This window comes from Panicum virgatum, chromosome 5N (genome assembly GCF_016808335.1).
Source record: "Panicum virgatum strain AP13 chromosome 5N, P.virgatum_v5, whole genome shotgun sequence".
NCBI classification, from domain to species: Eukaryota; Viridiplantae; Streptophyta; class Magnoliopsida; order Poales; family Poaceae; genus Panicum; species Panicum virgatum.
Window position 1 is genome coordinate 52635626 of NC_053149.1, and position 142844 is coordinate 52778469.

At 46.2% G+C, this 142844-nt stretch overlaps 7 protein-coding genes, 3 long non-coding RNA genes, 1 other non-coding gene and 2 pseudogenes across 17 annotated transcripts in view; 7 read left to right on the top strand and 6 right to left on the bottom strand.

Moving 5' to 3' along the window:
* The first annotated feature begins 1974 nt into the window (after window positions 1-1974).
* LOC120675377 lies at window positions 1975-7564 on the top strand (annotated as a pseudogene). The gene is made up of 5 exons (XR_005675304.1): window positions 1975-2217; window positions 2549-2748; window positions 3038-3504; window positions 3760-3870; window positions 6948-7564. The product of XR_005675304.1 is annotated as an uncharacterized LOC120675377 (transcript).
* Window positions 4109-6926, bottom strand: LOC120675346 (two-pore potassium channel 2-like). The gene is made up of 2 exons (XM_039956544.1): window positions 5483-6926; window positions 4109-4405 (listed from the first exon to the last, which is right to left on the bottom strand). Exons 1-2 carry the CDS (start codon window positions 6556-6558, stop codon window positions 4261-4263), a joined length of 1221 nt encoding a protein of 406 aa, XP_039812478.1. The 5' UTR covers window positions 6559-6926; the 3' UTR covers window positions 4109-4260.
* A 2425-nt stretch (window positions 7565-9989) lies between the features above and the next one.
* Window positions 9990-22709, top strand: LOC120675352 (5-pentadecatrienyl resorcinol O-methyltransferase-like). 3 transcript variants are annotated; one of them, XM_039956554.1, is made up of 4 exons: window positions 9990-10042; window positions 19736-19800; window positions 20878-21706; window positions 22279-22709. In XM_039956554.1, the coding sequence occupies exons 3-4, from the start codon at window positions 20906-20908 to the stop codon at window positions 22573-22575; spliced, it is 1098 nt and encodes a 365-aa protein (XP_039812488.1). In that variant the 5' UTR covers window positions 9990-10042; window positions 19736-19800; window positions 20878-20905; the 3' UTR covers window positions 22576-22709. The 3 variants fall into 3 exon arrangements, with proteins under 3 accessions (XP_039812488.1, XP_039812489.1, XP_039812487.1); XM_039956555.1 differs by lacking the exons at window positions 9990-10042; window positions 19736-19800 and having other exon boundaries at window positions 20722-21092; window positions 21177-21706; XM_039956553.1 differs by lacking the exons at window positions 9990-10042; window positions 19736-19800 and having other exon boundaries at window positions 20722-21706.
* A 15933-nt stretch (window positions 22710-38642) lies between these two features.
* LOC120675449 lies at window positions 38643-40022 on the bottom strand. The gene is made up of 2 exons (XR_005675358.1): window positions 39814-40022; window positions 38643-39660 (listed from the first exon to the last, which is right to left on the bottom strand). It is a non-coding gene; the product is annotated as an uncharacterized LOC120675449 (long non-coding RNA).
* Window positions 40023-46086: 6064 nt separating this feature from the next.
* LOC120675293 (ABC transporter B family member 11-like) lies at window positions 46087-52778 on the top strand. Of its 2 annotated transcripts, none has more exons than XM_039956430.1 (12): window positions 46087-46510; window positions 47603-47657; window positions 48160-48335; window positions 48447-48668; window positions 48779-49017; window positions 49105-49630; window positions 49724-49997; window positions 50101-50740; window positions 50832-51060; window positions 51290-51556; window positions 51636-51899; window positions 52004-52120. In XM_039956430.1, exons 1-12 carry the CDS (start codon window positions 46229-46231, stop codon window positions 52100-52102), a joined length of 3273 nt encoding a protein of 1090 aa, XP_039812364.1. In that variant the 5' UTR covers window positions 46087-46228; the 3' UTR covers window positions 52103-52120. The 2 variants fall into 2 exon arrangements, with proteins under 2 accessions (XP_039812364.1, XP_039812363.1); XM_039956429.1 differs by having other exon boundaries at window positions 46091-46510; window positions 51997-52778.
* A 2591-nt stretch (window positions 52779-55369) lies between these two features.
* LOC120675450 lies at window positions 55370-56644 on the top strand. The gene is made up of 2 exons (XR_005675359.1): window positions 55370-55487; window positions 56195-56644. It is a non-coding gene; the product is annotated as an uncharacterized LOC120675450 (long non-coding RNA).
* A 1811-nt stretch (window positions 56645-58455) lies between these two features.
* LOC120675334 (UDP-glycosyltransferase 88A1-like) lies at window positions 58456-64670 on the bottom strand. Of its 2 annotated transcripts, none has more exons than XM_039956517.1 (3): window positions 63144-64670; window positions 59714-60034; window positions 58456-59639 (listed from the first exon to the last, which is right to left on the bottom strand). In XM_039956517.1, the coding sequence occupies exon 1, from the start codon at window positions 64591-64593 to the stop codon at window positions 63148-63150; it is 1446 nt and encodes a 481-aa protein (XP_039812451.1). In that variant the 5' UTR covers window positions 64594-64670; the 3' UTR covers window positions 58456-59639; window positions 59714-60034; window positions 63144-63147. The 2 variants fall into 2 exon arrangements, with proteins under 2 accessions (XP_039812451.1, XP_039812452.1); XM_039956518.1 differs by having other exon boundaries at window positions 59413-59639; window positions 63138-64670.
* On the bottom strand, window positions 58607-59853 carry LOC120674924. Its single transcript, XM_039956022.1, has 3 exons — window positions 59714-59853; window positions 59314-59639; window positions 58607-59028 (listed from the first exon to the last, which is right to left on the bottom strand). The coding sequence occupies exons 1-3, from the start codon at window positions 59851-59853 to the stop codon at window positions 58607-58609; spliced, it is 888 nt and encodes a 295-aa protein (XP_039811956.1).
* Window positions 61378-62409, top strand: LOC120674925 (translation initiation factor IF-2-like). The gene is made up of 2 exons (XM_039956023.1): window positions 61378-61833; window positions 62404-62409. Exons 1-2 carry the CDS (start codon window positions 61378-61380, stop codon window positions 62407-62409), a joined length of 462 nt encoding a protein of 153 aa, XP_039811957.1.
* Window positions 64671-93420: 28750 nt separating the features above from the next.
* On the top strand, window positions 93421-100866 carry LOC120674926 (annotated as a pseudogene).
* A 19367-nt stretch (window positions 100867-120233) lies between these two features.
* Window positions 120234-120340, bottom strand: LOC120677064. Its single transcript, XR_005676132.1, has one exon. It is a non-coding gene; the product is annotated as a small nucleolar RNA R71 (small nucleolar RNA).
* Window positions 120341-139637: 19297 nt separating this feature from the next.
* LOC120675403 (actin cytoskeleton-regulatory complex protein PAN1-like) lies at window positions 139638-140703 on the bottom strand. The gene has a single exon (XM_039956622.1). The coding sequence runs from the start codon at window positions 140595-140597 to the stop codon at window positions 139941-139943; it is 657 nt and encodes a 218-aa protein (XP_039812556.1). The 5' UTR covers window positions 140598-140703; the 3' UTR covers window positions 139638-139940.
* A 708-nt stretch (window positions 140704-141411) lies between these two features.
* Window positions 141412-142844, top strand: part of LOC120675442 — a 1688-nt gene continuing 255 nt past the window's right edge. Inside the window, exons 1-4 of one of the 2 annotated variants that reach the window (XR_005675348.1) lie at window positions 141412-141531; window positions 141646-142129; window positions 142560-142649; window positions 142830-142844. The exon at window positions 142830-142844 is cut by the window's right edge and continues 255 nt beyond it. This is a non-coding gene — a long non-coding RNA (uncharacterized LOC120675442). Of the gene's footprint in view, window positions 141532-141645; window positions 142130-142559 lie in introns of both variants that reach the window. The other variant, XR_005675347.1, reaches the window with a different exon arrangement.

Consider the following 142844-nt stretch of genomic DNA (forward strand, 5'->3'; position numbering starts at 1 on the left):
TCTATATTATCAGCATGAATCCAGGCTTGGAGTTTTGTGTAGCTTAGCTGCGCCACACCTAAACTTTAATCTGTCCTCCACCGCTGCTTAAGGCAGCATATCTGGACTGTTGACTCCCATCTATGCTCTCGTCTCCTATCCTAGCAACAATGACCAAACAAAAACAAAGAAAATTAAATATGAAGCAATATAGGAATGCATTAACTGATAAAATAATTATAGTTAAATATGTTGATTAGATTACCAAATTTGATTAGATAGTGGTGTTTTAAAAAACAGCAGGGACAACTTACCTCCTAACTTCCATTTTCTGAACACTGCTTCCTGGAAAGTTGTCTAACAAAAATCTTAGAACAGATGGAACTCTGAGTGCTTGCTGCTCTTTAGTCACATAAATAGAGACATTACATTACAACGGTAGATGATTATTGTTGTACATATTTTATTGTTAATCAATCAGTATATATGTAGAAGAATAAAACCGTAATGAACTGGACATCTGCTTATCCAAGAAATAAGTTATAACTTTGTGTGAACCCCAATGCTTGTCAGGTGTACAGGTACAGAAAACAAAGTATTGCAGGGCATTGAACTGAAACCTCATGAGCAAATAATCGTGTCTTGGATGCAACCTTGTTGTATAAATAGGAGATCGATCAAATAGTTATCATTCTGGTATTTTTCAAGGCAAAAGTACTATGTTTATTAGTCAATTAAATTAATGGTAGGAAAACTTTTGTCAATGGTAGGAAAGAAATGTAGGAAGAAATCATACTAATATGCAATTGCCATGGAGAAGAAGGAAACCAGACCCTACAAAGAAAATACAAAAGAGAGAAATAGAGGAAAAGAGAAATAGCATGGTCTGTACGACATGACGCCATGATCGAATGCAGCAACAGGAGAAGATGCTTGCTCAGCAGCAGTGAGTAGACAGCAACACGCCAACGAGCCATGGAGGAGGCCTCCAGCGGTCACCGCACGCACGGGTGAGAGCCGGTAGCCATGAGGAGCATCGAACAGAAGATGGGGAACGGACGTTGGATGCCATGCATGGTGCTCGGAGGCAAGTATGATGAATTAATTAAGCCGCGCTGGTGGTCGGGAGCAGCAGCTCCAGACCAAGGGGATGACTCCGGCAAAGCCAATCACACCAGATCAGAAGGGAGGCATAGGAAGGGAATGGCTAACCAAGGAAGGCAGAATTGCAGATCAGCGAGGGGACCGAGGAACACAGCAACCGACGAAATGTTAGGGAGGCACCGACGACGCACACGAAGGTGCCTACAGTAGTGGCGTACCGCGTAGGATGGACGCAAACAGTGGAAGCCTGCTGCGTGGCGACATTTACTCTCTGTTGCATTGTGTAGTAATTTTTTTTTTGAGCGATAAGAGTCAGACGTGGCATAATAGGACAGGCCAAACAGCCAAGGAGCTCCCACAGGCCTTCTTTTGGTTCAGCGATGTAGATTTACATATTTCCAATCCTAGACGTTTTCTACTGTGTATTTTGCAATCTCGAAAAAAAAGTGTGGTTTTGTGTCGCCCCGATTGACCGGTAGCTGTGAATTTTTGTTGGCAGTTGAGAGTCTGAGAATTCAGTGAACTGAACCTGTCTGTACTCCCGTTGTATGCAAAATGTAACCGTGGATCGATGATGCCAAGCGACCGAACGGTCAAAACTCCAAAGCTAGCACTCGCGAGGTAGCGGTCCAAGCTTGCAAAGCATCCAGAGTTCTTGTCTAGTTATTTTGCATTCGCACCTACCGGCAACTTCAAGCTAGAATATCCGGAGATGAAAATGCAACGTACATCGAGAGATTGCTGGATAATGACGTCAACACACGACGATACGTCTTCAGGGAGGACTTTACGTAATCCAAGGTTTCCGCTTCCAGACCGTGGCGGCGGAGCCCGCGAGCCCTGCAAGATTGCAATTGCAACCGGCCCAGCCCACCGGTGTTTGAGACCTGCCACGGCGGCGAACGAGGGAGATGGCCTTCGCCGCGGCGCCGCTGCCAGTGGCGCCGCCGCTTCGGCCGCCTGATTCCCTGGCCGGATGGAGGAGGAGCCCAGGGGCGACTCCTCCTCCGCGGTTCGCGGTCGTCCTGGCGGCGTCTAGCGGGGTTGGCGGCGAACGGGCCCCGCCGGCGTTCGGGCGGCTGCGAGAGGAGCTCCTCCAGCTCCACGCCGAGGCCGACCTCACCCAGTCCAAAGGTAATATAGCTATCACTGGAATGTTCAGTGCTGTGTTCATGCGACGGTTGTATGCCTGCCTTACGGACCAAATTTTCTTCTACTTCCAACTACAAGTCTACAACAAGTATGGCTCCCAAAATTGCAGTCTGGTTTATCTCTAGCAACTTGTGTTTTCCACCTAGCCGTCATAGATGGATGGACCTGATGCTGATGTGTAATCAGAGGATGAGACTTGACGGGTTGTGGTTGTGGGTATGAATACATTGTGCTGATAGCCTGATATGCATGCTGTACCATCTGCTTGACTGCACGCCATTCCTATAACAACTTTTATGTTTTCTTATCATAGCAAATAGCGCGAGGGTGAGGCTTGTGTGATTGACCGAGGCTGCTGAGAATCTTAAGAAAAGAGCCGCAACCAGTGTCCGAATGGGCAAAGAGAACGAGGCTGTGGATTTACTTGTGCAGAAGAAGAAATTGACCAAAGCCCTGGAGAACATTAAAGAGCGCATTGAGTTGCTTGACAAGCTTTCGGCAAAGATTAGTGAGGTGATGACATGGTCTTTCATTATCATGTAAAGATTGGTGTGGCTGTATATTCTCTAACTTCATGCCAGTAACTCAAATTTTCTTCCCAAGCCATTATTTACCATTTATATCTCACACTGTTCATGCAATGATTCTGTTGATGACATCTGAAATTAACCAAGCGTTTGCTTCAGCTATGAAATTAACCCATATATGACATGTGCAATGCTCGGGAACTGATTTTTAAAATTTCCGTGATCTATGTTATGCCATGCACAATCCTACAATGATCATTTTTTTTTGGATTCAGGCAATTTCGATAAAGCAGAACATGTTAATCGAGTATGCATTGCGTCCAGGGATGTCTAATGGTGAAATCTCCAATGAAAAGATAAGGGTTTTCTCCAGTACAGTCATTGATGGAGTCAATGGGGCTGAGAGTACCAATACTCGTCCAAAATCAGTTGATAAGGAATCTTTTGAGTTGAGAAATGAGGCACATGCAAGCATGGCTGGCCACCATGAGCAAAGTGCATTTCAGATAGAAGATGGCTTCTCACTTTTGGATGGTCCTGACCCAGCAAACAGCATAAAGAATCCTTCTGCATATGATGGATTTCTAGAGCATATTGATTTACAGATGAAATCACTAGAATATGAAATTGAACAGTTCATCAGTTCTCAATCAGTCGAAGAGGTGGGCAGTGAGGAGCAGAGAAATGACAAGTGGCAAAGATTATCAAACATACATATGCTCGTAAAGGAAACTAGGGAAAGGTGGGTCTTTGATGCAAAACCAGATAAATTCAAAGCATGTAAACTTTTCTATTCTAATTGCGTAGTTATTTCATTTATGACAAGTGGCAAAGATTATCAGACATACATATGCTTGTAAAGGAAACTAGGGAAAGGTGGGTCTTTGATGCAAAACCAGATAAATTCAAAGCATGTAAACTTTTCTATTCTAATTGCGTAGTTATTTCATTTGCACAAGATACGCATGAGATTCATTATGGTAACTATCTATTTCAGGATTGCAAGGATTTTGGATATGACAGTAAACGAGACTGAATCTGGAGACTTGAGATGATAGCAAACCACAAAACAGTGAATTTGTGGCATCCACCCTTATCTCTTTCATGCGTAAGTTTGCCTCTCTGTTGCTTCAGTTGTACTTAGGAAGTTAGGAACTCAGGAATCCAGTACTACCATGTATGAAACTATCTTAAGTGTCTTCAGTGTATATTGTCTGTTATTCATTGTGTTTATTCCTGTATACCGATACATCTTACAATTTGTTTTTCCATTCTGGAGATGAATGCAGTCCACCAGCTCTTCAACTTTTAGTTCAGCCGTAATACAACAATACACAACTTTCAGATTTGAGGTTAAACTGCAACAGATGATGTATTTGAATACTCATGATGGGCAAGGGTATTAAATATGTCACATACATGTGCATCCTACTTAACAAAGTGTATGAGGAGTCTATCATTGTGTTATGGGACATTTCCTTAGTTACGGATACTAGATTCATAGTTTTCCAATTATATCCACGAGAGGGATCCTTTCACATTTTCCAAACTCTAGCTGATCGAACTGGTCGGAGATCATTGCGATGTCTTTCTCATCAATCTTCCCCATCTCCTTGAGCTTGTAGATAACAAAGTCTGATTTGCTGTTACATAGGAGGAAGCAGATTACTAATGGGTGATCATTGGCAACTATATAAATTGAATATGAAATACACACTTACACAGTCACTATAAGCAGCATAAATGTGACATACTTTTTTTCAGATTTATATGAATAAAGGAGCTGACAGCAAAGGAAGTAAATTTATTTAGGGTAGCGAGGTACTGAGGTGTTGGTGTTCATGTCATGTTCATCACAGGCATGTAACATGGCCCTGTCTATCTAATTATAAAATGTTAGTGTTTGTCACCCACTGTTTCTACTGCAGACAATTTTTTTACGAAATTAAGATGCTTTGGGCCTAGTTTCATCAAAAACAAGAAAAGAAAAGGTCAGTTTGTACAGGTGGTTTTCAGGAAGCATAGTTTGGTATCGAGATTTTCTTTTGTTTACTAGTGCATGCTGGCTTTTAGTTTCTTCTTTTTTTCCTTAGAAATCTTATCATCCGCAATAATATTATAACCTTCCCTTTTTTTGTTATATATATAACTTCAGTGCCTCTTCTTAATACAATGATACACAGTTCTCCTGTGTGTTTGATAAAAATATAACTTCAGACCCTTGTTGGTATAAGGAATAACAAATTGTTGGCTCTTTGTCATGTAAGAAATTAATAAGAACATGTCTTTAAATAAACAATCCTTATAGTAAGAAAAAGATCGTAATGCAATCATTGAATTAAACATAAAAAACAGATTAGAAGTTTAGTTGCTCTGAAAAGTTGTTTCCTTTTCAGGTATTTTTTTTAGAACTTTTAGGTGTTGATTGATAATGTAAAGAGGGGTAGAGGTAGACCTAAACTGACGTGGGATGAGTTGGTTAAGAGAGACCTTAAGGATTGGAATATCTCTAAAGAGATAGTTTTGGATAGGAGCGCTTGGAGACTAGCTATCAATGTGCCTGAACCTTGAACTTATTTCTTTTGGGTTTCATCTCTAGCCTACCCCAACTTGCTTGGGAAAAAAGACTATGTTGTTGTTGTTGTTGTTGTTGTTTTTAGGTGTTGATTGTTGAAAAGCAACTTCAAATCATAAATTTTCATGAAACAAATGTAAAATACCTTACAGCAGGATTGTTGTCTAGGCCTGCGACAAGTGGTTCATTGTCCATTTTCTTCTGGAGGATCCATTTTGTAGTCCGGCGGTTTCTTCTGTCCATCCTTAGATCTGTTAGGAATAAAAATGCCTTTGCAAATGCCAAAGTGCTTACCAAAAGGCACACAGTAGCAGTGAGCCTTCCTGCTGTCGTTGAGAAGCTTTTGTCCCCATATCCAACTGTCGTAACAGAAATGACTGACAAATAGAAACTATCGATCCAGCTTAGGCCCTCCACTTCATGTACAATTATTGTGCAAAATGAGATAGTGCCTACTACAACCGCTAATGCAAGCATTACTTTCATCCTCCCTCTTGACCTTTTCTTTTTAGCATCAACCATATAGGTGTCGAACACCTTGTTGAGCTTGTTGTCATCCATTGTGCTGAGTAGAACTGTTCTTTGCTTATCCAGTACATTTGTCAACAGCCCATTTAGCATAAGGTCGACAAAACGAACACCAACTAATAGGAACAAGCATGTGAACACCTTTGTGAAGTTAGTACAAGGGACTATGTCACCATATCCTATTGTGCACAAACTAATGATGGTGAAGTAAAGGGCATCCACTAACTTGAACGTGGATTTTCCCTTGAAGCCTTCAACATTTGTTATGTACAGAAGGACCCCTATTGAGATGTATAAGATGACACTGACAATAGCCTGCCTTACAATTGATGGTGCATATTGTGCAGCGGTAGCATGGCTTTGGTCATGAATCTCATCTGCACAAGGTGTTTCTTTGCTTGATGTGAATATAGAAGGTGAAGAGTGCGCCCGCTGGATACTTGATGGGGATACCATATTGCTACTTTCATTAGTGGGTGGAAGATGATTGGGAGTATAGGAGTTGGCTTTGCAATTACTGTTTGGGCAAAAGGAAATTGCACACCTGCATGGAACATCACAGGATCTTCTTCTGTCTTTCTTGGAAGTGTACTTTTGGTCACTCTGGACCAAAGGTAGCAGAGGTTCTTCCATGGAAGACATGTTGAAGCTTGGATCACTTCGTTTCAGCTTGCAGTTCTTAGGCTGGATCATCACTTTATATGCATGGTGCTTCTGCTGAGATCTTGAGGATGGAAGTGGTGAACATCAGGCATTCAAACAGCGATGTTCACTTCCCTGACATTTCTGGGATGAAAGGGCTGGGGCACATCATATCTTGAAACATATCTTTCTTATTTATTGCAACACTTTACATCGTGTAGTTTCTAGTATCTTGCATAGTAGCTGATGCAAGAGGCAACTGATGAAAGGGAAAGAAATGATGGGCATATTCTTTTGTTTGATATCCAAAACAGCACTGTTGGTTTTATCTTGTCATTCCCCATGTAGTGGCTGGAATATCACCGAGTCACTACTTGGATCACTGCACGTGCACTAAATATGTTACCGTGGATTGAATTTGGTGTTACGTTTTGGTGCAGGTATCCAAGTGGGCAATGGCGCATATCAGCAGTCTGATCTTGCAAGTTGGTTTCCGCCCTCGGGATCATCCATTGGATTTAAGGCAGTGCCATATTATGCAGGACTCCACCTACAGGCAGTGGGGTTGCCTTCATTTCTGGACCGAATCAGAGAAACATTTAGATTTGTTGCTGTACTGAGATCTTGTCGGTTATGGAGGATTGGATGTACAGTACAGATTGCACCGACTGAAAAGCTTCTCAAGCTGAAAGATCTTGATCGAAGGAACTTGGTAGCTGATCAGCTCCGTTTCTGTGAGTAGTCGTTATCTGTATAGGTGTATATGGACCTTGATTGAAGGCAACCTTGCCCGAGACCTTGACGAACTGTCTCAGCGTGCATACGTATGAAGAGTGATCAAGTGAAAAACTCAAAATTGTAATACCCTGTCTAGACTTAGCCCTAAAACTGAAGAATTTAGAGGTCCAGTCAATTCTTTATTTAAGGAACAGAGGCATCAGTACCCTGTCCCATACCCATTAAACGATACAAATTCAGCCTTCACAGCACAGTATTCTTACTTTTTTAGCTTTTCTGACGGATGAAGATTGTGAAATTTGACATGAGTTTCTGAATCCACTATTTAGCATGTACTCAGATTGAGCAATTCATCGAGTGCGAAATGTTGGAAGATCAGTTTTTTTTTTTGGGTTCTGAATCTGTTGGAAGATCAGATTGTGCACGCAGGGATTGTTACCCTTCTGAGGAGATCTCGAGGAAACTAAAAATTTGGGTAGAGAGGGGAAGAAGGATATATACTGTATCATTTTCACCACAGTCTAGGACTGTGTAAAAGTTATTTTACACCACCAGCCCGGTAGTAGAAGTTATTTTCATGGTCAGCCTGTGTCTAGGTCCGGTGATGAATATAAAATCCAGGCCCAAGGCTCCACTACGCCCACCTACTATAGCACTAGCGATAAAAATATTTCACCGTCAGTTCTTTAAGAACTGGCGGTGAAAATACCAGTGGTGAAAATGGTTTGTGTAGTAGTGAATCAATTAGGTGATGGGCAACTATCTTACCTTTTTTAATTTACTTCCAAAATGATAGGGAATCGCCTTATTGAATTTCTGTCCAAAATGATAGGCAAGTCTCTCACATCTTTTAATTCCTTTCCAAAATGTTAAGGAATCACTGTATCCTATTTAATTTCTTTCCAAAATGATAGGCAAGTCTCCTACCTCTTTTAATTTACTTCCAAAATGCACTACTAGAAAACAAGCCTTAGGTCCACCCAAAAGTACCAGTACAGAGATGAACCGGTACCTTAGGGTGGATGGAATCTATGAATGAGCATTAGGTACCGGTTAGTATTATCAACCGGTACCTAAGGCTCTCCATAGGTACCGGGTGGTAATTTTTATATTAGTACCGGATGGCACCACCGACCGGTACCTATAGACGAGCCTTAGGTAACACCAACCGGTACCTTAGGAGTCTACCAACCGGTACCTAAGGCTCCATGGGTTACTTCAAAAGGAAAATATCTCGTTCTCAATCAGAATTGCTGCGTAGGTGAGATGGTAAAGTAGCAACGCGTGAGGCTAGAGATCGCGGGTTCAAATCCCAGCCAAAGGATATTTTGCGTGAATATTTTAGCCATAGGTACCGGTTGTTTTACCCGGTACCAAAGGCTCGAGCCGCTTTCGGGGTACGGGTACCAAATGGCACTTTCAACCGGTACCCAATGGCATTTTTCCAGTAGTGATGATAGGGAATCGTCTTATCTTATTTAATTTCTATCCAAAATGATAGGCAAGTCTCTCAGGTGATGGGCAAGTCTCTTACCTTTTTTAATTTACTTCCAAAATGATAGGGAATCGCCTTATTGAATTTCTGTCCAAAATAATAGGCATGTCTCTCACATCTTTTAATTCCTTTCCAAAATGTTAAGGAATCACTCTATCTTATTTAATTTCTTTCCAAAATGATAGGCAAGTCTCCTACCTCTTTTAATTTACTTCCAAAATGATAGGGAATCGCCTTATCTTATTTAATTTCTGTCCAAAATGATAGGCAAGTCTCTCACCTCTTTTAATTTCTTTCCAAAATGTTAATGAATCACTCTATCTTATTTGATTTCTTTCCAAAATGATAGGCAAGCCTCTCACCTTCTTTAATTTGTTTACAAAATGATAGGGAATCACCTTATCTTATTTAATTTCTTTTCAAAATGATTGGCGATTAGTATCATTTAGCCCTAGGATTTCATAAACCATTTGTAGACTTGTCCACAATATGCAAACTCTTCCGTGCTGTACTAAAAAGGGCATTCTATAAAAATCCATGTTTATAACCCAACTAACAGCTCATAAGTCGATACATCGGATACATGCTTCTTGGTTTGAACATAGTCTGTCAAATAGCTGATATTTAGAAAATAATTTGTTCAAATTATGTTATTAGAAAATATTGGCAAACAAATTATTTATATAAAGTTGACAAAACAAACAAGCATGATTTTTTTATTTAGTAAAGAGTCATGCGGATGTACCTCACGCTACCAAATGATAAATACTATGTTGTGCACGTTATTATCCCCAATATAAGTTAAATTTTCTCTGCCAATACCAACCCAAATGGCACAATTATCCTCCTATACTAACAAGAGCTATATTACTACGTATACATGATTATTACTGGCTCCGTTCCAAATTATAGGTCACTTCAGCAAATCTAGATGCAAACTTTTGTTATGTATGTAGACATAGCATTTGTCTAGGTGCATAGTAAAAATTATTAGATTTGACAAAGCGACCTACAATTTGGAACGGGTAGATATATATATATATATATATATATATATATATATATATATATATATCCTCAACTTCATCAGAAAAAATGTAGGCAAATAATGTCAGATGGGTTACCTTTAAGGGGTATTTGGGTTGTGTGCTTTATATAAGGGTCTTTTGGATATTTTCCATACGCCTATATATATTGTGGATGGGCTATTGGGGCGGACATCTCTTCTGTGGAGGTCCTCTCATTTATTTGTGAGAGAGACTTTATTAGGGTTAAAGAGAGGGAGAGAGGAGATGCTATTTGTTCGTGTCGGTACCCTGCAACTGGGGTACCCACACCTACTGTGCCAAGACTCGCGTAGTTATCCGTAACTACGGCCTAAGGAGCTGAGCAGACGGACCCCTGGGGTCCGACTCCATCTCACCGGACCAACGGTCCCGGACCCGCTTCCCGCTCGGGGACGGGTCCGGTGTCACCACGTGTCCCAGAGGTGAAAATACTCAGCACCTGTGACCGTGGACCCGGACCCCCGCAGGTGGGTCCGGGACCTCCACGTGCCTATCCGGACCCCCGTGAGCTCTCGGCTCAGCTAGCTGCTCGGGAGGGGTCCGGAGCCGCCACGTGTCACGCAGATGCCACGTGTCGCACCCCCGACTCTACATCTCTGTAAGTTCTACCCTTAGAGGCCCAGCAGAGAATAAAACATTTTCCTTTGTAACTAGGTAGTACTTCCGTGTGGTCCAGTCCGGCGAGCCTCCCCCGTGGAGGGGTCCGGACCTCTGCGAACCAGGTTCAGGGAAGCGTACTCACCCTTCCGGGGAGGTCCGGAGCCGTGTAGCCGCTTAGCCTGGTTCCGTACCCTAAGCCTGCATGCTCTACCTCCCTAAGGCGAGTACCGTAGTACCTAAGACTGGGGCCCGGAGGTCCGGACAGCTCCGGCCTCATAAACCCGTGTTCTGGCTTACATCGCACATCTCATGTACATCTAGTTATAAAGGAAAAGTTTATTCTCAGTTCGCCTTTAGGGATGTTACATTCCAATTTCAATCTACGCATTTTGTTTGCGCTAACCCCCACGAGTCTTCTTACTCTTGTGTGGTGATTGTGGTCCGAATTGAGTTGGCTAGTTAGTGACTTAGCTCGAGACCCCTCATGGAAGAGAGGGGTTCGGACCCCTGGGAACCTACAGGTTCAGGGAAGTGCACTCATTCTCCGGGAAGGTCCGGAGCCGTGTAGCCGCTTAGCCTGGTTCCGCACCCTAAGCCTGCACACACCACCTCCTGTGAATAAGTGCCATAGTTCCTAGGACTGGGAACCTAGAGGTCCGGACTTTCTCTTGACCTAAAGGCCGGCCCCTGGAGCTCCGTTAACTGAGCCTAGCTGTCTATCTCAAAGGATCACATCCAACAAGATTTTGGACCCGCGGGTTCGTTGCCTCTCCCGAGGCGGGCCCGGGAGCCTCTGTCGGTACCCTGCAGCTGGGGTACCCACTCCTATTGTGCCAAGACTCGCGTAGTTATACGTAACTATGGCCTAAGGAGCTGAGCAGCCGGACCCCTGGGGTCCGACTCCATCTCACCGGACCAACGGTCCCGGACCCGCTACCCGCTCGGGGATGGGTCCGGTGTCACCACATGTCCCAGAGGTGAAAATGCTCAGCACCTGTGACCGTGGACCCGGACCCCCGCAGGTGGGTCCGGGACCTCCACGTGCCTATCCGGACCCCCGTGAGCTCTCGGCTCAGCTAGTTGCTCGGGAGGGGTCCGGAGCCGCCACATGTCACGCAGACGCGGGCGCGGGCGCAAGCCTTCCGCTGGAAAAGCTCCCTCACCCACCCGCATTAAGTGCGAGTGGTTGAGGCAGGCTCTGCTACATCTGGGCATGGGGTAGCTTTTGTCAGTCCACACTGTGGATCGCCAGATACCGAGGCGGCTCGTCAGTTACCAAGACAAGCATTAAAGACTCAGCGCCGCGCGCATGGGCGACGAGTCATGATGACCAGCTACTGACTGAAGCAACAGTGCACGCTGCTACAGTGACTGAGTCAGTAGTTCGGCGCTTCATCATGACCTCGACGCGCGGCTGCAGAGGCTAGACTCTACTCTGACAGGACAGCTCAAGACCATCCCTGGTCAGAAGCTACGCACGGAAGCCTACGACAAAATCTCCGGATCTGAGGCATTGAAGGCCAAAGTGTAGTTTATAATACATCGCCGGGTCCACATGTCGGGGCCTCGCTCAGTGTACGTGCTCCCCTTGGACATATCAAAGGGAGAGCAAGCCCACTAGAACACAGGCTCAAGCACTCTGGAGCACAAGCTCACCCAGACTCAAGCAATACAGCACACAGTGGACGTAGGGTATTACGCTCCGGCGGCCCGAACCACTCTAAACCGGCTGTGTTCATCGTGTTCTTCCAGGAGATCGAACTAGTCCTAGCTAACCCCTGAGTACTTACCCTCTGGGCTTAGGCGGGTGCATTCTGCCACTCGGCTGTGGTTTGCCACACCACGACATTTGGTGCGCCAGGTAGGGGGGCTTTAGCTAGTTTTAACTCATCTCTTGCCCATCTCCATGGCTCGGGTGGTTGAGCACTCCCAGCACGACGACGACGTGGAGATGACGGAGGGTGTGACGTCATCCGCGCCACACGCCTCTCGCCTTCCTGCGCCAGGGGCAACCGTGCCCGTGGAGCAGCCACCGTCGGCAGCGGCGCACGCTGCACATCGGCAAGAGTCAGGGCGCCCGTCAAGGGCCCCCTCACAAGCTGCGAGCGGCGGAGCGACAAATCCCAGCTCGCAGCATACCTCACTCAAGAGAGAAAGTCCGCTCCGGCGGAAAGCCGACTCCGGTCGTACAAAGCCCGCTCCGGCGGAAAGCCGACTCCGGTCGCACTAAGCCCGCTCCGGCGAAAAGCCCACTCCGATCGCACTAAGCCGACTCTTGTGGCTCTCTCCGGCGGAAAGCCGACTCCGGTCGCACCCCCGATTCTACATCTCTGTAAGTCCTACCCTTAGAGGCCCAGCAGGGAATAAAATCTTTTCCTTTGTAACTAGGTAGTACTTCCGTGTGGTCCAGTCCGGTGAGCCTCCCCCGTGGAGGGGTCCGGACCTCTGCGAACCAGGTTCAGGGAAGCGTACTCACCCTTCCGGGGAGGTCCGGAGCCGTGTAGCCGCTTAGCCTGGTTCCGTACCCTAAGCCTGCATGCTCTACCTCCCTAGGGCGAGTACCGTAGTACCTAAGACTGGGGCCTCGGAGGTCCGGACAGCTCCGGCCTCGTAAACCCGTGTTCTGGCTTACATCGCACATCTCATGTACATCTAGTTATAAAGGAAAAGTTTATTCTCAGTTCGCCTTTAGGGATGTTACATTCCAATTTCAATCTACGCATTTTGTTTGCGCTAACCCCCACGAGGCTTCTTACTCTTGTGTGGTGATTGTGGTCCGAATTGAGTTGGCTAGTTAGTGACTTAGCTCGAGACCCCTCATGGAAGAGAGGGGTTCGGACCCCTGGGAACCTACAGGTTCAGGGAAGTGCACTCATTCTCCGGGAAGGTCCGGAGCCGTGTAGCCGCTTAGCCTGGTTCCGCACCCTAAGCCTGCACGCACCACCTCCTGTGAATAAGTGCCATAGTTCCTAGGACTGGGAACCTAGAGGTCCGGACTTTCTCTTGACCTAAAGGCCGGCCCCTGGAGCTCCGTTAACTGAGCCTAGCTGTCTATCTCAAAGGATCACATCCAACAGGATTTTGGACCCGCGGGCACGCTACTAAACATCTACCTTGAGTCATGTACAGGTCCAAACGTGATGATGCAACAGGTGACCCAAAGGATGGACGACGCAGGATAAGACCCTTGTGGTGCGCACCGCTGGGCGCCAGAAGCAGCCAAGTTGCTCACAGTAGTGGCCCCACCTGCGGGTTCGTTGCCTCTCCCGAGGCGGGCCCGGGAGCCTCTGTCGGTACCCTGCAGCTGGGGTACCCACTCCTATTGTGCCAAGACTCGCGTAGTTATACGTAACTATGGCCTAAGGAGCTGAGCAGCCGGACCCCTGGGGTCCGACTCCATCTCACCGGACCAACGGTCCCGGACCCGCTACCCGCTCGGGGATGGGTCCGGTGTCACCACATGTCCCAGAGGTGAAAATGCTCAGCACCTGTGACCGTGGACCCGGACCCCCGCAGGTGGGTCCGGGACCTCCACGTGCCTATCCGGACCCCCGTGAGCTCTCGGCTCAGCTAGTTGCTCGGGAGGGGTCCGGAGCCGCCACATGTCACGCAGACGCGGGCGCGGGCGCAAGCCTTCCGCTGGAAAAGCTCCCTCACCCACCCGCATTAAGTGCGAGTGGTTGAGGCAGGCTCTGCTACATCTGGGCATGGGGTAGCTTTTGTCAGTCCACACTGTGGATCGCCAGATACCGAGGCGGCTCGTCAGTTACCAAGACAAGCATTAAAGACTCAGCGCCGCGCGCATGGGCGACGAGTCATGATGACCAGCTACTGACTGAAGCAACAGTGCACGCTGCTACAGTGACTGAGTCAGTAGTTCGGCGCTTCATCATGACCTCGACGCGCGGCTGCAGAGGCTAGACTCTACTCTGACAGGACAGCTCAAGACCATCCCTGGTCAGAAGCTACGCACGGAAGCCTACGACAAAATCTCCGGATCTGAGGCATTGAAGGCCAAAGTGTAGTTTATAATACATCGCCGGGTCCACATGTCGGGGCCTCGCTCAGTGTACGTGCTCCCCTTGGACATATCAAAGGGAGAGCAAGCCCACTAGAACACAGGCTCAAGCACTCTGGAGCACAAGCTCACCCAGACTCAAGCAATACAGCACACAGTGGACGTAGGGTATTACGCTCCGGCGGCCCGAACCACTCTAAACCGGCTGTGTTCATCGTGTTCTTCCAGGAGATCGAACTAGTCCTAGCTAACCCCTGAGTACTTACCCTCTGGGCTTAGGCGGGTGCATTCTGCCACTCGGCTGTGGTTTGCCACACCACGACATTTGGTGCGCCAGGTAGGGGGGCTTTAGCTAGTTTTAACTCATCTCTTGCCCATCTCCATGGCTCGGGTGGTTGAGCACTCCCAGCACGACGACGACGTGGAGATGACGGAGGGTGTGACGTCATCCGCGCCACACGCCTCTCGCCTTCCTGCGCCAGGGGCAACCGTGCCCGTGGAGCAGCCACCGTCGGCAGCGGCGCACGCTGCACATCGGCAAGAGTCAGGGCGCCCGTCAAGGGCCCCCTCACAAGCTGCGAGCGGCGGAGCGACAAATCCCAGCTCGCAGCATACCTCACTCAAGAGAGAAAGTCCGCTCCGGCGGAAAGCCGACTCCGGTCGTACCAAGCCCGCTCCGGCGGAAAGCCGACTCCGGTCGCACTAAGCCCGCTCCGGCGAAAAGCCCACTCCGATCGCACTAAGCCGACTCTTGTGGCTCTCTCCGGCGGAAAGCCGACTCCGGTCGCACCCCCGATTCTACATCTCTGTAAGTCCTACCCTTAGAGGCCCAGCAGGGAATAAAATCTTTTCCTTTGTAACTAGGTAGTACTTCCGTGTGGTCCAGTCCGGTGAGCCTCCCCCGTGGAGGGGTCCGAACCTCTGCGAACCAGGTTCAGGGAAGCGTACTCACCCTTCCAGGGAGGTCCGGAGCCGTGTAGCCGCTTAGCCTGGTTCCGTACCCTAAGCCTGCATGCTCTACCTCCCTAGGGCGAGTACCGTAGTACCTAAGACTGGGGCCTCGGAGGTCCGGACAGCTCCGGCCTCGTAAACCCGTGTTCTGGCTTACATCGCACATCTCATGTACATCTAGTTATAAAGGAAAAGTTTATTCTCAGTTCGCCTTTAGGGATGTTACATTCCAATTTCAATCTACGCATTCTGTTTGCGCTAACCCCCACGAGGCTTCTTACTCTTGTGCGGTGATTGTGGTCCGAATTGAGTTGGCTAGTTAGTGACTTAGCTCGAGACCCCTCATGGAAGAGAGGGGTTCGGACCCCTGGGAACCTACAGGTTCAGGGAAGTGCACTCATTCTCCGGGAAGGTCCGGAGCCGTGTAGCCGCTTAGCCTGGTTCCGCACCCTAAGCCTGCACGCACCACCTCCTGTGAATAAGTGCCATAGTTCCTAGGACTGGGAACCTAGAGGTCCGGACTTTCTCTTGACCTAAAGGCCGGCCCCTGGAGCTCCGTTAACTGAGCCTAGCTGTCTATCTCAAAGGATCACATCCAACAGGATTTTGGACCCGCGGGCACGCTACTAAACATCTACCTTGAGTCATGTACAGGTCCAAACGTGATGATGCAACAGGTGACCCAAAGGATGGACGACGCAGGACAAGACCCTTGTGGCGCGCACCGCTGGGCGCCAGAAGCAGCCAAGTTGCTCACAGTAGTGGCCCCACCTGCGGGTTCGTTGCCTCTCCCGAGGCGGGCCCGGGGCCCTCTGTCGGTACCCTGCAGCTGGTGCACCCACTCCTACTGTGCCAAGACTCGCGTAGTTATCCGTAACTACGGCCTAAGGAGCTGAGCAGCCGGACCCCTGGGGTCCGACTCCATCTCACCGGACCAACGGTCCCGGACCCGCTACCCGCTCGGGGATGGGTCCGGTGTCACCACATGTCCCAGAGGTGAAAATGCTCAGCACCTGTGACCGTGGACCCGGACCCCCGCAGGTGGGTCCGGGACCTCCACGTGCCTATCCGGACCCCCGTGAGCTCTCGGCTCAGCTAGTTGCTCGGGAGGGGTCCGGAGCCGCCACATGTCACGCAGACGCGGGCGCGGGCGCAAGCCTTCCGCTGGAAAAGCTCCCTCACCCACCCGCATTAAGTGCGAGTGGTTGAGGCAGGCTCTGCTACATCTGGGCATGGGGTAGCTTTTGTCAGTCCACACTGTGGATCGCCAGATACCGAGGCGGCTCGTCAGTTACCAAGACAAGCATTAAAGACTCAGCGCCGCGCGCATGGGCGACGAGTCATGATGACCAGCTACTAACTGAAGCAACAGTGCACGCTGCTACAGTGACTGAGTCAGTAGTTCGGCGCTTCATCATGACCTCGACGCGCGGCTGCAGAGGCTAGACTCTACTCTGACAGGACAGCTCAAGACCATCCCTGGTCAGAAGCTACGCACGGAAGCCGACGACAACATCTCCGGATCTGAGGCATTGAAGGCCAAAGTGTAGTTTATAATACATCGCCGGGTCCACATGTCGGGGCCTCGCTCAGTGTACGTGCTCCCCTTGGACATATCAAAGGGAGAGCAAGCCCACTAGAACACAGGCTCAAGCACTCTGGAGCACAAGCTCACCCAGACTCAAGCAATACAGCACACAGTGGACGTAGGGTATTACGCTCCGGCGGCCCGAACCACTCTAAACCGGCTGTGTTCATCGTGTTCTTCCAGGAGATCGAACTAGTCCTAGCTAACCCCTGAGTACTTACCCTCTGGGCTTAGGCGGGTGCATTCTGCCACTCGGCTGTGGTTTGCCACACCACGACATTTGGTGCGCCAGGTAGGGGGGCTTTAGCTAGTTTTAACTCATCTCTTGCCCATCTCCATGGCTCGGGTGGTTGAGCACTCCCAGCACGACGACGACGTGGAGATGACGGAGGGTGTGACGTCATCCGCGCCACACGCCTCTCGCCTTCCTGCGCCAGGGGCAACCGTGCCCGTGGAGCAGCCACCGTCGGCAGCGGCGCACGCTGCACATCGGCAAGAGTCAGGGCGCCCGTCAAGGGCCCCCTCACAAGCTGCGAGCGGCGGAGCGACAAATCCCAGCTCGCAGCATACCTCACTCAAGAGAGAAAGTCCGCTCCGGCGGAAAGCCGACTCCGGTCGTACCAAGCCCGCTCCGGCGGAAAGCCGACTCCGGTCGCACTAAGCCCGCTCCGGCGAAAAGCCCACTCCGATCGCACTAAGCCGACTCTTGTGGCTCTCTCCGGCGGAAAGCCGACTCCGGTCGCACCCCCGATTCTACATCTCTGTAAGTCCTACCCTTAGAGGCCCAGCAGGGAATAAAATCTTTTCCTTTGTAACTAGGTAGTACTTCCGTGTGGTCCAGTCCGGTGAGCCTCCCCCGTGGAGGGGTCCGAACCTCTGCGAACCAGGTTCAGGGAAGCGTACTCACCCTTCCAGGGAGGTCCGGAGCCGTGTAGCCGCTTAGCCTGGTTCCGTACCCTAAGCCTGCATGCTCTACCTCCCTAGGGCGAGTACCGTAGTACCTAAGACTGGGGCCTCGGAGGTCCGGACAGCTCCGGCCTCGTAAACCCGTGTTCTGGCTTACATCGCACATCTCATGTACATCTAGTTATAAAGGAAAAGTTTATTCTCAGTTCGCCTTTAGGGATGTTACATTCCAATTTCAATCTACGCATTCTGTTTGCGCTAACCCCCACGAGGCTTCTTACTCTTGTGCGGTGATTGTGGTCCGAATTGAGTTGGCTAGTTAGTGACTTAGCTCGAGACCCCTCATGGAAGAGAGGGGTTCGGACCCCTGGGAACCTACAGGTTCAGGGAAGTGCACTCATTCTCCGGGAAGGTCCGGAGCCGTGTAGCCGCTTAGCCTGGTTCCGCACCCTAAGCCTGCACACACCACCTCCTGTGAATAAGTGCCATAGTTCCTAGGACTGGGAACCTAGAGGTCCGGACTTTCTCTTGACCTAAAGGCCGGCCCCTGGAGCTCCGTTAACTGAGCCTAGCTGTCTATCTCAAAGGATCACATCCAACAAGATTTTGGACCCGCGGGCACGCTACTAAACATCTACCTTGAGTCATGTACAGGTCCAAACGTGATGATGCAATAGGTGACCCAAAGGATGGACGACGCAGGACAAGACCCTTGTGGCGCGCACCGCTGGGCGCCAGAAGCAGCCAAGTTGCTCACAGTAGTGGCCCCACCTGCGGGTTCGTTGCCTCTCCCGAGGCGGGCCCGGGGCCCTCTGTCGGTACCCTGCAGCTGGTGCACCCACTCCTACTGTGCCAAGACTCGCGTAGTTATCCGTAACTACGGCCTAAGGAGCTGAGCAGCTAGACCCCTGGGGTCCGACTCCATCTCACCGGACCAACGGTCCCGGACCCGCTACCCGCTCGGGGACGGGTCCGGTGTCACCACGTGTCCCAGAGGTGAAAATGCTCAGCACCTGTGACCGTGGACCCGGACCCCCGCAGGTGGGTCCGGGACTCCACGTGCCTATCCGGACCCCCGTGAGCTCTCGGCTCAGCTAGCTGCTCGGGAGGGGTCCGGAACCGCCACGTGTCACACAGACGCGGGCGCGGGCGCAAGGCTTCCGCTGGAAGCTCCCTCACCCACCCGCATTAAGTGCGAGTGGTTGAGGCAGGCTCTGCTGCCTCTGGGCACGGGGCAGCTTTTGTCAGTCCACACTGTGGATCGCCAGATACCGAGGCGGCTCGTCAGTTACCAAGACAAGCATTAAAGACTCAGCGCCGCGCGCATGGGCGATGAGTCATGATGACCAGCTACTGACTGAAGCAACAGTGCATGCTGCTACAGTGACTAAGTCAGTAGTTCGGCACTTCATCATGACCTCGACGCGCGGCTGTAGAGGCTAGACTCTACTCTGACAGGACAGCTCAAGACCATCCCTGGTCAGAAGCTACGCACGGAAGCCGACGACAACATCTCCGGATCTGAGGCATTGAAGGCCAAAGTGTAGTTTATAATACATCACCGGGTCCACATGTCGGAGCCCCGCTCAGTGTACGTGCTCCCCTTGGACATATAAAAGGGAGAGCACGCCCGCTAGAACACAGGCTCAAGCACTCTGGAGCACAAGCTCACCCAGACTCAAGCAATACAACACACAGTGGACGTAGGGTATTACGCTCCGGCGGCCCGAACCACTCTAAACCGGTTGTGTTCATCGTGTTCTTCCAGGAGATCGAACTAGTCCTAGCTAACACCTGAGTACTCACCCTCTGGGCTTAGACGGGTGCATTCCGCCACCCGGCTGTGGTTTGCCACACCACGACAGTTCGTGTTTTTGCCATTCCATGTTTTGTGTGATGCTACGAGTAGCTTGTAACCTTACATCTTGAGATAATCCAAGTATCAATTTCGTGCAAGATTGTTCTCCTTCTAGATCTTGAATCTCTTATTTTCCCTATTTTCGGAGCTATTTTTGGATGATTTTTTGGACCTCAAAATTGGCAGTGATTTGGAGAGTTTTTCTTGCGCAAATTGGTGCTAGGACATATGCAAGAACATCTAGGCTGATCCCCTACCTGATCCATGCACGAGCACCTCAGATTTTGAGATTTCTCCTATATCACCTTTCTTGTGTTCTTGACTTAATCCGTGAAATTGAAGGTGATAGATCGATCCTTTTATAAAGATCTTTTGGGTAAGAATTCACTATAGAGTAGAGAAGCTACAGCTAAAAAATCATTGGATTTGGATCATTTTTTTTTGTCAAATTTCACGTTTTGGACTTTGAGGATGTTCTTGTGTTCCTCATCTTTTTCTCGCCCCTTTCAATACTCACGAAATCCAAAGCGAAGTCTTGATCTTTTGGTTAAAGACTCATCAAGGTATTGCGAAGCTATGGCTCAAATTTTGTGAGTTTTGGAGTCGTTTGATCCAATTTTGAAGTTGAATCTTACTTCACGGGGTGTTTCTGTAGGCATACCGGCTAAGCTGGTATAGGTCCGTCTGAGCCAAGATTGATCTTTTGTTCACATACTGGCTAAGCTGGTATAAGTTTAGCTGAGCTGGGATTCCTTTGATCCTTTGGTGTTTTCTCTTGATCATTTTGGTGTTCGCTTTCAATCTTTTCGAGAGTGCCTCCGAGCTTGACTCCAAGTTTACTGGCTCTTCCATAGCTGCGTATTCTTGATCTTGCTAGAGGAGAGGATTTTCTGGGTCGACTTTAGGACATAGGACCCAGTTCTCAACGAGAATTTTATTTTAAGGCTCATATTCACCCTCCTCTAGTCATCATTGGCCGGCTTGGTGCTATAGGACTGGTTGCTAAGGTGAAAATTTTTTTATTGCAATTTGCACCCTGCAGATTGGCCGGCTTGGTGCCTTATTTTCTTTGACTCTATCACTACGGGCTGATATATATTGTTGGTCCTGATGATTCCAGGTAACTAATATGGTTTTCCTCTCTGTTAGCTTCGTCATCCACCCACAGCACAATACAATGGCGCTCAGCAAGGAGAGCAAGGCCTTGCTCCAAGCCCAGGTCGAGCTCTGGAACCAGACCTTGAGCTTCATGAAGTCGGTGGCGCTTGCGGTTGCCTTGGACCTCCGCATCCCCGACACCCTCCGCCACCACGGCGGCGCCGCCACCCTCCCCCAGATACTATCTGGGATTGGCATCAACCCGTGTAAGCTGGCTAGCCTCCGTCGCCACATGCGCGTTCTCACCGTCGCCGGAACATTCGCCATCCAACCATCGGAAACCTCGTCAGGTAGGCACGATGAGCCTGTCTACAAGCTGACGACAGTCTCCTGCCTCCTCACGGGTGATGACGTCGGTGAGAACACAGCAAGCAGCTTGTCCCCTATGCTGAGCCACGTGCTCTACCCTTTCCATGACTCGGTGCTCAGCGTGGGCCTCACCGCATGGTTCCGGCACGATGAGGAGCCCAGCAAGTGCCCCTACGCCCTGATGCACGGCGTGACCCTGTGGGAAATGTGCGGGAGCAGCGAGGCGCTGAACGCGTCCATCAACAACGCCATGGCCGCGGACAGCCGCTTCCTAGTGCCGATCGTCGTGGAGGAGTGCGGCGGGATCTTCCGCGGGATCGACTCGCTGGTCGATGTCGCCGGCGGGGTTGGCGGAGCCGCCGCCACCATCGCCGCAGCGTTTCCATCTTTGAAGTGCATGGTGCTGGATCTCCCTCACGTTATCGCCAAGGCTCCGTCTGTTAGCAACGTGCAGTTTGTCGCGGGCGACATGTTTGAGAGCATTCCACCCGCTAATGCTATCTTCCTAAAGGTATCATAGCTCTAGGCCCTTCAGAACATTTTATAGATTACCGTAGGTATTTATTGTTGCATTTGACATACTTTAGGCCCTGTTTGGTTCCAAATTTTTTTCAGAAGTCCCTATCACATCAAAAGGAATCTTACTATTTTATAGTATTAAATAAAATCTGTTTATAAATGTTTTTTGACAGCTGAGTGCTAATTCGCGAGACGAATCTAATGAGCCTAATTAGTTCATAATTTGCTACAGTAATGCTACAGTAACCATTCGCTAATCATAGATTAATATACCTCATTAGATTCGTCTCGCAGTTTAGCCCCAGGGTTCTGCAGTTAGTTTTATAATTAACATTTATTTAATACTTCTAAATACTAAAAAGTTCCCGGGACTTAAATATATAGGGGAGTGCAAATCATCCACTAACTTTGTTTTCACTTAATTTTGAGTTCTGTCTGAACCTATCATAATATACACGCTTAGTTGCTGGACATGGGGTGGATTGAATCTTGCAATGAGATAATCAATTGCCAGTTTTTTCTTTGTAAAGAATGTTAGACTAACTTAATGCTTATTTATTTCAGTACGTCCTGCATGACTGGGGCGATGACAAGTGCATCAAGTTACTGAAGAATTGCAAGCAAGCTATCCCTTCAAGAGATGCAGGCGGAAAGATAATAATCATAGATATCGTGGTTGGATCTAGCCCGTCAGATATTAAGCTTCTAGAGACACAAGTTTTGTGTGATCTCTATTTCATGGAAATTGGTGGGGTTGAACGAGACGAGCAGGAGTGGAAGAAGATATTCCTTGCAGCTGGATTCAAGGACTACAATATTATGCCACTTGGTCTCCGGTCGATTATCGAGCTCTATCCATGAATGATGCTCACTGTCTGCTAGATAAATAAAAACATATGGCATGTGACCGTACTAGTTACTCTCTGCTGTCGGACTACTATATATTCCGTTTCAGATTTTGAATTCAGTCAGTTTGAATAATCTGTTCAGACAAATTGTGAAGCCTATCATGCCCCCGCTAAGGAGCATGACTGATCTTTATTTGGAGCACTATATATTGAATAATAAAGATTTTAATTTATTTTGTAATTTCTTACATTTACATCAACGGTACTACAAAAGAGTATAGTAGTGGTACATTAAATAAGAAGACAATAGCCTAATGCATTCTTAATGTCTCCAATATGTATGCTACGTAGTTGATCACAATTTTGCCAAATTTATATTTTACAACACAGTAATAGTTGTTCAGATATACTTCTTGCTAGGGGGTTTAATCTTTCTCTTTAGCTTTTATCAATTCATCCTCAATTCCTTTTTTGAACGAACACACTCGACGAGTGTGTTTCTATTGATATAGAAAAAAATACAAGGATATAGTCTTGGGAGACTATAACCAGGAAAAGAAAAAACACACAATCACAACGCCGGCAGGTTGGATTGGGTCATCAACACGCGCCGAACACAACTCCACTAAAAAAACCTCTAGCTGGTCGGATTGGGACATCGACACAAGCCACACAACACGTCTCCAAGAGACGCATGCCCGGTCGGATTGGGACGTCGACACGGACGAGATCACACCTCTGGGGCCGCGGCTGAAAACCTTCTCCACCTCTAGTAGCCACCGTCGAGTACAGCCCCGCACTAAAAGGGAATCAAGAAAAACAGACCGCACCGCACCAAAGAAGGGCACCGCTATGCGGGACCCACCGCCGTAGTGCCGCTGCAACACCACACACCAACCAACAGGGTGAAACCACCGGATTAGGACCACACACAGGCTGCCTCGCAGTCGCCACCATGACACACAACGCGCGGGGGCCCCGCCACATCCGCCGTTGGACTCCACCTCACTCGTCGCCTCGCCTCACGCGGGGGCCTCGCCACACCCGCCTAAGCACTCCGAGTCATAAATCCGTCTACAAAGTTGCTGCCAGGATGAAGAATAGTGTTGCCCTGTTTCCAAGAACCCCATCAGAAATGGACGAGCCGTGCCCTCCGGAGGACAGCATCACGTTGCACCACCCGCGCATACAGCCGCCGCCATTATGCCAGCAAAAACAAGTTGTCGTTCGCGCCGTCTTTCGACGATGTACCGCACCGGAGTCGCTGAGCGATGCAGAGCAACCCGCCGCAGTCCGCTGCAAACCTAGTCTTCCCACGGTGTCGATGCTACGAGCGCCGTCCTCTGACGCAGTCCCACACCGCACTGGCAATTGCCAAGCAACGCCAGCCGTCGTGGTCCGCTGCAAGAAGCAAGAGCTGACACCTGTGCAAAGCCTCCTACCCGCCGGCGTAAATTTGGCCACCGCCACGAAGGCACTGCAACCCCCTTCGAGCCAACCATCTGCACCCGCCGCCTTGCCACGCCACCGGCAGAAGCCACCCATAGCCACAACGACCCGGCATTGCCACAAGCCGAGATGGGTCTCTGAAAATGATGCCTCCAAGGAGGTGACAACGCCGAAGGCGCCGCCGTCGCTCGTCCTATGTGGACAGGGTTTTCACCCAGAGAACCTGCGCAACGGGGATGAGGCTCCTAGATGGCACCCCCAATAGGGAGAACGACGCCCTCGGACGCCGTCGCCATCACCGCCAGCAGGAATGCCGGCAAGGTTTTCGCCCGGAGAATCCTATCCACAGCACGCACTCAGCCCGGCGTTTCGAAGCCGCAGCCATGGAGGCCCTCCCGGGTGCAGCGTCGCCGCAGTGCCCAAGCCACGGCCACCAAACTGCCGCACTTCCCCGCGTGCGGCCATGCCGCCGAGGCTGCAGACCCGCCGACGCACAGCCGCTCCGACCCGAATCCGGCCGCCTCCTTGACACCAGCGCACGGCCCCCTCGGGTAGATCCGGCGCACGGCGCACCGCAGCTCCTCTTGTGCACGGGCGGCCCCGTGCACCGCAGCACCTCCTCCGCGTGGTCGACGCCGGTGCACAGCCACCTCCTGCCGCGCAGTACCCACCTTGCCGCCCACCGCCGAGCACCGCCGCGCCAGCCCTTTGGGCGACGTCCACCTCCGCGCGCGGCCACTAGCGCTAGGGGCAAGCTCCCCAGCGAGCGGCCAAGCCGGCGCCGCCGCGGGCCTGCGCCTTCCACCGCCCACGCGCAGGCCCCGCCGCCACCCGCGCCGCGTGCGCACCTGCACCGCCGTGGGCCCCTGGCTCCCGCCGCCCACGCGCACCCATGCCCCTCGTCGGCAGTAGATCCACCATCGAGGCCACCGGATTCGGCCGCGGGAGCCTCGGATCCGGCCTTGCCGGCGCCGGCGCCGCCGGCCTCGAGGTGAGACGGCTCCCTCCTCTCGCAGCGGCCGCGCCCGTTGGGAGAAGATGGAAGGAGAAGACAGCCCCGCCGCCGCCGTCCTCGCGAGCCGCGCGGGCTTCCGGCAAACGGCTCCGGCGGCGGCACGGCGGTGGGGAGAGGGTGGAAGGGGCGGCGGATTGGAGTTCCGCCTGTGTCGCCCACGCGGGAGCGACGCGGGGGGGGGGGGTGCAACAACTGCTTTCATCCTCAATTCCTCAAGGAAGGCATTTTGCTACTTAGTGGCGCACTCACCTGGTGCTAGGCCAGCTCAAATGAGGACTCGATATGATAGGCATAGGTACAGAGTGACCCATTGCTAAACTGTGATTACAAGAATTAATTCAATAATTGTTTTGTTAATTGGTTTGCATTATTCTGTCTTCGGACATGAGCAGTGCAAACAATTACCACAACAAAGCCACTTAATTGAAGTTGTTTCCACAACATTGCCCTCGCCTATTTTCATCTTAGGGACAACACTGACTCCACCATACCCCTGCCATGTGAGAGCAACCTAAGTAAACAATTTCTATATGTATGCAAACTATCTTTATCAGAGTAACACGTTCAGCGACCCATCCAGTGCCAGGTACGTCATTGGTACAGGCGGTATTGTGCGGGTCCAATAAGTAGGAGTCTCCTTAAGGCCTTCTGGGGCATCTTTTCCTGCTCCTTTTTCCTCGTATCCCCCATGGAATCTCTTACATTTTTTTTTGATAAGGGAAGTTTTATTTAATTCAAGGTTTTTACGTCGAGTTGTTGATACAAAAAACTCGAACATTTCCAACCTTTGCATTACAAGGATGCACACAACCCAAAGAGAAAGCGACAAAAAAGTAATGAACCGAGACTCTGATGGTGCTGCAATGAATATGAGATAATGTGGTGTTTCTGCTGTCTTGAACTCTTGGTATCTTTTTAAGGGCCTGTTTCAATTCAGCAAACGTGTCAAATTTAAGAGAGAAAAAAGAGATAAACTTGCATTGCTGAAAGAGAACACATTCTTTTTCTTCCTCATGAGCTATGAAGCAACGACAGTTCTGATTCAAATGCGCGTGTACATATATCATGTATGCATCTTAAGGGTTTCAGATAAGGTAAATGTAAGTTTCCATCTTGACATTATTTGCATATTGGCTAATCACCTAATGTTATGATGGATCTGCTAATCACCTTATGTTTCTCTGGTACTCCAGTAGACTAAATTGTCAATGTAAATACAACAAGGGATGTATATTGCAAGCGAACAAATAAGTCAGCCAGAGATGATTGAAGCAACTCGTCCAAAATTAAATGTACGTGTAACAAAGAAACCAGCCAATACTGCTCGAAGTCCCTGAAAATGCACTGCGTTTCAGGGTCTCCATTCTCCTCAAGGTTTAATAGGAGATCATAAGGTATTCTACTGAATAAATACTTAACTGGGATAAAACATATATTGGATTGGAATTTACAGTTTATACAAGCTGCCTCCGTGTAAGGAAAATGACCCCATTAGGCCATAGTTTTGTGATTTTGGTGATTGAGTAACAACGCAATCAATGGGACTAATGAGCTTGTCAAGTGAACAATTATAGATTCCAGGGATGAGGCAAAAAGTCCAAGCCAAGCAAAACACGAAGAAAGAACTCAAAGAAAGATTGAAATGGACGAGTTCCGCAGAAACCAGTGGCACCGGATGAACCGATGCAGGGGCATCGGACTATCCGGTTAGCACCGGATAAACCGACGCATAGGCGTCGGTTCAATTTGCTGCACTGGTGAGAGGCCACGTGGAGAAGACCCAGTGGCACCGGATGATCCGATAGTGTCAAGATGAAGCGTCGGAGCAATCACCAGAGGATGTACCAGAGAGCATGTCAAGCACGTTGAAGCCGAGTCTTCAGCACCGGATGATCCGACGGGCACCAGAGTATAGCGTCGAAGTAATGACGTCAATGCCTCAGCTGAAGATTTCTTCAGCACCAGATAATCCGACACCCACTGGATAAACCGACGGCCCAGGATCGGTTTATTCGGTGACTCCTACGTCAGCTGTCAGAAGACCCAACGGCTATCTCAGGGCGTAGTGTGATCGGATGAACCGGTGCCCCACCGTCAGTCTATCCGACGCCACACAGAAAAGTTGGATAACGGCTCCCAACGGCTCTCTCCACTTGGTGGTCTATATATATGGGTTCCCCCGGTCATTTGAAGTTTGCTGGAGTTGCTACAAGTCTCAAATACACCCAGGAAACCCTCCAAGCCAACTCTAGTGCATATTGATCATATCCTTAGGTTTAGCAATAGCTTTAACAGTGTAAGTGCTAGATTAGCTCTTGAGTGAGTGAACAAGCAAGACCTTGAGCCCTTGTGCTATGGTTCTCTTGTGAACCAAGAAGATATCTTGGTGCGCCGGCACCTTGGAGCTTTGAGGCTCGCCGGCAATGTCGACGACCCTCCGACTTGGTGTGGAGCGGCGTGGACGGTCTTTGTGCGGGGGACGTGGAGACCCCCATCCTTCGTATAGAAGCTCCTTAGTGGAAATCGGAATCAAGGTGACCGTGATTGAGTTCATGGGAGAGACTTGATTGCCAAGAAGAGATACTCTTAGTGAGTGCTTCAACAATGTGGATGTAGGGGTGCCTTTGTGGCTAACCGAACCACGGTATAAACACCCGCGTCAAGAGTTTGCTTCCTCCTATCCCGCTCTTTACATTTCCGCATTTCATACTAGCAATTTTTGTGCCTTTACTTTCATAGAGTAGTTTCTTTATAGGAAAGGCTATAGGTTGCTTAACTCTTTTGGGATAGAGATTTCACACTAGAAGAACCTTAGTTGCACATCTAGATAGCATGTTTTAGTTTTATATTATGCAATTTAGTTGGAGTCATAGGTTAAGTTTTTAAATTGCATAATTCACCCCCTCCCCTCTTAGGCTAGAGCACCCAATCCGGTCTTTCAATTTGTATCAGAGCCGGGACTCACATCTCTCACAAAGAAAGTCAATTCCATTAGTAATTTGTGTTTACCGGCTCACTTGATTGGTTAGGCTTCACCGCCTAGTGAGTTAGCTCTTTTGGGAAGGGATGGATTCATTAGGACCACCTCCCTATTTCGATGGCACGGGCTTTCAACGATGAAAGATTTTAATGCAATCTCACCTCCAAGCAAAGGGCCTAAATGTTTGGAGGCTAGCTAATGAGGGAGTGAAAAGCAATAGTCAACAAGAGAGGCAATATGACGCTATTACAAAATGCGATATTTTAAGTTCTCTTGGTGACACCGTGTTTAACCTTGTGTTTGCTTGTGAAAATGCTAAGGATTTATAGAAAACTATTTGTGTGAATCATGGGGGCACAAAAGATGTTGCAAATGAAAAATACCATATTCTCACAGATAAACTCAATAGCTTTAAGCAACTTGATGATGAGAATGCCGAATCTATGTACTCACGGTTAAATATTCTTGTGAATGAGATCAATTTTTTAGGTGTGAAGAAAATTGATGATTTGGAGCTCATTTACAAGATCCTTCACTCCCTACAAAGGCCGGACTACGATTTGGTGATCACAATTTTTTATGAGAAGGAAATCGACACATTGACACCAAATCAAGTCCTTAACAAGGTGACCTCCCATAAGCTACATCATGATATCAAGCCAAGAACACCACCTTTTTCATCAGCACATAGTGTACTTGCATGCAAGTAAGTCAAGAAGTTGAAGAAGATGTCCATCAAAAATAACTCAAGTGAAGAGGAAGAAGAGGAGACATGCCAAAGCTGCTCAAATGATGAAAAAGAGCCAATGAGCCCCAATCTCTTACAAGCAAGTCAAAAAGATGAACAAATGCTTGCAAGAAATCAACTCAATGGGGTATATGGTCTTCCTCAAAGATGGGCCTCATCACCAACAAATGAAGGTTGAGAGGAGATTCAAGAAGAAGAAAGAAAAGAAGGAGAAGAAGCCCAAACATGAATCATTTGCCATATTTGGTGAATGGGTAAGCGGTGGTGAAGAATCAAGTGCAAGCTCAAGCGATGAATCAAGCAAGAAATTCACCACCCGCACCAACAAGGGATCATCATCAAACACTTGCCTTATGGCCCAAGGTATGGAAAGCGATGTAAGTGATGATGACCCCGTTTCTCCTTCATATGATGAACTTCTTGAACTAGTTCATGAGCACCAAAAAGTCATAAAGAAGCAATTAAATGAAATTAAAAACCTTAATGCTCTTAATGATATTTTCGCTACAAATTATAAAAATTTGTCATGCAAATTCAAATTGCTTAGCGAGAAGCATGAAGAGCTCAAGTTAAAAATTGAGAGCATTAATGATGCTAATGACTTTTTGGAAACCAAGCATTCTACCCCTAGTACAAGCTCAAATTCTAAAGTAGATGCTTCAACTTCTTGCTTAGATTTAATTGATGAATCTAACCCTTGCAATGAGAAATGCTTTGAGAATGTTGTTGTAGAATCATGTGATGATCTCATTGCCAATGAAAATGAAGAGCTCAAGCAAGAAGTAGAAAGGCTCATGAAGAACTTGGCTAGATTAAAGGGTGAAAACATAGAGAGCAATGTCCAACCTTCTCAAGATAACCGTGAAGATATGGTAAAGAAGCTTGAGAAGGGGTCCACCGTGACTTGCTCAGAGTGCCATAAAAAAGGTCACAAGTCCAACAAGTGCCCTCAACCAAAAAAGAAGCTTACGGATGAGAAGAACAAGAAGAAGCTTACAATCAAGAGTTCTCTCATCTACACCAAGCCCAACCGGAGGAACAAAAGCAATAGCACCTCCTATGTGATAAAAAAACCAATAGCGAGGTGGTTGTTTACAAAGTTGGGAAGCAAGAAAGGAGTTGGAATCACTCCATTTGGGTGTCCAAGGATGTCATCACCAATATGAAGGGGCATCAAATGGTGTGGGTTCCAAAGGAGACTTGAAGCCCAAGTATGGCTTCGAGGGATTTGGAGGCTTAGCTTACAAGATGATGAGAAGATTCAAGCCAAAGAAGCTAAGCTCACAACTTGGACATTTGGTGCCCAAGTCCCCCATAAGGTAATGGTAGCTAGATTTCAATTCAATCATCATGTAACTCCATTGCCTTGCTAGGTTGTTTGCATTGCATCACCTAGTGTTACATATGGTGGGTTGCTTGTGTCATAACTCTAACCCATGAGCAATCTACATGGTTTGATAAGTGTGTAGAAAACTACACAAGGTTACATTTCATAGTACATGGACTTCATAAGGTATGTGTTTCATTTGTGTACCATGAGCAGGGTTAAAAAAACTGGTGGAAAAACCGGTCCGGGCCGGTTCCGGTTTCGGCCGGTACCCAACCGGCCCAAAATCAAATTTCAAATTTAGATTCAAAAAAAATCCCAAAAAATTACTAAAAATACTTCAAGGTGCGATGAATATAATGGTGTCAATTTTTCTCAAAAAATCCTTCATTTAGTATAGTTTGCGGGGATTTGAATTTAAATCAAAAAAGAAAAAGAAAAAAATGGGCCGGCCCATTATGGCCCACCGCATATGGCGACCGGTAAGCCGGTCAAATCGGCCGGTAAACCGGTCAAACCGGTCGGTATACCGGTCGGAACTGGTTACACATGCGATTTTGAATTTGGATTTGAATTCAACCGGTTTCCATCGGTTTCCGGTCAAACCGGTCCGGTAAACCGCTACCGGAGGGCGGTGGTTTGACCGGACCGGTCGGGAAAAAAAACCCTGACCATGAGCATAAGCTATATGGTAAACTCCCCATTGTTGTCAAAAATAATGTGCATACATTTGATTGGTGATTTAAACACTAAATGCATACATTTAGGGGGAGTTCATCCTATGGTTTGTGATTTTGAGACTAACATGTTTTCAAGTTTATCTTTTGTAGTCTCTTTTCGGAGTTAACACTCTAAGAGAATGTTGTCCACTTCCAATGTGAATTGACAACTCTATAAGAGTGAATAGACTAAGGAGTGTGTGTTCATGCATATTGAGTCATGCTCTATTGAACTTAAATTTTCATATCTAAGTTCATAAGCTATGTGCTCATACATTTGCTCATCTTGGTGTACTAAGTGTTCTTCACCTCAAGACTTTCAAATTGGTACATGCAAGGTAACTAAATTCCCCCGAAGGTATGCAAGGTTCTAAAACTCATTCAATTGGTATCTTTGTAAATTCTTTATTATTATAAAGCTACCTCCGTGCATAATATGATCTAAGCTTTCTCGTTCAAATGTCTAGTCGTGCACTTAATTTTCAAACTATCTTTTTGCGCACACACCTTGTGGAAAGCTTAGCTTATATCATGCAAGTTTTATGTTTTGTGATCCATCTTAGTAATTGCTCAATTGGTATCTTCATTGATATCATACAATTGGATCATGATTTATGGAACTTACTCCATAGGCTACTAACTTTTCCCTTTCGAGCTATATTGTCTTGCCAAGCCTTTTTAGGTGATTTAATTCCAAAGGGGGAGAAGTTTGGATCAAAGCAAGGTAAAAATGAGTATCACCCAAAGGGGGAACAACTTTGATTCCAAAAGGGGAGAAAAAGAAGAAGAAGTAGCAAACATGGGGAGAAACAAAGGGGGAATGTTGGATTTACGGGGAGGCCAAGTTGACATTGGATGATGGTAAGCATCCAAACAAGTATAAGTGGTTCAATTTGTCAATTTTTGCAAAATTTATACTTACTTTGATTATGTTGTCATCAATCACAAAAAATGGGGAGATTGTAAGGAAAATGGTCCTATTAGGCCATAGTTTTGTGATTTTGGTGATTAAGTAACAACTCAATCAATGGGACTAATGAGCTTGTCAAGTGAACAATTATAGATTCCAGAGATGAGGCAAAAAGGCCAAGCCAAGCAAAACACGAAGAAAGAACTCAAAGAAAGATTGAAATGGACGAGTTCTGCAGAAACCAGTGGCACTGGATGGACCGATGCAGGGGCATCGGACTATCCGGTTAGCACCGGATAAACTGATGCATAGGCATCGGTGCAATTTGCTGCACTGGTGGGATGCCACTTGAAGAAGACCCAGTAGCACCAGATGATCCGCCAATGTCAAGATGAAGCGTCGGAGCAATCACCGGAGGATGTACCAGAGAGCATGTCAAGCGCGTTGAAGCCGAGTCTTCAGCACCGGATGATCCGACGGGCACCGGAGTATAGCGTCGGAGTAATGACGTCAGTGCCTCAGCTGAAGATTCCTTCAGCACCGGTGACTCCTACATCAGCTGTCAGAAGACCCAACGGCTATCTCAGGGCGCAGTGTGACCGGATGAATCGGTGCCCCACCGTCGGTCTATCCGACGCCACGCAGAAAAGTTGGGTAATGGCTCCCAACGGCTCTCTCCACTTGGTGGCCTATATATATGGGTTCCCCCGGTCATTTGAAGTTTGCTGGAGTTGCTACAAGTCTCAAACACACCTAGGAAACTCTCCAAGCCAACCCAAGTGCATATTGATCATATCCTTAGGTTTAGCACTAGCTTTGAGAGTGTAAGTGCTAGATTAGCTCTTGAGTGAGTGAACAAGCAAGGCCTTGAGCCCTTGTGCTGTGATTCTCTTGTGAACCAAGAAGATATCTTAGTGCGCCGGCACCTTGGAGCTTTGAGGCTCGCCGGCAACGTCGACGACCCTCCGACTTGGTGTGGAGCAGTGTTGACGATCTTTGTGTGGGGGACGTGGAGACCCCCCATCCTTCGTGGAGAAGCTTCTTAGTGGAAATCGGGATCAAGGTGACCGTGATTGAGTTCACGGGAGAGACTTGATTGCCGAGAAATGATACTCTTAGTGAGTACTTCAACAACGTGGATGTAGGGGTGACTTTGTGGCTAACCAAACCACGGTATAAACAGCCGCGTCAAGAGTTTGCTTTCTCCTATCCCGCTCTTTACGTTTCCGCATTTCATACTAGCAATTCTTGTGCCTTTACTTTCATAAAATAGTTTCTTTATAGGAAAGACTATAGGTTGGTTAACTCTTTTGGGATAGGGGTTTCACACTAGAAGAACCTTAGTTGCACATCTAGATAGTATGTTTTAGTTTTATATTGTGCAATTTAGTTGGAGTCATAGGTTAAGTTTTTAAGTTGGCTAATTCACCCTCTCCTCCTCCTAGGCTAGAGCACCCGATCCGGTCTTTCACTCCACTTTGATAGAAGTAATTTATTTAGCAATTGATACGGTATGGGAAGCACTACAGCTGAATGCTTCACACGTGATAGCTATATTTTACCCTTGATCTAATAACTGTAAAAATGTAAATGTTTCAATCAACCATAGATACTAAATCTTGCACTTGGCAGTCTGACACGGTGAAGACTAAATCAAACTTCAGATATCTGATTGTTTCATCAGAGTTTGCGGAGAGGAAGGCTGTCCAAAAGTGAGGAACATACCAGAATATGAAGCCTGCTATGGTCAAAGTGTAGAACAAAACCGTCTTCTTAAATAAACTTATATTCAGGCAAGAGATGTAACAGAGACGAGATATCATACTTTTTTTTTTTGAAAAGCCACGGTACCACTTAGGGTGCCTGGAATTTTATTGCAATTCAAATCAACAACATTACAAGGACTTCACAGAGATTACAAGATGCTAGAGGAACTAGTAGAAAAGGGGGAGACATTGGAAAAGAAAAACTAGCTACTGTCTAAGAAACTTTACTCCAAAGGGAAAACACTACTCCACTCTGCAATCTTTATCCTTTCAGAGGGGGACGAGCATCTGTTAGACCAGAGAATTAAATCTTCTCTGCACCGCTTGGCGATCACAGCGTTCGGTTCATCTTCTTGACGAAAGACTTTCGCGTTTCTACATTTCCAGATATTCCATAATAAACATGTCAAGATGGTACTTTTGATCCTAGAATTGCTCTCCTGGAGTGGATTTTCCAACCACAGTTGTTCAACACCAAAGGATTGCGATATCAAACTCACATCAATGCCACAGTAATTCCAGAAACTAGTGCTGCGTAGACAAGCAATAAAAAGATGGAAGCAATCTTCCTCAGAGGGGCAAGACGGGCACTGTCCAGAAGGCTGCATATGACAGTGATGTAATCTAGCATTTGTGCTCAGCCTCTCTCGGTGCATAAGCCAGAGGAAGAACTTACACTTCTGTGGAGCGAAGCTGCGCCAAATGGCACGAGCGAAAGGGTCATCAGGCATGCTGTCAAAGGAGATGAGATAGTGATCTTTAGGGGTTGGAACTTTCCCATTTTTTCTTAGGACCCGTCTATCCATGGCTTCAGGGTTCAAATGGACAGAAGCCATGAGCGATTGGAGTTCTAGTAACTCGGCTTCAGCAGCATGTGTCAGCCGAGGTCTAAGAGTGAGTAGAGGCACCTGTGATGATAGTACCCATTCTACAGACACATTTGGGCGAAGGGTGTGGGAGAAGAGAGCAGGAAAAGTTTTGGCAAGGGTTTCAGCTCCCCACCAAAGATCATTCCAAAATGCAGTCATACGTCCATTACCCACAATCACTTTGGTCTCCTCTCTGAATGAGGATAGTAGAGTATATATGTCCTTCCAGATGGGGGTTATTGATGGATGATCATCACCAAAATCGAAGTCGTTATTCCATCCATATTGCTGTCTCAGCCAATCAATCCATGGAGATATCAAACTTAATCAATAACAGTATAACATGTCTTGTAATTGATCATTGCTAAGTGTTGTTGTGTTCCTTAGTTGTTATTTAAATATTAACTACTTTTTTTTAGCTACTACAAACTCGATCAAGGACTAGATCCAGGTGAATAAAAATGAAATGTGAAACATTACAAGTTCGGGACTATAGTCAGTCTGGTTCTATACTTTGATTTGCTCTAATTTATTTATGTTTTACTTTGATGTCAGCATAAAAAATGATATTATTGCAAAAAAACTAATCTAATTTATTTAAGTTTATTTTTCTAACTAATGAAGATAAAACTGCAATACTTAAGTTTGGTTGTGTTTCTACAGTGACAATTCTCTGACCTGAAATAGGCAATCATAAAAAAATCAGCTTAATCTGCAGAAGTATTGATGAACTGTAACTAATTTGGGAAACTTGGTTGCTGTGAGCTGACCTAAATATTGGGTTTATATGGATCCCATTTGTAATAATGCATGTCTGTTGTGTTATTATGCAAACTTCTACTGAAATGGTAGATAAAAAGTTGAAAAAGCAACTGGTAATCATAATTCTCAGCACTCAGCACGGCAGATGACCAGCCAATTGCATCTCTCTCTCAAGTAGACGTTTGTAACAACTGTTGGTCAAATATATATTTTTCTAACAAAAGCAAGTTTCACATTCTCAGAGTTGTACTGAACAACATGGTACAATTAGAAGCATACTCTGGAGGATCATGCAAATAAGCAAAACTAAGTTAAGAAGGTAAGGTTATCGTAATTAAATACCTGTAGAGAGAGTAGGCAGCAGAGAGAAAGCGGAAGGGACTACCCATTTGAGAAAGAAATAGTGGCCAGGAATCAAATCAACAGAATTTTAATCTTCAATGATATGCCAAACACAACGCAAGCCCCATCTTGTACATTTCATCGATCATGTGGTGAGCAGCAGCCATTTGAAGGCGAGCACAGCAGAGGAAGCGACAGGAATACGGGAAGAGGAAGGTATAGTTTGGCAGACTAGAGAGATGCTGAAGGAGCTGTCGAAGTTTAGAGCCAGCTTGCCTCCGCGTGCACGCACCTCCAGCTGCTCTGGCCTCATGTAGTCATGTCACGTGCGAGAGAACACCGTCGTGGGCCGCCGGCCATGTGGGCCGACCCATGGTCACAGAGATGGCTCGTGGTCGTGCTCATTCACCGTAGCCCCATTGGGCGCACCTCCTTCACGCGCGCAACTGCCGTCGTGCGATCCCCTTAACGCACGATGGGTACTGTTTGCTGCTGCCCTACGCAGTCGCTCGCCGCCGCCGGACGCGGCCGCTTTGCTGCTGACGAGGTAGCCGCTACCACTACCTTCCCCACCGTCGTGGCAGGCTGCCTACGTCCTTCTCATCGTAGGCGCTGACGCGCTCAAGGCGTGTCCCGCTGTCTCCAAGGCTTGCCATCATCTCCCCAGTAGGTACGGTTGTCCGCACGGTGGAGCTCGAGTGCGAGGCGCCGGGGAGTGGACTCGTCGTCGCGTCGAACAGGAAGTGAAGAAGGCCGGGAAGGGGACCCACCGTCACATCGAACGGAAAGAGAAGGGTCACGAAGACGGGCGCACGGATGAGGCAGAGGCAAATGGGGAAGAAGCCGTGAGGTAGGGAGAGGCGGCGGTAATAAACAAGCTTGCTGTCAAAATTGGAGAAATCGGCGACAGGGAACACGAAGAGTCTAGACGCTGAGAGCATGCCACACTGCCCGCGCCTGTAATCGTAGATGAAAGATCTGGCGGCTGAGATGATTGCAGGCGACGTGGCCCAATATAATTGCTCGGTTTGAACCCAGGTTTCGTGTTTAAAGAATTTTGGATGGTCAATTCCTGCTTCGGCCGAAACGAGCTCATTGTACATTATCGGTCCAAACTTATTTTCTGGATGTCTTGCAAACTGTTAACCAGGAGGAACATGAAAAGCATCAAGGGATAGAGAGGAGTCAGCAGCTATAGCTCGGCAGGGAGACAGCCCACTCCGCCACGGTCGGCCCGGTATGCCGGGAAAAAGAAGGGTTGAACGTGGGTCATAGTCCATGACTTGTGGTCGTGAAATCACAAGGTTTGGCCAAGAGCTTCCTGTTTCTTTAACAAAGGCGAATGAAATCCCATCTTCCCTCCCTAAAAAAGAAAGAAAAACCGGAGAAGGTGAATGGCATGGCGGGCGTCGGCGCACCGGCGTGTCGGTGGCGAGGATGACCAGAGATGAGCAAGGTGCCACTGCGATCGTGATCACTAGTTCACACTACTTCCACCGTTGTATGACCGGCTGCACTATAGTTTGTTTATTTAGGAATACTCCGTAATATACATAACTAGTGTGAAAAAAAGAAAATTCAATTTCCGTTTCCACCCGTGGACCTTTTGGATCGAGCTCCGTGGGCCCCGCCATGAATCTGCGCTATATTGTGTAGATTGTGAAATTAAAACTACTACAGTCATGACATCTTGTAAACCAAAATTGTGGCTGTGCGATCTTTGATGCAGGAACTTGTGCTAGTATTAACACCTGACGCGCGTCCGTGTTCCCGGGCTTACCAAAAAGAGATCCGGTTTCCAACCACCACGATAGTGCCAGCAGCATCACTTAATCGACAGAGCGCAGACAACTATTCACAGGGAGAGATTTTTAGACTTATCTGGTAATAGCTTAATAATTCCAGCATATGTTGCTCTAAAACGGTTAATAATTCCAGCATATGCTGCCCTAAAATGGTCTACTGAATAGTAAGGATGTAGGTATTCTTCCATCTTAAAATTTATATAAGTAATTATGAGGGCTAAACCATATGGGTATGGCTTCCCTGATACTTGCCACTCCCTGCATGTGCATGTGTGGTTCTTAATAATATTCACCACATGTCTTATCACTTTGTGTGAAGTAGTGATCTCGGTCAGTTGTGCTTCATCCCTACCACCTTCTCCAACCTTCAAGTGGCCCAATTGCCTACTCGTTGCATTGAGTTGTCGAACTACAATTGGAAGCATAGAGTGGCTGGCAAGCTTTTCACCATTTTTTTCTCCTTTTTGCATACAGTTCCATGAACTTTGTCCTCATTGTATCTGCAAGCGTTGCTATTGGAAAGTCCTTAATGTCCTTCACCAAATTGTTCCAAACCTCTGCAACATTGTTGGTGTTATATTCGCACTTGATCTCTCCTCAGAATTTGCACCTCATCCAAAGGATGTTATGATACTGATCCAGATAAGGTTATTTGCTTCATATATCTTGTTTACTAAATATTCATGACATGCTGGAATGTCCTTGCAGCAGGATACATGCGCCCAAACACTGGGCCTTGAAATTGCTTCACAAATTCTTCATCAAGTGTATGAAACACTCTCTATGCTCTGCCCAAGAGAAAACTGCCTTCAAAACTTTCTCTATACCCTTGCAAACATCTGAACTTATAGCTAGATTTGGTGGATTAACAGTTGCATAAAAACTAATCCAATTTGCAGTGGTTTCTCCATAAAAAAATTCAAATGCAACTGGAAACACATCCAGTTGTGCCTATCTAATGAAATAGCTGATGGCTTTTGCCCATTCCACCTACCATTGAGAGCTGTGTATACTCAAGTATGGCCTACAGCCATTTAGGAACTCATTAATCCTAGGTTTGAAGCAGCAAAAGAATCTATGGAAATACATACCATCTTCTTTCTATACGAGTTCTATCTCTACCACACTACCAGGCATTTTCAGCTCTACCTCTGCCTTCCAGTTGAACAATAAGCCAAAACTCTCTTCCAATGTACCCTTTACTTTTTCTGATGCAATCTATAGATCAGCCCACACCGTGGAATATCCAATCATGACTTGATATTTATCCTCTAACTGAGCTTGCAACTTCTTTGTACCTAAGCTAGGGTCCTTCTTGAGAAGAGGGATACCTTTCTCTGCTACGCAATGGTATGAAGCCATCTTAGTCTTCACTCTACTAGTTGATGAACAAAAATGGTCGTGTTTATTCAATGTAACATGCAAAATGACCACATTAGTCACAATACAACAAAATCAAAGTTAGGTAAGTATGAAATAGTTATGCACTTCAAATGGGCGTAGAGTTAACAGCTTGTACCCTGACTTGCTTCTCATCACGCATCAACCTGCCTACGATAGCCCATGGACAACCCTCAACTTTGCAATAGGCCCTGAACCTATCTTTATAGGATTTCTCTGTTCCCATGTTAAACTGACACTTTATGGCGCGTTGCCTCGCTGCTGCCCTGAATTCTTTCATAGAAGGATAGTTTGTTCCAACTTCCATAAGTGGGTCTTCCATATCATAAAAAGCTAACTCTTCAGCAGGGATTCTATCATCAACTGATAACTCTACCCCTGTGAGGTCAACATCAACAATAGCAGTAGTGTTTACAACTTCAGCCTCATCAACCGGTAACTCTGCCTTTGCTTGCTCTGCTCTCTCATCTTCTGCTTGAAGACCAAGAAATGCATACATAGCATCTTCACTCATCAATGGGATTGCACCACCTATTTGGTCTTCTGCAATTGGTTCGATCTGTAGGCTAACCCAATCAATCACATGTGGAACCTACTCAGGATTAGCTGAGTTTACTTGAGCACTGCCATTTTCTATCACTACATTGCTCATGAAACCCACTAATACATAAGTTACCTTCCATTTGCACAGCCATGTACTCAACATCCACAAATAAAAATATCTTCCAGAAAGCCTTTCAGAGAATGCAAGTGACAAAGCTACATCATCCAAATTCCTTCCCCCCTTACTAGACATGTAAAATTCAGAAATCAAAGGATACTGGCAGCTTCCCTATTTAACCCTAGCTGCCAAGTCCTTTTGTAAAGCCTGCATGGTGTACGATCGATAGTCCACAGTCCATTCATCGTACTTTCTTTGCACATTGATTGTTGTACCGTCATCAATCTTAGCGGTGAACTAAGAAATCTGAACGCACAACCTAAATGCCCCCATCCGGATCAATCCTACCGAATACCAACAAAAAAACAAACATACGTATTAGTCGTGGTCCTTCTGTGTTCCCCATTTCGTTCATGGTCGCTGCTTCCCCAAATCGAATGGAATCCAATCTAAGACCCACCCACCCGCAAGCACATACATCAGAGGAGAGTACTTACCCAGCATCCATCGCGGAGGGTATGAGCGCGCCTCCCTGCCGGGGGCCGCTGCGGCGCGGTGGCCTGGGGCCAAGCGCGGGTCGGGGTGAGGGTGTGCGCCGCCGGCAGTGGGGTGCGGGTGGGGTGCGCGCCGGCCGGTCGTCGGCATTAGGGTAGGGCGGCGTCGCCTCTTTGCAGCGAGCGAGAAGAGTGAGCACTCGCGTGCCCTGGAAAAGGGCTTGTCTCCCATGAATCCTAGATGAGGATAAGGGCAGGGGTATTTTGGTCAATTTAGTTGCCTTGGAAAAGGAAAAGAAAAGGGAAAATGAGTGAAAATAGAGAGAATGAGAAGAAACACCTGAAATAGAATAATTCGTAGTAAGGGTGTCAAATTCCGAAAGGTGCGCAAATTTAATCTCAAATCTAGTGAGGCATGCGTAATGGGACCCAAATTTTGAAATCTCTCATTCACGGGGGAGAAAAAAGAAAGAAAGAAAGTGATGACGACCCATAAATCGGCTCGATTGCTGGCATCAGGTCAGGTTTACAGGATTCGAACAAGCACGTGATCAGGGCCATACCGTATTCGTTTGATTCTAAAATCATATGGTTCATCACTACTTTTAATAAAAAAACAGGCTTACTGGCACCTCAACATTTGATGGGAACTTTTCTCATCGAACTCTCCGTCGGTCCAACACAACATCAAATAATAACATCCGCAACATAGAAGAAAAATGTCTACAACATAGAAAACCACTATTTGCAACATCAAAAATGTTGAAAAAAAAGTTGTTAGCCATCCGTTGATGATGAGGAAAAAACTAGCCACAACATGTATTTCATGTTGTATGGGACATTCAAATCTCTCATTAAAGAACATCCAGATAAAACGCATGCAATAAATGCAACATCTAGATCTACTTTTGCAACATTTACAAGATGCACATGGAACATTCCAAAAATCTCTACTGCAATATTATAAGATATCTATTGCAATATGAACACCTCGTACTTGCCAGAGCCTTCGCTCCTCTTCAACCTCCAGGAGCTGCTTGCCATGACTGCCGCCCGGAGCTCTTCCGGCGGCCGAGGCGGCCTACCCCTAGCGAGGGAGCGGCAACCAGGGCAGGGGAAGGTGAGGGGGAGCCGCAGTCCGGCCCCACCCCCTGTGCCCCACCCAACAGCCGTCCGGAGCCGCCCACCATGGCCCGGAGCTCACCGGCACCCGCGGTGGGCTCGCCGCTGGGCTCGGAGCTTGCGACCGCCCGTGTAGGCTCGCCGCGCTGCCCTCACACGCCGCCGTCGGTAGGTTCGCCGCTGGCGCCGCCCTCGCGCGGTCTGGAATGAACGGTGGGGAAGGGTGTCCGATTCATCAGACGCCTGATCCCTAGCATTCCCGTAAAAACATATTAAGTGGGATGGCTTCATCCTGGATAAGTTGGTGCTATTTACCTAACCAAACAAAGGAAACACTAGTTTCAACCATTCCATCTTTTCTATTAATCCTGGTGCATTCCCTGTACTAGGAAGGTGGCCACGTCACCTCGAAGTCATCGACCGTCGGATCGGCCGATCTGACGGCTAGGAACAGATGGGGTTGTAAGTTTTGCCAAAGAACCCCTCAAAATTTGGTGAAATCAATCCGTAGTCCATGGATGATAATTTTGCAAAAGAGCTCCCAGACTTTGTGAATGTCAATTTTACAAAAGACCCCCTGAATTTTATGAAATCGACATGCACTATATAGATGGCAAGTTTACGAAAAAAACCCTCTAGACTTTGGCAAAACCAATCTGCACTCCACGAACATCAAATTCACATACCACCCCCCCAAGACTTTTGCGAAACCAAACCCCTTAATGTGTATCGATGATGGGTTTGAATCGTCTCGCACACTTACACTATATATACCACAACTTTGACACCTGTGATGATTGTCACATACAAACTTTCTCGCTAAGGACACATGGACGATTTATAGACATATTTCAACAGCTTAGCGCAACATTTTCTAGTCATGAGCTAAATGATATATGCAACCGAACAAACCTCTCAGTGCTCGGAAAGCGCAAACTTTAATTTGTGAGATGAATTTGTGACGGACCAAAAAGGCTGTGCGTTTAATTTGAGACCAAATTTCGCTGCGTACAACCGGTGGCTCAAATTTCGCTGCTGCTACCTGCTGGTTCGTTGAACCGTACCTAAACACTTTTATCGCCGCCACTTACGCACAGTGTAATTAACAATTTTAAAAAGATGCGGAATGATGCTAAAGATACCATTCTTGCAGAAGTAACAATTTAAAAAAAAAGATGGGGAATGACGCTAAAGATATCTTGCAGAAGATAGCCTCCAGGATTAGTTTAATCGATAGTTGGCCTCCCCACGGCCAGCCCGCGCCTTGGGAGCGAAGCATGAGCCTTGACAAGACCAAGCTTGACAGCATCTTCAGATGCCCCGATGATAAAAAAGGGGAGCGGGCGCACATGGGACAAAATCCATCTGCGCGCTGGCTCGATCTCCCTCGCTCGTCCATTAATTAGTTTATTTATTATACTCCTGTAGAGAAATCATCAAGGCCATTGTAGCCAGTGGCGGAGCTACAACTTGGCACTGGGTCTGCCGACCCCAACAAACTTAGAAGATTTTAATGGTCAATCACTGTAGATAGTTATCAATTGTTATTTTGACCCGTCATATTTTACACAAGACCCCGGTGATCTGGCTTCGCCCCTGATTGTAGCGTACAGTAAAGCAGGCGATCGATTATTAGTTGTTACTTATCTCACCAGTAATATAATGCACGTACTTGCAGTGTTTATATTTGACCAGCATCCAGCGAGGGGAACCAATGACCAGCATGCCCCGGGGGCGTCGAGCTGCGCATTCCTTGGATGCCAAGGAAGCATTTTTTTTGGTAAAAAAAATCGAAATGCCTAACAGAAAGCATCGACGTCGTCTGCGCCACAGGAGTATAAACACTCCTGCATGATACATATACGCACGTGGCGGCGGCCGGGCATTATCTTACGGCGCCGATCGGTCACCTGACAGGGACAGCCTCCGATCGGCTGCCTCCAGCCCTCCACGGCAGTCACAGGTGTGTGCGGACTAATTTTGTGTTTCTGCCGAATAATAATAATTTAGAGGGCGTCGATCGCGTTGTCTTTTCGATCGACATCACGTACACGTATTGTCTTTGCCGAACAGATCCAGCTAGCTTATATTTCGTTTCCATCTTTGTTAAAGAAAACTTTAATTTAGTGAATTGTTTAGGTTTGCTCCTTATTTCGAGCTCAACATGGGAACAAATTATGCAGCTAGCTAGTGTTCCTGGAAATTATTAAAGGAAACGCAGAGCTCAATGTTCAAGACCCAGCGGGGATGTGGCGCACCATACTGTCCGGCCACCTTTTGTCCTCTTGAAGATGCTTGGTGAGAAAGCATATTCGAAATCTTTTCATTCTTTTTTTTCCTACATCGGCCAAGAAGTCAAACCCAAAATGGGACTAAGACATTATAGTATGATAAAAAAATTATAACCAAGTGCTCATATACGTGTCGTATTTGACCTGGCAAACTGATTAACATTGACGGACAAGCATTATTCCGCGCATGTTAGCACGCTGATCATCGTCCTCGCCTCCTCGGCATCTTTCTTTTTCCCAATTATTCTGCATACTACCCGCTGTCACACTCCCCTTTCTGCTACCGAGCTACCACTTCATTTCCTCTGACTTTTCTATACATGCTCGCTGCTCGGTCGTCTTCTCTTCTCCTTGCCGCGCAAGCTACTATCACCTCATCCTGACTTCTGCATTATGTTTTTTTCTGAATTGCCAAAACTACTCACATGCTGCCTAGATACGTGCGGGTCTTAGATACGTGCAACGACAGTGACATTTTTATATAAAAAATAGAGGTCTAATTCCATAGAAACCAGCACTCAAATAACAACCTTCTTTAAGACTATTATATAAGGCTATATGCCTAGGCATCACTCTGTTTCTGACCTAATAAAGAGATAAAATGATCAGGCTATGTTTAGTTTCCAAAAAAATTCAAGATTCTCCGTCACACCGAATTTTTGAATACATACATGGAGCATTAAATGTAGTTTTAAAAAATAACCAATTGCACAGTATAGATGTAAATGATGAGATAAATCTTTTGAGCCTAATTAGTTCATGATTGGACACTAATTATCAAATAAAAACGAAAATGCTACAGTAGCAAAATCCAAAAACTTTTGCGAACTAAACACAGCCTCAGTACGTTTTTGTAGCTTCTCCCTGTCACCCTGCAAGGATAAAATAGCTTTCCTATTTAATTACTTTATTTAGTAGCTGGTGACTACTAAATGACAAAAAGGTTAGTTCACCAAATCCACCATACAGGTCACAACGCTGTTAAAGCATGTGCAGTCAATTAGGATTGGGCGAGGGAAGCTTCACGGCTATATGACGCTTATAAAACACTGTATGTGCTCCATCTCGACCATACAACTCATACATGTCCATTCCTATTTTGTTAGATTATTCTGACCTGACTTTCGGTTGAAAATAGATTTTGGTTCAGCTAACGACTATACATGCAAAATACATGTCTCCGGGCTTTTCCACAAGGAAAAATAGAGTTTCAGAATAGGTTATTCGCATGGTCAGCATCGTGTCTCCAAAATGTAACATCAAAGTTTCAAACGACGGTGAGGGCGCTTTCATAAGGTTCACATAATCTTTATCATACGCTAGGAACAGTGAGTAAAATCGTTACTAGTCGAGCCTTGCTGCATTTATCGAAACACCCACCTTTTTCAGTTTAAGGAGCGATTTCTCAAGGGTACTTATATTTAAATACACTTTGTAATAACTACATTGATGCTCTTTCAATATCGGCAATCTAAGGGCCGCAAATAATAAAGTTGGGTAGTGAAAAAGATAGTAAGGGTGCACGTAGAGTGGCTTGTTGCAAAATTTTTATTGTCAAAAGGCCAAAAATAAGAAAATAGGAGAAAATAAGAAAGAGAGCCGTTTTCGTGTCTTGATCGGAGGCGCAGCCAACCCATGGTTAAGACCCAGGTCCCAGCGCAGAAATAAATAGTGGTACCTCGACTTTTTTTTGGATCTAGTTGAAAACCTAGCCAAAAACTCTAGCAACCTTACAACCGTTTGTTTTGTAGCGGCGCTGGAGCGACTTGAAAGCCGCCGCGGACTCGCCGTCCCCGTCCCTAGGCAATCAAGGTGAAGGCCCATAGGATGACAAGGTCTACGTTCATCTACGACTCCGGGAACGACTACGTCCTCCACTTCACCAACCAATGGACGGATCCACATCCCCGATTACTCCCGGTCGTATTCTAAGTTTTGATCATGTTGTCTAAGTTCGTGCTCATATTCTTTGATGCTAGATCTTGGTTAACTAAGTACTAAGTTAAATTTTAATTTCTATATGACCGAGTGGGTGCTAATGAACAAGTCGATCCTTAGTCAAATCATACAGGTATATCATTCCATCCATTACAAAATGTAGATTGTTTTAATCTACTTTTGTCCTAACCCAAACTTTTTAAATTTTGGCCAAATATACATGAATAATAAATACACTATCAACACATATTATGATGGATTTAGTTAAACCAATTTAATGATGTAGATATTTGTGTATGTATTCTATAAATTTGATCAAAACTAATCAAGTTTGACATAGAACAAAACTTAAACTTATATTTTATAACGGTGGAAATACGCGGTTATACTTGTTGTCTTGCTTGGTACGTGAGAGACAACTGATCGACAGCAAAGGAAGGTGTTGTCGAAGTGGATCCGCAGTGGGGGTCGCCGGCAGCTAGCAAGCTGTGTGCCCGTGGAAGCTGAGGTAGCGTGAACGCAGATTGGCGATGGGGGTAACGGCGCATGCTGCAGCCTACTTTCCCTCAACGGTGAAAGGGACGGGAGAACGGCGGGCGGGCTGACCTTAGAGTCCTTGACCTTGCGGGCTCGGCTCGGAGGATACTGGAGCCGGCATGTCTCCGTGTGCGGCGGTGTGGGACTGTGGGTCGTCGACTCGTCGTGGCTCACAGCTCGCGCATACACCCCCCGAGGTGCGCTCTCGGATCTCGATCGCCGGCTCCGTCCCGTTTGACCTGCCGACGTCCGCGCTGACGTCATACGCCTCGATTCTAAGCAAAAACCAGCGTCGCGTCGCTGAGATCGAACTCGTGGCTACTCGAGGGCGCCAGGAAGTGTACTGTCACCGGCATGCGGGCCCGCTGCTGGAGTTGCTGCTGCAGCCAGAGTCCAATGGACACACACTGACGCACCCATTTTGCAACAGAGGTTGGGCAGGCTTCTTGGCTACTGCCACCGACGAGGCCCCCCATAAATACCCTTGCGAAGTAGGCGCAGAGAGCCGTAGACACACCCAACCGCGAGCGATGCACGCCGCGGCAGCTCCGGGAGGGAGGGATGGCGAGGAGAAGAAGGAAGGAGAGAAGAAGGGGAACGGCGGGGGCGGCGACGCCGGCGACAAGAGGGTGCCGTTCACGGGGCTGTTCCGGTACGCCGACGGCACGGACGTCCTGCTGATGCTCCTCGGCACGGTGGGGGCGCTGGCCAACGGCGTCACGCAGCCCGTCATGACGGTCATCTTCGGCCAGGTCATCAACGCCTTCGGCGGCTCCGTCGCCACGGGCGACGTCCTACACCGCGTCAACAAGGTGAGCTTGCCGGAGCACCTCCGCCGCGCTAGCTAGCTCGCTCGGTGCTTGCCATGTATGGCCGCGGAGACAGCCGCAGCCGCGCCGATGTCAAGTCCCGTCTCATGGCGGTCTGATCTGACCGAGATAGAAAGCTCTGTTCAATCTTGGCGTTTGTGCTTTCACTGCCCCGGGAGAACGATGGGGCGCGTATCTTGACTTTTGGCGCCATTAGTCCTCTTGGTTTTTGTTCTCTGTTCATCTTTTTAATTTCTTTCAAATTTTTCTCTCCTTTTCTCGTTCTTGAATCTTGAGACACTTCCTTAGAATTCAAAATGATTCCAGGGCCCGTGTTTTGATAGGAACTTAATTAGTGACGTCCAATATCAACAAGATGTCTTTTAATTCAACTGCAGAAAATGCTTTGCATGCAAAATATTGCACTGCTCTTTCTCTGTTCATGGAGCAAATTGTTCTCATCTGATCAGCTATGAGTTTGAACTATGTTTTAATATTTTCAGACCAAGAGATCAAACTTGCCACGTTTAAAAGCATGAAACAGTCTTCCGGGTTACCAGCTTAGTACAACACTTAAGAAAAAAAAGACAACAAAGAACTCAACAACTAACTCAACGCTTTAGGGACCAACTAGATTTTTTTTCACATTTAATTTAATTCTTTTCTTGCGCACATTGTAACTTTTTTTTTCTGTCTCACACATGGGAGCTCACTTGTATATGATGATAAAATCTTCAGTCCCTCTACAATGTGCTTTTTCTGAAAGCTACCTTTCTGAAGTAGAAATATGAATGGATTTGCTAAAGACAGTAACTTGTAGGTTATTCTAGTTGATTGCAATTTGCATAATATAATAACTAACCACCACAGGTAATGGCCGGAATCTTTCCTGATCAAGGATCACTCACACTGTCAATTTTGTTGGTTGCATGTTCTTTGCCAATTGCCAGCTGTTTTTTATATGGTTCCTGAATAAAATAAAATTATGGCCAAATTTTGTTCAAATACTTCATTAAAATTCATTTCGTTACATTATATTCTGAGACACGAGTACATTTCTCACCCTATTTCTGCTCCACCCTACTTTCTTTTCAGGCAGTTCTGAATTTTGTCTACCTGGGCATTGCAACAGCTGTTGTTTCCTTTCTCCGTAAGTACCAGTTGACTTCGTTAACAATTTCATGTCCGCATGCACTCTGCATCACAAGCTGTCATTGCTGCTGCTAACGATGACCATCGATAGTAAAAGAGAATCTTGCATCACGTACAATGATAAGAGATGATAAGCTTAATAAAAGGAAGCTGGCCGTTATGCCGTATATACCAGCTCGCGCTCATACCAATGTTTCAACTTTCAAACATGAAAGTTGCCATCACGGAGCAGAGTCCAACTTTGACTTTGTCATATACTTTCAAAGAAGGGTACAAAAAATTTGTGTTCAGCAGTTCATAAGTGGATACATAGCCAACATGTTTTGAACTTCCATGGAAAGATATATATATATATATATATATATATATATATATATATGTGTGTGTGTGTGTGTGTGTGTGTGTGTGTGTGTGTGTGTGTGTGTGTGTGTGTGTGTGTGTGTGTGTGTGTGTATGGTGTTTGTACCTATAGAATTGAATCCGTTGCATTGTTTGTGCAGAGGTGTCATGCTGGACAATGACAGGAGAAAGACAGGCAACACGCATTCGATCTCTATACCTCAAATCTGTCTTGAGGCAAGAAATAGCATTCTTTGATGTAGAAATGACAACAGGGCAAGTTGTTTCAAGGATGTCTGGTGATACTGTGTTGGTTCAGGATGCCATTGGTGAGAAGGTAATAGATCCCTTCTATGAAAATGAAGACAGCAGAAGCAAACTTTCTGTTGATTACCATCACCAGCTTATATCAAAACTTCCACAATCTGACTCTTACAAAACTTTTCAGGTCGGCAAGTTCCAACAACTTATTGCGACCTTTATAGGTGGCTTTGTAGTAGCATTCGTAAAAGGATGGCTTTTATCTCTTGTCATGTTGGCATCCATACCTCCAATTGTCATTGCTGGAGGATTTGTCTCAAAAATGCTCTCTAGAATCTCTAGCAAGGGGCAAACATCATACGGCGATGCAGGAAATGTAGTCGAACAGACGCTTGGGAACATTAAAACAGTGAGTTCAATGCACCAAGTGATTGAATTGTGACAAGTACAAGAGAAATCTCTACATTTTCAATATGGCATGCACTCACCAGTTTTCTTGTGGCTACATCTGCAAAACAGGTGGTCTCGTTCAACGGTGAGAAGCAGGCTATTGCAACCTACAATAAACTCATACACAAGGCATATAAGGCAGCTGTTGAGGAAGGAATTACAAATGGTTTTGGCATGGGTTCTGTTTTCTTTATATTTTTCTCAAGCTATGGATTAGCCATATGGTACGGTGGCAAGTTGATTCTTAGCAGAGATTACTCAGGAGGAGACGTCATCAACATCTTGTTTGCTATAATGACTGGGGCAATGTGAGTTTCTTTAAATCAAGATAAAGGAATTCCTACGATGATCCATGTTGCATGACTGGTGGTGTTGATTTCCAACGTTTTATGCAGGTCTTTAGGTAACGCAACACCATGCATGGCAGCCTTTGCAGAAGGACAATCTGCAGCATACAGATTGTTCGCAACAATCAAGAGGAAACCAGAAATTGACCCTGATGACCCAACCGGTAAGCAGTTAGAAGACATCAAGGGTGATGTTGATCTAAAGGATGTGTACTTCAGCTACCCAGCAAGACCAGAGCAACTAATATTTGATGGATTCTCATTACATGTGTCTAGCGGCACTACAATGGCTATAGTTGGGGAGAGTGGAAGTGGCAAATCAACTGTGATAAGTCTTGTAGAGAGGTTCTATGACCCACAGGCTGGTGAAGTTTTAATTGACGGGATTAACATTAAGAGTTTGCGACTTGATTGGATAAGAGGGAAGATCGGTCTTGTTAGCCAAGAGCCGTTGCTCTTTATGACATCTATCAAAGATAACATATCATATGGAAAAGAGGACGCAACAATTGAAGATATCAAAAGAGCAGCTGAGCTTGCTAATGCAGCAAATTTCATTGATAAATTGCCCAACGTATGCCACAGATCCAATGAAATAACTCCTGTAAATCCTATATCTTATATTATAAGCTCAGTGGTAATATTTCTTCTGTTTCTCTAATATCAGGGCTATGACACAATGGTTGGCCAACGAGGTGCTCAGCTCTCCGGGGGCCAAAAGCAAAGGATCGCTATTGCAAGAGCAATAATTAAAGACCCCAGAATTCTTCTGTTAGATGAGGCGACTAGTGCATTGGATGTGGAGTCAGAGCGGATTGTTCAAGAAGCGCTGAATAGGATCATGGTGAATAGAACAACACTAGTGGTTGCACACCGTCTAAGTACTGTGAGGAATGCTGATTGCATATCAGTTGTTCAACAAGGGAAAATTGTCGAACAAGGTTAGGATCCCTTTTCCATTGTGCATAGTTCATTTGCATTCATTACATGCACACCATGTTTCAACTAAGCTATCAATTCCTTGCATCAATAAATATTTCACAGGTCCCCATGACGAATTGATAATGAATTCTGATGGTGCTTATTCTCAACTTATTCGTCTGCAAGAAAGCCAAGAAGAGGAAGTTCAGAAATTAGATCGGCACATGTCTGATCCAAGATCTAAAAGTAGAAGCCTCTCATTGAAGCGGTCGATAAGCAGAGTTTCCGCAGGAAACAGTAGTCGCCATTCTTTGACGCTCCCATTTGGTATGCCTGGTTCAGTTGAGTTGCTTGAAGGAAATGATGCAAACAGGGAGAATCAGAAAGAACAGGTTAATGATAGAGAGGCCCCTAAGAAAGCTCCTATGGGACGGCTAGCTGGCCTAAACAAGCCAGAGCTACCAATTCTTCTGTTAGGAGCACTAGCAGCTGGAGTCCATGGAGTGCTTTTTCCAATGTTTGGTCTACTGCTCTCCAATGCCATCAAAACTTTCTATGAGCCGCCTCATGAACTAAGAAAGCATTCAAGCTTTTGGGGTTTGATGTGTGTTGTGCTGGGTATTACATCGATAGTATCAGTACCAATGGAGTATTTCTTATTTGGAGTAGCCGGGGGAAAGCTTATTGAGCGTATTCGTGCCTTGTCATTTCAGAGCATTGTGCACCAAGAAGTTGCTTGGTTTGATGATCCAAAAAACTCCAGGTACCATCACTGTTTTCGAAGTATTATTTTTTTTATTTCTACTTAAGGGATTGTGCAATTGATGTACTAATGGTCAAGTTGTATCTTACAGTGGAGCGCTTGGTGCAAAGTTGTCAGTTGATGCTCTGAATGTCCGACGATTAGTGGGTGATAACTTGGCCTTGTTGGCTCAGGTCACCTCAACACTAATCACTGGATTTGTCATTGCTTTTGTGGCAGACTGGAAGCTCACATTGATCATCCTTTGTGCAATGCCACTATCGGGTGCTCAAGGTTATGCACAAATAAAGTTCTTGAAAGGCTTCAGTCAAGATGCCAAGGTAATATATGTAAAAAAAAAAGGCTTCAGGTTCTTCTTGTCAATTTACAAAATATGAAATAACAACTGAAACTAAGATCTGTGTTTATTTTTCAAACAATCAAGCTAATACTTGAACTCATAAAATTTATGACATATCATTGAGGTTTCGAATTACATAAGAATAATGATCACCATAGATATCATTCTTTCAATACATGCTGAAACACAATGTATTGTTGTTTCTGCAGATGCTGTATGAAGATGCAAGTCAAGTGGCTACTGATGCAATCAGTAGTATCAGGACAGTAGCTTCTTTCTGTGCTGAGAAAAGAGTCATGACAATCTATGATCATAAATGTGAAGCTTCAAAGAATCAAGGGGTCAGAACAGGAATGGTCGGTGGCCTTGGTTTTGGTTTCTCATTCATGATGATGTACCTTACATATGGTCTTTGTTTCTATGTTGGAGGGCAATTCGTGCGTCATAACAAATCTAGTTTTGGAGATGTTTTCAAGGTTAGGAAATGCATCATTTCAATAGTATTTTTTCCTTCAACTTCTTATTGAAGATTTGAGTTTAACACATGTCTTGCAGGTTTTCTTTGCATTGATGATGGCAACAATTGGCATATCTCAAACAAGTGCATTGGCTTCTGATTCTACGAAGGCAAAGGATTCATCTATCTCCATATTTGCTTTATTGGACCGAAAGTCAAAAATCGATTCAGGCAGTGATGAAGGTTTGACATTAGATGAGGTCAAGGGTGACATCGACTTCCGACATGTTAGCTTCAAGTATCCGAGCCGTCCGGATGTTCAAATCTTCAGTGATTTTACCCTGCACATTCCCTCCGGAAAGGTTAGCCTAACATCTCTCTGCAACGCCATGTCTTCTAATACTGATATAATTAGCTGCTTACTCGGTTACTCTCTTGAATCTTGATGTTTTTATACAGACTGTAGCACTTGTGGGAGAGAGTGGCAGTGGAAAATCAACAGTTGTTTCTTTGCTGGAAAGATTCTACAATCCTGACTCTGGTGCAATCTCATTGGATGGGGTAGAAATCAAGAGCCTAAAAGTCAATTGGATAAGGGACCAAATGGGGCTGGTGGGCCAAGAGCCTGTGCTCTTCAATGACACAATCCGCGCCAACATAGCTTATGGGAAGCATAAGGTGGTCACTGAGGAGGAGATCATCAAGGTTGCAAAAGCAGCCAATGCGCATGAATTCATATCAAGTCTTCCCCAGGGGTACGATACAACTGTTGGAGAGAGGGGGGTTCAGCTATCCGGTGGCCAGAAGCAGCGGGTGGCCATTGCACGGGCCATACTAAAAGATCCTAGGATTCTTCTTCTTGATGAGGCAACAAGCGCCTTGGATGCTGAGTCTGAGCGCATTGTGCAAGATGCCTTGGATAATGTCATGGTTGGCAGGACCACAATTATTGTGGCGCACCGCCTCTCAACGATCAAAAGTGCTGATACTATTGCAGTACTCAAGGATGGTGTGATAGTGGAGAAAGGAAGACATGAGACACTGATGAACATCAAAGATGGATTCTATGCTTCACTAGTTGAACTTCGTTCAGCTTCATCGTAGTACCTAGGTTAAGAATTTTGTTCCAATCACTAGGCATTGTACATCTTCCTTGATTCTTCTCTTTGTTTTTATAGTTCTTGTGTGCTATGGATTTATTAGGATTTACAGAAGAATTTTCAAGAGTAAACTTTGCATCACTGTAAGCATTTGGTTGACAATTTGAACGGCGGACTCCATGTAGATATGAAAAGTAGTGGCTCTGTCAATATCAACTACTCATCCCCGAAATACAAGGGACTATGGACATGTTTGGAAGGGTAGATTGGATCCTGATCCTTGTGATTTACCACAAATCTGAACGAAATCGTAATAATTCAAAACTAATGGTGCAGCAAGGTTTGGACGGAAACAAGTGGATGCAGGACATGTGGCCTCTAAATTCACCAATATTATTTATAATAAATTGCTGGCCATGAATACTCCACTTAGAGTGGCTACTCAATATAAATCCACGAAAAAAAATCCCAAGGAAGATTTTCCATGAGCATTTAGAGTACTCCTCATACAATTGCCCATCAAATCATTTACTAGAAATTCTGAGCTACCTTAAGCAACCAGAGGAGAAGATGCCAAACATACCGACGCACGAACAACGTCATGGTTGGCAGGTCAGCGACTCCCTGCGCACCGAAGTACCATGCCCTAAACAGCGCCCAGGTTCGGCAGGCGATCCCGCGGCCATTGCAGCGCTGCAGCATCGGCGAGCCGCTGCGGCCGCTGCTCGATATCCGCTACAATGAAGTGGAGCACTCCGCCAATCGCAGCCGCCCCTAATCAGGCAGCTAATTCCGGTCCCGTGCGCCTTCTTCTTTATCAGGGAATCAGAGATGACTCGGTGAGCTCGACCACCATCCACCTGGAACTAAACATCTTCTTTAACAGGGACGATTGAGGTGGGGCAGTGGGGATGGAGTAGCCGGGCGGGCATCGGCGCGGAGAGTCGCCCGGGCGGGGACCGGCGGAGGCTCGGCCGGGAGGGCCGCCCATGCGGAGTCGACCTGCGACCGTGGCAGGCGCCTGCGCGGGGACGGGCTGCGGCTCGACGGCGACGCCCGCCCGGGCGGGGACAGGCAGAGACGGCAAGTGGACGCCCTCCCGGGCGGGGAAGAGCGGCGGCACGGCGCCGACGGACGGGGACTGCCACCGACTGGGCGGGATTCGGCGATGGGGATGACGGAATTGATTGGGCTCGTGGGTGCAGATAGGCGGGGAAGGTCAGAGACGTCGATCTATCGCGGGCTGTAGCACGAGCCGGCGGCGGATTGTGTAGGGGGCGGCGGCGGATGGAGCGGGGGCCGGCGGGGAGAGGAATCGCCCCTCCGTGCAAGTAGGAGCGGGGAGGGAGTCTCGAGGCCGAGTGGAGATGACAAAATCGTAATTTTACAGCCACTTTTTCTTTTTGAAACGAAATTTACAGCCAAGCCCAACTCCAGATTTTGGAATTTTCAGAATTCCAAATTCTTGCTCCTAGATCTAGACCAAAATCTACCTGTTTGGAAGCTGTCCACCTTCTGGATTCTGGATTCAAAATCCAGTGGCTAATCCAAAATCCAGATTTTAAGTGGTGATGTAAAATCAGATTGTAGGTAAAATCTATAGGTCCTGTTTGGATCACAGATTCTAAATCCATATCTCTCTATGCGGCGGAGCCTGCTCCTCTTTACGCTGCAAAATCCGCTCGAAGCGGCTCCAGGATGGATTCTGGGATTCTGAGAGTTGAGCTCAAAATCCATCCGAGAATCTGCTCGTTTGGAGGCCGATCAGATTATACGTGGATTTTAGATTCCGAGTTTCAAGAATCTCGGGGGTCTCCAAACGGGGCCTAAGTTGAGCTGGCGGTGACATATAAGTGCTATAGAGAGCAATTGCCGTTTACCTACCCGCAAAAAAAAATTTGCCATTTACGTAGGATGCCAAACAGAGTCTAAGTTGAGCTGGCAGTGATATAGAGAGCAATTGCCATTTGAAACTGTGGGTGCCCTAAGCATAGGGCTTCTCTGGAGTTGTCTGACCCTTTTTGTTTCTAGGGATTTCTTTTTAGCCGCTATCACATTAAATGAAATTTTACTATTTACGATTATCAAATAGAATATGTTTATAACACTTTTTTTGCATAGATAGGTGCTAATTCGTGAGACAAATCTAATTAGCCAAATTAATATATAATTTCCTACGATGATGCTACAGTAACTATCTGGTAATCATGGATTAATATGCCTCCTTAGATTTGTCTTATAGTTTAGCCGCAGGGTTCTGCAGTTAGTTTTGTAATTAAACTTCATTTAATACTTATAAATACCAAGATGCTCTTTGATGTGATATGACCTAAAGTTTAGCCTATGAATTCAAACAACAAAGCCTTATCTTTGGCTAACTTTGAAGACTTCCCAATTTCCCATAGCTTGTTTAGCCTGTAAGGCTATTTGCAATGGTGGCCCCTAAACCGGTACCGTAGTGGTTTTCTCCCCAAAAATCATCCGCAACAGCATCCTGTTTCCAGCCCTCGATTGTCCAGGGACGCCGTCCCCTCCCCCAAATTTCCGGGGGGGGGGGGGGGGGGCTTCTCCTCCGCTACCTCCTCCTTGTCGCTGCCTCCCCCTCGTCGCCGCCTCTCCCTCCTCGCCACCTCCCTCTCGCCGTCGCCGCCTCTCCTTCCTCGCCACTTCCCTCTCGCCGTCGCCGCCTTCCCCAAGTCCTCCACCAGCGCTGGCCCAGCACCGCGTCGCGTCGTGCCGCTCCATCCACGGCCCGCCGGCACCACCCGCCGCGCCCGTCCCTGACAGCGACGCAGCACCCACCACGGCGGCATCTCTGGAGAGCACCGGATCGACCCAATCGCCTCCAAAGTGAGTACCGTGTTGCTGCCCCTTTTGAAAACTTTCATACTCGAACAAGCACATATAAGATATGTGTTGATTTTGAAGGACCCTCCCACCTCGTGCAGTGCAGGTCCTATTGCCTTCTTTCTCGCTTCCTCGTCTGTTAATTTTGCATTTTTTAGCCATACCCTTGTGTAGGTGTCAGATTTTTTGCACATTCTTCTGAACAGCTTCTTGTTCACACACTTGCCTCCTTTATTAGAACTGTAACAATGGATTTCTGACAAAACAAACCTGATAAGTAATCACCCTTTTGGTCACAAGGAAATGAGTTGGTTCCATTTTCATTTTTAGGCACCAAATGTTCGTTGATAATCTGCAGGGGGTGGCCTTTTCTTTGTTGTGCAAACTTGTCTTATGTTTAAGGAATTGGATTAATTGAAATCGTGCCACAAACTTAGTTTGTTCAGGGGTTATGGTCTTTGGCAATCTGAAAAGAATGGGATTAAGTTAAAGCATTCAGAGTTATGCCATACGCTTTGTTTTTTCTGCCCCTAAACCAATAGAAGGTGATTTATAAAATTATCTGATTTCTTCGCTGAGTAACTGATGAGAGGATTAGTTGGAAACAGAAATATCGATAGTAATACAGTAGGATGGTTCTGCTTTGCATTGATCATCTTGCTCTTTCTTTACTATATATGTTGACTGCAATTTTCTTTGGAACAATGTAGGATGGATGATTTCTTTATCGATCTCAACAATGCAGCACAGGGTGTTGGCGTTGGAGAAGTTTCTGAATCTTCCATGAGCGGTTCTGCTTTCAAGGTGAGGGCAACAAGGAACAAGCAAACCAACTTCTCAGCGTATGAAGACAACATACTCTGCAAATCGGGGCTGGAAATTAGCTGCGATCCTACTGTCAACACCGGCCAGAGGAAGGAAGCCTTTTGGATTCGTGTGCTCAATAGATACAATTCCAAATGCGGCAGCTATCCGACGAGGACCCAAAAATCCATTATGAGTCATTGGGATCACATCAAGGCTGAAATAAGCAAGTTCTCTGGATACATGGCTGAGATGATCCGTTCCAATCCTAGTGGCATGTCGGATGCAGATAAGTCAGTGGCTGCTGCTGCTGATTTTGCTAGTGTGGAGAAGCACAATTTCACCCTCATGCACTGCTGGCAAATCATGAAGGATGAACCCAAATGGATGGAGCTCAAAAGGAAAATGGACACCCATCAAAATAGTGGTTCCAAGGAAAACGTCCCCCCCCCCCCCCCCCCAGTGTGCAGCGAGACATTTTCGATCTTCATCCCAAAAAGTCCTCATCAACTAGCCCATCAAGAAAACGTCCCATGGGGAGGGACACATCAAAACAAGCTAAGAAGAAAGCTGCTTCAGCATCCTCTGAGTGCGTGTCCAAGATGCATGACCTATCTGTTCAGAAGATTGAGTTATTCAAGGAAACAAAGGGTGAGCGCAAGGCCCGGCTCGATGAAATTGTTACTCTAGAGAAAGTGAAGGCAGAGGAAGCTCGCGAGCACCGCAAGAAGATGCTGGACATAGAGAGGGAAAAGGTTGGCTCTGGATAAGCAACGGCTTCACATGGAGGCTAAAAAGAAAGAGAAGAAAGAGGACGAGCGCATTTTGGCCATTAACCTTGATCAATGTCTACCCATACAACGCATGTAATATAAAGCGCTACAAGAAGATATCATTCAGAAGTTGATGTCTAAACATCATGGACCAACTCAATGAGGAAGTTGGTGGCAAATCATGTTGGTGTGCTGTGTAATAAGTCAGTGAGGTCTATGTAATCTGGGATCTTCTAAATACAATTGAATAGTATTATCATGCCAAACAATATATAGCCACTGAATTGAATAGTGAGGTCTATGTAATCTGGAATCTTGTTGTATGTAATCAGCTATGTGAACTGAAGCTATAATACAATGTGCAGCGGAATGTTTTCAGTGTTTGTGCATTCTGGAGAATGCATTTGTGTCAGGTTTATGAATTTGAGTGGATTTTGCATTGGCTATTCTGCATTTGTTTGATCTTATTTGTGTCAAAATGGAATGTCTGTGCAGCCTCCTTTTTTCCATTTGTGTCATTGGCATAAGCTACTGCGGCCATATGTATAAGACTATCCAGATTGAGTCATATCTTATTCGTACAGTTTTCTTCTTTTCTTACTTACAGGGTATAGTCTATACTGTTAGTTGAGATAATCGCCATGATTCAGCATAGTTGAAGTTTTTTTTGCAGATGAAAATCAGGTGTGCAGAAGAATCATTGGCATGTAATGTGGTCAGGCACTCAGAACTCAGAGGTCGAATATGGTGACAGCATTCAGTTGGATTTTATGCTGCATATCATTTTAACAAAAAGTAGAACCAGACACAGCTTTAATAGTTGATGAACACTGCTGCTTAAAAGTGTGAGAGAATTAGCCAAAATTTTAAATGCTGGTCTGAATGCATTCTTTTCACAAATGAATTCTTTTCTCCAGTATTTTCTGAGACAAACATGAATCCTGAATGTTCAAAAGGGTGAAATGACAGCCTGATCCGAATTCAGACTGGCCAATCCTGTGCCAGGTCCATTTTTTTTTCATTGCAGACTGTGCACAGTGCATGTGGAATCTTTCACCTGGAAAAGAACTGTAAGAGCGGATCAGTATTTTTGGTTCCAAATCTATCCCTAGTAAATTTTAGATTCTTTCATTCTGCAGAAAGTATTTTTTGATATGAACTTCTGGATGCTATTAGAAAATGAGGTTGCCTTGATCAGATTGACTGTCTCAGTTCTTCAACTGTCTGAAGAGAATAACTGTGATCAAATCCAACATCCTGACATGGATACAACATCTGCAGTATTAAAATATCCTGACACAACATCTGCAGTGAACCTAGACTGCCTTTGGACATGATCCAAGATGCAGGTTCAGTTATTTTGCTAGTAATATATATGAATTAAGATTATCACATGCTGAAATTAATTTGTTGTGCATAATGAACCTAAACCATACACTGAATCGTACACTGAATTATACACTGAATCATTCTAGAATTCAGATATAGATTTGTCATGTTCACATGAACTGAAAATTACAACTAAAGCAAAAGAAAAAGAAAAAACTAGGTTGAACCATATCGCATCCAGTTGTGCTCGATGAGATCCTTCTGAAGTTGGATATGGAGAGCTTGGTCACGCAACTTGTGATGTGCTGCTACAAATGCTTCCCGTTCCACTACATTTCCACCTGAAGGATTGACTTGTCTGCCAATGTTGTCGAAGTTGGTATTGATGGCATCAGACTTCTCATCCTCGACAATCATGTTATGCATGATAATACAAGCGGTCATAATATCAGAAAGCTGCTCCCTGTCCCATCCATAAGCCGGCCCACAGATTACTGCCCACCTAGCTTGAAGAACTCCAAAAGCTCTCTCAATATCCTTGCGCGCACCCTTTTGCACAGCAGCAAAACGTTGTGTCTTCCTCTCCATAGGATGGTGAACACTCTTGATAAATGCTGGCCAATCAGGGTATATACCATCTGCAAGGTAGTACCCCATGTCATATGTCCGTCCGTTGACAGTGAAGTGAATAGGAGGTGACTCTCCTCGGATATATGCTGAGAAAATAGGTGACCTCTACAGTACATTGATATCGTTGCAGCTGCCTGGAAGGCCAAAGTAGGCATGCCATATCCAAAGGTCATGAGATGCTACAGCCTCCAAGATCATGGATGGGTGCTTCCCGCGTCCAGTGAACATGCCCTTCCAAGTAGTAGTGCAGTTCCGCCATTCCTAGTGCATACAATCTATGCTACCAAGCATACCTGGGAAACCTCGTCTCTCACCCTCTTGCAGTAGACGAGCCACATCGACAGGGGTTGGAGAACGCAGGTATTCCTCCCCAAAGGCATCTATAACAGCACTGTAGAAATGGTTAAGAGCCTCACGAGCGGTTGACGTGCCAATTTGCACATAATCATCAATGGCATCTAACGGAAAATCATACGCCAGTATGCTCATTGCGGCTACCACCTTCTGCAAAGCACTCAATCCTAAAAGCCTAATACAATCCTCGCGTTGCTGGAAGTAGCTGTCCACATACTGAACTGCATTAAGAATGCGGATGAACACGTGACGCTTCATATGGAACCTGCAAGATAGAAAATGTAAGCAACATACACATATTGAGAGAAAAGACAATAATTTGACATGCCATGTTCTTACCTTTCACGAAACTTTTCAGGGGTGTAAATAAGATTGGCAGCAAAGTATTGGCGTATGATCCTTGCCTCTCCATCAGCACGTTCTCTGGGGACAAGCCGTCTCACATGTATTGAGCCGTGGTATGAGCTCTCTGCATCCATGGCTGACACCAGTGTGTATGTCGTCGTCGTCATCGAGAAATTCATAATTTGGGTTATCCTCAGCAATCAAGTAACAAACAAGGGCACAATCTTCATCCTCCATTGTTTGGTATATGCAATCATTGGGTATATACAATCATTGGGTATGCATCATATAGATTCATTATGATCAGTTCAGCTTCTGCAATTTAAAATAAATCTGCAGTAAGTATATGGAGACTATATTGGCTAGAAGCAAAGAATAGTTTAAAATGAAAGGTAAAGGCAAAAAATAGTTGAGGTAGATAGAATGATATTATTACACATTCACTTCAGGCCTCATCAACTGAATGTTTATTTCTATCCATTCCAAATCATATATTTCAGAGTTCATATTCGCTATGTAACCTTCAGCTAAAACCAAGCTTAAATTAGTGGTACAAAAATTTATTTATGCTACTGATTGTCTCCATATAGAAAGAGCAAGATGAACATTGTAGCCAACTGATTAGTTTAAACAATCAGTAAGCCAAGCTTAAACTTAATGAATCATGATAAGCCAATACAGCAAGTTTGGGAGGTCCAGTTCTTGGGAGGCTGGAAGTGGTACCCGGCGATGTACTGGGCTTTGGATTGTACAACAATCTTCTGCAAATACAGCAAGCTGGGGGTCGACGATGGGCGACGGAACGGCCGCCGCCTCCTCCTCCAGATCGAGCTGCCGCCGATGTGGGGCATCCTGGCAAGCTGCCGCCGATGTGGGGAGGAGCGAGGGCGTGGCTGCCGATGTTGGGAGGAGTGAGGGTGCGGTCGCCGGCGAGGAAGAGGGGGCGTGGCCACCGGCGTGGGGGAGGAGGGGCCGATCGGCTTTCGACGCTCGGCGAGGCGGCGGCGGCGGCCCGGTGCGTGCTGCAGTGCAAGGGGGAGCGGAGGTGCACGGCGACGAGCCGAGGACATGGGCGAGCGCAGGTGCAGGTGCAGGGCGAGGGCTCGGGCGCCGGGCGGCGGCGGCTGCGACGGGATGGAAAATTTACAAGGCACCGTCGCAATTGAGATAGCAGATAGAGGATGAAAAATTTACACGGTACTTAATATATTACTTTGGAGGGTGAAATTTAGAGGGTACCATTGCAGATAGGCTAAGGCTGCTCGCACTGGGAATGTTATCCCATCCACCACCCGCTCCTGCAGTACCAGTTTCCCGTTTTTGGAGCTGCAGCGGGTCCTCTACACGGTCCGCTATCTTTGCGGACGGGGCGGAGGCATTCCAAATTTAGGGCGGATGTGGTCGTCCGCTACACGGCGACGCGGCCTGGGCCCACCTCCGGCCGTTGCTCTTCCGGCTCCTCCCGCGCTGGGTAGCGCTCCGCCGCCGCCCGCCGCACCACAGCGCTCCGCCTGGAGATGGAGAAGGGGAGCGAGCAGAGGAGGGGCGACGACGCGCGCGCGGCGACCAGTTGCGGCGAGCAGAGAGGAGAGAGAGCTGCGTCGCCGCTGTTCTGCCCCGCCGCGCAGCCACTGCAGACGGAGTTCTGCCTCGCCGCCATGGCCGCCGGGTGCCCGTCGCACTCGCCGCCGCACTCGCCGAGGCTGCCTCGTCGCGGCGCTCCAGGGCCTCTTGGAGCTCGGCAGAGAGGTTCGCGGCCGTGGAAGATGCCTCGCCGCGGTGCTCCAAGGCCACCGCCGTCCGGTCGTCGGCTGCTGCTTGTTCGTCCCGCGGGCCGCGCCGCCAAGGAAGGAGGGCAGAGGGCGGCGCCGCCGAGCTCGAGCCCGTCTGCCGTCGTCCGGCCCCGGTCCGCCGCTGTTCGCGCCGGATCCGCTCAAGGGGCGCCGCCGACCGCGCCGAGGAGAGCCGAGCTCGAGCGCCGCGGGGGAGGGGCGGCGGATCCGGCCGCGCTCTCCGGCCGCCCTCGAGCCCCGCGCGCCGACCGTCCCGCGGGCCCGTCGCCGCTCCGCGCGCTCGCTGCCCTTGTGCCGCACGCTAGAGTTGCTGCTGTCGCTGTGCGCCGCCGGCCCGGTCCGATCCGCCCGATGCGGATCTCGCGGCGAGGGAGGAGGCGCCGGCAAGGGAGTAGGGAGGAGGCGCCGGCGTGGGAGGAGGGTGGGCCGGAGGAGGAGGCGCCATGGAGCGAGGAGGAAGGAGGCGCTGCGGAGCGAGGGGGAAGGGGCGGCGGGAAGGAGGTGGAGAGAGAGAACAGAAGGTATGGGGCGGGGGGAAATAAAAATTCCTTACGCGTGGGTTCTTACACTGTTAGTTGATATAGAGTCCTAGAGTACGAACGGGTGCAGAGAAATTGGATATAGAGGAAAAAATCTCGGTGATCAAAATGGAATATTCATTTTTAGAGAAGGGATTTAAAATATGTTACGAGTGCAAACAATCTAAGTAAGTAGCGAGTCCGCTGGGTTGCATGTCTGATGAAAGTGACCAGCGAGTCTTCTTTCAAAAACAAATAAAGAGAGGTTGATGCTTACAGCATCTCTAGTAATAGCCCCTAAATTAGACCCTCTAAATGTTAAATGGGGGCTGCCTCAATTTTTTAGGGACTTCTAAATTTGTTTCAACTCCAGCAATAGCCCCCAATTCCAATATATAATAGAGGGCTCCGTAGAGAACCCCTAGAAATGGAGGGTGAAGAAGAGATTTTGGAGGCCTCCCTAAAATAGAGGGTGAAGTAGAGGGTCTGTTGGAGTCTATTTTTTTGACTTAGCCCTCTAAACTTGGGATAGGGAGCTGTTTAGAGAGTCTGCTGGAGTTGCTCTTAGGGAGTGTTTAGTTGGTAAAATGAAAATTTTTGGATGTCACATCGAATGTTTGATCAGATGTCGGGAGGGATTTTCGGACACTAATTTAAAAACTAATTTCAGAACTCAATTGAAAACCGCGAGACAATCTTTTGAGATCTTTGACTGCATCATTAACACATGTGGGTTATTGTAGCACTTATGGCTAATCATGCACTAATTAAGCTCAAAAGATTTGTCTCGTCGTGTACATCCAAATTTTGTAGGAGTAGTTTTGTTTTTTAACTACATTTAATGCTTTATACATGTGTCCAAAAAGGGAGGCAAAAATTTATAGGGGGAAATTTTTGGCAACTAAACGGCTTATTCATTTCCACGGCGAGCCATGTCTGCCGCCGCTACACTCCTGACCCCCAAACACATACGAGTACAACGCCACACACAATGCCACGGTGACGACTGACGACCCATCTGTCGTGATGGTCTGGTGAACGCCCATGGCCGTCAAGCCGTCAACCGACACCCATCTGTTCCCCCACAGAATCAGCACCATGTCGCACCTTTACCTCGTCAAGCGCGTCTCCACTCGTCCACGAGCCCGGCCAGTGCGGCCTCCGACTCGCCGCCCTGGCGCAGGGCGTCGTGCGCCTGCCGCATGGCCGCGAGCGTGCGCTCCCGGAGCGCCCTCCCGCCGTCGGACTCCATGAGCCACCGCACCTTGGCCGCCACCTCCTCGGCCGCCACGAGCCCGCTCTCGCTGTCGTACCCTTCCACGGCCACGGCCAGCCGCATCTCCTCCTCCAGGAACACCCGGTTCATCCGCTGCTCCGCGTAGAGCGGCCACGCCAGCATCGGCACGCCCGCCATCACAGCCTCCAGCACCGAGTTCCAGCCGCAGTGCGTGACGAAGCCGCCGACGGCTGCGTGCGCCAGCACGTCCCGCTGCGGCGCCCACGACTTGACGACGAGGCCCCTGTCCTTGGTCCGGGCCAGGAACCCCTCCGGGAGCAGCGCGTCCAGGTCCGGCTCCGGCGACTTGTCGTACTTCCTCGCCGGGTCGTCGCTGGGCGGGGCGCGGACCACCCACAGGAACCGCTGCCCGCTGGCCTCCAGCCCCGCCGCCACCTCCCTGATCTGCTCCGCGCTGAACCGGCCGATGCTGCCGAAGCAGAGGAACACCACGCTCGCCTCCGGCTGCGCGTCCAGCCACGCCAGGCACTCCTCGCCGCCCTCGCCCAGCACCTCCTGCGACTTGATCAGCGGGCCGATGCAGTGGACGGGCGGCGTCGGGAGGCCGGGCGGCGTGCAGCGTCCCGCGACCACGGCCTCCACGGCGCGCCGCTCGAGCAGGCGGAACGTGTTGACGATGACGCCGTCGCAGCGGCAGAACTCGGCGCTGCAGCTCAGGAAGCCCTCGTAGGCCGCGTCGTCCCGCTCCATGAGCGGCAGGATGGCGTGCGTCGCCGGGAACGGCGGGATGCCCGGGACGCGCACGAGCTCCTCCCCCATGTCCTGGAATTCCGCCGCGGCCTGCGCGTGGAGCACCGGGAGGTACAGGAAGAAGGCCAGGACCTCGGCGCCGGAGGTGAAGAAGAAGTACCCCGGCACGCCGAGGTCCCTGGCGACCTCGAGCGCGACGCTGCAGAAGAAGTCGACGATGAGGGCCGCCGGCGCCGGGGACGCGGCGGCCAGGAACTCCCGGAGGCCCGGGTTGGAGGCGCGGATGGCCTCGAAGGTGAGGCCCTCGTGGTGCTTGGTCTTGACCGGGGCGAGTCGCTCCACCTTGGGCAGGCGGTGGAAGGAGATGGAGGGGCTGGCCGCGGAGACGCCCGCGAGGAAGGGGCCCGTGGCACCCGCGTCGTAGGGCGGGTCGATGACGAGGATGGTGACGGGCAGGCCCCGCGCGCCGAGGATCTGGCCGAGCTCGATCATGGAGACCAGGTGGCCCATCCCCGGCGACGGGTACAGCAGCACCGGCCGCCTCCCGGCCGCAGCTGCGGCGGCGCCGTCCTCCATCTAGTTTCGCCCCGGAAGATCTGCGCCTCGCTTTGGCAAGTGCGGCTTGGCGCGCTGGACACTGGCTGGACAGGACAGCGCGGCGGATGCGTATCTATAGGAGTGCGCGACGGCGACGGCGACGGTGGCCAGTGGACCCTGTTCCCAGCCTGGGAGCTAGCCATTGGCTGCGGCTGGGTACCTACCTAGCTCGTGGGGCCGAGAAAGCAACGCTTCGTCCGCGGCAGCTACCTCGCCGGATCCATCGAGCGGTGGGGGCGGCTTAGTCCAGCCACGAATTTTTGCATGCTAATTAAAATTATTAAATATAGATTAATGATGCGATGGGGCTGGTCCAGCAACCGAATGTACTTTTCATCACTCCGTTGGAGGAGCCTGTAGCACAGAGACAGAGCGAGCCACATGAAGTGGAACTACACAGCATGCCAGCCTTTGGCCCGTTTAGATCACTTTGCACTTTGATATTTTAAATTTTTAGAAAAAAAATCTTCAACATTTAAAATATTAAATATAGATTTATCACAAGACTAATTACAGATCTCGTCTGTAAACTACGAGACGAATCTGACGAGCCTAATTAATTCATCATTAAAGCATGTTTACTATAGCAATTTAGTGTCTAATCACGTCCTAATTAGACTCATTAAATTCGTCTCGTAATTTACAGTCTATTTTGTGTAATGTGATTTATTTTTTGACTATATTTTATACACTATACAAACGATTTATAAAAAAAATATAATTTTACATTTTGGGATCTAAACCAGGCTTTTGTTCGGATGGCATGCATCCCCACAGCATTTCGAACGTCAGCAGTTGAACGGCCCAATCACGCAGTCACGCACGCTCTAGCCAGTGACAGACGCGGGTCTCGCGGTGAAGTCAAGAGAGAGCGTAGCGACAGCGACGCGCACCATTCGTCATCGATGACAAAATGGGATCGCGGTATGTCTCACGTGTCATATGTTCCCCCAGCTCAGGTAAGGGTACGTTTGGGTGCACCCAAATTAGTTTTATTTTTATTACCAATTCATGCTTTTAAAAGCTAGATATTTTAAATAAGCCAGCTTTTAGTCCAGCTTATTATTTAACGATCCAGGGAGAGGCAAGCTTTTTATGACCTGAGTGGATCTGGACGCAAACGTGGCCTGAGGTGCCCAGCTGGTGAGGTTTGGTGGCAGCGGCCCGACGTTGAAGATAAACACCGTGTTTGGCAGGCTGGAGCTGGAGGCTGGAGTTGGAGTAGTGTGAGAGAAAAACACTGTTACCTGACTGGTGGCTGGAGACTGGAGCTGGAGTAATGTGAGAGAGAGTTACTGTAGGGCTGGAGGCTCAATCCACCAGCCGAACAGGGTGAAAGAATGCCTTTTGCACGGTTGGTGCGCAGCATTATGCCATTGCTTTGTTCCTCCGGTACTAGAATACGACGTAGGTGCTGACACGCAAATGATACTTTCTATCTTAATTTGGAGAACCTTTGGAACACTTTTGGCGTCTCTAGGTGGCTCTCATTGTTGCCTCGTGCGCATGGGAAAAGATGTGAACCACCTAAAGAGATAGGCACATAAAATGCCAAATAAAGCACTTCAGTTAAAATTGAAAAATACAAAAAATGCAAATAAAACTTTATTTTTACAAAGGAGGTAGAATTTGTAAACTTACTTAATATTTTACAGAATCTATTGGAAATGGTCTAATTTGTAGTGGAGGTGAGAAGTAAAAAAACTAAATTACAAAAATATATAAATGAAAAATATCACTACCAGACCACTCCTTGAACAATATAGCAAGCCTTTCTAGACTGGGCAAAAAGAGCCCGACTATTGGACAGCATGCCGGTTGGACTCAACGCAACAATAGCGCGGCCCAATACATATGAGAGACATTGGGCCAGTTTGGCATGGCTCTGGATCTAATATGTAGTGGAGGTGAGAAGTAAAAAAACTAGATTACAAAAATATATAAATGAAAAATATCACTACCAGGCCACTCCATGAACAATATAGCAGGCCTTTCTAGACTAGGTAAAAAAAAGTCAAACTGTTGGACAGCACACCGGTTGGACTCAACGCAACAATAGTGCGGCCCAATACATATGAGAGACATTTGACCAGTTTGGCATGGCTCTGGAGCTCAGCTCCACCAACTCCAAATAATTTTGTAGACAGACATCCCAACTCCAAAACCTTATGAAGCTTCAAAACTCTGAGGCTGTAGTTCAAATTGGCTTGGAGTTTTTGAGCATCTCTTTTGCAACTCTAGGAAACTCGAATATAAACCTAGCGTGAAGTTGCAGGTAATTACCCACCATTGCCACCCTTTAAAAAATACGGTTTGTTCTTTTCTTTCTCCCCTCGCGCCTCCTGTCCCGAGCGCGCCTCCTCTCCCTGACCGCTGCTGCTGCCCTCGCCTCCCTCCCCACCGGTCCCGCCCTCCCCTCCCTCCCCGCCAGCCTTGCCATCCCTGCCATCCCCGCGGGCCCCGAAGGCCACGGCTGCCCCCCACCCGCTTCATGCTGCCTCGCACCTGCCAGCTGTACTGCGACTCGCTATCGAACTCGAACACGAATCGTGGTTGAAACGAACTGGGTTCCCGAAAGGACAACCCAACTCCCTGTATCCTAGTGATAGTCCCTGGATCAATAGCTATCACATACAAAACTCATTTCAATTATATGGATTTATTTATTACATAATCCAAAGAATTGTCGTACGAGTTTACAAGTATGAGCCTCCTTGGGCTAAAGGGAAAACAAACAGAAAGCAAAAAAAGGAAGCTAAGCTTCTGGACCATCCTTCACGAACACTTCTCCTCCACAGGCAACCTTGCGCGTAGCATGAGCCGTCCATAGTTTTTCTTTTCTTCGGGCTCGATCTTCAGGTCAGATACCAGCTGGTACGCCGAGTCCATAGCCTCGTTCCTCATCGTAGGGCTTGGTCTCCACGTCGGGTCCTGTTTCTATCAGACTATCCCCAAGGATGGGATAGGTTCATGTCACCATCCGTAAGCAAGCTTTAAGTGAATGCAAAGGTACGTAAGTATCCAAGGAATGGAGCTGAGGTTTTCCTAAGCAAGCAGTACAAGTAATACGAGTTTATCATCCAGTTCCTCCAGACTCGGGCCATTCCGGCACCTCAGACTCTCGGTCTACTCACACCTTCGGACTAAGCCTAAACTACCTAGGGCAGTGCGAGAACTCCCACTCCTCGCACCTCAGCTGCTATCCGAGCAAGCAGATAAACTAGAGGGAGGTAGAAATCAAATAACACTACTCTAGTTAGTGAAGCCAAATTGAGAGTCGTACAAGACCATGTACGCAACTATACATATAGTTTTACACACTGCAGGGGGTAGTACACTTGGACCCACTCACCACGAGGATAGCCGGCAGCAACTCCGACTAACTCCGAAGCACCGGTCTACTGACAGGAAACTAACGGCTACGGCCACCATCCTGCTTTCCCGGGTCTGGGTACGGTCTCCTCGGGAGGCCGTCCCGGGACTGTGAAGCCTCTCCCTGCTGTGTCGGGGCTCACGAGAACCAGCACACCTTCACGCCAAAAATGACCCTCCCCATACACTGATCTTTATCCTCCTGTAAGCTTGGTGCCGCGCGTAGCTAGCTCGGACCGGATCCTTCCTCATAATGGATAAGTGGTGTGCACGCAGACAAAAGTTCCGTCACCAGGTCCAGCTAACTCGGTCCTTACTTGCCGAAACGAGCATCTTCGTCACAAGTACGTCTCCGCCGCAATGGTCCCATTACATGTATCACCTCTTTACGCCCCCTACTCTCTCTGATCCCGAAGGATCGAATCCCCAGAGGGATTCTCTCGTACCCGCCATAGGTACTCGCAGGACACGCCCAACACACGTCCCCAACCCCTAATCAACGATTGGGTTAGTTCGCTCGCTCTCGCGGTATAACCCTAATCACCAACTCTTCACAGCTGGATCACCACTCATGCCAAGACTAGCATCCCACCAACCCACAAAACACTTTATGCAAAGCAGTAACCAAGCATCTCATTTAACCGACAATGAGATATAGGATTCAAGGAGTGCAGCTAAATTAAGTGGCTATGCAGGTTCATATCACCATAACGAAAAAAGTAAAGCGAGAGCATCATCTAGCAAGCGATGCCTAATCGGTTCTCAAATCATAGATGGGCGTGAACCTGGCAGTCCTCCGCAGTCTTCTCGGATCTCCAGGGCTTTTGGTTGTTCGGGTAGTCTTCCTGGGTTTTCTGGGCATCGAAGAAATCCTCCGGGGTCTTCTGGTTGTTCGGGTCATTGGTCAACTCTTTCTTGTGGGGACCTAATCGTAGATACGTATAAATATAAGGGCTAAAGTGCAAAAATGCACTAAACTGCTCAAACAAGATCCAATACTCAGACAAGACCTATTCTATCGGGTATTTCATGATTTTAGAAGATTTATGAAATTTATTTCATATTTTTCGGAGGTCCCATTGATTTATTATGAATTTTCAAAGATCAAACCATTTTTTAAAAATAATAAAGGATTATCAAAAATAGAAAATCATACGGGTGACACGTGGTGGCTCCTGGTTGCGCCACGTGTCATGCTAACATCAGCATGGCTTCATCCCGAGGTCGACGTCAGCACTAGACCCTGCTGACATAAGCATTGACAAAGTCAACGTTGACCATTGACCGGTCAACAGGTTAGAGTTGGGGTCCACGGTCTGAGGGGCCCACCGGTCAATCAAATAGAGAGACTTTCACATGGGTCCCATGTGTTGGGCTTCACCGCAAAAAGGGAAAAGGCATTGGGCTGGTGGGCTTAAACGGGCTGAAAAAGAGGCCGCGCTTTTTTCTTTTTTATATTTTTTTAAAATAAAAATTTCAAAAATATATGTCCGTTTTGAAATATTTCAAAAATACCCCCCGGTCGCCCCCCCATAGGACGACAGACCTTAAGTGTAATTTTTTTTCTTCAAATTCGCAATAAGGTCCCTGGAAAAAAAGGCCCTGTCGCCCCCCCCCCCAACGGGCGACAGGGGCCTGTCGCCCACCCCTGGGGCGACAGGGGCCTGTATATTCTCTAGCCGCCATTCCCTTTGTCATTTGAGCCTGCCATATGCCGACATTCCCTTTGTCATTTGAGCATAAAAATTCAGGAAAAAAGAGAGGGGTGAGAAGAAGAAAAACGGCGAAGCTCTGCCGAATTGCGTACTTTTTGAAATGGTGGAAGGGCACTGCTATTGAGTCACGTATGTCTGGGCAAAGAATGCCACATTTGGGAAACCCGTGATCGCCGTGCTGAGCAGTGGCAACCTGTGATCTCGTACTCGCAGCTAGATACACTATGGTTCCTATTTTGAGCTATTCGAGCGTGTAGTCGTCATCATCGTCGGTAGGATCTCGGCCGCTAACTCCTACCGCACCTAACTTGTCCTTCATTAAATCACGGGAAAAAATCGCAAGAACTTCCCTTATTTCACGAGCATTATGGAACCCACAAACATAATAAGTTCACATCAATAGTATCTATAGAAACAAATGACAAGTAAACTACCACAATCATAAACATCGGATACAAATAAGCGGTCCACAGCTATCTCATTACAAATAAACATCAGAGATACAAACATCAGATACATCTAACCACCCCTAGGGCGTCGGACCCTCTTAGCCCTCTACTGGGCACGGACATGGCCCTCGGAGTAGGTGAGAACATCCAGAGACCTCACCTGTCGCTCAGGACGCGCAAGGGGCTGTGGTGTCTGCTGCTGAGAGATCCCAAGTGGTGCTCCTCCTAGATGTGAATACCCCAAGACATCGGGGTAACCTTGCGCGGCAGGCTCTTCTGGACTCAAGCTGTCGAAGTCGTCTAAGGTGAAGGTCTCGTTATCTGGTCGAAAGGAGGAAGAAGAAGGTCCGGCGCCCGCATGGGGGTAGAATCCTACGCAAAAAATGTGGATGTTAGCGTACGCTCGTATATTTTGTCATGACATGTAGAAACCGAAATACGAAACATAAACTAACCTGTGTAGGCCGGTATCTGTGGCCCCGGTACCATCCCTGGATACGGTCCGCCAACTGGTGCTGTCCCTCTAAACATTCCAGTATGGCCGAACGCAGTAGCTGGATCGTATCCTGTATGTGATATTAGTAAATATGTAGGAACACTTGATGTAATTTTAAAGAGATATGTACGTTACCTGCACTTGGGAAGAACTGCGACGTCGGCCCGTGCATGGTCGACGGACACGGGAACGACGACGAGGCCTGAGACGACCCGTGGCTGTCTTCGTACTGCACACGGCTTCCGAAGTTGTGCACTACCTGACGCAACTGATCACGCTGCCTCGACCATGCCTCTATCTGCTCAAACTGGATCATTGGGGATCCGGCACGTACCCTCGTCAAATAAGTCGAGCAGTCCGTCTCCATCATGTTGCAAAGCCGAAGCTGCATCAATTCAGTAAAGGTATAGTTACAAACACATGAATTATCTTATGAATATGATTATATATTTATATATATATGCAAATATGATCAAGAGACTCATCGCGCCAGCTAGTGCCTCCACGTGGTGCCGGCCATAGCCATCCTGAGGCCTCGCCTGGTGTGGCTGCGGGTGAGTGTCAACAAAAACCAGACGAGCCCGAGTCCGGGGTAAGTACCAGGTGAGGTAAGCCCTAAAGGAGCTGTCTGTGTGTGGTCCTGTTGGATGGACCAAGTGCTCGTCTGCCTGTTCCCATTGGTCCACCCACGGTTGGATCTTGGTGAGCCAATCATCAGAGCATGGCAAGCCACTCCTTGACAACCTACAAAGTGGACCACGAAGAATCGTTAGATTTGACACGAATGTATGAGCCAAGTTCATTCATAATTATCTGTGGTCCTGGCGACTGACACGCTCCAACGCGGTGGGCATCCTGCCAAGATAGCGTTCCCATGTGTCTTCATGCAGCCGTCGCAGAGTCCACGGTAAGTGGCTGCAAGTACCGCCTCACCCCAGCTGTAGGGCGGTACGTCCTCGTCCCCATTCGCAATCTCCCGCGCATATGGAAGGAGAATCCTATCGACCGAGTTGCCATGAGTGTTGTTGAACATAATGTAACCAAACAACCAAAGTAAGTACGCCTCCAGCGATCTGGTCACACTGTACTCGTCTGCATCCGCAGCCAACAGGGCAGGCTACATAAACAATTAAGATTAATGGTTTCAATTGTCAATGGAACATTTGAATTGTAACAATTAAATTTATATATAGAATGAATACGTATTGTAAACTGTAGGAACCAGGTCTTCGAAGGACCTGCTGCTCGCGGGTGCGGGTTGATCGGACTTGCTTCCTCCACGCGGTCAACCAGGGCAAAACGGGCCTCCAGCTCATCCTTCCACGAGGCCGCCACCACACGCGGACCTACAGCCTCCCCGACGATAGGGAGGCCGAGGAGGTAGGCCACGTCCTGCAGCGTAGGAGTCATCTCCCCACACGGGAGGTGGAACGTGTGTGTCTCCGGCCTCCATCTGTCAACGAGCGCCGTCAGGAGGGATCGGTCGAGCTGAATAGGCCCAACCTCGACAAGACGGCTCAGAGTCAGTAGACCGGCCTCACGTAACCTGAAAATAAACAAAAATGTCGAAACAAAGGAATACCGACGAATACATAAGTGATAAACAATAATATTTCATTACATACCGGTCACACCAATCGTGGTGTATAGAGATCGCCTCCCCGGGTGGACGAGGACGTAGCACCTCTAGGGCTCGGTGCTCAACAGCTGCAAAGTAAGACCTGTGGCTCGAGTCGATCACTAGGTCTAGCAAGGAGTCCATCTCCATACCTGCATTCAAAAATATATGAGAACACATAGGTAAATATATATTTCATACAAACTGGACACATAGGTACAATAATAGTTCATTACATACCTGCAATATTTCATTACTACATATTAAAATAATGAAATACAATTGTGGATCATGACACCGAATGCCTTCCACGAGCAATTCTCGCCGATGCTCATCTGAACGTAGGAGGTGCTCCATCTCTGGGATTTCCGGAAGGACCGACGTCAGCAGCATCGTGAAGTGCATTCTGAGGACACTTCTTGTAGTTGTGACCCAATGCTCCACATTGGCTGCAACGCTTTTGTGCCTTGCTTGCTTCCGACTCGCCCATACCATTCCAAATACGACGTGTCTGACGACGGCCTTTGCCTTTCTTAGTGGCTGGATCAGGAATAAACATCTTATTCTCATTATCCTGAGTGAAAGGCCCCACAATTCCAATCCCGTATACCTCATGTCCCCAGGTGGATACAGCTGCTTCCTTGCTGAAGTACGGTGAAACAAATACTTTTGGCTGCAACGCAGACTCTGCACATGCCGCAATGAGATGGGAGCATGGCAAATGAAATAACTTAGGCTTCATGCAGGAGCAGAAGGCTTTGCCATCAATTGTAATCAAACTCTCATGTACCACCCTATCTCTACGGATACCACGACCACTTCTATCCTTGCATAGAACCTCAAATCTATGCTCCATTGTACCTGTCGATATGACGCGGTGCAGTTTGGCCTTTTCAATCTTCTCTTGCATATATTGTGTCACTCTTTTGCAAAACTGAATTTGGGGGTTGCTGATGTTTATGCTTGCAGCCGTGTAACGCTCTCTGAAATACTTCATGCACCCATACATGATGAACTCAATAATTCCCACAGGAGGAAAGGCACGACAAGAACGCATAACCATATTGAAACACTCTGCATGGTTCGTTGTCTGAATACCATATCGTATTCTGTTGGTATCATAAAGGAATGACCATTTCTCCTTAGGTGCACCTCGAATCCAGTGTGAAAATGGCTTCTCAATTGAATCCCTAGCCTCTGCAGCCTGACTCGTGCCTGCTCCTGATGCCCTTTTCTTCACTAGCTCTGCAGTCAACTGATTAAGCATCTGCCATAATGCATTGAATTTTCTCTGTTGATTTTGGGTGCACAACCTCTTAAACAGGTTCTTAAGATCCTTGTTCTTGAAGTGCTCATAGAAATTTGCACCCATATGCCTAATGCACCACCTGTTTTGGACATCGGGCCACAATGGAGGCATTGTCGCAGTTCCACGTTGCAATTTCAGTATTGATTGCAGGATACCTGCATACCAATCACTAATAAGGCACACATCTGGGCGTGCAGCAACAACATGAATCTTCACTCGTTCAAGGAACCAATACCAACTGTCTATGTTCTCATTCTCAACAAATGCAAATGCGAGCGGAACTATTTGGTTGTTGCAATCTACACCGATTGCGGTGAGTATCTGACCTTTATACATTCCAGTCAAAAATGTGCCATCAATGCAGATCACCGGAAGACAAAACTGAAATGCTCTAACACAAGCACCTATGCAAAAGAAGGCTCGTTGCATAATTCTTTGTCCCCTAGTCACGGCTGGTACGAGGTATGTGTCATAAAAGCTTCCAGGATTTCTAGCAGCAACCTGGGATAACATACGAGGTAGGTTATCATATGATGCCTCGTATGTGCCGAACCGCATCTCGAACACCCTTTGTTTAGCCCTCCATGCCTTCAAATAACTGGTGGTGTACTGGTAAGTCTGCTCAATGTGTCGAACAATCATTTTTGACTCATAATTAAGGTTGTCCATAATAAACCCATACATTTGCTTTGCAACAAAGTTGCATGATATATTGCGATGCGAGGGAAGAACTTCTGACAGCAAACAAGTGTGCTCTGTGACAATGGAACATTTCCAGTTGGACTTCCATTTTCCCTTGAATGCATGTACTCGCCATGGACATCCATCATTCACACACTTCACCTCATATTCTTTACTGCCAGACTTTACGACTCTGAATTCTCGTTTCAATGATATTGCCCATAGTCTCACATCATCTTTTAGGACTTCAATGTTTGGATATGTTGCACCTTGCGCTACCTCATTCCCTCTGTACTCCCACTCCTGATTTCGTACATCTTCTGCGACATGACTGTCAAAACCATGCTCCTTCTACTCTTTTGGCAATGAGTACTGCTCGTCATCAGATGAGCCCTCATATTCTACCATCTCTATTGCGGTTTGATCTTCTGCCTCCATCTCGTCCACAATGCTATGTATCCTCTCTCCCTCATCAGCAAGGCCCTGTGGTCCCATGTTTTGGTTCTCTGACTCTTCTTACTCATCTTGCTCAACATAATTGGTCTCTCTTCGAATACTCGGAGTTCCTTGATCTGCACAATGTTGGATTTCATTTTGTGTCTTCTCCCGGATTTGAACAATAATGGCCAGAGACCACCCACGCTCTAGAGCTGCTTGCATGTACTTCTGCCAGTCATCAGTGCTGTGTATCATCATCAATTCCCATAATTCACTTTCTACCTCCCAATTAACAATAGACTGGACAGTGATCACATGTGTCAACGGATCAACATGGAACCCACGCTGCAGCCACTTACATATGGAACCAAAACTCCTTTCCAGAGATTTATCTATGCCGCTAGATGTGCGCTTAAAGGCAGAAAGATCTACTCCATTTGGCCCATACATAACATTGTATTCACCATAAAATACTTGAAACTGCATCTTGCTCGACATATCTGTATATCACATAATACTTATCGAGTTATACTCTTTACTTCACTATCTTATTCAATAATCCGTAAAAACTAAGTATGAAATTCAACTACAACATATAAGTATTCATAACTACGTGATGACACTCAAATTCTATACTGCATATGCCAAATTTTATTCTAAATCATAATTAATTTATAAACACGTCTCTAATAGTACTGCAATTGTAATAATAAATGCGTAGAACTAATTTTCTAAACTAATTTACTACTACATAACTACAAACTAAAATATCATTGAACTCCTACTTAAATGGTTCTACTATAGCACTAATTAAATTAAATTACTCACCCCTACTTAAATTACTCATATTTAAATACGTAGTACTTAAATATAACAATATATAAACTAAATGTACTAACCTGCAGATCACAAGTGTTGAATCCGGCAGGGCTTCACCGCTTTACTTCTCCTGACTCCTCTCTTTTTTTCTGGATTTTTGGTGGAATTTTCGGGCTCAAATGAGGAGGGAAGGGGAGGGTTGGAGCTTTTATAGGGGGGATATCCCGGTCGCCCGAGGGGGGGGGGGGGCGACAGGCCCCCCTGCCGCGCCCGTGGGCTGGGCCCAGCGGTCGCCCGTGGGGGGACGACAGGGTCTTTTTTTCCAGGGACCTCATTGCGAATTTGAAGAAAAAAAAATTACACTTATGGCCTGTCGCCCTATGGGGGCGACCGGGGGGGTATTTTTGAAATATTTCAAAACGGACATATATTTTTGAAATTTTTATTTTAAAAAATATAAAAAAGAAAAAGGGCAAAGAGGCCGGTCCAAGGTTTTGTGAGTTTGGGCTGAAATCGGCCCAATCCGGTTCTTCCCCTCTTCTCTCCTTTTTCTCCTACTTCTTCCTCTTTTTCTCTCACTGACAAGGCTACCCCACATGTCAGTCCTCTCCTTCCCCTCTCTGATACACAGGGTCCGCGTGTCAGGATTTCCCTCCTCCTCCTATCTCTCTGGATGCTGGGCTCGCCTCGGGGCGCCAGTGCGCCCGCCCGTCCTCTGACAAGCGGGGCCCGCTCGTTAGTGGCTCACGTGATCCTGTTTGGCCGTCGGGGATCCGTGCGGCCCGGGCGTGTGTGGCCGGGCGCATGCCTGTATGTGCAAGAGCAGAGCAGGGAGACGATGAGCGACGGCGGGCGGCAGCGAAGCAGCCTCCCGACGGTGGGGCAGCGATTCTGGTGAGGTGTCGGCGGCTGAGGCATCGACGGTGGCCCGGCGAGGCGGTCCAGTGGTAAAGGCTAGGTTTTTGGCCACTGGATGCGACCGTGGAGCGGCGGAGCAGTGCGTAGGCGGCGGCACGGCGGTCGGGGACATCTTGGTGAGGCGGCGGCGGCGTCTCTCCCTCTAGGCAGTGGCGGCGTCCCTCCTTTATCTTCTGGCGGCGGCAGCTTCTCTCTTCTCTTCTCCTTCTCTATTTCCCCAATCCCTTTGTTCTCCGACGAGGCGGTGATGGCTTGTCGACGGCGACGGCGGTGGCCCCTTCCTCTGGCAGCTATTGGGCGGAGCTGGGGCTCGGTGGGCACGTGCCAAGGCCAAAGGCTCGGCCTTGGCCCGGCGGCGTGCCCCTACGTGCACGCGCACCCGAGCACCGGCTTGGCGGAGCGCGGCGGTGGCAAAAAATTGAGCAGAGCGGCGTCAAGAGGTAGGGGAAAAGGTACAAGGGCAGCTGTCAAACGGGCCCGGGCGGAAACCTTCGGCCATCCCATTTCGGAGGTTGCGATCCTCTCAACACACTGAATCTTTGTTTTCCCCTGGTGCATGTGCACTCGGCTTAACGTGGCTTCGCCCCATTGCGTGCATACCCTGGGACATATGAAGAGATTGATCTAGTAAAAAACTCAAAAATGCAATACCCTGTCTAGATTTAGCGCTAAGACCGAAAAACTTTGAGGTCCAGGTAATTCGTTCTTTCTTTCTTTCCTTTCTGAAACAGAGGCATCAATGCCCTGTCGGTCTGTCCCATTCTCATTAAGCGAGACAAATTCAGCATTCACAGCACGGTATTTTTGTTTTTCAAGCTTTCTGACAGGGATGAAGATGCTGAAATTTGACATGAGTTTATGAATCCCCTATCCAACATGTACGCAGATTGAGCAATTCATAGGGTGCCAAATGTTGGAAGATCAGCTTTTTTATTTGAAACTGTTGGAAGATCAGATTGTGCACGCAGGGATTCTGACACTGACATCGTCACTCTTCTGAGGAGATCTCGAGGAAAATCTTGGATGGTCAATTCCTGCTTCGACGGACACGAGTTTATTGTACATTCTTGGCCCAAACTTGTTTTGTGGATCTTGCAAACTGTTCTGTTCCACTTGACGAGAGGAACAAATAAGCAATTAAGCATCTCAAGAGCAGGGAGACGGCCCACTCCACTACGGTCAGCCCGGTACGCACCCTTGCGTTGCGTGCCAAACGCCACTGTCGGCCCGGTACGCCGGGAAAAGGTTGCAGCGTGGGCCGTAGGCCATAACTTGTGGTCTGCCGTGGCCCGTGAGGGCGCGAAATCACAAGGCCTGGCTAAGGTCTGCTGTAAATCAAAGTTGTGGCTGTGCCATCTTTTAAAGTCAAGTTTGGACGAGATATTTTATAATATTATATATCATCATATTGTATACATGTGTGATTTTTTTTGTAAATTAGAAGATTTTTTGTCATGGTTTGTTCGAGTTTTCACAAAGATTGTGGTTTCCATCAGACATGTTTGCTTTTTTTAAAAGACATCTTAAAGGTGTCTCATATCCAATGTTAATCCCAAGTTTAAGGTGAACGGTCGGTCACCGACCATTTAGCAAATAGTCAGAACACATGGCAGTTTAAACGGTCGAAACAGCTTTACACGGCTAATCAGTCTGTACGGCTACCCATCAAGTAAAGTTTATACACCATGTAAACGGTGTAAATGGCCGTGTATGCGAACAGTGCTATATATTATTCATATTAAGGATTGGTGGTATAGAACAAGAACAATTTGATAGAAAATAATATAAAAAATTAAATAAGAGTTCTCTCGACGTCTTTTTCATTCGATCGTTCGTCGTTCACCGGAGCTTGTGGAAATGATCTGATGCTCTAGCCTAAGAGAGGGAAATGGTGAATTAGGCAACTTAAAATCTTAACCTACGGCTCCAACTAGTTTGCACAAAACTTAAACTAAAATACGCCATTTAAATGTGCAACTAACGGTTCTTCTAGTGTCACTACTACAATTCTGGATTTTGCGAGGCACTTGAAAAAAGCCTATGAGGCGTACACAAAAAGAAAATGGCTCTGTTAATGCCTAGCATTAATAGAGGCGTTCATTTCCTATTAAGTAAGGTGGTTACGAAAACCACCTCAGAAAATCGATTAACTGAGGCGTTTACGTTATACATGTCCGCCTCAGTAAATACTTCTATTTTCTGAGGCGTTTGTGTTATACATATCCGCCTCAGTAAATTGGTCGTGCCCAATAATAATAATCCAAAAAGCCCGGTTCACCAAACCCTAACCTTTTCTCTCAGCTCACTCTTTACTATTTTCCTCACTCCAGCGCCGCTCTCTCTCCTCCCTCCATCCCGTCACGGCGTGCCCTCTCCCGCACACTCTGGCGCGCCCTCTCCCTCACGGCGCAGTTGGAGGGGCGGCCGCACAGGGGGCGGCCGGATCCGGGGGCGCCGGGCCCGGATCCGTTGGAGAGGCGCATCCGGCGGCCGCGCGCGTCCCGGAGCTGCCGCGTGGAGCGGGCGGCCATCGGAGCGGCGGCGGCCATTGGCGTGGCGGAGGCCATCGGCCCGGCGGCTCTCGTCCGAATCTTGCAGCGGCGGCGGACCGCGGGCTGCGGCACGTCCTGGTGGACCCCGAGCGGCGAGGTAGCGCGGCGGGCGGCCGGCTGGCCGCTCAGATGGGCTCGCCGAGCTCGTCTATTTTTTTATTTTGTTTTTTTATTAACAGAGGTGAAAAAAAACGCCTTTGAAAATGATGTATTAACACTGACTATAGCCCTGAGCCGTTTCCAAAAAAATGCCTTTGAAAATAAATATGCACGTCTCTGAAAATAAAAAATATAGTAGTGTGTGAAACTCTCATCCCAAAAGAGTTTAGCAACCTATAGCTAATTCTATTAAGATACTACTCTATGAAAGTAAAGGCACACAAAGAAGACTAATATGAAATGCGGAAACGTAAAGGCGGGATGAGAGGAAGCAAATTCTCGACACGAAGATTTATCCCGTGATTCGGTTAGCCACAAAGGCACACCTACATCCACGTTGTCAAAGCACTCACGAAGAGTATCGCTTCACGGCAATCAAGTCTCTTCCGTGAACACAATCACGGTCATCTTAATCCCGTTTTTCACTAAGGAGCTTCACCAAGAAAGGTGGGGGTCTCCACGTCCCCTGCACAAAGTTGTCGACGCCGCTTCACACCAAGTTGGAGGGTCGTTGATTTTGCCGACGAACTAACAAGGCTCCAAGGGGTCGGCGCACCGAGATCTTCTTGTGGTTCACTCTAGAACCAGCTCACAAGGTACAACACCTTGCTATCTCACTCACTAAAGATCTAGCTTAGCACTAACACTCTCAAGAAGGTGCTAAGGACTAAAGATATGATCACTAAGCTCTTGGATGGCTTGGAGATGTTTTTGGGTGTGCGTGTGTGATGATTCTAAACTCCAGCAACCTTGAAATGTCCGGAGGATGGCATATATATAGCCCACCAAGTCCATAGAGCCGTTTGTAGCCGTTGGCCCTTTTCCTGCGATGGCACCGGTTAGACCGGTGGTGGGGCACCCGTGTAACCGGTCACTCAAGGCTCTGAACTATCTGTTGGCCTTCCTGACATACTGACGTAGTAGTCACCGGTTAGACCAGTGCATTGCACCGATGCTCTTCGATTCAATCGGTGCTGAAAGATTCTGCTCTTATTCTCCTGCAGCGCTGACGTCATTGCACCGATGATTTGCTCCGGTGCACCGTCGGTTCAACCGGTGCTGAAGACTTGCTTTCTGGCCACTTGACATGCTCTTTGGTCAATAGTATGGTGCTTAGACCGGTGTTTCATCTTGGGGCCGTCGGTGTAACTGGTGCTACTGAGATTTTTGACTTAGCCTTCATGTGCTCTATCCAATGCGCCGATACCTGTGCTTCGTCACCGGTTAAACCCGTGCAACTAACTTTGCATCCACTTGTCCAATTTGTCGCTGCGGTTATTTGGACACTCCATAAATATTCTATCTCTACTTTTTCACTATGGTTTGGCGTCTCAGCGGTGGATTGGACACATCTATACGGTGAATTGGACGTCTTGGAGATGGTTTGGACACCATCCATGGGACCTAATAAAATCTACAAATATGATCTTACAAACTTGTTAGTTCCATTGATTATGTTGTCACACAATCACAAAAAAATCACAATAATGGCCTAATAGGGCCATGTTCCTTACCGTTGAAAAATGCACTCAGCAAAGGAAGGGGATACCGGCAAAAGCTATCGCCACACAAAATTTTGAATATCGCAAAAATCACTCGCAACTTACAATAAAATCTAGCAACCGTTGACAGAACCTCAGCTGGGAAACACCTCAAACAAGGTTTGCAATTATTCACCACCAAAACAGTGAAGAAACCGAATCTTGTCGGAAAACAAATCGAAGGAAAGGTCGAAGTCGTCATAACAAAAATAACAAAAGGCACAGTTACATCCTCCTATTGACACACCAATCGCAAATATCTGAAGAGGACTTTTGATCTAGCAGAACCAACTTTCGTTGCCCTTCATCGGTCCCAAATGGAACGTAGGTAGGGAAAAAGGTCGGAAACAGTAAACACCTTATTCCATGGGGGAGACTAATTTACGTTCGACCGTACGGAAGGGGTCCGTACGTCGATTTCCGACAGCTACATTTCTTTTCCACTTTTAGTAACTTTTTTGTCATTTTCTAAAAAAAAGTTTTCAAGAAAAATTTTTAGAGAGCAAAAAAAAATAAAAAAGTTGAAGAAAAATTTCTGGTGAGCGAAAAAAAATTTCAAGGGAAAATGGAGAGAAGCAGAAAACTTTTAAAAGAAAAAATTGGCAAACCATAAAGATTTTTTCAAAGAAAAAATTAGGGGGGAGGGGAAACTTTCAAAGAAAAAATTTGGAAGGTTGTACGGAAACAAATTAAAAATCTTATGAGAAAAACTTTTACATCAAAAAAATATAAGGTAAAAAAAAGAAAAAAAAAAGAAAAAAAACATGCCGGTGCGCAGGAGGCGGCGCTGCCCGTCGTCGCCGCCTCCCCGCCACCGGCGCGCCGTGGGCGGATCTCCCCGCGGCTGCCGCCGCCGCGCCGCGGGCGGAGCTCCCCCGCGGCTGCCGCCGCCGCGCCGAGGATGCAGGAGGAAGGAGAAAGGCCGCCGCGCGCCGTGGATCTGAGAGGGAAGGAGGAAGGAGAGCTGCGGGAGGAAGGTGGGGTGCGGGATCCACTGAGAGGGAAGGAGGAAGAAGAGCTGTGGACTGCCTGCGGGAGGAAGAAGGGGTGCGGGATCCAGAAGGTGTGAGCAGGGTTTAATTAACCGACCGGTCCGGTCAAACCGGCGGGGTCTGGTACCGGTATACCGGACCGGTTTGGTCGGAAACCGGTAGAAACCGGTCAAATTCAAATTTGAATTCAAAAAACTCAGTTCAACCGGTTCGTACCGGTATACCGGCTGGTTTGACCGGTTTGAATTCGAATCCAAATTTAAAATCGCATGTGTAACCGGTTTGACCGGTTTACTGGCCGGTTTGACCGGTTTACCAAGTGGGCCTTAATGGGCCGTCTCATTTTTTCTTTTTCTTTTTTGGTTTAACTTTAAATGCCCGAAAAGTATGTTAAACGAACGAATTTTTGAGAAAATTTGACACCATTAGATTCGTCGCACCTTGAAATATTTTTAGGATTTTTTTTTTTATTTTTTGGAATTCAAATTGGAATTTTGAATTTGGGCCGGTTTGGTACCGGCCCAAACTGGAACCGGATCGGTTCCCACCGGTTTTGTAAACCCTGGGTGGGAGTGGGTGGTGGGTCTCATCACGTGAGAGCTGTTGGGAAAAATCGACCGTTGGAGACGGAAGTCATGGTCGACCGCACCTTGTTTGGTTCCAGGGACTTTTTTTAAGTCCCTGGAACTTTTTAGTATTTAGAAGTATTAAATAAAGATTAATTATAAAACTAACTGCAGAACTCTGGGGCTAAATTGCGAGACGACTCTAATGAGGTATATTAATCTATGATTAGCGGATAGTTACTGTAGCATCATTGTAGCAAATTATGAATTAATTAAGCTCATTAGATTCGTCTCGCGAATTAGTACTCAGCTGTCAAAAAACATTTATAAATAAACTTTATTTAATACTATAAAATAATAAAATTTCTTTTAATGTAATAGGGACTTATAAAAAAAAGTCCTAGAACCAAACAAGCCTTAGCTTCGCGTTATTCCATTGCGTTATCGTGCTAGTATAACATGTGACGTGCGTCCGTGTTCCCGGGCTTTAAAATAAAAAGCAGTCCGGTTTCCAACGACCACGATAGTGACAGCAGCATGGCTTGCCTCAACAGAGACAGCTACTAGCCACGCTGCGCTTCCTTCTACAAGGTGTCGGTATTCAAATGGGAGGGAAAAGAAAGAAAGATACGACGACCCCTCGAGATGCCATTTACACCCCTAGCATACAACGTATCCCTTTGATTATAATTAAAATCATATGATTCATCACTTTTAATTAAAACGTATATATTAAGTGGCAAGGCTTCATCCTAAATGAGTTGGTGCGATTTACCTAACCAAACGAAGCAAACACCATCTAGTTTCAACCATTACATACATGAACTAAAATATTAGCATTTTCCACGACGAAAAAAATACAGTCTTCCCCATTGCTTCAAGAATGAGTCACGCATATATTTAACGATCAGTTTTTCTAAATTATTATAGTGCTAAATTTTACTAGTAACACATTTATCCATTAGCACCTGAATCCAAATGGAACCTTAATTTGCATGTGGTCACTTGGTCAGCATTCGGTCTCCAAATAATTGTACCATCAGCTACACACGGACGCTACGCGCTTCCATAATATTCTACAAAATGAAAGCTTTGATAACAAAATCTTCATTTGTGCATTGAAAAAACATTACTAGTAGTGTTATTGCATGCACTTCTAAAAAGACTTGTTTTTTTTCAAACTTAGACTTGAGCATTTTTATTAATCTAGACTTGTTTTTTTTTCAAACTTAGACTTGAGCTCGTTTCGGGCTAAAAATTTGTACCCATCCGTCTAGCCACGCACGCGCTCCCTCCATCCTAAATGAGCTGTTTTAACCTTTCTAGATTCATAGTCTATGGACTAGAAAAGCTAAAACGATTAATAATTTAAGATGGAGGGAGTCTGTCCCTTAATTTCTCGGATCAAACTCAGGCTTCTGTTCCTTTTCAATAGAAAAATAACTGAAGTAAAATTTTGGACTGGTAAAAATAGTTGCCGGTCAACTTGGATCGCCAATGACGTCGCTAGCAGCAATAAGTGGAAATCAAAGGTCGGCACGACAGCCCGTTTGGATACCTAGGGCTAAAATTTAGCCCTATCACTGCTGATTAGAAGTACTAAATATAAATTAATAACAAAACTAATCATATAATCTCTTGGCTAATTCATGAATCTATTAAGCCTAATTAGTTCAAGTGATGGTAGGATAAATATGCACTAATTTATTATCTTATTATTTGGCCACAAACGGAGCCTTCACGTTCGCTCTCAAGGTCTAGAAATTCACACGTTAATCGAAGAAAAACAGAAAAAATAAAAATTACCCACCACTACCATTATAATAAAGATAGCCTAAAATACCCCTATGCCTAATTAAAAATCACCCACTAATGCCATTATGAAAAATTAAATATAAAATATCATTTAACTATGTATCAGTTACAAACATATACTATTAATAAAAACTAAAGCTAAAAACAATCAATCAAAATAAAACAAAAATAAGAATAATTATATGCATAATATTAGTAAAGCTCAACAAATCAAATTGTTATTATAGGTAGATCATATTTGAATTGTTTTAACCAACAATAAGACATAATTTATGATAATGAATAGGATGATGTATGGTAAAAATAGTATAATCTTTAAGTAAGGATACAATGACAAGCAAATTTTTGGATCAGAGAAAAATAGAAAAATAAAAATTACCCACCACTGCCATTATGATAAAAATTATCCTAAAATACCCTTCTGCATAATTAAAAATCACCCACCAATGCCATTATAAAAAATTAAATATAAAATACCATTTAACTATGTATCAGTTACAAACATATACTATTAATAAAAACTAAAGCTAAAAAAATCAATCAAAATAAAACGAAAATAAGAATAATTATATGCATAATATTAGTAAAGCTCAACAAATCAAATTGTTATTATAGGTAGATCATATTTAAATTATTTTAACCAACAATAAGACATAATTTATGATAACGAATAGGATGATGTATGGTAAAAATAGTATAATCTTTAAGTAAGGAGACAATGACATGTAAATTTTTGAATCAGAGAAAAATAAAAATTACCCACCACTGCCATTATGATAAAAATTAGCCTAAAATACCTCTCTGCCTAATTAAAAATCACCCACCAATATCATTATGAAAACCTAAATATAAAATACCATTTAGCTATGTATCAGTTACAAACATATACTATTAATAAAAAACTAAAGCTAACAATAATTAACCAAAATAAAATGAAAATAAAAATAATTATATGCATAATAATATTACTAAAGCTCAACAAATCAAATTGTTATTATAGGTAGATCATATTTGAATTGTTTTAACCAACAGTAAGACATAATTTATGATAATGAATATGATGATGTATGGTAAAAATAGTATAATCTTTAAGTAAAGATACAATGACATGCAAATTTTTGAATTTTCAATACTAACCGCGCAAATGCGCGGGCTATACGCCCAGTTATAAATTAATTAGACATCACTTGAACTAATTATGGACTAATTAGACTTAATAGATTTGTGTCACACCCGATTTTAAGGACAAAACCGAATGCATAACTATATGTATGCCAGGATCAAGTTTCATACATATAGAGACATCATAAGTGAATAATCAGTAACAGTACCACGAAAAGAGAACTAAAACAAATAAAAGACTATCAGAGTTTACAGCTTATCCTGGAAACGAAGGCTCCAAACTTCACAGGCAATCGACTGGGGGTTGCGTACGCCTAGAACTCAGCAACATCTTCAAAATACTTCTCACACCTTCTCCTTCTGAGCAGCAGTAAGCAAGGGTGAGTACACTTATGGTTGGTACTCAGCAAGGCCACAAGAAATAACCAGAAAGTGATTTAAATCCATCTTTAAGTTTATTAATCATGTGAGGGTCCAAGCCGCTCTTGACCGTGAGCACGGCTAACCGGTTAGTTTTAACTCTGCAGAGGTTGTACACTTTCACCACAATTCGCGTAAAAGTTCCGAAGAACTTTGAACCCAACCACGCATATGTGCTGATCAGGCACAATACCACACTTCCGAGGTGTGATTGCATAGGGACGCTACGAGGCCTTTACAAAGAATTCCTATATGTATGTGTTGGTCCCTGCCGTGCGGTCCCTCAGAAGACGCAGCTTCCTTCACCCGCTCCACAACACAAACTCATAACCACCAAGCGGAACAACCCCAACACAACATATAGGTCATCTAATTACTTAGCCAAGACCAGAGCCCATTAGTATTGTGGTTGTACGGTTTTCTTGGGTGGTTCTCCATATTCCAATTAAATCATCATAATACTCTTGTAAATAAGCATAGACAGAAAGATGGTTAGGGTCACTTGCCTTTCTCCAACGAAAAGCTACTCTTACTGCTCTTCAGCTTTTGCTCACTTGGAAATCTTGATTCTTCAAACTTCGAACAATGATCCTTCTACTCGGAACAATCAACGAGCAACCATACAAAGCAAACAACAAGTACAACTAAGAACAATACACCAATACAAAACAAAGGCTTTAAAAGAACGTACTAAAAATAAGGCTCGCTGCTACGACTACAAGAGCGCAAGAAAAAACTAAGAACGGAACTAAGGTTGAAAAGATACAGTAACCGAAAGATTTATATTATGACAGAAAGAAACTATAAGTTGGATTTATTTTAATTAAGAAAATCACATGTAAAAGATATTTGAAAGAAATATCCAAATTATAAATATTTCATATGAATTTATATCAGAAAGATGAAGTTGAACTTATAAAATTTATGCATAACTTATACCAATTAATTATTTAACTAACAAATAAAAGACAAGTGAGAACATCTAGGTGTAAAACTTTATGATACGTGGTTTGGAACTAAACATGTTATATAAAAGATGCATTTAAGTTGATATTTAATCAAATTAACATTAATTAGTGAAAACCGGTATAGAGCTCTAATTTACTTTTAATTAGAAAGGCTAGTTTCAAATAGTTATTAATCAAATTAAATCTATATTTACTTTAAAACAAGATCTACGATCTAAAAGCACTACTAAACGATAGCTTACACTAAAACAAAACTAACGCAACAAGAATGAACGAAAACGGATCTAAAACGGTGAGATCGAGGGGAAACCGTTTTACTGCTTACCCATGGTAGAGATGAATCGTAGCGGTGGGAATCGAAACCGGAAGAAGGAGCCGGTGGTCTGTTCCCCCGAGACCATGGTGGCAGCGATCTGTTTGATTGGTGAGCTTTTGGAACCAGCGCTGAACACCAAGGGGCGTATGCATGCATGGCTGGGTGCTGGCCCTCTTCAGCACCTGCGACAAGGAGGTGCAGGCTCCTGCACATGCGGCATTCAGGGCAGGCAGCAGGAGCGTCACAGGGAGGCAGGGAGGAGCAGCGCAGGGAGGGCAGCAGGCGACAGGGAACAGAGGTGCTGGCGCATGGAGCAACGCAGGCAGCAGCGCAGGGGCAGGGCCGGCGACAGGTGCAGGGCGGCGCAGGAGGAAAAAGGGAGGAGCCTAGGGCCGGCGGCGGCTTGAGCTCTGCGCATAGAAAAAAAAAATAAGCAGGGGCGGTGCTTATATAGGGATGGAGAGGGGATTCTTGGCTTGCGCGTCAAGAAAAGAAACGGGCCGGACTACTGGTTTGGGCCGAAAAGATTTTTCCTCTTTTTTTTTTGCAAAAAGATTCAACAATTTTGATTTGAATTTAAACTCCACAAACTCAAATTCAAATCAAACCACAAGCAATAAAACAATGCAAAGCTGCATGAATGCAAACAAACAACCTCATTTAGATTTAGAAAAACAACCAATTTTTTTATTTATTCTTACTAAATTCCCTGCGAAGAAACATAAATGTTGCGAAAAATTTAAAATTATGAGAAAATTGTTTTTTTATTTTTAATTTTAATCACATCCTGAAATCCAAAAATTTCAGGGTGTGACAGAACTACCCCCCTTAAAAGGAATCTCGTCCCGAGATTCACAAGGCTAGCAGGAGACAAAGGTTTCGGTGGGTAGCATCCAACACATATAACTTTCTTCTCGATTATTTCATCTTACAAAATCTCCTCAAATATACTTCTTTATTCTTCGCAACTCATGCCAAACACTTCATGTATACTCAATCTAATTCCACCTTTAACTATCCATTCTTTTTCTCAACTTCGTTGGCCCATCCATCGATGAACTTCCATCGTACCTTGAGTAGGTGATTTGAATAGAGCTTGGTTGTTTTTTTCTGGCTTGGGGTCTTGTATCACCTCTCAAGTCTTCATGTACTTCTGTCATGGAGTTAATTATCATTTTTTTTCATTTTGTTTTTACACCAACTGGCAAGGTGTCCATCTTCTCCACACTTGAGACAATATAATCGAGTATTACGGGACCTGGTCTTCTTATGCTTTGTTGGACAGCTATCAGCATAATGCCCTTCTTTACCACATCCAAAACACACTCTTTTAACATACCCATTTCGACTTTCTCATTTTGTGGGACATCTATTGGCATAGTGGCCTTTTTCACCACATTTATAGCACATTACTCTTTTAATACGTCCATCCCGACTACTTTTCTGCTCCTCCACAACTCTTAGTGGAATGGCTTGTACATCAGGATCCTTTTTGGCAGAGGGGTCACATGGAGGTTGAACAACTTTTGGCTGTGGTTGATTGAAACTAAGTTGAGTACCGTTATCTGCCAATGATTGTGGTAACTCCATATTCTCTTGGCTTGTTTTACTAATTTGTTTCTTAGGATGCTTGCTTCTTTTAGGCTGATATTCTTTGAAAGTGATTGTCCAATCCTCGAGATTTATAGTCGGATTTCTATCTTCAGCTTGAGTAACTCCTTCTAGGTTTGGAACGTGCATAGATAACTTTCTATTGATATCTGAATGATAACGTTGGCTTGCTTCTGTTGTCATTAAGCTATCTTCTTGTAGACATCGACGGCCATAATGCTCACAACATTGGCACTTTCTGAAGTCTTACTAATCTCATGTTGTTCCTCTATCTGTGGCTTTGGTGCTTCATAGTTTCTCTTACGCTTTTCATTGTTCCATGCTTCCGCTACTTGCCTCTTCACTGGTCCGGTAGGAATCTTTGCTTTGGTCAACTCCATGCTATGAGGTGATGCTATATTAGACTGCAACCTTCCTTGTAAAACACGAGCTTGCATAGCTAACAGCTTCTCTTTATCAAACGGTGGCAGACCGGTTGGGACTTGATTATCACTGCTAACAGGGTTGTGGCTCCTAGGAAATGAGGCTTGCTCTGTAAAATGTTGTTGGATATTGACCCTGGTTGGAACCATTGCTTGTACTCCCTGAGTTTGTGCTGGGATGTTGAGGTCTTCTTTCTCCTTTCTGCTGGGACTCACCATCTAGTTGCGTGGTAAGGATAAGGTCAGTAGAGAGAATGAAAAGAAAGATCGAATTAACAAGGCAAAATCCATGATATCCTCTTCAACTCTTGGTGGTCGCAACTTAAAGAAATCAAGGTGGAGAGGAGAAAGACATGGGGGTAACAAAAAGGAAAAAGAGAGCATTCTTGTCTTCAGTTTTTTTCATTTGTTGATCATTGTAGACGCTTGAAGGCTTCTACTATTGCTGTCAGTGTCAACATGAACTCCTTTCTTGACATCCCCGAAAGGATTAGGTAGAAAGACGGAGGATAACAAGGAGGGGGAAGTATAAAAGAAGAACCCATCTAGGCAACTGATGTCATTGTAGGTAGAAGACCCACAATACACCAACAGTCATTACAAAGAAACGAATCAGACAAGGTCATAAAGACAACCTCATCATGCAAACACTGAATTCCACCAGTCAATATAGTCAAAACGATGCTAAACGTTGTTAATAGAGTTAGAAGGGGTACTCCTAAACTTGATTATATCTTCCAGCTTCATCATGGATGACACATGCCTCCTTCAACTTGTCCAGCGTTGGCTTCACCATCGTGATTGCAGTAGTAGTGATAGTGTCACCATGTGGCTCAAGCTTGATTCTTTGGTAGTGCTTTGAATTTTCCATCCAACATGAGCAGGAAGGTGAGCAGGTGGTATTATTTCCAATTCAACTCGACTCCTTATGATGAACTAGCAGCTCTATTCTTAAGATGACTTGGATCTCAGATGACTTGGACATGCATTAGGATATGTGGCACGGATTATCTAATTTTCTTGAATCACGAAAGATACTTTGGAATAAAAAAATCAAGGGATGATTCCAGAGCGGTATTTATTTAGAAAGAAAGGAGAGACACTGAGCACATTGTGAATAAAGCAAAGGGGAGATAGGTCCAAAAAGGTAAGTTAAAAAGAATTTCAAGGAGCAACTTCACCAGCGTATCAAAAGGAGGTGAGCTGGATGAAATTTGGAAAATCATACATCAAGGGGGGAGGTATGATCGAATTCAGAAAGTGATCCACGAAAATAAATAAATAGACAGGTTGAGGATCTAACATTTTCAAAATAATGAATTGCAAATGAAAAGATAATCAGGAGAGAAAGGTGAGTTATCAAGGCTGCCTGAGGAAAGAAAATGGTCAAAGAGTGAAATTATTCACCAAAGAGGTCAAGGGTAAAGTAGGAATTGCTTTTGTGACAAAATATACCTTAGGAAGCGACCATTGCTATCTAGGCTACGTCCTACAGTCGATACAGCTCTGATACCACTTCTGTCACACCCGATTTTAAGGACAAAACCGAATGCATAACTATATGTATGCCAGGATCAAGTTTCATACATATAGAGACATCATAAGTGAATAATCAGTAACAGTACCACGAAAAGAGAACTAAAACAAATAAAAGACTATCAGAGTTTACAGCTTATCCTGGAAACGAAGGCTCCAAACTTCACAGGCAATCGACTGGGGGTTGCGTACGCCTAGAACTCAGCAACATCTTCAAAATACTTCTCACACCTTCTCCTTCTGAGCAGCAGTAAGCAAGGGTGAGTACACTTATGGTTGGTACTCAGCAAGGCCACAAGAAATAACCAGAAAGTGATTTAAATCCATCTTTAAGTTTATTAATCATGTGAGGGTCCAAGCCGCTCTTGACCGTGAGCACGGCTAACCGGTTAGTTTTAACTCTGCAGAGGTTGTACACTTTCACCACAATTCGCGTAAAAGTTCCGAAGAACTTTGAACCCAACCACGCATATGTGCTGATCAGGCACAATACCACACTTCCGAGGTGTGATTGCATAGGGACGCTACGAGGCCTTTACAAAGAATTCCTATATGTATGTGTTGGTCCCTGCCGTGCGGTCCCTCAGAAGACGCAGCTTCCTTCACCCGCTCCACAACACAAACTCATAACCACCAAGCGGAACAACCCCAACACAACATATAGGTCATCTAATTACTTAGCCAAGACCAGAGCCCATTAGTATTGTGGTTGTACGGTTTTCTTGGGTGGTTCTCCATATTCCAATTAAATCATCATAATACTCTTGTAAATAAGCATAGACAGAAAGATGGTTAGGGTCACTTGCCTTTCTCCAACGAAAAGCTACTCTTACTGCTCTTCAGCTTTTGCTCACTTGGAAATCTTGATTCTTCAAACTTCGAACAATGATCCTTCTACTCGGAACAATCAACGAGCAACCATACAAAGCAAACAACAAGTACAACTAAGAACAATACACCAATACAAAACAAAGGCTTTAAAAGAACGTACTAAAAATAAGGCTCGCTGCTACGACTACAAGAGCGCAAGAAAAAACTAAGAACGGAACTAAGGTTGAAAAGATACAGTAACCGAAAGATTTATATTATGACAGAAAGAAACTATAAGTTGGATTTATTTTAATTAAGAAAATCACATGTAAAAGATATTTGAAAGAAATATCCAAATTATAAATATTTCATATGAATTTATATCAGAAAGATGAAGTTGAACTTATAAAATTTATGCATAACTTATACCAATTAATTATTTAACTAACAAATAAAAGACAAGTGAGAACATCTAGGTGTAAAACTTTATGATACGTGGTTTGGAACTAAACATGTTATATAAAAGATGCATTTAAGTTGATATTTAATCAAATTAACATTAATTAGTGAAAACCGGTATAGAGCTCTAATTTACTTTTAATTAGAAAGGCTAGTTTCAAATAGTTATTAATCAAATTAAATCTATATTTACTTTAAAACAAGATCTACGATCTAAAAGCACTACTAAACGACAGCTTACACTAAAACAAAACTAACGCAACAAGAATGAACGAAAACGGATCTAAAACGGTGAGATCGAGGGGAAACCGTTTTACTGCTTACCCATGGTAGAGATGAATCGTAGCGGTGGGAATCGAAACCGGAAGAAGGAGCCGGTGGTCTGTTCCCCCGAGACCATGGTGGCAGCGATCTGTTTGATTGGTGAGCTTTTGGAACCAGCGCTGAACACCAAGGGGCGTATGCATGCATGGCTGGGTGCTGGCCCTCTTCAGCACCTGCGACAAGGAGGTGCAGGCTCCTGCACATGCGGCATTCAGGGCAGGCAGCAGGAGCGTCACAGGGAGGCAGGGAGGAGCAGCGCAGGGAGGGCAGCAGGCGACAGGGAACAGAGGTGCTGGCGCATGGAGCAACGCAGGCAGCAGCGCAGGGGCAGGGCCGGCGACAGGTGCAGGGCGGCGCAGGAGGAAAAAGGGAGGAGCCTAGGGCCGGCGGCGGCTTGAGCTCTGCGCATAGAAAAAAAAAATAAGCAGGGGCGGTGCTTATATAGGGATGGAGAGGGGATTCTTGGCTTGCGCGTCAAGAAAAGAAACGGGCCGGACTACTGGTTTGGGCCGAAAAGATTTTTCCTCTTTTTTTTTTGCAAAAAGATTCAACAATTTTGATTTGAATTTAAACTCCACAAACTCAAATTCAAATCAAACCACAAGCAATAAAACAATGCAAAGCTGCATGAATGCAAACAAACAACCTCATTTAGATTTAGAAAAACAACCAATTTTTTTATTTATTCTTACTAAATTCCCTGCGAAGAAACATAAATGTTGCGAAAAATTTAAAATTATGAGAAAATTGTTGTTTTATTTTTAATTTTAATCACATCCTGAAATCCAAAAATTTCAGGGTGTGACAATTTGTCTCGCGAGTTAACTCTAAGTTTATGCAATTAGTTTTAATTTATTATTAGTTTATGTTTAATATTTTTAACTAGCATCCGAATATATGATATGACAGGGCTAAACTTTAGCTCAACTCAAACGTCCCCTAGGCTAGCGGTTTTAATATTGTCATGCCGAATCATATATAGGCGATTGGGTAGCAGCGCATGCTGCAAGCCTGCAGCCTGCTGGAGGATCTCTTGGGCTTTCTGTCAGCCACGTTATACCTGGGACGGGACGGGAGAACGGCGGGTTGACCTTGTTATTTATTTGAAGTCGCACAGCTCGGACGATGCTGGCTGGAGCCGTCTCCGTGTGGGACGGTGTGGGTCGTCGTGGCTCACAGCTAGCGCACACACCCCGAGTCGCGCTCTCGAATCTGGATCGCCTACATGGCGCAGGCTATATACTTGGCGATGGCGACTGCCACCAACGGAGCCCCATAGATATATACCCTTGCCAAATAGGCGCGAAGAGCCGTAGGAAGAAGCCGCCCCAAAGCCAAAGGCAGGCGCGCGCACCGTATACACATCCAACCACGAGCGATGGACGCTGCGGCAGCTCCGGGAGGGAGAAGGGATGGCGAGGAGAAGAAGGAAGGAGAGAAGAAGGGGAACGGCGCCGGCGACGCCGGCGACAAGAGGGTCTCGTTCACGGGGCTGTTTCGGTACGCCGACGGCACCGACATCCTGCTGATGCTCCTCGGCACGGTGGGGGCTCTGGCCAACGGCGTCACGGAGCCCATCATGACGCTCATCTTTGGCCGGGTCATCGACGCCTTCGGTGGTGGCGCCACGGAGGTCCTCCAACACGTCAACAAGGTGAGCTTGCCGGATCACCTTCACCGAGAGCTAGCTCGTTGCTTGACATTCTGCGTAACACATGTATGGCCGCGGATACATCCGCAGCAGTGCTGAGATCAAATCCAGTCTCATGGCGGTCTGATCTTACCATGATAGAAAGCTCTGTTCAATCTTGGCGTTTGCGCTTTTACTGCTCCGGGAGAACGATGGAGCCCGTAACTTGACTTTAGCGCCATGAGTTCTCACTATTCTATCAACCCATGCTTCCGCATGAACTAATTAGAATTAATATAAAAATAAAATTAATAATTATAGTTATCTATCTCATGTCCTTTTTCATCTATTAAATATTCTAACACATACTCTAATATATATATATTTATCATTATCTAATTACAATAAATTTCATTTGCATCACATCTCCATATTCATTCGATATATATTTAGTTGAACTATTTGTTTGTGAATTGATATTTTTATCTTTTCCATCATACACAGTGGCGGATGCAGGATTGGAGGCAAGGGGGGCTGAAACAATAGAGATGTAAATATATGGTGACATGTATCGTGGGTAGTATTTTTATATAAACAATATATATTAATAATGATATAAATAGTAATTTAGAATTTTATATTGGCGCACTTTAAAATTTCATTATAATAGTTTAGATTCAGATTTAGAAGTAATTTAACTTGTAACAATAATGATATAATTGAATAATTTATGTGCAAATTTAGGGGGTATTTGTATTATTTTTATAATGGTATAAGTGGCTAATTAACACAAAGGTTACTTTAGATTTTTTTATAATGGTAGAGCCGGGTAATTTAGATACATATTTAGGGGGTTACTGTAGTCTATTTTCATGATGGCAGAGGTGTGTAATTTATTAGGAAAGATAACAGATTCGATGGTTATTATAATTAGAGTTGTTGGATTGATGGCAGGATGTTTGATTTTTGTTAGAATTTATAAGATTTCTCTATTTTTTTAGAGTGTCCATCTAGGATCCTAGGTGGCTTCATGTGGAGAGGCGCCTCCAATTAGTAATAATAAGATGGTTTATTTTGACTTTTTGTTTTCAATTCATCTATTACCTTCTTTCAAAAGTTTCTCTGCTTTTCTTGTTCTTGAATCTTGAGATAGATGGAATGACACTTCTTGGAATTCAAAATGATTCCATGACCCGTGTTTTGACAGGAAGTTAATTATTGACGTCCAATATCAACAAGATGCCGTTTAATTCAACTGTAGAAAATGGTTTGCGTGCAAAATAGTGCACTGTTGCTTCTCTATTCTTGGAGTAAATTGTTCTCATCTAAGCAGCTATTAGTTTGCTGAACTAAGTTTTAATATTGTCAGACCACGTTGAAAAGCATGAAACAAAGTCTTCCGGGTTACTAGCTTAGTACAAAACTTTTTTTAAAAAATAGAACTATTTCAGGACAGCAAACAACTCAACAACTAATTTAACGCTTTAGGCCTTGTTTGGCTCCAGGACTTTTTCCAAAAGTCCCTATCACATCAAAAGGAATCTTACTATTTTATAGTATTAAATAAAATCTGTTTATAAATGTTTTTTGACAGCTGAGTGCTTTTTCGCGAGACGAATCTAATGAGCCTAATTAATTCATAATTTGCTACAGTGATGCTACAGTAACCATTCGCTAATCATAGAATAAGATACCTCATTAGATTCGTCTCGCAGTTTAGCCCCAGAGTTCTGCAGTTAGTTTTATAATTAACATTTATTTAATACTTCTAAATACTAAAAAGTTCCAGGGACTTAAAAAAAATCCCTGGAACCAAACAACACCTTAGGCTGTCCACAATGGCAAGAGCAAGAGCAAATTTGCTCTTGCCTCGTTTCCCACGCCCTCTCTGTCTACAGTGCCAAACAGTACATCTACAGTGCCAAACAGTAGATTTACTCCTCCATTTCCTCCTATCGCTGTGGACGGTCTTAGGGACCAACTAGAATAATTTCTTTCACATTTATTTTTTTTCTTGCGCAGATTGTAACTTTTTTTTTCTGTTTCATACATGGGAGCTCACTTGTATATGATGATAAAATCTGCACTCCCTCTACAATGTGCTTTTTCTGAAAGCTACCTTTCTGAAGTAGAAATATGAATCGATTAGCTAATAAAGACAGTAACTTGTAGGTTATTCTAGTTGGTCGCAACTTGCGTAATATATAATAGCTAACCACCACAGATAATGGCCGGAATCTTTCCTGATCAAAGATCATCCATACTATCAAATTTGTTGCCTGTTCGTTGACAAATCGCCAGCAGTTTTTTTATGGTTCCTGAATAAAATAAAATTATGGCCAAACTTTGATCAAATACTTCACTAAAATTCATATTTTTTGATACAAGAGTACATTTCTCACCCTGCTTGCTCCACCTTACTTTCTTTTCAGGCAGTTCTGAATTATGTCTACCTGGGCATTGCTACAGCTGTTGTTTCCTTTCTCCGTAAGTACGAGTAGACTTTGTTACTCTTTCGATCTTCATGTCCGCTTGCATTTTCTTCACAAGCTGACATTGCTGCTGCTAACGATGACCATCGCTAGTAAAAGAGAATCTTGCATTACATACAATGATAAGAGATGATAAGCTTAACAAAAGGAAGGTTGCCTTAAATACTAGCTCGTGCTCATACCAATGTTTCAACTTTCAGACATGCAAGTTGCCATCACGGGGTAGAGAACTTTCAAAGAAGGGTACTGAAAGTTTGTGCTCAGCAGTTCATAATAGTGGTTACAAAGCCAACATGTTTTGAACTTCCACGGAAAGAGATACAAGAAAAGCGTATGATTTAAACATTGGTAAATGCTTCGTCAGCAATCTAATTTTTTTTAAAAAAAAACTGAAACAGAGAGGTCTACTACATGCTTAAGCATATATATAGCGTTCGTACAAATAGAATTATTGAATCCATTGCGTTGTTTGTGCAGAGGTGTCTTGCTGGACAATAGCTGGAGAAAGGCAGACAACACGCATTCATCTCTATACGGCCTCCAATCTGTTTTGAGGCAAGAAATAGCATTTTTTGATGTAGAAATGACAACTGGGCAAGTTGTTTCAAGAATGTCTGGTGATACCGTGTTGGTTCAGGATGCCATCGGTGAGAAGGTAATAGCTCCCCTCTATGAAAATGAAGACTACAGAAGTAAACTTTCTGTTGATTACCATCACCATCTTATATCAAAATTTCAACAATCTGACTCTTACAAAACTCTTCAGGTCGGCAAGTTCCAACAACTTATTGCTACTTTTATAGGTGGCTTTGTAATAGCATTCGTAAAAGGATGGCTTTTATCTCTTGTCATGTTGGCATGCATACCTCCAGTCGCCATTGTCGTAGGAATTGTCTCAAAAATGTTCTCTAGAATCTCTAGCAAGCGGCAAACATCATATAGTGATGCGGGGAATGTGGTCGAACAGACGCTTGGGAATATTAAAACAGTGAGTTCAATGCACTCAGATTGAATTGTGACAAGTACAAGAAAAATCTGTACATTTTCAATGTGGCATGCCCTCACTAGTTTTCTTGTGGCTATATCTGCAAAACAGGTGGTCTCCTTCAATGGTGAGAAGCAGGCTATTGCAACCTACGATAAATTCATACACAAGGCATATAAGGCAACTGTTGAGGAAGGAATTACAAATGGTTTTGGCATGGGTTCTATTTTCTTTATATTTTTCTCAAGCTATGGATTAGCCATATGGTATGGTGGCAAGTTGGTTCTTAGCAGAGGTTACTCAGGAGGAGACGTCATCAACTTCTTGTTTGCTATAATGACTGGGGCAATGTAAGATAACATATCATATGGCAAAGAGGATGCAACAATTGAAGAGATCAAAAGAGCAACTGAGCTTGCTAATGCAGCAAATTTCATTGATAAATTGCCCAACGTGTGCCACAGATCCAATGAATTAACTTCTATAAATCCTATATCTTATATTATAAGCTCAATGCTAATATTTTTTCTGTTTCTCTCATATCAGGGCTATGACACAATGGTTGGCCAACGTGGTGCTCAGCTCTCTGGGGGCCAAAAGCAAAGAATCGCTATTGCAAGAGCAATAATTAAAGACCCCAAAATTCTTTTGTTAGATGAGGCGACTAGTGCATTGGATGTGGAGTCAGAGCGGATTGTTCAGGAAGCACTGAATAAGATCATGGTGAATAGAACACTAGTGGTTGCACATCGTCTGAGTACCGTGAGGAATGCTGATTGCATATCAGTTGTTCAACAAGGGAAACTAGTCGAACAAGGTTAGGATCCCTTTTCCTGATCATCTCTTGGGTCGGGTTGGGTTCGGGTTTCGGGTCAAAAAATATTGGCCCATGTCCGACCCATGACATGGTCGGTCGGGTTGGGTTGGCCCGTAATTTTGTGTGTAATTTTTGGGTTGTATCGGGTTTTTTGTGTTTCGGTTCAAATATTTCGGCCCGTAGTCACTTCGTCGGGTCGGGTCAGGTTGGATTTTTTTTCGGGCGGGTTGGAACGAGTTTATCGGGTTGGGTGGCCCGTGATCGGGTAGCGCATAGTTCATTTGCATTCATTACATGCACACCATGTTTCAACTAAGCTATCAATTCCTTGCATCACAGGTCCACATGACGAATTGATAATGAACCCTAATGGTGCTTATTCTCAACTTATTCGTCTGCAAGAAAATGAAGAAGAGGAAGATACAAAATTAGATCGGCGCATGTCTGATCCAAGATCTAAAAGTAGAAGCCTCTCACTGAAGCTATCGATAAGAAGAGGTTCTGCAGGAAACAGCGGTCGCCATTCTTTGACACTCTCATTTGGTATGTCTAGTTCAGTTGAGTTGCTCGAAGGCATTGACGCAAACAGGGAGAATCAGAAAGAGCAGCCTGGTAATAGTGAGGCCCCTAAGAATGCTCCTATGGGCCGGCTAGCTGGTCTGAACAAGCCAGAGCTACCGATTCTTTTGTTAGGAGCAATAGCAGCTGGAGTCCATGGAGTACTTTTTTCCAATGTTTGGTCTAATGATATCCAATGCTGTCAAAACTTTCTATGAGCCAGCTCACGAACTAAGAAAGCATTCAAGCTTTTGGGGTTTGATGTGTGTTGTGCTGGGTATTATATCGATAATATCAATATCTGTGGAGTATTTCTTATTTGGAGTAGCCGGGGGAAAGCTTATCGAGCGTATTCGTGCCTTGTCATTTCGGAGCATTGTGCACCAAGAAGTTGCTTGGTTTGATGATCCTAAAAACTCCAGGTTACTACCATCACTTTATTCTATGTATTATTATCTTTATTTCTACTTAAGGGATTTCGCAATTGGTGTACTAATGGTTAAACTGTATCTTACAGTGGAGCGCTTTGTGCAAAGTTGTCAGTTGATGCTCTGAATGTTCGACGATTAGTGGGTGATAACTTGGCCTTGTTGACTCAGGTCACCACAACGCTAATCGGTGGATTTCTCATTGCTTTTGTGGCAGACTGGAAGCTCACATTGATCATCCTTCGTGCAATGCCACTATCGGGTGCTCAAGGTTATGCACAAATAAAGTTCTTATCGGGCTTCAGTCAAGATGCCAAGGTAATATATGTAAAAAAAGCCTTCAGGTTGTTTTTGTCACTATGCAAAATATGAAATAACTAAAACTAAGATCTTTGTTTATTTTTCAAACAATCTAGCTAATACTTCAACTCGTAAAATTTATATCATATCATTGATGTTTTCGAATTACACAAGAATAATGATGACCCTAGATATTATTTTTTTCAATACATGCTAAAAGACAATGTATTGTTGTTTCTGCAGATGCTGTATGAAGATGCAAGTCAAGTGGCTACTGATGCAATCAGTAGTATCAGGACAGTAGCTTCTTTTTGTGCTGAGAAAAGAGTCATGACAATCTATGATCATAAATGTGAAGCTTCAAAGAATCAAGGCGTCAGAACAGGAATAGTCGGTGGCCTTGGCTTTGGTTTCTCATTCATGATGATGTACCTTACATATGGTCTCTGTTTCTATGTTGGAGGGCAATTCGTGCATCATAACATATCTAGTTTTGGAGACGTTTTCAAGGTTAGGGGTCAGGAAATGCATCATGTCAATAGTATTTTTTTCCTTCAACTTCTTATTGAATATTTGAGTTTAACACATGTCTTGCAGGTTTTCTTTGCACTGATGATGGCAACAATTGGCGTATCTCAAACAAGTGCATTTGCTTCTGATTCTACAAAGGCGAAGGATTCATCTATCTCCATATTTGCTTTATTGGACCGAAAGTCAAAATTCGATTCAGGCAGTGATGAAGGTTTGACATTAGATGAGGTCAAGGGTGACATCGACTTCCGACATGTTAGCTTCAAGTATCCAAGCCGTCCGGATGTTCAAATCTTCAGTGATTTTACCCTGCACATTCCCTCCGGAAAGGTTAGCCTAACATCTCTCTGCAACACCATGTCTTCTAATAGTGATATCATTAGCTGCTTACTTGGTTACTCTCTTGACTCTTGATGGTTTTATACAGACTGTAGCACTTGTGGGAGAGAGTGGCAGTGGAAAAACAACAGTTATTTCTTTGCTGGAAAGATTCTACAATCCTGACTCTGGTGCAATCTCATTGGATGGGGTAGAAATCAAGAGCCTAAAAGTCAATTGGCTAAGGGACCGAATGGGGCTGGTGGGCCAAGAGCCTGTGCTCTTCAACGACACAATCCGCGCCAACATAGCATATGGGAAACATAAGGAGGTCACTGAGGAGCTCATCAAGGTTGCAAAAGCAGCCAATGCGCATGAATTCATATCAAGCCTTCCCCAGGGGTACGATACAACCGTTGGAGAGAGGGGGGGTTCAGCTATCCAGTGGCCAGAAGCAGCGGGTGGCCATTGCACGGGCCATACTAAAAGATCCTAGGATTCTTCTTCTTGATGAGGCAACAAGCGCCTTGGATGCTGAGTCTGAGCACATTGTGCAAGATGCCTTGGATAATGTCATGGTTGGCAAGACCACAATTATTGTGGCGCACCGCCTCTCAACGATAAAAAAATGCCGATGTTATTGCAGTTCTCAAGGATGGCAAGATAGTGGAGAAAGGAGGACATGAGATGCTGATGGGCATCAAAGATGGATTCTATACTTCGTTAGTTGAACTTCATTCAGCTTCATCGTTGTACCTAGGTTAAAGAATTTTCTTCTCCAATCAATAGGCATTGTACATCTTCCTTGATTCTTCTCTTTGTTTTTATAGTTCTTGTGTGCTATGGATTTATTAGGATTTACATAAAAATTTTTAGAGTAATTAAACTTCTCTTTGCATCACTGTAAGCATTTGGTTGGTTGAAATTTTTGAACGGTGGACTCCATGTACATACAAAAAGTAGTGGCTCTGTAAATATCAACTACTGATCTATGAAATACAAGGGAGTGAAGGGACTACGGACCTGTTTGGAAGGGTAATTTGGATCCTGATCCTTGTGGTTTACTACAAATCTCAATGAAATCGTAACAATTCAAACTGACGGTGCTGTGAAAGGATCGAGGCCCAAGAAGGGGGGTTGAATTGGGACTTTTTCAAAATTCTATCGAGTCCTTAACCTAGACTAGTGTTGTCCAATCTATAAAGGTTGAACCTATCAACTAGAGCACACTAGCATCATCATTCTAGGTAGGATAACACACTAACATGTTCATCTTCCTTAGAGTTGATCACACTAACAAATATGCAATCTAGTCAAAAGAAACAAACTAGCATGATAAACTCCTAGACAAAAGCAACCAAGCAAGAGTCTAAGCAAGCACAAGATATATGAAATGCTTGAAATATAAGAGAGAAGGACACAGGACAACTGGATTTTTTCTCGTGGTATTGAGGAGTTGATGCTCCCCCTAATCCACGTTGGAGCACCCACTAACTGTCTGTTTGGTTGCGGGATCAATGGGTTGGGTTGGATCCAACCCTCATTTTGGGGATGGAGCCGACCCATCCATCTGTTTGGTTGCACCTCTGATTTTGGGGACGGAGTGAACCCATCTCATGTTTGATTGAAGGAATTGGGAATACGGGTTGGATGACACGATAACACCGTTTTCTCTGGCGTTTTTGCATCAGGACCCCTAAACTATTCAAAAATCAACGAAGCCTATATCAGCAAACCTTTCTCTCTGGTGTTTTTGCATCAAGACCCAAAGAAGAGCTTCTAATTCATTTGTGCCCCTCTCTTCTTCTACATCTCGTCTCGTCGTACAGAGGCACGGACGGAGCGGTCGCGCAGCTTGTCCGCACAGCTCGGAGGGGTTCGCGGTAGGGGAGTCGTGCGAAGCAGAGGCCGGAGGCGGCGTCCGCGGCGGACTCTCAACGTGGCGGCGTGGAGGTGCCTCGCCTGCACCTGGCGACCTCGTTTCGTGGTGAAGGCGGCCCGGACCATGGCCACCCGCGGTGGATTTTGGGGAGAGAGACAGGAAAGAGACGGGAGAGAGAGACGCGACCGTCAGCGGGAGCGGAGCGGACTCGTCCGCCAGATTTTGGGGGTGGGAGCGAACCCGCATCTTCACCGAATATTCCTCTTCTGGGTTCGCTCTGCTCCCTCGTTCCTCCAACCAAACACTCAAACAAGTGGTCCGACCCATCCGGGTTGGCTCCGCTTCCTCAACCAAACACACGGTAAGAGTATCGCTCCCTTGCATCACCAAGAAGCAAGTCTTCATTACGAATCCTCTTTCTCCATCTCCGGAATGGCGAGCTTCACACTATGTACAATCTCCTTCTCTTGGGGCTCCCACAATCTCCAAGAGCTCACCAAGAATCACCCGATCACCTAGATCGTCTAGGTGCCGTCAAACACTAAGAGTAACAAGCTCTCAAGTGTTCACTTGACCCTCACTGAGATGGCCCTAAGAACTAGCACACTTGCTACTCAAGGAATGGTTGATTTCTTCAAGTTTGAATCACTTGCAATCACTAGATCTTCATTCAATGGCTCCAAACACTTCTCTTCTCTTCTCTAGGGTGGCCTCAGGTATTCAATGCATCAAAGGCATCATAAATGAGCCAGGGGGTCGACTTATATAGAGTGGAGAAGCACCCCTAGTCGTTGGGAACAAACTGCCCAGAAAGTCGTAGGCACCGGTTAGACCGCTGAGGTACCACCGATGTAACCGGTCACTCTAAAACCAAATAGTAGCCGTTGACAATCTGACACTATGACAGTCTGACAGAAATGCACCGGTGCTAGCTCCTTTGAGGCACCGATGTAACCGATGCTGAAGAGTATTGAAGTTTTAGCCAACAGAGCCTCTGATCATTAGTATTGTGCATGCATCGGTGCTTTCATTTCATGCCACCGGTGCAACCGGTGCTGAAGAACACTTCTCACGCCCAAATATATGCTCTCTGAAGGATGCCATGGTGATTAGACCGGTGCTCATTTGTGGTACACCGGTGTTACCAGTGATACTGAGATTTCTCCACTGTGATCCTTGCTACAGAGTCTAGTTAGACCGGAGGAAAGGCACCGGTGCAACCGGTCGCCTTCGGATGCACCGGTGCTCCACCACCGGTGTAACCGGTGCAACTGTCTTTTTCTGATTTGAGCTGAGCTGATTTGGGATTGATTCTTTCTTTGACTTTTTGTTCTTCCAAGTAGTTTCATTGACTTGTCTGAGCTGTCTTGAGTAGAATTGAGCAAGTGTGCCTCATTTCTAAGGCCAAATCGATTCGAGTCAAGCTACTAACTCAAGAACCCCTCTTAATAGTACGATCACTAACTTAAGTCTATAAAACTCAAACTAAAACAAGTGTTCTTCATCTCCTTATGACACTTGAATCTAGAATAGTCCTTGATCTTGAAAAATTGAGCCCGTGAATCGTTTGATCATGAATTTTGAGGGGTCTCCTTTCACATTTCATATGAGACTTAACTTGTAAAGATAATTTCCTTCAAAACACACGTTAGTCGCATACGGTCGTCATTAATCACCAAAACTTACCAAAAGCATCTATGGGCCTAGATGCACTTCTATCTCCCCCTTTTTGGTGATTGATGATAACACAAAGTAGAGATAGCATAATATGAAATTGAAAGCGCTACAACACATGCAAGGAACAAGATAGACACAGAACTAAACAAGCATGCAATAACTGAAACTAAAGCACATGTAGAGACATGTCAACACAAGGACATACACAATATCCAAACGACATGTCTGATACATCAAGATCCATGAAAAGTCCAAATCACGCCACAAACCCCCGGCTCCCCCTATCTCTACTCCCCCTATCTATCTCCCCCTTTGGCAACAAAGCACCAAAAAAGGAAGGCGAAGCTACTCTTGGGGTGGAGAAGACGGAGTCGACTGGCTGGGTGCGGTGATGAAGCAGTCAGGGTCGTCAGCGGAGGCGGTAGGCGTGACGGGAGATGTCGTCGGAGCAGCCGAAGAGGTAGGTGGAGCTGAAGACGTGGCTGCCTCCATGACGACACTGGTGGACTCCGTCAGAGGTGCTGTCGAGATGGGAACGGAGTCCACCGAGGAAGGACGAACAACTGTCAGACGGATCGGCTCGAATGTGAGCGTGGTGACCAGCAGAGGCTGAGCAGACGGGTGCTGGAACTGACAAAGCATCACCTGCTGCTGGAGAAAGAGGGCCCGCTGCTCCTCGGTCATCCCAAACTGATGTGCTGGAGCTAGAGCTGGAGCAGGAGCTCGAGAAGGCATCGCAAACACCCCGGTCTGAAGCAGTGGAGACATCGGGTATGAGGCCAGGGGTGTCTGCACAAGCCCGCCGATCAGAGGAGGAGGACCAGAAGGGTCATACTGGAGCTGCTGTGAAGTAGGAAACTGGGGCTCCGGCAGACCCTGGTGGCGGTAAAGGGTCCCAAAATAGCCTGAGAAGAACGTGAACATCTGCTGCTACTGCTGAGACTGAACAAGGAACTGCTGCCTCATGGCCTCCTGTTGTTGCCTCAACTCCTAAAAGAGGAGTGTCTGAGCCTCCACATGGCGAGCCTGCTCAGCTAGTAACCGGTTCTGCATCTCCCTCTGTGAGCGCTGCTCCTCTGCAAGTGTCTGAAGGATAGCTGCAAGTGAGTCGGGTTGAGACACCTGAGCGGCAGTAACTGGTGGTGCAGGGACCGGACCATGTGAGGAACCTGCCTCGTCGTCATGAGCACCTCGGGGGACGGAAATGGTCGGAGTGTAATCCTTGTCATCCTCCGAGTCGTCTGTGTCCTCAGCAAAGAACCCGGGTAGTTTGCCTCTGCCTCGTCCAAAGCGGCGTCCTCTGCAGCCCTCTCCTCATCCCGAACTCTGCCCTCGGCCAACGCACGCTCGTCAAGAGTCCTCTGTGCTAGGCACTGGCCCCTCGGGCCACATTTGCCGTCTCGAGGTGCAGGAGGCGAGTACTCCTTGAAGCTCAACCTCGAGTGTTGTAGCTCGGCCATATGGGCATTCTGCCCGAGCTGAGCCAGGATCCAGCTGATCCAGTGTGCGAACAGCTGCTGATGGTGAGCTGTCATCCCGTCAAAGATCACCTCCTCTAACTCACAGATAAAAAGATCGACAATATCGAACTGTCTGCATGTCAAGATGTAAATCATAGGCCACTGCTACAGAGCTGTGAGTCCCTCGTTGTACCCCTGCCTGTAGAGCAGACTCCGCCGAAGAGCTAGGTGAATAGTCTTGGCGAGCGGCGTGAGTCTGTCTGGTAACCTCGGTGTCCCGGGCAGAAGCGGCTGGATGAACAGAATGCTGGCCTCCTCATCTGAAGGTGGGTACGGTTGGTGAGGGCGACGGGGAGGATCGACATCACCGTAGGTCAGGTGGTGTAGAGAGTGGAGCTCCTCCGGTGTGTGTCACTCCAAGTAAATCAGCCAGCCTCTCTCGTGACAGCCTGCAATGCCTCCCCTAGAACATGAACTCAATGAACTCTCGGTCCTCATCAACAAATAGAGTGGCATAGAAAACCCAGACCCACTCACGGACATATCGGTCCCTGTCGCTGAGTAGTGCTCGCAGTCCTGGGCACACCTCAAAGAACAGGAGTATAGGGACTCCCCCTGCTGCCACTCTGAGAGCTCCCTAGTGGAGTCTCCTGTGCTCGCTGAACCTGACGCCCAACTGACAGTAGGCATAGTAGAACGCCATCTGTATCCGAGTGTAGAACCGGCGATCAACGTTCTGCTCTCTCTGCTCCAGAAACCAGGTCTGAGAAGTGACAAGTCGAAATTGCCGGATCTTGTGCGACGGCTGTAACACCCCAGTGTTAATCGCGATGCTAATCATGTGCTTAACCCGTTAATCATGGACTTAAGGTCGCCGTTAGCGCTAATCAAGTTCGCATAGTGTTCCTCAACTTAGTTGTGTTCGATCTCATTTTTCTCCACGATCCGAGCCTCAAATCAACTTTCGCCCAAAACAAAAGTTGTAGATCTTTTCTTCCTCTACAACTTCTATTTTGGCCAAATTTCAAGTTCCTATATAAAATTTTGAGTTTCAACTGGTCAAAGTCGAGTCAAAATTCGTCAAATAGGTTCACTGTTCTTCCCTGTGCTCACCACTGTGCTCGTACGCCACCCATGCCGGCGACCGTGCACAGCACTGGCGACCTCCACGCGTCGCGCGCCGGCGAACCTCGCCCTCCGCACGGCCGCATCCTTATCCGCTCGCGAGGCCTCATCGTTTCACCCCCCCTTCTCCTTCCTCGCACTCACGTCGAGCTGAGCTCGAGCAGAGGTGCCGCCGCTCGCCGCACCGGCCGTAGCTCGCCGTCCCACTTCAATCCATCGCGCCCCGACCTCCCTAGCCTTGCCCCGCACACACGCTGCCCCTTCACGAGCTCGATTGAGTCATCTCACGGCCGAACCGGCCCCTCCATCGCCGACCACCATTGCCATCCGCGCCGGAGCTCCGCCCCCCACGCCGACGACCCCTTTCCGGCCTCCCTCCGCCCAAATCGAGCCCGCGGTGAGCTTCCCCGCGCGCTCCTCATCCTTTCCACCCCTTTCCCCGCTCGAATCCCTCATTGCCGACGCCGGTGAGCCGCCGTGCCACCGTGCCCGCCCGCCGCCGCCGCGCGCACGCCGCGGGACGCCCCTGCGCGGGCCCCCGCAGCGCTACCGCACTCCCCGCCGCCGTCTGACCGCCCTGGCCGCGGCCGCGCCCCGCCCCTCCGCCGGCTTGGCTCGCCGTTCCGCCATGCTGGCCCGTGGCCACGGCCATGGCCACGGCACGCGCGAGCAGGGGAGCAAGGGGCTGCGCTGGGCTCCCCTGACATGTGGGGCCCAGCTGTCAGCCCCTGGTTTAGGGTTTAGGGTTTTATTTATTTTGTCTAAATGGCTAAAAACTTCAAAAATTTGTAGAAAAGATGTGGAAAAATGCAAAAAAATGCAAACTAAATTTTGATAGGTTGCTTAAATCAAGATCTTTAGAGGAAAAATACTCATGCATGTTAAATGTCAGTTTTGCCCATGCTAAATTTTAGTTTGTGCTTAAGCTTGTTTAATTTATTCTTGCTATTTTGATGCTCTAAAAATTATGGAAAATTGGCAGTAGCTTACTCTTTGCACGTGTAGTCCACTGAAAAATTTTCAAGTGCATAATCTATGTGCATGTTTATGGATCTAATATTGCTTGACTTTCTATGCTAGGGCTAAAATAAATGTTTTTGGTCATCAATAAATGTTGGAAAATTTAAGTGGCATGCTTTATCAAAATCATTTTAGTGTGATAAATCCTTGTTGCTAGATTATATCTACAAGTTAGGTCCTTGCTTTTAATTTATTCCTAGCATTGCTCTTTTCTTTTATAATTGTTGTTAGTTAATTATTTCATGCATGTGTAATCTCAACAAAACAAGCTCCTGTTTTAATCCATGTTGCTTTAGGGTTGTGTTTAATCCTCCGAAGCAAGTTTAGTAGCTTTGTTTTAAAGGAAACACTTGAGGCTAAACTAGGTTGGAAACTAAACTTACCTAGCAGCACCAAGCCAATTCTGTTATCGCTTGGTTTTCCTTGTTGTTCGTTAAATGATTGCCAGTCATATCTTCTTTTAATTACATTGCATTACGTCATATTCGTGCTCATGCAATAGTGACTTTGTGCTTGCCCTGCTTGCCCTTTTTACTGTAGCGTCTACTGCACTTCCATGCATTCAAACATCCGCTTTGGTGCATCTCATTTAGGCACGCTAGATGTACAACGCGTGGACGTGGAGCACGTGCTGATGGAACCAAACCACCAAACGGTGTTGGATGGACGCATCCTGAAGATACAAGTACCCGCTGGAGCAACCGAAGACCCGGCTCAAAGTCGGAAGGGCCCAAGGCCTTGTTAGTACTAACACTAGCTTAGTGTAATCCCAGGCAAGCTCCGGAGCATAACCTCTATTTTCAGTATTCAATGTTATTATTTAAATATTGTGCATTAAGTTTTCTAGGAGTTGAATGAAACCCTAGTATGCATTTTTCTCCCTAGGTACCTATGAGTCTCTACTAGTATACATGCACTGTTAGAAATGCTTTGCTAACTAGGAACCCGGTAGAAGCCGAGTGATTCCTGTCACTCGCGAGAGATAGGTCTTGTTACTTATGGAAAAGTTACTGGAGAATGAATTGTTGAGAAAAGAAAGGAAAAATGGAGACCGGGCGGAAATGGATTGGGTTATGGATATGGAATGGATGGAAAGTAAGCCTCCGCCTGTGTCGATTGAGGACCGTACCGTTGTTGGCAGTGTTGATCAAGTTTGAACAGTACTAACCACATGCCGGAAGTAGGAGGTAGTCAAAACCGGTAAGCTTAGTACCATATGTGCACCGGTAGGTGGACTTGATACTGTCTTCACCAGTGGAGCTAGTATACAAACTCATGACTAACCCATTGTTGGTATCGGTGGGGCTAGCAGTCCCGGGTCACAGGGCAGTTCGGCTATTCGGTGTGCATATATGAAGGGTTGCCATGTAGGGTCCGACGGGGCCTATATGTGACGTGTGTGTTAGGTCCACCTTGCAAGGTTAAATCGAATCAATTCGCCATGACTTGCGGATATGAGAACCTTGGTCACTTTGTCACATCGTAGTAAAGGATCAAATGAGAATCGAATTATGAGCATATGATTTACGACTGTGGTTTCTTGAAAAGATAAGATGATCAACCATGTGTGTATTAGTTGTTCAGGAAAATCTAGTGTTATTTATCAAACTAATTGGAGCTAAAATATTGAAAGTAAGGATCCAGTACTAGTGGCTTTTCAGCAAAAGAACTCCAGAGTCAAAAGCCTTGCATATTTAGGAGTCGGCTAAGTATATACCAATAGTCGGGTAAGCCTTGCTAAGTATTAGAGTACTCAGGGTTTTGGTTGCAACCCTTCTGAGTAGGCTGTGTTCCGAAAGACTTTGAGAAGATTTGCGCATCTTGGATTGGTCTACCTCTATCTTCGGGTTGGACAGTCGAGTGGGTTCCGTCTTCTCCATGAAGTGCAAGCAGGTGAACCTCACATCAGTGGGCAAGATGTGAAGCTCGTCTTTTGTCATCGATGTTATCTACCATATTGTATTTTCGAAGCTTGTTTCAAACTTGTTGTACTTTCCGCTATGTTTGAACTCTGATGTTTGAAATGTAACCCTGGATTGTAAAACTTTATTGTAAATTATTTCGGAAGCATGTGTTAACCTCTGTTTGTAAATTATTTTGAACTCTGCTTTTGCTTGTAATCACCTGTGCTTGTCTTTTGGCAAGAGTTCTCGTGTTATCGATCCTGGTTACAGCAGGCAGTATGGGTGTACTGGTTGAGTGCAATAACTGAGGATTAAGCTTAAATGGTTGATTAGTGCACTTGATCGGTATTATTTGGATTGTTTTGTGACAACGGCATCCCTCTGAGGTCAATGATATCAACCATGTAAGTCTCTGAGGAACTGTCACCTCCGGGCTGATCCCCAATCTATGAGTCACTATGTCTGCTGCTGCGGCTGTGCGCGAGTCCCTCGGCCTTTGAACTGCACTCCCTCGGGTCCGTGGACCAACACGAGGAGGTGGTGTGGGCTGAGATGTCTCTGAGGTGCGTGTACGCGCTGATTGGCATAGCCGTGGTGTGTCCTCGGGCTCCCCCTGCCTCTCGGCCTCTGGCTCTGAGCCTATGATCCTGATAGAGTGCTATGGCTGATCTGCTGCTGCAAGTGCACGGTCCCACTCGTGTTCATCGCGAGATCTCTTCTTCTTCGCCTCAACAACTGCCTTCCCCTTTCCCTTCTTATCACCTGCCATCTGTCAGAGAAAACCGGTGGAAGATACTAGAGTTAAGGCGAGAAATAATATAACACTACTAGATTATTATCTAGAGGAGAGAAATCCTAAGCAAAGCAAGGATGGATATGAGCCTAAACATGTGCTTCTAGTGGATGAAACATGTCTTAAGTGATTGTGCAAAGGGATTGTGACACGATTATGATGAGATGTGAGTGTGCGAACCACTAAAGTCGATGATTTTTGCACAAGTGAAATATATCTAGTGAAAACCATGTGCAAACGAGGATGTAAAAAAGAATGAATCTAAGTGCGAGTGTGAGACAAAAGTGTATGTGTGAGAAGTGAAGATGTGTGCACTAGGATAACTATGTGTGAGCAAAGGAGTCATAAGTGTGAGAGTGTGTCACTAATGTGAAGAGTGTGCTCTAATGTGAAACAAAGTGCGACATGTGAGCAAAGTTGAGTAACAACACATGCTAGAGAGATTCATCATATACCACTGCAGACCCGTGAAGAGCATGAAACAAAGGGATTCACCCCTTGGGCCAATCGACGAACACTCGGAGGGCAAAGCTTGAGGTGGAAAAGATGCTGGTGGATCTTGAGCTTTGGGGCACGTGGAGGGCGGCACAAGGACACAGGCGCGGCGGTGGAAGAGGACGGCGTGGCAGCAGTGCGAAGCAGTGGTGGCCTGATGCGGGGCAGTAGCCCTAGGGTTAGGCGCTAGGGTTTGGCGGCGGCGGCGGCTCGAGGTGGTGGTGCGGCGGCGCTGTGCAGGCGTGGCGGAGATGCGCGGCAGAGGTGTATGTGTGGCGGCGCGGCGGCAGAGTGTGGGCGAATGGCCGCAAGAGAATAAGAATAATTGACTAGGCGTGCTCGCAAACCCTAATAGCACCGGATGCACTGGTGGTTCAAAGGTGCTAAGCACCGGTGTAATTTTGACCTGATTTTGAATTGGTTTGAACGGTGGTCAAACAGAGGCACTGGTTGCACCGGTCAAGCTGCACCGGTGTAACCAGAGGGCGTCGGTTCAACCGGTCATCACCGGATGCACCGGTGCACCTGCTTCGGTTTAACCGGTGATACGGGAAATTTTGCTGAACTAACTACTCTACTTGTGATCCAATTTCTGAAGAACCAAAGCAATAAACTCTTAAATTGGACCATTTTCGAGAGACATCTTCACTCCTCAAACACTCATACTTATATTTGCTCGTAAGCTTTTACATAACATAGACAAATTAAAACCCAAGCGAGGATAAACACAAGATCCAAGAAATGTATGAGCCATATTGCCTATGAACTTAAAAATTGAGATTTCAAGTTCCCTAGGACTTGACTCAATAGGCATGAAAGCGCAACATTGATCTTATCACTCTTATGGAGTTGATATATCATATTTGGCATGAATATCATTCTCGAAGTGTGATTTGCTCCCTTGTGATGCTACTAACGTAGTGCAATGCTCATGCAAAGTGAGAATTTAAACATGAATGCACGCTATATGACAAGAAGAATGCATTGCTTAAATTTAAAACTATCTTGTCAAGTTTGAACCCTCGGCAAGCTTCTTCATGATGAACCATTATACATGCCATGAGCGAAACAAAGGACCACCGGCTCATGCAAGACCCATGTTCATCACTATCTTGACAAGGTTTGACAAGCCCCTAGTATGTACAAATGAAATGCATCTTTATGACAAGGCAATTACATGACGTTAGAAACATCTAGCACGTTGAGCTCACTTCGCAACCTGCAAAAGGTGCTCTCATCTAGAGGTTTTGTGAAGATATCCACCAATTGATCTTCGGAACGAACACCACAAAGTGATATATCATTTCTTGCCACATGATCTCTTAGAAAGTGATGGCGAATATCTATGTGCTTTGTGCGAGAGTGTTGAACCGGGTTGTTAGCAATTTTTACGGCACTCTCGTTATCACAAAGGAGCGGGATCCTATCTAATACCACACCATAGTCCAAGAGGCTTTGTTCATGTAGAGGATTTAAGCACAACAAACCCCGGTGGCAATGTATTCCGCCTCCGCGGTTGACAATGCCACAGAATTTTATTTCTTTGAAGACCAAGAGACCAAGGAACGCCCTAGAAAATGGCACCCACCCGATGTGCTCTTGCGATCCACACGACATCCGGCAAAGTCCGAATCCTATTATCCCAAGAGTGTAAAACTAGCGCCTTTGGGGTACCACAAGGCTATTCTAGGTGTATGTTTGAGATATCTAAGGATCCACTTAACGGCACTAAGATGTAATTCCTTAGGATTTGCTTGAAAGCGAGCGCACATACCTACACTAAACATGATATCGGGCCTAGATGCGGTTAGGTAATAAAGAAGTGACCCAATCATAGAACGATAAAGAGTTTGGTCAACCGGTTTACCTCCCTCATGTAAGTCAAGATGTCCATTAGTTGGCATTGGAGTCTTGATCGGCTTGCAATCATCCATCTTGAATTTTTTGAGGACATCTCTTATATATTTTTCTTGATGGATGAAAGTCCTTCCTCAATTGCTTGATTTAAAACCCAAGGAAGAAGTTGAGCTCACCAATCATGGACATCTCGAATTCCCTAGCCATCATATATCCAAATTCTTTGCAAAGAGTGGGGTTAGTTGAACCAAAAATGATATCATCAACATAGATTTGACATACGAATAGTTCTTCATTGATGATTCTTGTGAACAATGTAGTATCCACCCTCCCGATCTTGAAGCCCTTGTTGACGAGGAAGTCACGAAGGCGTTCATACCAAGCCCTAGGTGCTTGCTTGAGCCCATAGAGCACCTTGTGCAACCTATAAACATGATTAGAATATCTAGGGTCCTCAAACCCGGGAGGTTGTTCAACAAACACCAACTCATTAATAAAGCCATTTAAGAAAGCACTCTTTACATCCATTTGAAAAAGTTTCATGTTATGATGTGAATCATATGCTAGAAAGATACGAATGGCTTCAAGTCTTGCAACGGGGGCAAATGTTTCACCAAAATCCAACCCTTCAACTTGTGCAAAGCCCTTAGCCACAAGTCTTGCCTTGTTTCGAACCACCACACCATGTTCATCTTGTTTGTTGCGGAAGACCCACTTGGTGCCAATGATGTTCTTTCCTTGAGGACGCTCTTCAAGAACCCAAACTTCATTGCGGGTGAAGTTGTTGAGCTCTTCTTGCATAGCCATTACCCAATTCGGGTCCTCAAGCGCTTCATCTATATTTGTGGGTTCCCTGCAAGAAACAAACGAGTAATGTTCACAAAAAGAGGCATATTGACGTCTACGCATTCTTACTCCACCGGAAGGGTCACCCAGGACCAAGTCAATGGGATGGTTTCTTGAAGTTCTAGTTGGCCTCTCTTATGATTGATATGAAGGATCTTCTAGTGATTCGACATTTTGAGCTTGATCTTGGGCTTGCTCACTTGTGATGTGGGTGTCATCAAATGGAAGTTGTTCTTGAACCACTTGTCCATCTTGGACGTCTTGAGGAGGATGAGAAGCATCATCTTCTTCATCAGATGACTCATCATGATGATTTGTTGGTGTAGTATCTTCTTCAACCTTGGAGTCATCCTTGGAAGAGGCTTCTACTTGAGTGGATGGATTTGTATTCTCTTCATCCTCCTCCTTTGGCTTGATTTGTCCAATGGCAATGTTCTTCATAACTTCTCATAGTGGTTCATCACCTACATCATCACAAGAAAAACCTTCCCCTTGGGAGCCATTAGTCTCATCAAACTCCACATCACAATTTTCTTCAATCATGCAAGTGGCATTATTGAATACTCAATATGCTTTGGAGTTTGATGAATAACCAACAAGAAAACCAACATCACATCTACTTTCAAACTTGCCTAGGTGCTTCATTTTCTTGAAGATATAGTATTTGCAACCGAAGACCGGGAAGTAGGACATGTTGGGCTTTCTCCCAATGAGAAGCTCATAGGGTGTCTTCCTTAGGAAGCGGTGGAGATAAACCCGGTTGCATGCATAGCATGCGGTGTTGATGGCTTCCGCCCAAAATCTTTGTGAGATGCCATAGTCATCCAACATTACTCTTGCAAGAGTGATCAATATCTTGTTCTTCCTCTCCACCACTCCATTTTGTTAGGGTGTGTATGCTGATGAAAACTCATGCTTGATGCCCAAGTCATTGCAAAGCTCTTCAACAAGTGTATTCCTAAACTCCGTGCCATTGTCACTCCAGACCTTCACAACACTTGATTCAAATTCATTTTGAGTTTGCTTGACAAAAATCTTGAAGATCCCCACCGTCTTGCTTTTGTCCTCTAAAAAGAAAGTCCAACTATATCTAGAATAATCATCAACAATTACAAGACAATAGAGATTACCGCCAAGACTTTTGTAGGTGGTTGGTCCAAACAGATCCATGTGTAGTAGCTCCAAGCTTCTTGATGTTGGCAAGTAAGCCTTCATGGGATGTGATGATGCAAATTGCTTCCCGGCTTGACAAGCACTACACAATTTGTTTTTGTCAAATGTAACATCATTTACACCAACCACCATACCTCGTTTAAAGGTCTTTTTGAGTTGGCTCATCCCAATATGAGCAATGTGGTGATGCCAAAGCCAACCCAAAGAATTCTTGGTGAAGAGACACGTCACCAAGCTTGTATCATTAGATGAGAAGTCAACAAGGTAAATGTTACCATGTCGAAATCCTTTGAAGATTAAGCTCTTGTCCTCTTTGCTTGTCACTACAACCTCTTGATCTCTAAAGGTGCATATTAGTCCTAAATCACAAAGTTGAGCTATAGAAAGCAACTTAAAGCTAACCGACTCAACAAGCAAAACATTTGAGATGGATAAATCCTTTGTTATGGCCACCTTACCCAAACCTACCACCTTTCCTTTAGAGTTGTCACCAAAGGCGACATGTTCTTGATCGCCCACATCTTCATCTAGTGAGGTGAACATCTTTACATAGCCGGTCATATATTGTGTACATCGGCTATCAAACACCCAATGCTTTCCACCGGCTTTGTAGTTCACCTACACACAAATGAATCACTTTTGAGGTTTGGGAACCCAAGTAACTTTGGGTCCTTTGACATGAGTTACTAAAGCTTTAGGAACCCATATTTGGTGTTGAAGCTTTTTCTTTTCTTAGGTACCAATGAATTTTGCCTTAACCTTGATACTTTTAAGTTTGCTTAACAAGAAACGATGTCCAATGAATTGTGAATTGTAGTTAGCACTACTACAATTTTTATTTTCAGAGGCGTGCATTTTTTATTTTTAGAGGCATTTTTTGGAAACACCTCAGAGCTATAGTCGGTGTTAATAGAACATTTTCAGAGGTGTTTTTTTTGTGCACCTTTGTTAATAAAAAAATAGGCCAGCCCGCCGAGCCCATCTAGGCCCGACAATCCCATCGCCGCGCCGCCGCGCCCGCGGCCGCCTGCCGCGCCGTCGGCCCGAGCGGATGCGGCCGCTGCTCGCCGGATCCGGGGCGGGGGCTGCGCGGGGTGAGGACAGCACGGGGAGGGGGCGCCGCAGACCTCGGCCGCCGCCGGATCTGGAGGGACCGCCGGGGCAGGAGGGGAGAGCAGGCCGGACCGGCGCCGGGGAGGAGGGGTCGCGTCATCGCGCATAGATTGGGCCGCCACCGCTTGCGGACATGGCCGGAACCAAGCCAGCCACGCGAGGGAGGACGTCCGCCACGCGCCGCTCGCACTCCGCCGTAGGCCGGCCGGGTCACGCCACACCGCGCAGGCGGTGCAGGCATGGCCGCCATGCGACGACGAGCACCGCCCGCCACGCGCGCGCCCACCATCCGCTCGGATCCGGCCAGGAGAGGTCCTCCGCCGCCGACCGCCGTGCTCACCTCGCCTTCGTTGCCGCCGCCTGCGGAGGCAAGGAGGGCGCGGGCCCTCGAGACCGCAGCCACCGCTTGGGGAGGAGAGGGAGTTAGGGTTTCTTTTATACTTCTTTCTGCAACCGGGCTCAATTGGGTTTCGATTGGGCCGGTCCATTAACAGAGGCGGTCGTGTTATGTTTGACCGCCTCTGTTAATAGGAGTATTAGTGGTCGTGTTATGTTTGACCGCCTCTATTAATCGATTTTCTGAGGCATTTTTCGGAACTGCCTCAGTTAATAAAGTATGACCACCTCTATTAATGTTGGGCATTAACAGAGGCGTTCATTTTTTGTGCATGCCTCAGAGGCCTTTTTTAACTACCTCGCAAAATCCAGAATTGTAGTAGTGTAGGAGGCAAGTTGGAAGAGGGCGATTAGGAATTGGACACTCCCTTGTATGAGGCCCGGTAACTTGACAATGTTGACAATAGGAGCCCACTTCCTTGGTGAAGCATGCTTTGAGCTCCGGTGACTTTGGACAATTCTCTGGAGACATGGGGAAGGATCCAAGTCTATTTGTCACAAAGTGCCTTGCATTGTGGAAGAGAATTTCCTTGTGCAAGTGTGCTCCCTTTGTCATATTGTACATGCACTTGGTCATACTTTGAAGTTCCTTCTCAAATTCTTTCTCACTATCATGGTTAGTCTTTGAACAAATAGGAGAAATGTGATCACAAGTAGTAGGGTGAGAAACTTCTACAAGATCATCACAAGAAGTAGACATATTTTCCTTAATGCCATCCTTTTTAATTGCTTTTAGTTCTTCATCCATGGCATCAAAGGCAAAGTCAAGTTCTTGATATTTTATGTTCAAATTAGCATAATCAAGCTTTAATTTCTTGTTGCTTGAGACAAGTGACTTATTAAGCACAACTACTTCATCATATTTAACAACTAATTCATTGTGCGTAGTAAGTAACTTGTCATGCTCCTCTCTAAGTTGCTTGCTAGAAACAATGCATGTGTCATGAGTTTCAACTACCTCTTTGTTTCTAATAAGAAACTCTTCATGTGAGGCCTTAACTTAGCATATTGAATTTCAAGAACTTTGCATTTAGATTTATACTTCTTGATCACTTGGTGCTTATCTAGGATAGATTGCAAGTCATTTGGAGATAGACCATTTTCACTTTCATCACTAGAGGAGTCCACATCATCGCTCACCTTGTTGTTACCTCTTGCCATGAAGCACATTGATGGTGGAGGTAGAGGTGGCTCATCATCATCATCATGCATGGCAATTCCCACAATTGTCTTCTTTGATTCATCATCATTTGAGTCCTCACTTGAGGTTTCTGGTGACCCATTCTCCAAGGAAGGCCTTGATATTCTCTTTTCTCTTGAAAGACCTCTTCTTGCTTGAGTCTTTCTTCTCATGGCTCTTTTTTGAATGCTTATGTTGATTGCCCTCGTCTTCTTGCTTTTTGTTGGGCTTGATTGGTTCGGGGCAATCATAAGAGAAATGCTCGTACTCCCCACAATTGTAGCACATCTTGTTGGAATTGTCTTGATTTCTCCGGGTATGAAATTTGTTCTTCTTGGGATCATAGTTGTACCCTTTCTTGTTTAACTTTGGCATCATCTTGGTGGTCTTCCTCATGAGAAGTGCTAGCTCAATGTCTCCATCCACATCACTTAATTCTTCACTAGCCTCATCATCACTTGAGCTTGGTGAAGGAGCCTTGCCCATGTTTTTCTTCTTTGACTTGTGCTCACTTTTAGCTTTGAGAGCAAGGTCCTTCTTGGCTTGTGTAAGTGCATCTAGGCCCTAATGGGTTTTGGTGACTTGAGTGACAACTTGGTTAAAGGACTAACTATGTTATTGAAGTTGTCATGAGCAGGAATTTATATGCAAATCAATTATTGTCATTAGCTCATGTGATATAGAATCAAACAAAAGGCAAATATTGTTGAAAGTCAAGCATGTTGTGAAGAGAAACAAGAAACAAGTGTTCAGGAAATGATATCAAGTGGTTTCTATATACGGCTTGGCATATATTAAAAGGTGTTTGATTAAAAGAATGATCACAAAGAAAGACACAAGTATGAGATTATTTCTTATTCAAGTCATTGATGTTTGGAGGAAGCTTGAGATATGGAGTATTATATATGAGGTCAAGCTCAAGCAATCAAATAGAAAGTTCAAGTGGAATTCATTGTTTATGTGCAAAGCTTAACTTAATATGGCAAGGGTAAGTGATGAAGAACCTGTTGACGGTCGTTAAGTACAAAATATGACCGTCAACTATACTCATTAAAGAAGGAAAACTATACCTCTTACTCGCATATTTGTATCACTAACCTAGCTCCACAGTTATTTTCGAGAATTTATGATTTCAGGAGCACAAGTCTGGAATAAGATAAAAACACGACGAATACGCAGATAGAAGCCACAGACGATCGTGTCCTGCATAACATGAACAAAGGAGGCACACAAACCAGACCAAACCGACCAACCAAGCCCCGGCACCGATCATCTGACATCAGGACCCACCAGGCAGTGTACCAGAGAAGGTCGGTGGCAAATGGCGCCAAGGGGGGGTCGGCCGACCCACCTGGCAGCCACTGAGGCTGAGTTTTAGCGGGAAGCTTGATCCTATCCTCTAGAGGTCGGTTAGGCATGTTTCCATGTATAGATTTGGCGGGAACCGACCTCAAGCACTATATAGGGGGCCTCCCACCACTCTCTCTCTCTCACACACACACCACTTGAAGGCCTCTCTCTCTCTACACTCTCTTGTGACTTGTACTCCTTAGGGTAGTGGAGCTAGGCTAGTACTTCATCTCCTTAGCGAATCCGGTCGTCCTCGGGGTCGGTGAGCAATCCTCGGCCTCTGGTATGGCTTTGTATTCTGACTTTCTTTATGCTATTCATATTGAGTTTGTTATTGGTTATCTTGCTATGCTCATAGCTTGCTTAGCCTTGATCAGTGCTTTACCAAGTTATGCTAGTTGCATGCTTAGACTAGATGATCTGGGTAAGGATATCGGTTCGTTGTGCTTTCGGGCTTGCCTTAGCATCTTACCTGTCCATCCGAATGGTGGGGTTGGGGTACTCGGGGGTGCTAGGGTAGTGACCTCATATGCGGGCATGGTGCCCGGGTATGCGGGATCCTTCGGATATGACGGTGCTCCACCGTGTGACTGGGGTAGACCGTAGGTGGTGACAGCCCTGTCGGTCTGCCGGGAAGCTGCTTCTCTGTTAGCGTACTGCCCGACGTTCGGATACTGTGTAGGAGTTCATGCAAAGATAAAACGGGACTGGATGTTCTCCAGTGCGGGTCATTCTCCCTGATGTCCCTAATTTCCCGGCACCTACAGCTCTAAGCAATGTGGCTAATGTAACTTATCCGCTAACATGAATAGTATACTAGGAATCTGTGCCTATGCTCCCACTAACCTTAGGATTGCTTGTTTATTCTTTATTCATGAGAGTTGGCTATTCTGTGTGTGTCACATTACCCTTGATTATCCTTTATATATCACTTACCCTTGTATAGTCAGTGGTCTTCATCTTGCTTCATACGTGTCATGGTTATGCAACTAAGTAAATACACTTTACACAACCTAGCCATCCCTTGGGAAAATATAAATAATGATACCTTGAATACTTCCGGGTGAAATGCTACAACGGTATATCCGTGCGCTTGCGGATCCTTCTGTAAATGTTAAGACATACCAACACTAGCATTTCTGGCGGCATTGCTAGGAACTAACCACTCATAGTGGCGACACTAAGAAATGCCAACAAGCATTTCTAGCGCCGTTGCCGGGGATGGCACTAGGTGTAAAGTATATTTACTAAAGTACATAAACATGGCAATATAAGTAAGAGATAGCTACTGCTTATACAGGCTAATGTGTTTGTCTTTTTGTTTTCTCCTGATTGGATGAAAAAAGGGTAGTGTATGTCTGGTTTCTCCTTGCCGACAAATTTTGTTGAAAATCCCGAGAAACTTGTGAGAAGGGTGCGACCTCGCGTCGTCCCTCCTCCGATCTCGCAGTAGACAAGAGAGCCAGCTTCCCAAGCACCATTAATCACTTAACTCATGGCTGAGAAGACTCTCTGCGACTTCTCCGTCCCCTCAGCTGCCAATGTGGCAACTGGACCCAACATTGATGTTGGGGACATAAACTTTGAGCTGAAGTCCAGCCTCATAAACATGGTGCAGGCTAGCCCATTTTGTGGCAAGCCGAATGAGGATGTCAACGCCCATCTCCAGAACTTTCTGGAGTTATGCAAGACCGTAACCATACGGGGTGTTATGGCTGACGCCATCAGGCTCCGCCTGTTTCCTTTCTCCCTCCTGGGGAAGGCGAAACAATGATTTTATCAGAACAAGGAAGCCGTCAGCACGTGGGACAAATGTTCCACGGCGTTCCTCGCTAAATTCTTCCCGTTAGGCAAAACAAATGCCCTACATGGAAGAATTTCAAGTTTCCAGCAGACAGGGATGGAATCCATCCCAGAAGCTTGGGAGAGATTGCAAGAATATATACTCCCATGTCCTCATCATGGGATGGACGAGTGGCTCATGCTCCAAAGCTTCTACAATGGGCTAACGACAACATTCAGAGCCCACTTTGATGCTGCTGCTGGAGGAGCCTATCTCGACCTCACAATTGCCAAGGCTACGGCCTTAATCGAGAAGATGGTCTCCAACCAGGGCTGGAACGAGGAACATTCCCAGCCTAGAACCAAGGGCAGAATGCATACCGTCAAGGAAACGGATATGCTCACCGCCAAGCTGGACCTCCTAATGAAGAAGCTCGATGAAGGGAACTGGCAACAAATGCTTGTTCCCGTCCATGCTATGAACTCGTACTTTACGTGCGAAGTTTGTGGTGACGGTGGACACTCGGGGAATGACTGCCCCTAAACCCGAAAAGACACAGCCTACATCAACAACAACAACACCAAGTTCCGTCCACAAGGAGGCCAGGGGTGGGGTCAATCACGCCCACCATTCCAAGGAGGAGGTAACAATTTTAACTCAAATTTCAATTCGAATTTCAATTCGAACCAACCCTCCTTGAGAGACTTAGTCTTTGGCCAAGCTAAAATCAACGAATCATTAAACAGAAAGCTTGCTGCCAATGATAAAATTTTCAAAAGCATACATGCTAAAGTTAAAACTCTTTCTTCTGCTCATAAAAATCAATTAAGTTTCAACAAAATGATAGAAACTCAACTAGCTCAAATCGCTGCTGCTACTCCTGTCTCTGAGAACGGGAAGATCCCGGGGCAACCCGAATCTCCTGTTGAAACTGTAAATATGGTGTCTACCGGGTGGGGCAACCTTTCCCGACAGACTTCGCAAACTAACCATGCAGGCAGGTACAATCCCCCAAAGAATGATACCTGGGTTGGCCTGGTAGCAGCAATTCAAGAAGATCCAGGGGTCCCCATGATCAGCTGCTCAATCTTCAATCGATTCTATGAGCATGCACTCTGCGACCTGGGGGCCAGTGTCAACATTATGCCCATGGTGATATACGAGAAACTCTTATACCCTGCTCTCTCCCCAACATACATGTGTGTGTAGCTCGCAGACTCTACAATCCGGTATCCCGAAGGGATAGCCAAGAATGTTCTGGTCCGCGTGCGAGACTCCTTCGTCCTTGCAGACTTTGTGGTCATGGATATAGAGGGTGACCTAGGAATCGAGCTCATCCTTGGGCGACCATTCCTGAGGGCCGCTAAAGCAAGGATAGACGTGGGAAAAGGAGGAATCCGTTTCCGCGTCGGGAAGGAGGACATGTTCTTCAGATTCAAATAGAGGGAAGAGCAACGCATCCTGAACCGATAGGATGACGAAGGGTAGGCAATTTGGGATGCACCTGAATCCCCACTACCAAGACCTACGACCACAAGATCAAAGAAAAGGCGTTCAAAGAAGGTGTGGCGTAAGGTCGCAGGCTCATCCTCGTCCAATTCTCCAGGATGAGCCGAGCAGTGGTAAACACAGCAGGAGAAAGGTCCCGCTCGTCAGACTTAAAACGACGAGCCCTTGCAGAAGGTAAATCGGTACGTATCTCATATTTACTTTCCACCATTTTATTTCTCTTGATTTTTTTATTTTTCCCACTGCATATTTGAATTTTCAAAACACCCCTACATGCTAGAAACTTTTCTAGCACTTTTTTTGTTTTTTCACAAAAATTCAAAAATATTTTCGAGCATGAAAAACCTTGAAAAATAAGTTTGAACATCTTTTCGAAGCAAAGTTTGGCCGGCACCAAAGTTTAAAAAGTTTTTGACCATTAGAAGGGTGGTGGGCCCTGGCTGTCAGTAGGGGAGCCACCTAGGGTTCGGCCGAACCCTAGGGTCGGCCGGCCCCCTACCAACGGCTAGTGGGCCTAGCCTTTTCCAACGGTCACTAGCCGTTGAGCCTGGTCTCTCCCAACGGTGCCCGGCCATTCTCCCTTTAAATAGAGGCCGAGGAGTGAGTTTTGAGCTCTCACACTCAACTCTCATTCACTCACTCTCTCTCAAACTCTCTCAAACTTTGCTCTCGGGTTTTCATTGGATTTTTGCTCAAGATTTGAATTCAAGAGACCTCTCTCTCTCTTATTTCTTTGCTGCAAAGAAGGAGCAACTCATGGGTAACAACATTCAAATTTGGTTTCACTAACGTAACCCGTTTCGAGTTGCATGTGTTTTTGTTCCATCATGAAAGGCATAGGGCAGAAGGTCTCCGGCGCATTCAAGAAGATGACGGGTGGAAGTTCATCCCGTTCTCGGGGTGGCTCAAGCTCGTACACACCCGAACCAACGCCTACACCAAGCACGATAGACTACGAGGAATAAGAACAATACGAAGAGATGCAAACCAAACCGCAAGCCGAGATGATAGAGATTGATGCGGAAGATGCACCGTATCTCGACTTGCGAGATGATCGTGAACGACAAGCCTATGCCATCATCAAGAACAAAAGCTTCGTCCACACCCGAGCATTCGATCCGGACCTCCTCATCAAAACAGGTATGTACGAAGACTTCTCTAACGTTTGGCACGAAATTGGATGGGATAACTTCGTTCCCGTTGAAGAGTATGGTTCTCGACTTCTCACCATCCAATTTCTTTGCACTCTTCGGGAGGTAGAAAATGGGGTTTACTTTTGACTTTTCGAGAAAGAATATTTGCTTTCTTGGAAAACTTTTGCCGGCCACCTCGATTTCAATAAACGTTGGCCGATTTCTCTTGACCAAGCTTGCCGAGGTTTTAATCGTCATGAATTTTGGGGCCGAATTTCGGGTCAAGTTGTCTATGGCAAGTTCGCACCTCGATGCGGTGATGTTCATGATCCAACTCTTCAGTTGATGCACAAGTGGTTAACCATCACTCTATTTCCAAGAGATGATGTCCGACCCGTGTGCAACGATGAGTTACTCATTCTTCATGCCATGGTCAACAAGATCAAAATTTCCCCTGTGCAAGCTTTTGTTAAGCAATGGCTTATGAATTTTAAGATGACGGGTCCTATTGAGTGCACTTCTTTGATTACTCGTATCGCTACAAGTATTGGTGCCTTAGAGGGGAATTCTATTCCTTTCATTGAGGGCAACTGTGCGTATATCGATGAGGCTTATTTGATCCAAGGTCACACACTCAAGAAAGGCCCGAATGATTCTTTGATCTTCTTCTACTTGGGGTATACAAATGAGATTACGCTGCCCAATGCGGAGTTCCATTTGTATAATTGCCATTCGCTAACCATCCCTCTCGTTCCACAAGAAGGGGGTCGTAGGCATAGATCTTCTGGTTTGCCTGGCAGGATGACAAGAAGCAGGACCAGAAGGGAGGCAGAGCCGACACCACCGCCTCAGCAGCCACATCACTCATATCAGCATGAGGCCTGTGGTTCGTCATGGCACAGTGCCAGCACTGAGGAGTGGACAAGTCAGGCACCAGGCCGCCGGTCCACCAGTTCCAGCTCCGGTGGAGCCCCGAACCTCATCAGACGGACATCTTCGTCCCGAGGTTTCGGTGCCATCACCCAGCAGCTAGGTGAGCTGCGGGTGCAGGGTGACAACATACAAGAGACGCTGAACCAACACATCGACAATACCCAAGCATGGCAGCGTCACACTGGCGAAATAATCCACGACATGGAGCAGTTGCAGTTGCAGCGACAGGAGGAGTGGAGGGCATACTGCCGCTGGACGGGTTTCAACCCCGACCAGCCGTAGTGAGCCTGAAGCTAGCTTGGGGAAGGACCCCCCACGAGTGGTAACTTGTATCATTTATCTTTACTGCTTTCATAACCTTGCATGGAACCCATAAAATTTGCAAAATCAGAAAATCCATAAAAATTTGCATAACTAAAAACAAATAAAAATTTGCAAAACCTACAAAAAAATATTTTCTTTTAATATGTGTAGTAAGCATGGTGTAAGTTTTCCTTGTTGAGATGATGAATAGTTGCTCTATTAAATTCCTTCATATGCTTAATTACAACTTTATGCTCTACCTAGTTTTGGGTTTGGTGGCCTAAAATGTTCAAACCTTAAACTTGAAACTTGTGGGTAGCGGAAAGCATGATCCAAATCTAAGTTGTTGTGAGCTATGATATAGTTAAGTAGAGTTGCTATGATCCTCTCTTATGTGATACTTGACATCCGGAGTATTTAATTTGAAAACACAAAAATATAATAAAAGTTCCTCGATGATATGAAATTCCTATCCAAAGCCATATGTTGTTTTTCATTGCAAAACCTTCCACATATGCAACTTGCTATCTCATTGAGCTTTGTCAAATTGTTGTGACCCTTAGTGAGATTCATTTCATACTCACATGATCAAGATCACGTACATATTTCCACCACATAAGCTTCTACACTAGAAGTGAGCAAAATTTCATCCATCCACAAAATAAAACTCCAAGTCCATGTATGACACCTCTCTCTCAAAAATATGTCAAGGATATGGGGCTATGAGAAAATAAAAGACGCATACCCAAAGAAGGTATGCCACATGCTTCGGCATGTCAAAAAAAAGAAAATAAAATAAAAGATGCATACCCAAAGAAGGTATGCCACATGCTTAGGCATGTCAAAAAAAAAGAGATAGCCCCTGATCCAAAAAGAAGAGAGAGATGGTGCATACAAAGGAGTTCATACACCATCCACCAAAAATGTCCACACACTTGCACATCTTGATCAAGGTTCATGACTTGTTTCTTCTTTGGATCCGGTCTTTGACTTAGCAAAATATGAGAAGCAGGTATGCCTTCAAATCCTCCATACCTACAGCTCCACAAAAATAGTCATTAGAAATAGGTTGAGGAAGAAAGGCAGAATAAAAAGCCTTGGTGAGGAATTATACACATTAAGCGATCCGAGAGATCATCCGAGGAACTTTATAAACTTCTTTTGAAAAACTTTACAAAACCTCCGGATTGACGGTTGAGCTAAAGAGAAAGAAATACGAGCACTTTATAATATCGTTCTGACTCTCAACCGCCAAAGATGAGGTGAAGCTATAAGCTCCACAGGAGTAAGGTAAGAGGTAAGAACAAAAGGCCAACTTATTCAAAATCAAGGTAAGAAGCATTCGGTTGTGCCTAAGTATGAGTTGGAAATTCAATATTGTAGCAACTCCTGATCAACAACGAGCGCCTTGTTTTGCTCAAGGACGAGCAAAAGGCTAGCTTGGGGGTGTTGTTGACGGTCGTTAAGTACGAAATATGACCATCAACTATTCTTATTAAAGAAGGAAAACTATACCTCTTACTCGCATATTTGTATCACTAACCTAGATCCACAATTGTTTTCGAGAATCTATGATTTCAGGAGCACAAGACCGGAATAAGACGAAAACACGACGAATACGCAGACAGAAGCCACAGACGATCGTGTCCTGCATAACATGAGCAAAGGAGGCCCACAAACTAGACCAAACCGACCAACCAAGCCTCGGCACCGACCATCTAACATCAGAACCCACCAGGCAGTGTACCAGAGAAGGTCGGTGGCAAATGGCGCCAAGGGGGGGTCGGCCGACCCACCTGGCAGCCACTGAGGCTGAGTTTTAGCGGGAAGCTTGATCCTATCCTCTAGAGGTCGGTTAGGCATGTTTCCATGTATAGATTTGGCGGGAACCGACCTCAAGCACTATATAGGGGGCCTCCCACCACTCTTACACACACACACACCACTTGAAGGCCTCTCTCTCTACACTCTCTTGTGACTTGTACTCCTTAGGGTAGTGGAGCTAGGCTAGTACTTCATCTCCTTAGCGAATCCAGTCGTCCTCGGGGTCGGCGAGCAATCCACGGCCTCTGGTATGGCTTTATATTCCGACTTTCTTTATGCTATTCATATTGTGTTCGTTCTTGGTTATCTTGCTATGCACGTAGCTTGCTTAGCCTTGATCAGTGCTTTACCAAGTTATTCTAGTTGCATGCTTAGACCAGATGATCTGGGTAAGGATATCGGTTCGTTGTGCTTTCGGGCTTGCCTTAGCATCTTACCTGTCCATCCGAAGGGTGGGGGACCCGGGGGTGCTAGGGTAGTGACCTCATATGCGGGCATGGTGCCCGGGAATGCGGGATCCTTCGGATATGACAGTGCTCTACGGTGTGACTCGGGTAGACCGCAAGTGGTGACAGCCCTGTCGGTCTGCCGGGAAGCTGCTTCTCGGTTAGCGCACTCCCCGACGTTCGGGTACTGTGTAGGAGTTCATGCAAAGATGAAACAGGACTGGATGTTCTCCAGTGTGGGTCATTCTCCTTGATGTCCCTAATTTCTCGGCACCTGCAGCTCTAAGCAATTTGGCTAACAATAACTTATCCGCTAACATGAATAGTATACTAGGAATCTGTGCCTATGCTCCCACTAACCTTAGGATTGCTTGTTTATTCTTTATTCATGAGAGTTGGCTGTTCTCTGTGTGTCACATTACCCCTGATTATCATTTATATATCACTTACCCCTGTATAGTCAGTGGTCTTCAACTTGCTTCATACGTGTCATGGTTATGCAACTAAGTAAATACACTTTACACAACCTAGCTATCCCTTGGGAAAATATAAATAACGATATCCTGAATACTTCCGGGTGAAATGCTACAACGGTATATCCGTGCGCTTTCGGATCCTTCTATAAATGTTAAGACATACCAACACCAGCATTTCTGGCGGCGTTGCTAGGAACTAACCACTCCTAGTGGCGACGCTAAGAAATGCCAACAGAAGCCAACCGAGATGACTAGTGCGAGGGACTAAGCAAACATTGGTGAAGCGACGGCTTACCATGTGCGAATAGCTAGGGTGAAGTTGCTAGTATCTGTGGGGTTTTCAAAGTATCATACCTAAGCTATGTTGAGAGAAGCAATGCAATGCATCAAGTATATTATGGAGCGACTTGGATTCATGGACATATTTTCCTAAGAGTTGGAATTCCTAAGTCACTAGCTCAAGTATGGATTTGCTCACGATAAGAGAATGCAATGTTGAAATCCCAAGATTGACAAGTCAAAGTATGCCAAGACTGAAGTGATTCAAGACTCAAGTGGTTGAATTGTGTTTCATATTTAATCTTGAGTATAGATATGCCGTACTATCAAGAGGGATGCAACCTTGATTATTTGACTCGGTCAAAAGTGCTCATAGGTCACCCAAGTGAGGATCCTGAGAGAAAACCTCTGAGAACTAACTTAGAAATACTTGAATGATCAAGTCTTGACTTGATGGATCAAGTAGGATCTTATAAACAGGGGTTTGGGGTTCTCTGGCCCTGACCGGTCTGGGGGACCGGTCTGACCGGTCAGGGGGAGCAACGGCTAGTTTTAGCCAGACCGTTCTGACCGGTCTGGTTTGACAGTCTCAACGGCTAGTTTTTGAGTTGTGGGTATTCATACCCCTTAGCCCTCTCTTGCGGGGGCTGCCGGTTCCTTGGCTATTCCTGAGCTTCTTTAGGCTTTTTATTGACTAGCTAGCTCTCCCCAACACTCTTTGTGAGTTGTGCTAACTAGATTTCATATCCTTGGATTGCGTTGAGAGATTAAGTGAGTGTGAGCAAAGTGACCATTGTGAGAGCTGCATTTCGAGCAGCTGAGAGCAACCATACCTTGAGCACTCTTGGTTCCGTCAAATATTCATATTTGCATTTGTTACTCTTGGAGGTGAGCCTCCTAGACGGCTAGGCATCGCCGGCTAGCTCCCGACCGTGTGGTGAGCAGCGGCAAGTCTGTGCGAGCATGATCTTGCCCCCTTGGTGGAAAGGATCAAGATAGTGGAAAGGAAGAGTGGTTGAAAAAGACCCAACTCAAGGGATCGAGTTGCAAGAGACTCAATCCCAACGAATTCCTCAACAGAGACGTAGGATTCACTTTGGTGAATCTGAACTTCGGGAAACAAATTCTTGTGTCTCCTTGTGGTTTGCCTCACTACTCATTTCTCTAGCTTTACTTTGTGCTTCCGCTTCAATCTAGTTGGTTGTGTTGTTTCTGTGTGTGCAGGGACTTGAAATATATTTGATATCACCTACAGAGACACTACACCAAGTTATATTTGTTCTAGAGTCAAAAGAGGGGAGAAACTCTAATATTGGGCAGGTTCTGCATAGGACTGGTCTGACCGGTCACTCCAACCGGTCTGACCGGTTGCCTATTTTGTTTCTGCGGTTAAGTGTTGGACCGGTCTGTCTGACCGGTCAATGTATTGACTTTGTTTTTAAGTGCTATATTTTGCAGAAATTTAAGAATGCCTATTCAACCCCCCCCCCCTCTAGGCGACATCCAAAGATCCTTTCAGCTTGTGGAGGATCAATTTCGCCCAAGAGGAACATCTCATGAGACCGAATTTTTTCCAGCGACTTCACTGACTTGTAATGTAGAAAGATCCTTCTCATAGAGCAAAGATGTAATGATGTTGTACTTGGGCATGTGCAATGAGTGGAGGATCTTCCGGATGATGTCATTATTGGACAAAGGAGAAATTTCAAGAGTGTTAATGTCCTCAATAAGTACATTCAACCTAGCCGATATTTGTTCAACTAATTCACTAAGAAGTATTTTAAACTCATTGAGTTTCTCTTTGAGCACTTGGTATCTCTCTTAACGGAGCTTCTTAGACCCAAGATGGATGGTCTCAAGCTCTTCCCAAACTTCATGGTCGGTTTTCTTGCTATGCACACGAGCAAAGATTTCTTCACTAATAGCATCAAACAAAACATTCTTAGCTCTAGCATTCCATTTTGTATGGTCCTCATCCATAACACCGGCAACGGCTTTGTTGGTGACCTCCCAAGCAAGGGGATTGAGAGCCTCAAGGTAACCCGTCATGCGAGCTTTCCAATAGCTATAGTTTCTCCCATCGAGCTTGGGTGGTCCACTACTCCCCAGGGCCATTCTCTAGGTTTTTAAGCCTATTAAAAGAGAGCCTACGCTCTGATACCAATTGAAAGGATCGAGGCCCAAGAAGGGGTGGTTTAATTGGGAATTTTTAAAATTCTATCGAGTCCTTAACCTAGACTAGTGTTGCCCAATCTATAAAGGTTGAACCTATCAACTAGAGCACACTAGCATCATCATTCTAGGTAGGATAACACACTAACATGTTCATCTTCCTTAGAGTTGATCACACTAACAAATATGCAATCTAGTCAAAAGAAACAAACTAGCATGATAAGCTCCTAGATAAAAGCAACCAAGCAAGAGTCTAAGCAAGCACAAGATATATGAAATGCTAGAAATATAAGAGAGAGAAGGACACGGGACAACCGGATTTTTTCTCGTGGTATCGAGGAGTTGACGCTCCCTTCTAATCCACGTTGGAGCACCCACTAAGGGTATCGCTCCCTTGCATCACCAAGAAGCAAGTCTTCACTGAGAATACTCTTTCTCCATCTCTGGAATGGCGAGCTTCACACCATGTACAATCTCCTTCTCTTGGGGCTCCCACAATCTCCAAGAGCTCACCAAGAATCACCCGATCACCAAGATCGTCTAGGTGCCGTCAAACACCAAGAGTAACAAGCTCTCAAGTCTTCACTTGACCCTCACTGAGATGGCCCTAAGCACTAGCACACTTGCTACTCAAGAAATGGTTGATTTTTTCAAGTTTGAATCACTTGCAATCACTAAATCTTCATTCAATGGCTCCAAACACTTCACTTCTCTTCTCTAGGGTGGCCTCAGGTATTCAATGCATCAAAGGCATCATAAATGAGCCAGAGGGCCGACTTATATAGAGTGGAGAAGCACCCCTAGCCGTTGGGAACAAACTACCCAGAAAGTCATAGGCACCGGTTAGACCGCTGAGGTAGCACCGGTGTAACCGGTCACTTTAAAACCAAATAGTAGCCGTTGACAATCTGACACTGTGACAGTCTGACAGAGATGCACCGGTGCTAGCTCCTTTGAGGCACTGGTGTAACCGGTGCTGAAGAGTATTGAAGTTTCAGCCAACAGAGCCTCTGATCATTAGTACAGTGCATGCACCAGTGCTTTTATTTCATGCCACCGGTGCAACCGGTGCTGAAGAACACTTCTCACGCCCAAATATATACTCTCTGAAGGATGCCACGGTGATTAGACCGGTGCTCATTTGTGGTACACCGATGTAACCGGTGATACTGAGATTTCTCCACTTTGATCCTTGCTGCAGAGTCCAGTCAGACCGGAGGAAAGGCACTGGTGCAACCGGTCGCCTTCGGATGCACCGGTGCTCCACCACTAGTGTAACCGGTGCAACTGCCTTTTTCTGATTTGAGCTGAGCTGATTTGGGATTGACTCTTTTTTCGACTTTTTGTTCTTCCAAGTAGTTTCATTGACTTGTCTGAGTTGTCTTGAGTAGAATTGAGCAAATGTGCATCATTTCTAAGGCCAAATCGATTCGAGTCAAGCTACTAACTCGAGAACCCCTCTTAATAGTACAATCACTAACTTAAGTCTATAAAACTCAAACTAAAACAAGTGCCCTTCATCTCTTTATGACACTTGAATCTAGAATAGTCCTAGATCTTGAAAAATTGAGTCTGTGAATCATTGGAACATGAATTTTGAGGGGTCTCCTTTCACATTTCATATGAGACTTAACTTGTAAAGATAATTTCCTTCAAAACACACGTTAGTCGCATACGGTCGTCATTAATCACGAAAACTTACCGAAAGCATCTATGGGCCTAGATGCGCTTCATGCTGCAAGGTTCGGACGAAAACAAGTGGATGCAGGACATGTGGCCTCTAAATTCAACATTAGAGGTCCACCCAATACTTGGCTCTATGACTAAACCTACAAGGAGAAATATAATATTGAGTTGGAGGATGAAATTAATAATTGGTTGAATCCTTACCCGGCTACCTGCTGCTAACAATTGGTATTCAGAGCCATTCGGCTCCATAGATTTTTTTTTCTTTTCTACGATGTCCCATCTCTCGATACCAAACTCATCCTCGATGCGCTCAAGAAGCATGTCAGAGACAATCAATGTCACCGAGTAGGAGTTCCAAGCTAATGAATCTATGCCAAGACAAAATCAATGTGCTCCACATTCCTGTCAAAGACCAACTTTGAATTGAGACGGCACCGTCAGGGTAAATTGCAGCACGATACCATGAAACTTCATATACGAGCTGGGCGTGAGAAGGATCCAAGACTGAGCTGCGTGCGGCTCGTGGATCTAGGCAAAGGCAAATCCGATTTGAGAGGGGGATCAGGAGGACTGCGGGACCCATGCGGCCATGCCCGAAAGGATTTGTTAGTTTCGCCTGGGTTGACGCAAACAATCTATCCCAGGCAAATTGGATAATAATGCTGCTACACACCCACGAGGCCACTAGGGCTACCAGTATGGATAAAGTTGTGACCACCTCTACTTCGCGAGGACCCTTGGTGATCCGCCGATGACTACTTCGACTACTCGGCTCGACTCAAGCTTGTGCTGTAGCAACGTCAACATCAACCTCGACTACTCAGCTCGACTCTAGCTTACGTCGCAGCTACGACTACTTCGACAAATCGGCATGTCGATCCGCTGATGGCTACTTGGACTTCGCAAGAACGCTCGGCGATCCGCTGACAACTACTTCGACTTCGCGAGGACGCTAGGCGACCTGGCGTCGACTACTGATCTCGACTAGAAAACTAGTCGTTTCTAGTAGAAATCAGGCCTCGCACCATCAATAACTAGTCAGAATCAACTCCGACTAGTCACTTATACATTTTCCGATTTGTTCCTCACAGGATCTTCTACTATTTTGGGTACACCTCTCGATGGGAATTACCCTCGGGGGCTACACCATGATCGACTACTCCTAAGGTTTGCTGACTAACAACCCACATGCTTGGTCCACCGAGTTGTGTCGGGCTCACAACGACTACACCGTACGGACATGCGCGCTGCAACACGTTCTCTCGCCGACTACTTTATGCCAACACATATTCCCTTTGTTGCAATACCGACTTCTTAATTTTGCATCCGTTGTCTTATCTTAACGGCTGCTAAAGTACTCAGGTAGCACACGCTTTAATCCGTGAAACCTTGACTCTTCTATACGCCTATGTTTCTACGTGTGCATGTGACAAGCTCCCTGCGCTATGGGCTACAACTATCAGGGATCAGGTGCTTAAACATAATAGGCTACCTGCTAGGGGAAATAACATGGTCTAAATAAGAGCTCGACACAACATGTTTATTTTTATCACCGAATAAATTTCGGCATTTCGCATTATGCTACATAATCTATACATTATCTTTTTTCAGATTGAGCTTCGGCGACAACTCGCTAGTTCGCTCGGGACACATCTCCAATGGCCTCACTAGCTCCCAGGCTTGGGGCTGGCCACGAATAACTACTCGACGTGGCTTCTATAGCTCACCTAGCTAATAAGCTTGGGGGCTGCACACTGCAAAACTACTTGAATGCTGACTCATGTGAAAACCGAAAGTGAAAAATGTAACCCTAGGTTACTGTGCAGTTAAATAACCAGCGGCAGCCTAAGGGTCCTTTGGGATAAGATCTGTTTTGAGCGGTATTTTAACCACCAATTCAGATTCTACAAAATTCTACAACACATGACATGATCAGGTGTAAAAATTTAGGATTTGGATTCAAGGCTCGGGGCCTACAGTATACATGACATCGATGCCTTATTTTTGGAAGATAAAGACTAGAAGATTCAAGACTAATTTGGCCCTCCGCCGATTGTTCGATTCAACATAAGGCTCGGGGGCTACTCCATGTGGGGTGCGAGTTTCATCACACCCCATACAGAAGATAAATTTTTGAAGACTTGAAATCTACTCGGGCAGGAGCACAACGCAGCCTCGAAGCAGCCAGAAAAGTGTACTCGAAGATGACTCCAGAAGTAATCAGAAGCGTGCAGTTGGGACCTTCGCACCCGAAGGTTGCCAGGACACCAGATAGACAAGGGAAATAAAGTACTCAAAGACCTTCAGATTATAACTCTGAGCGAGCTTTCAATGATCAAAAAGTTGTTACAGTGGAGAAAGCTGGGGGTATTTATACCCCCCCAACCCTCGCGGCGTATTTACATTCTTGCCCGTGCATTTTCACCTTACATCAGCACTTTCCGAGCCCCTAACTAGTCTTTTCTCGCTTCTTAGTTGAAAAGACGTTCACGTCACGTAAGCTTCTCCGAGTCGTAATCGGCATGCCTCCGCCGGTCCTTCGAAGGTTCCTGGAGGCTCGGGGGCGCTTCGTTCTTTGGGCTACGTCCCGCCAACTCGAGATCGAAGGTCCTTAGCGTCTTCGACCTTCGCTCATAGGAAGTGAGGGGACCTTCAATCGGACCCTCGCGGGAATGCGCCTTCGGAGGAGACCTTCGACCTGTGAATCAATAGGAAAACAATAGAAGGGCCGAAGGTTATAGATATGGGTTAGCAGCAGTCGTCGTTGCACCTATAACCCCCAGGTATGGTGCCTCCGGAGGTAGCGATACCCAAACACTTGCACAGCTCCGAAGCGCTCGGGGGCTTGTCAGAGATACATCTCTAGGTACCATCGTTTCCCAGAAACCATCATTTCCCAGATGTGTACTCCATTTCATCCACAATATCAATAATTTCTTCTAAAAAACATTATAAAAATGTTCAAGATGAGCAAATGACAAACTTTGCAAATAGCGGTCAAACGAGATCAGATTCCCAAGGTTTACATCTGCAGGAGAGCTGCGCACCTTTGTATTAAGTAGAAAGAGTTTTAGTACAAAGCACTATGAGCACTCATGAGGCCACTATGGATACAAGAGAGCAAGACGTAGCAAGGCCGTAAGCACACAAAAGTGACTACTCAAGGGATAAACAACCGAGATGTCGGGCGCCAGACGATGTCTAGTCGTTATCTTGACAACTGCAGTAGTGAATCTATGCAACTGGAAGCAAGCTTCCTAGTGGGGAATGCACGTTGGATCTTTGCGGCATGGCTACGGTTGAGACCGGCCTTGAAGATGCTGTTGCTGCTCCTCTTGGTCGTGGGTGTGTTCACCGCAACCGCATGGTCAAGCCACCGCATGAGTAGGACCTCGTCGTGTCTTGCCAAAACATTCAGCCCACTAGAAGCCCACCTAGTAACCATAAGTATATAAACCTGAAAATCTTATCCTCACCCTCACCCATCCTATCCAATCCACCCATCGGCCATTCCCATTTTGCTCACGCTCAGGTGGCTCCGCCGCTCGCACAGGCACCGCCCGCCACGCACCAAGCACGGCCCGGCGGAGGGCCGAAGGCCACTCGAGCCTTGCCTAGCAGTCGCGCTCCACACGCTCGCACCTAGGCACAGCGCAGGCGCGGGGCCGCCCCGCACAGCGGCCACACACGACACTCCTGTACAGCAGCCTTCCTCCCTAACTAGGAGGACCTCGCCTCCGCCCCACTCACCAACGCACTCTCAATCTCCGTCTCCGACCACTACGCCATCTCCCACCCCTCCTCCCTCGCCCCTTGGCCAATTCTTGCCCCCCCCCTCCTCGGATCCCTCCTCCGCGCTAGCGCCCACCGCCGTCGGCGACTTCTCTTCCTGCCGCCACATCGTGCTCCACCCCTCCATGCGCAAGCTCGCCCTCGCGGCCTCGCCTAGCCTCTCCCTTCGCGTTTCGGGTTTCGAATTTTCCATCGGGTTTCGGGTATCCGTGGGTTTCGGTTTCGGGGGTCAATTTTCACCTGAATCAGTATTCGGGGCGGGTTCAGGTTTTAAGTTCGGGTTTCGGTTTTGGGTGCCTAGACACTCCATCTGATCCGAACCCACCCTGTTGCCATCCTTATCCACCTGTGGCATCACCATCCCTCAGCCACTAGGGTACCCTCCCTCTCGATGCTGACGGGACGTACTCAGACCCTCATCATTGAGGGGGCCAAGCGACCCTAGAATCGGGCTGGGGAAGGGTGGTGCGGGAGCGGAACGCATCGCACCGGGAAGTCGATCAATAGCTGTGCCGGTTGGCGCCGACGACGCAAGCGGCGGGATGGCCGCCTGCGGCCCGGCTGCGGCCGCGGCGGCGGCACCCGCTATAGCAGAACTGTCAAATTAAAACTCTAATTAAGTGTACTAGTTATTATTTGAACACATCAGGCACATTAACTTAATGGTTTAGTTTGACAACCCACCCCTAACTAATGTACTGATCGAAACAAACACCAGTAGTACCACATGAAGGTGAGCATAGACAGTGCAAAAATATCAGAGTTCTTACAATAAATAATTTTACAATCCAAGTCCTTACAATACATAAATAATTTACAAGTCCAACAGAAATTTAGGTAAAAGTTTGACATAAGAAAACCCAACAACTGCGATAAAAGAGGCACAAACGAAAGATCGCACGTGGGTGTACAACCTGAGATTATCCAGCGGTTAAGCGTCGGGCTCGACAACTTCCCAACCATCCGCATCAAGTCGAACGAACTTAGCGCAGCAAGGACAGAAATCTACATTATCGGAATCTGAAATAATTTGAGCAACAAACCCTGAGCAACTAATGCTCAGCAAGACTTACGCAACTAACAGTATACACTTAGTCGACTCCTAGTATGCAAGGTTTTTGGCTGGTGGATTTATTTTGCCAGAAAGCTCCTGACGGTGAATTCTTACTTTCAATATTTTAGCTCATTATACTATGATGTGACTCAATGATCAAGGTGCTCTCATCCGAGAATAGGGGCGAATCGATCCGATTTAATCTTTGCAAGCAAAACCTAACCACACGAGGAATGCAATCCCATCGTGTCGTACGCATCAACAATTCATGTCAGCCACTAAAAAATGGATGAATTGACCCTCGACCCTGGATCGCCAGCCACATCAAAAAATGGGATTAGTGCCAACCTCTCGCAAAATTCTTTTATGACAATAGTTATTAAGAAAGCATCAAAATGGCCGCCTTTCGAGGCATTGTATGGGCAGAGATGTAAAACCCCGCGGTGGGCTATGGGCGCGGTCCTTGAGCTCCACGTATGCTGTGCCGTGCGTAACCAGCTCGGATAGGAGGCCTCAAGCAGCGCCTCTGCGTAGCGCTGGCGAGCGACCGCGAGCTGGGCTTCCACCTCGGCATAGCGGGCGGTGTTCTGATTGATCTTGGCGCGGACAAGGTCGAGCAAGCCCTGCACCGCGTCGACCGCGTCGCCGTCGCCGAGGCAGCCATTGAAGGCGTCGATCGCCGCCGCGACGGTGGGGTTCTCCCTTGGAGTGGCTCTGCGCTCCCGGCTTGGAGGTTGACTGGGGGTTTTCTTTGGGTTTTGCGCTAAGGAATGTGGTTGTGGGGCCAGAAATGTCAGATAATCAGAATTCTACCAGGCCTTAGCGGAAATTTGGATTAGCAAGAGTAATTTGATAGTGGCTGAATTACAAGGTTGTGTCACCCAAAGAGACCCTGTTTGACGCAAAACTTTCATATTTTAGACTGGGAAATTTTTTTCGAACGACCTGACTGGGGAAACGATCAGTTGGAGATAAATAGTTAATGCCACAGCCGCAATCGCACATCGTTTGAACAACCAAATGGAGAAAGGCCACCAGCCCACAACACTCCGAGACATATTTTCGTAAAAAAAAATGGTATTATTAGTGTTTTAAACAAATAGCGAGATGTAACAGCGCTATAGTGGTCTCAGAGAGACACCTCTTCAGGGTTTAGTGAGCTACAGTGGACAATAGCGGTATTTTAAAAAACTACAGCTAACTGTCCGCTATTTAAAACATTAGGTATGATTCATTTCCACAGTGCTCCACATGAGCCGGGATCAGAGGACAATGAGACATTGTCCAGAGGCATGGCACGGACGTGGCGTCTATTTATCGCTTTAAGCGATTTCACCACCTCCATCTCAGAAGCAAGCTCCCCCGCCTCCCGCGGCTCCGATGGCACCTCCATTGCCGTCGTCGACGCTAACCAAGCACGCCACCATGCTGCCCGTCCACCACCACCACCACCTTCTCCTCGCCTCCACCGTCTATCGGAGGTCCTGCCCCGCCTGGCCAACGGCACTCCCGAGCCATCTCGCCCTCCACCGGCTGAACCACCACCGTGACCGGCCCCAACCTCTCCTCTAGATTTGGTGGCCATGGAACCCGCCCACCTAGCAACTCAGAACCCTAATGCTCCACCGCCTCCTGCCGCCACCCAGAGCGCTCCCCCCCCCCCCCCAACCCCCCTAGCTCGCCAATGGCGCTCCACCGGCCTCCCTGGCTCCAGCGATCCCCTTCTGCGACGCCAAATATCCAAGTAGCACACACAATAAATAGCTTTTGCGGCATGGACTGATGCTGCAGGACTAAGAACCACTGCCCCACTCTCGCAGCAATCATTCTTTGTATCTCGTTGTTTCATCGGATCCAACTAGTTAGGATTTATGATTCACTTACAAAGCATATCTGATCACATTCACATCACACTTTGGCTCACCTCAAGGTAAAATGAGCTCAACGATGAATAATGTCGCCATGTCGGAGAAGGCGATAAAACCAAGTACATTATACTGTTCAGAAATAACCATAACGTGCAGAAATGGATCTAATTTCCGACACCTTATCCCTCTAGAAGGCTCACGATATTCATGGCTTGTTTAGATGCTCAAAAGTTGTTGAAATAGAATCTTTGCACAGAAGTATTAAATATAAATTAATCACAAAACTAATTGCAGAACTCGTCTATAAATTAGATTTGTCTCGTAATTTACAATCAAACTATGCAATTAGTTTTTATTTTGTCTAGATTTAATACTCGATGCATGAATTTAATACTACATGCATGAATTTAATACTCCTTGCATATACAGCAAGATAATTTTGAAATTTTGAAATTTGCATCTAAACATGGTCTCACTCAAGTTAGATCTACGAGGTTAAACACACTAGTGACCTTTCACATCATAAACCCAAATACAGCCCCCCTTTGGCAGGGCTCCACGAGCGGCTCGAGCAGGAGCCCTGCCCGTGCAGGAGAGCCGGAGCCCTTTTTCCATATGCTCAGACGGATGGCTCCGCCTGCCCGAGGAGCCCTCCCAAGCTGGCCTATATATCACGTTCACATCATAAATCCAAGTTACCCAACTATAAATCGCATATATTTACAAATTGCCATAACCCGCATGATGTCTCAACCATCAGATGTGATGGCAGATGGCAGAGAACAGCAACAGAAACCACACAAACTATGGACCCAACAAAGACAACCATCTGTAGCCATCAATCGCAATGTGAAAAACGCTTTTGTCAAATATGTGGCTTACAAAATCAAGGAATAAAACCAATACCTCTTAAACTACAAGCCTATACATGGGCAATGCAACAACAACAAAAACAATAAGCATCAAAAGCCATTATTCCTGAAAGGAAATAGCACCTATTGCCAACATCATCTAATCATTCAAGATATCATAGTAGCTGTCAGCTTGGAGTGACCAAAACAACAAACAAGGCATACACATTGCTCATACCTAAAATTTCCACACAGCATGCTACTTGATCAAAATTAGCAGATCGTAACTATTCCCCAACTCAGCATCAACCATGCAGCAAAAAGCAGCATAAATGCTAGTACATACTAGGACAGTAACTAATTGCATCACAAGGAAAATTTTGACATCATGTCAACAACTAGATTAAAAAGGGACAAAATCTCCAAATAATGAAACAATACAACACACAAGCACAATCGTCTACAAACCACAGATAAAATAGATAAACAGAGCTGAAGCAGTAACAAAATCGAAAAGATGATAATTTTCTTGGTCACATGTTATGACTGATTCTAAAGAATTTAGTCACACCAAAAACACAAAGAATGATGCTAGTGAAGGAAAGAAATGTAATCAGATATCAGATCACTATGTTTCTATTGGTTATTACTAAGCAACTAATTCATAGGAGTCATACCAATCACAATACAGCACTAGAAGCAGCGGCATCACCAGAAAAAACATACAAGCTTCACAATCAAACAAGGCCATTCACTAGTAGTTTATTAAGGCAAAAAGAACATACTGATTAGCATAATCAATCGCATCATTTCTTTTGCCAAAGATTTTGTTCTCTAAATCGATGAAGATAATGAGCCCACTTAAAACCATATAAAAAAAATACAATGTTTCTGCATAAGGGAAACACAGCTACCCACCCACCTACCAATGGCAATTCCACTAAAAACTCAGAAAGTGTGTAAGGAGATGAGCACAAATGATAAAGAAAACATAAAACTATTAGAAATCACGGCCAGAAACCACTAGCCTGCCATCCAACAAGCCTCAAGAAGCATGTCAATAGTAATCAGATGCAACACATGTCAATTGCTGAGGTAATTTCATGATTTCACCTATAATCAGAAGGGACAGCGTTACCAAGCCATCAAGTAATTGAAATTAAGCACACTCATCAGCAGAGCACAAACCATTTTGATCAAAACAGAGTCAAGCGACCGTGACATAGCAGTAACGAGAAGATAACCAACCTTACACTGTTCCTCAGTTGCACCAACATTTTATGACACCACCAAAGGCACGTAGAATGGTACTAGAGGAAAAACAGCGGTCAAACATACCCAGCCTCCAGATCCCTATGTTTTTGTAGGCTAATAAGCAACTATTCATAGTCACATTACTCCCAGTTCAGTTCTAGCAGAATCGCCACGAAAGCTTCCTGCGCAACAGAGCACCAGATTACCTCTTGAGGCGGAGAAAGATCAGAACGAAGGCAGCCGTGCTGGCGGCGCCAACAGCCGCGGCCACCGCCATTGCCTGCCACACGCCCTCCACTTCCTCCGGGGCCTCAGCCGGAGCAGCCTCCCTCTCCTTCATTGTGGTGGCAGCGGAGGACGCCTGCAGGGTCTTGATCTCCTCCTCGAGCTTGAGCTTCTCCTGGCGGAAGGCCTCCAGCTGCCTGGCGAGCTCCTCGTGCCTGCGCTTGTCCACCTCGCGCTCACCCTTCTCGATCTTGAGGGCGGCATGGAGGCGCTCGACCTCGGCGCGGAGCGAGACGGCCTCCTTCTCGGCAGAGGCGGCGGCGAACTCGGCGATGGTGACCTCCTCCCGGGCCTGCATGAAGATCCCCTCGATGCGGTGTGCTTCCTCGGCGCTGGCCTCGTTCTCCCTGCGGGCCTCGGCGAGCTTCCCCTCGAGGTCGAGCTTGGCGGCGCGGAGGTCCTCGATCTCGGCGTGGGCGGCGACGGCGGCGTAGGACCTAGCGGTGACGTGGGTGCCGGCGGCCCCCGCCTCCTCCTCCTTCGCGACGCCGCCGTTGGGCGCCGTCTTCTCGGCGGCGGCGGCGGCGGCGGCGGCGGCGGCGGCGGAGGCGAGGGTTTCGTCGCCGTTCTCCATTGGTAAGTGGTGGGTTTTGGGCTTGCGATTTCTCTTGCGATTGATGGGGCGGCGGCGGGGTGCGGGCTGGAAAGGTTATTTGACAAGGAGAGAAAGGCGATGCTTCTTTCTCCTCTCCTGAAATGGTGAGGGGGCTGAGAAATATCTGGAATGCTAGTTTCGCCTCACGTCAATGACAGATGGGGTAGGTCTCGCAGATCGCGCGTCGGCCACACCTGTCAGTACCGTATGATGGGAGCGCGTGGGTGACGGCGACGGTGGTGAGCTCGCTTGGTGGGTCCCAGTGTCAGTCTGAAGGCTGGCTGTTTCGTAGTGAGGAAGTTGATGCCTGGGGGTGACGGCGCACGGACGGCGTCGCCACGCACCGGATTCTTCTTCCGCGTGGGCGCGGTTCGCGCCTTGTGGGTCCGCATCGCAAGTGGCTGGTTTGTTTTTTTTTTCCGAACAAGGTTTGTTGGAATTTGGAAATGCACACACATCACGAAGTTGGATGGGGCCGGCACATGCACACCATGATCGGCACGCACGTTGCTGGGCCATTGCAGGTAGGGATGCAAGCGGGGCGGGTTCTGCCGCAAGCTCGCTGGGCTGACCCGCGCCGCATACCCGCGTAACGCCGCCAATGGGCCCGCAGAGCTGAAGCGGCGCTTCGCGGCCTGGCCGCGATGCCCAGCGGTGCCGCGTAGCTCGCAAAACCAAAGGCTCGCATCCGGCATCTCCCCTCGATCCTACCCTAAAAAAAAATCTCCCCTCGATCCACTCCGCCGGCGGCTTCGAAGCCGCCGGCGCCACTCCGCTCCGCCTCCGAAGCCGTCGGCACCTCTTCGTCTTCGTCTCCGCTCCGTCTCCGCCGACGCCGGCACCACCCCCCACCAACCCACCGGAGCGTCCACTCCAGCGGCGACTCGAGCACCGGATCCGTCTCGATTTGTTGGTAAGGAATACTTACTCCCTCGCCTCGGTCATTTTTTCTTCGGGAGATGGTGCGGGCACTCTCAGGGAGCATGACGATTCTTGATTTGTTCTGTTCCATTTTCTTCTTCCTCAGCGGCTCAGCGCGCGCAAGATCTATTGGTATCTGTGTAGGAGGCGTATCCATGGTGTCTCCGTCCGCTCGTGTGCCATCGCAAAGAATGGTTCCAGGCCTCCTTGCTGCTTCCCCTGGCCCTACTACTCCTACCTTCGTTGCAGCACCCATCCCTTCCCAGGTCCCTGAACCCCATCGTCAAGAACAGGGAGGAATCTAGACAACAGGGAAAAAACGAAAGGTCAGCTCTGAGTTTGGCAAGAGGGCAAAGGTGCTCCGACCTGCACATCAGGGCTCCTCCCCTGCTGCCACCATTCCCACAGCTGGACATCAGGCACAGCAACTTCCTAGATCTTCTTAATCTCATATTCCTAACTATACTGACTTGTCCATGCATGTTCCTAAACAAATGTGCTTGATCACTGGCCGGAGATAACTAGCTCGCCCAACAATAATTCTCTTACACAGAGCTTTTGGGAAATAAGGCTTGCATTCTTGAACTGAGGTGATCTTTCTGTCTTAATTGCTTTTCAGTAGACTACAAACTGTAATCTTTCCACTTAAAAGGTGTGCACCCTGAGAAATAAATCCAAGCAATGCACCATCCGTACTGAAAACTTTGTTAATTAACCATCTTGACTACATCTTTGTGACCAAGTTTCACATTTCAGTAAAAGATTTTGTGCTAGTTAATTAGAGCTACTGAAGGTTTGAGCATGTATCAACTACCCGTTGGGTATGGAAAACCTTTTTACATCATGCAGTGAATGGCTAGTAACTGCCTATGCCTTCAAATAAATTGGATGTAGTGGACAGTTTTGATAGCAGTTAACTTGCATGCAGTTTACTTTTTCTTTAGTGAACAAGGAGTTGCCTAAACTTGTATTCCAACTGGGCTCATTTTCGCTTCCAGTTTGCTGATCATTGATTTGCAGTAGTAGGGAGTCATTTGGACCGCATTTCTTCAGATCACAAGAACAGGAGCCTTGAAAGAGCAGCCTAGTTGAAGATGGTATTTCAAAATGGTATTTCATACTTTAGTGTCATCAGATTTGCACAATACAAAACTAGGCAAATCTTTACCTGCATATTTTGGTGCCCTAGATCTTTTACTTGCATTAATTTCTAACTATTTGATCCCATTATTAAGTACAACCACCTTTTCCTTCAATTCACTAATGATGTGTTCTTTTTTGAGAATGCAGGTAGATGTTAGACTG

Bases quoted from the DNA above. Each gene is read 5' to 3' on its own strand.
- LOC120675346 (XM_039956544.1), bottom strand. From the start codon at position 6,558: ATGATCCAGCCTAAGAACTGCAAGCTGAAACGAAGTGATCCAAGCTTC. The intron at 4,406-5,482 runs GTATTTTACATT...CCTATGTAACAG, and splicing joins GACAACAATCCTGCTGTAAG to CAAATCAGACTTTGTTATCT.
- LOC120674925 (XM_039956023.1), top strand. From the start codon at position 61,378: ATGGCCGCCGGGTGCCCGTCGCACTCGCCGCCGCACTCGCCGAGGCTG.
- LOC120674924 (XM_039956022.1), bottom strand. From the start codon at position 59,853: ATGGATGCAGAGAGCTCATACCACGGCTCAATACATGTGAGACGGCTT. The intron at 59,640-59,713 runs GTAAGAACATGG...TCTATCTTGCAG, and splicing joins CCTGAAAAGTTTCGTGAAAG to GTTCCATATGAAGCGTCACG. The intron at 59,029-59,313 runs GTATGCTTGGTA...ACTACCTTGCAG, and splicing joins TGAGAGACGAGGTTTCCCAG to ATGGTATATACCCTGATTGG.
- LOC120675334 (XM_039956517.1), bottom strand. From the start codon at position 64,593: ATGGAGGACGGCGCCGCCGCAGCTGCGGCCGGGAGGCGGCCGGTGCTG.
- LOC120675293 (XM_039956429.1), top strand. From the start codon at position 46,229: ATGCACGCCGCGGCAGCTCCGGGAGGGAGGGATGGCGAGGAGAAGAAG. The intron at 47,658-48,159 runs GTAAGTACCAGT...TTGTTTGTGCAG, and splicing joins AGCTGTTGTTTCCTTTCTCC to AGGTGTCATGCTGGACAATG. The intron at 51,557-51,635 runs GTTAGGAAATGC...CATGTCTTGCAG, and splicing joins GTTTTGGAGATGTTTTCAAG to GTTTTCTTTGCATTGATGAT.
- LOC120675403 (XM_039956622.1), bottom strand. From the start codon at position 140,597: ATGGAGAACGGCGACGAAACCCTCGCCTCCGCCGCCGCCGCCGCCGCC.
- LOC120675352 (XM_039956553.1), top strand. From the start codon at position 20,858: ATGGTTTTCCTCTCTGTTAGCTTCGTCATCCACCCACAGCACAATACA. The intron at 21,707-22,278 runs GTATCATAGCTC...TATTTATTTCAG, and splicing joins CTAATGCTATCTTCCTAAAG to TACGTCCTGCATGACTGGGG.